The 137,945-nt window shown below is 54.7% G+C and overlaps 6 protein-coding genes and 1 long non-coding RNA gene across 15 annotated transcripts; 5 read left to right on the top strand and 2 right to left on the bottom strand.

Annotated features, from left to right (window-relative positions):
- Positions 1-35,436: 35,436 nt before the first annotated feature.
- On the top strand, positions 35,437-78,466 carry ADGRL1 (adhesion G protein-coupled receptor L1). 6 transcript variants are annotated; one of them, XM_036846500.1, is made up of 24 exons: positions 35,439-35,868; positions 51,755-51,918; positions 54,723-54,936; positions 58,698-58,807; positions 62,477-62,491; positions 66,120-66,920; positions 67,762-68,076; positions 68,825-68,928; positions 69,214-69,399; positions 69,731-69,769; positions 69,939-70,122; positions 70,305-70,427; positions 70,961-71,175; positions 71,470-71,640; positions 72,079-72,288; positions 72,382-72,602; positions 72,811-72,877; positions 73,275-73,366; positions 74,035-74,203; positions 75,498-75,626; positions 75,813-75,909; positions 76,003-76,131; positions 76,290-76,307; positions 76,775-78,466. In XM_036846500.1, exons 2-24 carry the CDS (start codon positions 51,849-51,851, stop codon positions 77,515-77,517), a joined length of 4,422 nt encoding a protein of 1,473 aa, XP_036702395.1. In that variant the 5' UTR covers positions 35,439-35,868; positions 51,755-51,848; the 3' UTR covers positions 77,518-78,466. The 6 variants fall into 6 exon arrangements, with proteins under 6 accessions (XP_036702399.1, XP_036702397.1, XP_036702395.1 ...); XM_036846498.1 differs by having other exon boundaries at positions 62,474-62,491; XM_036846504.1 differs by lacking the exon at positions 76,290-76,307 and having other exon boundaries at positions 35,437-35,868.
- On the bottom strand, positions 74,174-93,598 carry LOC118892196. The gene is made up of 3 exons (XR_005019254.1): positions 93,418-93,598; positions 92,660-92,770; positions 74,174-74,259 (listed from the first exon to the last, which is right to left on the bottom strand). It is a non-coding gene; the product is annotated as an uncharacterized LOC118892196 (long non-coding RNA).
- A 605-nt stretch (positions 93,599-94,203) lies between these two features.
- Positions 94,204-103,812, top strand: ASF1B (anti-silencing function 1B histone chaperone). The gene is made up of 4 exons (XM_036845480.1): positions 94,204-94,465; positions 99,939-100,054; positions 102,029-102,205; positions 102,587-103,812. Exons 1-4 carry the CDS (start codon positions 94,357-94,359, stop codon positions 102,791-102,793), a joined length of 609 nt encoding a protein of 202 aa, XP_036701375.1. The 5' UTR covers positions 94,204-94,356; the 3' UTR covers positions 102,794-103,812.
- Positions 103,813-105,641: 1,829 nt separating this feature from the next.
- PRKACA (protein kinase cAMP-activated catalytic subunit alpha) lies at positions 105,642-122,241 on the top strand. Its single transcript, XM_036846788.1, has 10 exons — positions 105,642-105,890; positions 113,357-113,418; positions 113,879-114,007; positions 116,488-116,586; positions 117,630-117,712; positions 118,474-118,600; positions 118,693-118,788; positions 118,892-119,014; positions 121,052-121,216; positions 121,633-122,241. Exons 1-10 carry the CDS (start codon positions 105,845-105,847, stop codon positions 121,756-121,758), a joined length of 1,056 nt encoding a protein of 351 aa, XP_036702683.1. The 5' UTR covers positions 105,642-105,844; the 3' UTR covers positions 121,759-122,241.
- A 1,625-nt stretch (positions 122,242-123,866) lies between these two features.
- On the top strand, positions 123,867-127,353 carry SAMD1 (sterile alpha motif domain containing 1). The gene is made up of 6 exons (XM_036846787.1): positions 123,867-123,935; positions 124,291-125,399; positions 125,819-126,113; positions 126,204-126,300; positions 126,399-126,510; positions 126,626-127,353. Exons 2-6 carry the CDS (start codon positions 124,446-124,448, stop codon positions 126,782-126,784), a joined length of 1,617 nt encoding a protein of 538 aa, XP_036702682.1. The 5' UTR covers positions 123,867-123,935; positions 124,291-124,445; the 3' UTR covers positions 126,785-127,353.
- Positions 127,354-128,307: 954 nt separating this feature from the next.
- Positions 128,308-131,546, top strand: C3H19orf67 (chromosome 3 C19orf67 homolog). 2 transcript variants are annotated; one of them, XM_036846789.1, is made up of 6 exons: positions 128,498-128,903; positions 129,591-129,732; positions 129,850-129,950; positions 130,037-130,222; positions 130,564-130,698; positions 131,163-131,533. In XM_036846789.1, exons 1-6 carry the CDS (start codon positions 128,569-128,571, stop codon positions 131,335-131,337), a joined length of 1,074 nt encoding a protein of 357 aa, XP_036702684.1. In that variant the 5' UTR covers positions 128,498-128,568; the 3' UTR covers positions 131,338-131,533. The 2 variants fall into 2 exon arrangements, 1 of the variants encoding a protein (XP_036702684.1); XR_005019279.1 differs by lacking the exon at positions 129,591-129,732 and having other exon boundaries at positions 128,308-128,903; positions 130,037-131,546.
- Positions 131,547-134,226: 2,680 nt separating this feature from the next.
- Positions 134,227-137,065, bottom strand: MISP3 (MISP family member 3). 3 transcript variants are annotated; one of them, XM_036846790.1, is made up of 3 exons: positions 135,788-137,035; positions 135,201-135,274; positions 134,227-134,941 (listed from the first exon to the last, which is right to left on the bottom strand). In XM_036846790.1, the coding sequence occupies exons 1-3, from the start codon at positions 136,353-136,355 to the stop codon at positions 134,924-134,926; spliced, it is 660 nt and encodes a 219-aa protein (XP_036702685.1). In that variant the 5' UTR covers positions 136,356-137,035; the 3' UTR covers positions 134,227-134,923. The 3 variants fall into 3 exon arrangements, 1 of the variants encoding a protein (XP_036702685.1); XR_005019281.1 differs by having other exon boundaries at positions 134,584-134,941; positions 135,201-135,321; positions 135,788-137,065; XR_005019280.1 differs by having other exon boundaries at positions 134,926-134,941; positions 135,201-135,358; positions 135,788-137,064.
- Between the last annotated feature and the right edge of the window lie 880 nt (positions 137,066-137,945).

The raw sequence follows: 137,945 nt of genomic DNA, 5'->3' as shown, positions 1-137,945 counted from the left end.
AGTATTCAATGGTCAAAAGAAATGAGCTACAAGAGGACATGGAGGAAACTTAAATGCATGTTGTTAAGTGAAAGAAGCCAGTCCAAAAAGGCTACAGACTATGATTCCAACTATATGACATTCTGGAAAAGGCAAAGCAATAGAGGCAGTCAAAAGAACTACTGTTGCCAGGAGTTCGGGGGGAGGGGGGAAGGGGGGGAGCGGGAGGGGGAGGGAGAGGGGGGAGGGATGAATAGCTGAAGCACAGGGGATTTTCAGGGCAGTGAAACTATTCTGTATGATACTGTAATGGTGATCTGTGAAATTGTGCAGTTGCCAAAACCCATGGAACATGCAACACTGAGAGTGAACCCTAGTGTAAACTGTGGACCTTAGTTAGTAATACTGCATCAATACTGGTTCATCAATTGTAACAAATGTACCAAACTAATGCAAGATGTTAATAATAGGAGAAATTGGCGAGGGGTGGGGGGATATAGAAAGTGTCTGCACTATCTGTACGATTGTTCTATAAATGTAAAACTGCTCTAAAAACTAAAATTTAGGGACTTCCCTGGTGGCGCAGTGGATAGGACCCCATGGTCCCAATGCAGGGGGCCCAGGTTCGATCCCTGGTCAGGGAACTAGATCCCAAATGTATGCCACAACTAAGAGTTTGCATGTGGCAACTAAGGAGCCCTCCTGCAGCAAATAAGACCTGGTGCAACCAAATAAATAAATAAATAAGTATTAAAAATAAATAATTAAGTCTACAGATTTTAAAAAAATAAAGAGGGAGTTCCCTGGTGGCCTAGTGGTTAGGATTCCGGGCTTTCACTGCCATGGCCTGGGTTCAATTCCTGGTTGGGGAACTAAGATCCCACAAGCCGCAAGCCTTGGCAAAAAAAAAAAAAGTGAAGAGTGGCTTCTTGGGGCTGGGTCATGCTCCAACGTGCAGGTGTTCTCTGATGAACAGGAGCTGATTGCTTGAGCTACCAGGGGTATACTAGGCATTGAGCTTCCAGGCCCTATGACTGGCAGCCATGAACTTCTCACTTTGGGCAGTTGTGAAGACTAGCCTGGCCTGCTTCCTTTATCAACCTTGAAGGTCTGTCTCCAGGATCTGGGCTCCCTCGGCAAGAACTATCTTGGTTTCTCATAGATTAGTAAGCAAACTGGACCTCAGTTTCACCATCTATAAGCGGGGATATAATATGTAGTAGTCAGGACAGCCTAGGTTATGCTACATAACAAACAAGCCCAGATTGCTGAGCTAGAAGGGGCTGTGTTTCCAGGTTCCAGACACACTGCTTGTCAGTAATCAAGAAAATGTGACTTTCAAAAGACTATCAGTTATATGGCAGGCCCAGGTTTGCAGCAGGTCAGTGTGATGGGGCAGATATTTCTGAGTCTCCACTGCAGAAACAGCAGACACAGAGATGCCGACACTTTTGTAAACACAGTTGCCTGCCCCCTGCCTGGAGCCAAACGAGGAGAAAGGACAGTTCCAAACCCAGCCTCTCCCAGCATCCACTCTCCCAGTCCCAGAGCAAGCCGTATTCTGTCTTTCTCTCCTCTCTGCCCCACATTCCTTCAGAGCTGGAGATTAATAAACTCATCACTGATGAGCAGGGAACACATCTACAGAGGTTTTAATTACAGCAGAAAATTGGCCCAATTGGTACTTAATGTAGAGTAAGTATCGAGTTAACTGGTCAGGACAGGAGTTGCTGAGGTTTGCGTGAAGGTGTCCTGAGCCCTGCTTGGCTAGTTTTCCCTGGGAATCTCCAAGGGTGGGTGGGAGGCATGGTTCTGGTTCTCTTGGGACTGCAGGGGGACCTCAGAGACCCTGGAAGAGGAAAGGAAGCCGGCTGGGGTGAAGAGGTGAAAAGACATTTCTGAAACCTCAGCTCAGAGCTCTGCTCTCTAGCCTTGGAATTTTTCTCCCCTGTAATATCTGATCGCCAGCTCTTACAGGCAGCAGTGGATGAAAGGTTGGGGCTCCCACAATGAGGGTGTAGGAGGAGCTGGGGAATGGGGTGGAGGTCTGCGAGGATTGGTCCCTCAGAAGGTCAAGGCTGAGCTGAATGAATTAAACTTTCTAAGTGAGGCTTGGGGGAGGAGAAATTTCCTTGGTCCTCTCATCCAGCCTCCTGTGTCTCCCCAGAGGATGTGATAAATGGAAACCTTCTAGGAGAGCCAGTGCTCAAGAGAGAATGAAATGAAAAGCCCCAAACAATCAGAGGAAACAGGATAGGAGAAACCAACCCCACCCAGGATCCACCGCAGTTTATGAATTTTCCATACATTCCAGGCCTCCAGAATGACTCTGTCTCACCCAGAGAGACAGTTTAGAAGTAAGAGCAGAGCCCCTGGAGTCAGACTGCCTAGACGCTATCTCTGAAAACTTCACTTACTAGCTGGGTGACTGAGGGCAAGTGACTTAACCTGTGTCTCAGTTTTCTCATCTGTAAAATGGGGATGTAATTTTGAATGGTTAGTAGAGACTAAGTTAGGCTGCAAAAACAAAGAAACCCAACGTCTCAGTGGCTGAAAAATCACAAAGTTTATTTCTCACTCATGTTTCATGTCTGTTTTGGGTCATTAGGGGGAGGCTTTGCTCATCATAGTCACTAGTGGAGCATTCACATTCTGGAACACTCTGGAACATCATTGGCTGTCACACCAGAAGGAAATACTAAGAGTTTCGGAAGTTCATGCACAGGCAATTAGATGCTCTAGAGGGAATGATTCGTGTCAGTTTCACTGTAGCTCATTGGTTAGAACTAGTCACATGACCTCACCCACAAGGTGGTCAGGAACACAATTCTTGGCCAGCAGCACTGGTTGTTGTGAGTTAATGAGTGCAAGGTGCTTAGGTCAGTGTCTGGCATGAAGTGAGCACTCTTTACATGTTCTCTATTTTGAGTTTCATTGGCAAAAGGGATCCCACTCAGGTGCCTGATGTCTCTCTGACGCTGGTTGAGCAGGACCAAGATGGACCAGTGGCTGGAAGCCTGGAAGGTGTGCTCCAGGTGTGCACCAGCTGTGTGCCAGGGAAGTCCAACCACTGAGGTCCAGGTCAGGGCACACTCGTGCCTGACCCTGAACTCAGACAAAACCACAGAGCTACATCATGTATTCCAGGGTGGGAAATGTGAACTGAAGCCTGCCCAGACTCTCCAGCCCCTGGGCCAACAGGCCACCCCCGACCCCTCCAGGGACCCACCTTACCCCCAACAACATCCTTGCCACCTGGGCAAGGGCAAGTGCAAATGCTCATCTCGGCTCCAACCTGCAGCCCCGGACCTCCAGGAGGTAGGAGCCCACCATACCCCTCATTGTCCTTCAGGTATCTGCTGGTTGATATCCTTTTCTCTCTCTCTCTCTTTTCTTTTTAATACATTTATTTTATTTATTTATTTATTTATGGCTGCATTGGGTCTTCGTTGCTGGGTGCAGGCTTTCTCTAGTTGCAGTGAGCGGGGGCTACTCTTCGTTTCGGTGTGCGGGCTTCTCATTGCGGTGGCTTCCCTTGTTCCGGAGCACGGACTCTAGGCACGCGGGCTTCAGTAGTTGTGGCTTGTGAGCTCTAGGGCGCAGGCTCAGTAGTTGTGGTGCACGGGCTTAGTTGCTCCACAGCATGTGGGATCTTCCCAGACCAGGGCTTGAACCCTTGTCCCCTGCATTGGCAGGTGGATTCTTAACCACTGCGCCACCAGGGAAGCCCTGCATTGGGTCTTGTTTGTGGCACATGGAATCTTCGTTGCGGCATGCAGGCTCTAGAGTGCAGGAGCTTAGTTGCCCCGTGGCATGCGGGATCTTAGTTCCCCGACCAGGGATTGAACCCATGTCCCCTGCATTGGAAGGTGGATTCTTAACCATTGGACCACCAGAGAAGTCTCCTGATATCCTTCTCTCCTGACTAACTCGGAACCAGGCCCTTTCACTCACGCAGGTGTCGACCCAAACAGAGGAGGTGACAAATAACAGGTGAGGAAACAGGCCCTGAGCGATGGTCACCTGCTCAGGGTCTCCCAGCAGAAAGTGATGGAGGCAGAATTCAAATCCAGGCTGCTCTGTCTTCAGAGCTTGTAAAAATGTCACCGAGCTGCCTCTCTGAGGCTGCCCCTGTGCCCCCGACTAGCTCACCACATGTCCCACCAGCCTCGCACGAGCAAACTTCCCCCTCGACTCAGCCCACGAGAGCAGGCAGCCCTGCAGAGCTCCTGGTGTTCCTATCACCCAACTGGAGCTCTCTTCCAAGGTGGCAGCTGAGGCCTCCCAGGCACCCAGGGAGCCCCCTGAATGATCAGCATCGCCCAAGGGCCTGAAAAGCACTGGCAACTCCAGTGAAAGCTCAGGTGCCCTCCACGGACAAAGCCTAATTATCCCAGCAGAGCCCAGCCAGGCCCCAGGCGGGGCGGCTTCCTCCAGGAGCTTTGGTTTCGAGGAGGAAGCAAAGCAGTGCCGCTTGCCAGCTCCCAAATCCTCATCCAGCCCCGATGGGGACGGTGGGAGGCCACGACTGGCCTGGCCAGGAGATGCCATTTACCCGGGTTTTGTAGCCAAATCCATTGGTGGATTTCCAGACGGGGGAGAGAAATGGGCAGTGTCCTGGCATGCTGGCAGGCAGAGGGGAAGAAGTGCCAGCCTGCCCTTCTCAGGGGGATGTCCCGGGGTACACATCACACTGCCCCTCTTGTGTTACAGGGGAAGCGAGTAGCCCACCCCCCCCAAAGCGTACCAGGTTCCCAGCCTTCATTCCTGCGAGCTAAACCCTGCCTGGAGCCTCCCTGCCCAGAAAGGGCAGGAAAGGAGAGTAAAGGAGGATTTAGAGACCCGCCCGCCTGCTGAGAGATTAGATGAGAGCAGTATACAGAGGGCTGGATGAAGATCTGTGACCCTGAGAGGTGATTAACAGGCTTGCAGGGGTTGGGCCAGAGCCCCCCCACGCCACCCCGTCCTCAGCAGCCCCCCCGAAACTGGGGCTGGAGTCCTAGCTCCCTCTGACTCCTCCACACCAGCCCTGCGCGTTCAGAATCTGGGTTCTCATCCAGCCACTCCCCCAGGGAGTCTGGAGGGACCACTGGAGTAGTCGCTATCATTTACTGAGCGCTTGCTGTGTGCCGCTGGCTGTCAAAAGCTATAGTTAGCTTCTCAGCTCTGATGACAATTCTGGGAGGCAGTCACTATCATGGGGTCTACCTTTCAGATGGAGAAACTGAGGCACAGAAAAGTGAAGGAGCTTGTCCAAGGTCACATCACAAGTAAATGATGAACCTGGGATTCAAATCCGGGCCTTTGGGGGACAAAGCTTGGGCCCCCACCCTTCTGGACGACAGTTTCTTTTGCTTTCTCCCCACCCCCTGACCTGCCCAGACTCCTAGGCAAGGTAACACCAATAACACCACCATATTGTCCCCAGTCCTTTTACTGGCACCTTTAACCATCTGGAACTCAGCTGAGCATCTAAATGCAAGGAAAAAGTATCTATGCAATGAAGCACATACCACAAAGTCCATGCATCAACGAAAGCACATGACTCAGAAGGTCTATAAGCTCCAAGAAGATGGGGATCCCATTAATCTTTTCTTGAGAATCATAAGGTCTGGCATGTGGTGGGTGGTCAATATATTTTTGTGGAGTTGAATTGAACTGATGGTTGTGGCCCTGACTTATAGCCTATTTACTCATAATTTAGACACAATAATAACTACTGTAATAATTGGTTATGTTAAATGAACATAGGAGGCTACTCAAGGTGGACAAACCAACAGTGATGAAAGCAAGAGATGGGAGAAATCCTGCCTCTACCACTCACTAGCTGTGCCTGGATTCCTCCTTCTATAAGATGGCTTATTATGAGGGTTACAAAAAATTATGTTTGTCAAGCATCTAGCATGGTGCCTATGCTCAAAAAACTTGAACATTAACTTGAATTTTTGAGGAGACCAATGGAAAAACTATAAAAACCGACATAAGATCTCAAAAAGCATGGCAGCCTAGCAACAAACTTTGTGAGGTTTGAGAACTACAGAACGAGACCAGAACTTGTTTCCACCACAAAAAGGAGGGCTGAGATCCCGTTATCTATAGAAAGCCTGAATGGGTATTTGAAAAACTACCTATAACATTGCTATATGTAATAAGAGCTAACATCTGTCAACTCCTGGGCATTTGTAACTCCCAGCAATCCAATGAAGCGTGTACTATGATAACCCCATATATACAGGAGGAAATGGAAGCTCAGAGAAGTTAAGAAACTTGCCCAAGATCACACAGCATGTAGTGATCAGGCTGGGACTCAGGCCTGGCTCTGTCTGACCCAAAGTCCTGTCCTGAGAAAGATTAGAAGGATAAACACCTAAAGATCAACAGTGATTTCCTCAAGGCCGTAAATGTGGGCAAAACTTATTGTCTTCTGGTACACACTGAGTGTGTTTCCTGCCTGTAATAAGAAAAAAAAAAGGGACTTCCCTGGTGGCGCAGTAGTTAGGTCTCCGTGCTCCCAACGCCAGGGACCCGGGTTCACTCCCCAGTCAGGGAACTAGATCCCACATGCATGCTGCAACTAAGAGTTTGCATGCCACAACTAAGGAGCCAGCAAGCCTCAACTAAGGAGCCCACCTGCCACAACTAAGACCCGGTGCAAACAAATAAATAAATATTTTTAAAAAATAAAATTACAGTGGAACTTAAAAAAAAAAAAGCTAAATATTTAAAAAGTCTCCCTAAATATAGGTAAGAGGAAAGCTCAAGAGGAAGAAGTCTTTTTGGTAAGGGTTCCCATGGGAAGCAAGCTCTGCAGTTTAGGTACATGGCTTGAGGTCTGTTATAAAGATTAAGGAAGCTGTAGGAAAAGCCCCTCCATGCAACCTGGGGCCCTGTGAGGTTGGGGAGCCATCACCACCCCTGGGAGCAGTGGTTCTGGTCAGGGGAGTGACCAGTTTGCAGGACAGGCTCAGAGCTGACTCCACTCCCCTCCCATCCTCCATCGCCCTACCAGTGCCTCCTGGTGGCTGAACCCACTGGAAGCCAGAGGACCAGGGAGCCCCCGATCCGCCCCAGCACCCCAAGCCGGATGGAGGAGGGTGAAAGTGGGTCTTGAAGACCACACGGAAACTACCTTATCCTACCCCGCATCCCCCGTGGATTGTAAACAGAGGGAGGGACAGAATCAGAAAGCCATCGTGACTTTTGGGGACATAACGTCCTGAAGCAGCTGTGACTCTCTTAATGTATACAGGAAGTGGGAAGAAAGGAGGCAGAGGGCAGGCAGCCCTTCTCTGTACCCTCACTGGGGAGCCACGGGCCCATTTTACAGCTGAAGGATTGGGTGGTTCGAGGGTCCAGGATTACTGGGAGTCTGGAGAATGCCCTCATCTTCAAGGGAGCTCAAACAATCAGTTCCCTAATCCATGAAATGGGTATGATCATGGCTCTCCCACAGAGCCGCCATGAGGATTACATACATCATTACACGTAAAAGTGATTGTCCCAGGACCTGGAACATAAAGACAGTAATAGATGTACTGAGTGACAGTTGTGTGCTAGAAGTTGTTGAATCGCTTTTCGCGTGTTAATCCATTTAAGTCCTCACAATAACGCTATAAAGTAGGAATTATAGATTCGGTTTTGTGAAAGAGGAAACAGAAAGGTTAAGGAATGAGCTGAGGCCACACAGTGAGGCTGCTGGACCCTTGACCTTGCTTCTGACTCCAAATGCAGTGCTCTTTCTACCCGCCACCCCACACCTCCCGGGGGAAAAAAAATGAGTGAAAAAACGGGAAAAGTCAGAGCTGGAGAAAGACTATATTTTCTCGGGCTTTTCTGGGACCTAGGAGGGGGCTGGTATAACCCAGGGAGAGATGTATGCCTCCCTCTCCTTTCTTAACCACTGTCTGTGTTCCACTCAGACCCTCCTCTCCAAATCAGGGGGAGGTTTGTGGCAAAGCTTATGGGAGAAGCATCTTTTTCAAGATCAGAAGAAGGGGGTTCCCCCTCTCCACACTCCCATTTCACTTTTAAGGGGGAAAAGCTCCCCACGCAACAAGGCAGAGCAGTGGGTTCCTGGGGCCTCTCGGGCCCCGTTGCCATAGCAACCAGATTCAGTAGCAGTTTCTGGTACAGGAATTGCCTGGACCCACAGCTTGGACTGGAAGAGGTTGAGGGGTAGAAAAGAGACCTCAAGAGCATCCTCTTGCATTCAGACTGGACCACCCATTCCCCAGGGCCACTGGAGACTAGAGGGTCCAAGTCCCAGGACATGGGGGAGGGGCGCTCCCACCCTTGGACCTCCCTCCCGTATCTGGGGCCACTGCTTAAATTTTCCTTTTGTCCACACTAGAAGGCTGTTGCGAAATGTCTGAGGAGGGAAGTGTCAGGATTCACCCAGCGTATGGGTCACATATAGCTCTAGGGGACGTTTTTCTTCTCTGTTTTCCTTCCCCCCACCCCCTTTGAATGAGGTATAATTTGCATACGGTAAAGTGCTCAGATTTTAAGTTTCAGCTCAGTGAAATTTACACATGTATATACCTGTGTATCTGCCACCCAGATCAGGTTCATCCTTCCAGAAAGTTCCCTCATGCCCTTTCCTGGAAGTCAATATTCCCCAATCTGACTCTGTCATCACAGATTAGTTTTGCCTGTCCTTGAACTTGATATAAATGGAGCCATACCATGTGTCCTCTTCTTTGTCTGGTGTCTTTCATGTTACATTAAACCTGTGGGAATCATTCTTGCTGTTGCAAGTGTTATTAGACTGATCTTTTTCTTTGTTGTGTAGTATTCCATTGTAGGGATTACTCACAATTTGTTTATTTACTCTACTGTTGATGGATGTTTGAATTGTTTGCAGGTGTGTGTGTAGTTTTAGGAAATACTGCTGGTTTTCCAAAGTGGCTGTATCATTTTACATTCCCACCAGCAGTGTATAAAAGTTCCAATTGCTCCACATCCTGTCAACACTTAGTATCAGCAGTCTTTCATTTTAGCCATTCTGGTGAGTGTGATATTTCCTTGTGGTTTTATTTACATTTCTGTGATGACTGATGACACTGAGCACTTTTCCATGTGTTTATTGGCCATTTTGATAACTGTCCAAGTCTTCCATCATTTTATCAATTCGGTTGTCTTTTTCTTATTGATTTGTATGTGCTCTTTATATATTCTGGATATGAGTCCTTTGTCAGATATACCTATGGCAAATATCTTCCTTCTGGGGGAATATGTCCTACTCCAAATATTCTCCCCAGGTTTTGGGCTGGGAGTGACCACAAGAGCAAATAGCCACAGATTATCCTTTTCTGGTTCCATCCTCATGAAGAAGGCAGGTGCTCTGGTTTATTGAATACCTGAGACATGTCAAGGACTTTACATCTGTCTTACCCTTACACAGTCACTATATTCTTATTTAACTCACTTATTCAACACGTATTTGAAAATCTAGTAGATGCCAGATATTGTGGGACACACTGAGAACAAGAGTCAGGGTCTAAAAAGAGATTGTGTTCCAGTGGGAAGTGGTAAGGCAGACTGTAAACATGAAAACACAAAAACAAGGCAATATCAGAGGGTGGAGAGTGCTGGAAAAGTGGTGGATGGAGAGCGACTAGAGGTGGTGGGGAAGATCCCATGGAGGTGACACGGGGCTGGGGCTTGAAGAAGGAGGCGGAACCAGCCATGTGAGATGTAGGGGGAAGGGTGTTCCCAGAGGGGGGAACAGCTGGTGCAAAGGCTCAGTGGAGTAAGCAATGGGAGAGGGATCCAGAAAAGGCTGAGTGAGGGATTTGGATTGAATCTAAGAGTCATGGAAATGGACTGCAGCGTCCTGAATATTCAGTCCTGATGGGGTGAAGGCAGAAGCAGGGAGTCCAAGGCAGAGGCAACCACGATAATCCAGGTAATCCTGATGGGGGCAGGACCAGGGTGGGGGCCACAGAAGTGGGAAGAAGTGGGTGAATTCAGGTTCTATTTGAAGATGGTTATTATCATCCTCAACTTAGAGGGAACAGAATCTCAGAGAGGTTAAGTGACTTGCCCAAGGTCACACAGCTCAGAAATGGGGAATGGGCAAGAAAATCCAAGTCTGACTTTTCAATTATATGAAAGATGTCAGGTTGTGGGCAGTGTGACCTCAGGTCACCTAGAGAGGTGGGGATCCAGGGTGCTGGTGGGGTACTAGGAGGAGGGGTCCTCAGACCCAGAAAATCCACCTGTCCTTATGTTGGTCCCTACTTGCCCCTGGACTGCAGGGCTGGCAAGTGACAAACTGCAAATTGAACTGAGACCCAGTGGGGAGACATATCAGAGGTGTCCCAAACTAGCCTGGACCCCGTATACCCAGTGTAGTGTAGCCCATTCAGAGAGATGATAGGGGCCATGGGACCTCAGGAGAGCCTGGAAGCCCTGGCTGGTCCTTGAGTGGGAAGGGATGGGGGGTGGGGGTGGGCTTAGGACCTGAGGCTGCACCACCTTCATTATCCCAGATTTATGTGTATAATTCCCCCACCCCCAATAGCTCCAGCATCTCCTCTGGCTGCAAACTCAACTCCCCCGGAAGCAGCCGCGGAGCCGCCAGCCACCGGGCCATTAGCAAGCAGGGAAGGGGGGGGGGGGAGCAATCAGCAGGGGGGCACCGGGAGAGGAAGAGAGAGGAGGAGGTAGGCGGGAACTGGAAAGGATGGGAGGGAGGTGGCAAGATGGAAGAGAACAGGGGAAGGAAACAGGGCCAGGAGGGGAGGAGGAGCCACGGCGGGTTCTCCGAGGCGGGCATGTGTCCCAGACGACTTGGTTGGCTTGGCCGCGGAGAGTGGGCTCCAGGGGCAACCGAGGGTCTCCTGAGCCCTTTCTGGCCAATGCCAAGGCCGATAAGGAACTCTGTTGGGCTCCCTCAGTCCAGGAGTTACTAGAAACCCAGGAGCCCCTTCTTCTGGGAACCAAAGCCCGAGGCCACCTGCCGGGTCCCCGGCGTCCCCCATGACCGAGCGAGCCCACCTGCGGGGGCTGCCCCTCAGAGCCCCGGGATTTGGGGGTGGTGGGGGTGGGACGGTCCCAACTGCAGGGATCTCGGTCCGGAGCGATGACTACCGGCCACCCCCGGGATGACCCCCTCCGTTCTGCAAGTCCCTCCCGGCCCTCGAGCCCCTGGGTGGGGGAGCGCGCGAGGCCCCTCTATGCCGGGGAAAATCAATGCCGCGCTAATGTAAGATTTCCAGGCGGGGGGTCGGGGGGGAGCGCTTCATAAAAGATGTATTGTTTCGATTGCACGCTCGCTGCTCCATCCTGCAAGATGGCGGCGGCCCCAGCGGCGGGCGCGGAGCCGAGCCAGTCGGCCCGGGGAGCGGGAAGTGCGGCCCTCTCTCCTGCTGGGGAATGTGGGAAGAGAGGCTGGGGTGAAGGAAGGAAGGGGAGAGAGAGAAAGAGGGAGGGAAGAGGGGGCTGGGAGAACTAAGGGGAGGCGGGAGCCAGTCAGAGGGAGGAGGGCTGGCTGGGTGGGGGTGGTGATGGCTGGGAACCCGGAGGAGGCAAGAGAAAGGGAGCCCAACGAGGTGGCACCTAGGGAGGCAGGAGAGCAAGCCAGGGATAGGGGGTACACGGAGGACAGGGGGTCCAGGAAGGGAGGCGGGCTGGAGTGGGAGGGGCGAGGGAAGGAGGGAGAGAAGGAAAATGGGAGAAAAAGGCAGTCTGGGGAGCCCGGACAGCAGGGAAGAGACACCCCACCCCCACCCCCACCCCCACCCCCACCCCCAAGTAGTTGCTGGGCTCCACCCCGCCCTCCAGCCCCGCCCCCTCGCTGGCTCTTTCCTGGTTCCGGTGCACATACACCCCCCCACGCGCCACCCCCGTGGACCTGAGCCAAGGAGCTCCCCCATGGAGGTGGCTGCACCCCATTGGCCTAGCTCCCTACCCTCCATCCTGTCCTGGCACCAGGGGTGCCAAACTGAGAGGGGACAAACCTCCTCCATCCGTCTCTCTCTGGGCACCCTGCCCTGCCCAGGGGCTGGCATGGGCCAATATCCCCAGTGTCCCCCAACTCAGGACCTCCAGGGTTGACCCCAAAGAGCCCCCCTTTCCTTAGCAGGATGTTTGGGTACATCTACAAATGTCCTACCTTCTGGAGAGGCATGCCGAGGTTCCAGAGAGGGGAAACTGAGGCGGAAGAGAGCCAAGAACACTATAGATCTCCTTACCCCCCAAGGGTCTCACCCTCAGTGCCCCCTCCTCCTGGCCTACTCCCCATCCTCCCTGGCAAGCACGATGAGAGTTTCATCGCCCCCTCCCCCCATTCCAACCTTCCTGCTTCACCGTAGGGGAGCTCTCAAACGCCTGAAAATATCTTTAAATTAGGAAAAAGAGCTAAGCCGCCAGGGTCCTTTGGTCTATTAAAGGAGGAGCAGAGGCCACTGGCGCCACCACCCCCCTTTACTCTGGTTTTGCATTTGAAGCCCAGACGGCAGATCCAACTGGAACAATGGTGGGGCCTGCCCAGCCGGCCCCAGGTCCTTCCTTTTCAGTGTCCCTGTGCCCCCTGCCAGGTGTGCCAAAATTAGGATGGCTCCCTTCTCCGGCCCTTTTCATCCCCCCTCTCCCCCAACCCCCTCTCCGTGCTCCCGGGACTTCCGAGTCGCTAATGAAGCTCTTGCCGCTGCCTTTTCTTTAAGCAGAGCCTGCCTGGGGGAACCCGAGTCAGGGCCGTGCATGAAAATCCGCCCTTGAAGAACTGCCCCCAGGGATGGATTCAGGTGCCATGTTCTGTGAGGGTCTTCATACAGGACCCTCCCTTCCCCACTCCCTGCTCCTCCAATCCCTCTAGGTCCTGGTGACATCCACCTCCTCCAGGCAGCCCTCCCAGCCTGCTGGCACTTGCTCCCTACTGTTTCCCATGGGGTTAGGCAATGGAGTCAAGCTGCCTGGGTTCAGATCCAGGCCTCACCTCTTTCTGGCCATATGCCTCCCAGGGCAGATTGGTTAACTGCTCAGAGCCTCCGTTTCCCCATCTGTCAAGTGAGGATAGTTATGAAAATCTATGTCATGAGACTTTTATGATGCTGAAAGGTCATACGTGCAGAGTGGGTACAAGAATCCCTAGGCCTGTTGCTGCAGCCACATCAGCCCCTCACTGAACCCCAAACATACCTAGCATGCTCCTACCTCTGGGCTTCCACTGGCTGTTCCTTCTAGATATCCATCCCCACAGCTCCCTCCTCCCTTTAGTCACATGTCTGCTAGCATGTCACCTCCTCAGAATGACCTTCCCTAGCCACTTAGCCATCACCAAGTTGTTTACCATCACCTGTTTTATCGCCACCTGACATTATATTACTTAGCTTAGTCTCTAGAACCCAAGGGCCTTGGTTCAAATCCTGGCTTCACAGTTACTGGCTGTGTGACCTTAGGCATGGTATTTAACTTCTCTGAGCCTCAGTTCCCTCATTTATTTAATGGGGATAGTAATAAAACCTGCCTCATACAGCTGTTAGGATGGATAAGCAACTTGGTACATGGAAAACCTTCAGAAAAGTGCCTGGCCCACACTAGGTGTTATTCCCAAAACTAATATTGTTTTTATTATTTCTGGGTACCCTCTCTCCTTCCTTCTCATCCTCACTCCCGACTAGAATGTAAGCCCTTCTGAGGGCTAATACTTCAGGGGGCAGTATTTGTTTTATTCACTGCTGTATTCTCAGTGCCCAAATGGCCTGGTACATAATAGATGCTCAATAATTGTTTGTTAAATGAATGAATAAATGAGGTTCTACTGGACCTGTCCGAGCCTCAGTTTTCTCATCTATAAAATGGGATGATAAAAGCATGTACTTCACAGATGTTGAGGATTCCATGAAATAAGTGCTACTGTTACTATTTTTAGCAATAATTCACAGTGAGTCTACAACATAATGCCTAGTACTTAGAGGGTATGCAATATAATTGATCTAGATCTAGAGGCAGGGAGAATTGTGGGGGACACATTTTATTACCTCCAACACTCTTGCTTTCTTCCTTTGCTAACACTGCATTCGCTAGTTGATTGACTCTCTGCCTTGCTCTATACTTGCCACCCAGCCTCCCTTGCTTCTCACTGGCCAGAAGTGTGGCTGAATGACACATTTCTGGCCAATGAAACCCAAGCAGAAGTTGGCTGGGGGGTTCAGGGAAGGGTGAGCATGTTATTTGAGCCTCAGGTGATTTATCTATAAAATGGGGATAAAAACAGCAATTGGCTGGGGTGAGGATCACACAACTGATATAGAGGGATATCTAGGTGACCATGATGCTGGCCTTGATGCCATCTAGCTGCTGGCTTCCAACAGCACCAGACACCAAAATCCAGATTGTTTGGTGAGGAAAAAGCAACCTTTTTGTTTAAGCCACTGCAGCTCAGATATTTTGATACTTGCAGCCCAATGCATTCCCAAATGATAATATTGAATTTTTCTGGATCTCCAAATATGCTCAGGATGGGGTAGATGTTTATTAATATTTTTTTACATTAACAAAGTATAGATTGAGGCTCAGGTGCAGCAACATAAAAAAAAAAAAGGGAAAGTGGATGCATTTAACTGGGCCCCTGTACAGCCCAGGAAGAGGTGACAAGAGACAGTCTATAAGGGAGGGAGAGTGTTACAAGGTGAATTGTGTCCCCCCAAAAAAGATATGTTGAGGTCCTAACCACCAGTACCTCAGAATGTGACTTCATTTGGAAAGAGGGTTGTTACTGATGTATTTAGTTAAGATGACATCATACTGGAGGGTGGGACCTTAACCCAGTATGACTGGATTATAAATTTAGGGAATTCCCTGGCAGTCCAGTGGTTAGGACTCTGTGCTCTCACCACCAAGGGCTCGGGTTCGATCCCTGGCTGGGGAACTAAAATCCCACAAGATGCGCGGTGTGGCCAATAAATAAATAAATAACTCTAAGAAAAGAGATACAGATACACAACAGGAGAACGCCACGTGGTGATGGAGACGGACTGTAGTGATGCGTCTACAAGCCAGGGAACACCAAGGATGGCTGGCAACCACCACAAGCTGGCAGAGGCAGGGAAGGATCCTCCCCTAGAAACTTCAGAGGGAGTGGAGCTCTGCCGACACCTTGATTTCAGACTTCTGGCCTCCAGAACTGTGAGACAGTACATTTCCATTGCTTTAAACCCCCAGTTTGTGGTACTTTGTGATGGCAGCCCTAGGAAATGAATGCAAGAGTCGAAAACAGCAGGACACAATGCAGGAGGCTCACTCAGGCTTTCAGCTCCATGACTTGGAGCAAATTGTTTGCCCACTCCTGCGTATGTTTAGCACTCTCTGCAGGCCCAGGGCACAAAGATGGATAACAAGGGTCCTCCGTCCATGGGCATGGCATCACTCCACATGCTGCAAAGTCCTTCCAGCCTTCCAGAATCTCCCCAGGCAGAATTAACACATCCCAGGGTGCCCTCAGTGCAGGTTTAGGTGGCTGCTGTCATTCCTGTGGATTTAAGATTATCGATGCCTTTGTCTCCCCGGCAAGTCAGGAACCTCCCTGAGGGCAAGAAATGGCCCTTTCATCAATGCAGCCCAGCATGACAGAACCATCTTCTGGACAAAACCAAGGGGTGTAGAACTTCCCTAGCAGTCCAGTGGCTAAGACTCCATGCTCCCAATGCAGGGGTTCAGTCCCTGGTGGGGGAACTAAGATCCTGCATGCTGCACAATGCGGACAAAAAAGAAAGCAAAAAAAAAAAAAAAAAACCAAGGGGTGTAAACCCACTTAGGTGCCTGGGCATTCAGAAATGCCCCTCTGGTTGAAAGCAAGAGAATTCACACATGGGTCTCAATGAAGACCCCAATGCTGGTGTTGAAAATGCCTGGGTCCAAATCCCAGTCCTGCCTGGGACTGGCTGAGTCACCTGTAGGTAAATGGCTTTGTTGCTCTGTGCCTTAGTTTCTCTAACTGTAAAATGAGCAACAATGGCAGTCCTACTTGGTAGGGCCATTTCAAGGATTAAGTCTTTTTTTTAAATTTTTATTAGAGTATAGTTGCTTTACAATGTTGTGTTAATTTCCACTGTACAGCAAAGTGAATGAGTTATACATATATCCACTCTTTTTTAGATTCTTTTCCCATATAGGTCATTATAGAGTATTAAGTAGAGTTCCCTATGCTATATAGTAGGTCCTTATTAGTTACCTATTTTATATGCAGTAGTGTGTATATGAAGGATTAAGTCTTTAATCCATTTTGAGTTCATTTTTACCAGTGATGTAAGAGAAGGGTCTAGTTTCATTCTTTTGCATGTGAATATCCTATTTTTCCAGCACCATTTATTGAAGAGACTGTCTTTTCTGCACTGACTCTTCTTGGCTCCCTTATCAAATAGTAGTTGACCACATATGCATGGGTTTATTTCTGGGCTCTCAATTCTGTTCCATTGGTCTATGTGTCTTTTTTTAATGCCAGGACCATACTGTTTTGATTCCTGTTGCTTTGTAATATAGTTTGAAATCAGGACATGTGATACCTCTGTCTTTGTTCTTTCTCAGGATTTCTCTGGCTCATTTCAAGGATTAGATGAGATCATGCCTATCAGATACTCAGAAGTCAGATGCACAGTAAGTGCTTAATGAGTATTGGTCCCGTGCATGGGTGGACAGCGTTGGCTGAGTGCATGCATGGAGGAAGATGTGAGGCCAGCAAGCTGCCCCCAGGGCCAGAAGGTCAGCACTGGTGGACTAAGAACTCTCCCCGTATATCATTCCCTTCCTTATGTAGGTACGGGAAGGGAAAAGGGCTGATTGGGGGGATATGAGAGACCCAGATAGCCTGACTTGACACCTAACTTAACTCCATCATTACTGAGCACCCACTGTGTTCCAGGATCTGATTTATAATACAAATACAGCCTCTCTGGCTGTAGCAAATCAGCTGGATGGAGACTGGTGGGGAAGAGAGGCTTTGATGAAAGTGAGAGACAAGGATAGCTTGGCATGAGCTGGTGGCAGTGCAGGTGGAGAAAGGTCTATGGATTCAAGATAGATGTTGGAGTTGGAGTTGACAGAGTTTGCTAATGGACTGACTGTAAGAGGTGAGAGTAAGGGAGAAGTCTAGAGCAATCAAGTAGATGGTTTACCAGTCAGTGTTTATGTGCCTTCCCTCATGTCCCTCTGGCACGCAGCATCACAATGTAACAAATTATCCCCAAACCTAGTGGCCTAAAACAACGTGCACTTATTATTTCACAGTTTCTGTGACTCAGGAATCCAGGTGTGGCTTAGCTGGGTCCCTCTGGCTCACAGAGGTCCCACAGGGGTCCCACAGGGGTCCCACAGCTCTCACAGAGCTGCAACCAAGATGGTGGCTGGGGCTCTGGTCTTGTCTGAAGGATTGAATGGGGAGGATCCACTTCCAAGCTCACTCACTGTTGGCAGGATTCAGTCCCTCACTGGCTATTGGTCAGAGGCGGCCTCCTTTAGCTCCTTGCCATGTGGGCCTCTCCATAGGGCAGGTCACAACATGGAGCTGGCTTTCCTCAGAGCGAGCTAGAGAGGGAGAGTGAGAAGATACCTAAAATGGAAGTCACTGACTTTTTGTAACCTAATCTTGGAAGGGATATCCCACCAGCATACCACATTCTTTTTGTTTTTCTTTCTTTAAGATTTTTTTTTTTTGATATGGCCCATTTTTAAAGTCTTTATTGAATTTGTTACAATATTGCTTCTGTTTTAAGTTTTGGTTTTTTGGCTGTGAGGCATGTGGGATCTTAGCTCCCCGACCAGGGATGGAACCCGTACCCCTGCGTTGGAAGGCAAAGTCTTAACCACTGGACCACCAGGGAAGTCCCACCTTAGCCACATTCTGTTGGTTAGAAACAAGTCATAGAGTCCCACCCATACCCAAGGAGAAGGAATCACACAAGGGTGGAGATTGATGGGAGCCATTTAGGGACTGCACCATGCACATCAGTCCAAGGGCTCCATGTCGCCGGCACCTGCAACTCTTTGCCTGACAGCTCTCTCTGGCTGCAGAGGTAGCTCAGACCTGCCTGGGGTTAACCAGACATTCTGGAGGATCCATTCCCCTGCTAGCATACTTCAACCAATGAACATAACGCAGCTCCCTCATCCTTCACGTGAGATGACGCTGAGGTGTGTGCCCCACAGGTCTCAGGGGGGGAATTAAGCCCTAAGTGTCCCAGTATAACCTGCAAATGGATACACTCTTGGCTGGGTGCCCTCCCTCCTTCGTCTCCCCTCCCCTCTCCCCTGCCAGTGCTTCCTGCGGTTGCCTTCCAGGTAAATCACTTGTATTTGAGTCAAGGTGTCTCAGAGCTCATTCTGGAGAACACAGCCGTGTTCATTTCCTAGGGCTACTGTAATAAATTACCACAAACTTGGTGGCTTAAGACAACGGAAGTATGTTGTCTCACAGTTCTGGAGGCCAGAAGTCCAAAATCAAGGTGTGGGCAGGGCTGTGCTCCCTCCGAAGGCTGTAGGGGAGAATCCTTCCTTGCTTCTCTCCTGGCTTCTGGTGGCGGTGAACCATCCTTGGATTTCGTCGGCTTGTAGCTGCATCACTCCAATCTCTGCCTCCATCTTCTTCTCTGTGTGTCCTCTCCTCCTCTTGGAAGGACGCCTATCATTGGATTTACAGCCCAGCCTACATCCAATATCTATCATCTCAAGATCCTTGGCTAATGACATCTGCAAAGAATAAGGTCACATGCTGAGGTTCCAGGTGAACATGAATTGGGGGGGGGGGGCATTATTCCACCCATTACACTAATGGAGAACAGTGGTGCTGCCATTAACTGGGCTGGGGAAGACAGGAGAGGTGCAGGTCTGGGGTGAGTGGAGGGGTCAAGAGTTCTGTTTCGGACATGATACTTGGGCATACCCACCAGGTTTCCAAGGGGAGACACCCAGGGGGGCAGCTGAAGGCAGTGGAGAGGCCCAAGCTGGAACTGTCATTGGAAGATAACATTGTCAGATATAAGTGGCACTTAAATCCTCAAAGCTGGTCAAGATCACCAGGGAGCTGATCGTAGACACAGGAAGGAAGAGGGCAAGCTCATGGCTCTCTCTCCAACATTAAGGACAGGGGATGAGGAGGAATCAGCAGAAGAGACTGAGCAAGGGTAGTCAGGGAGGTGGAAGGGGAGCTCAAGAAGCATACCGTCCTGGAGGCTGAGAAAAGATCCTTGAATTTGGCAGGATGGAGCCCTTTCCCTGGCTGGGCAGGGACAAAGGCCCAACTGGAGTGGGATGGAGAGGGGATTAGAGAAGAGGATCTAGAGCCGGGGAGGAGAGACAGCTCTTGGAATGCTTTGCTGGGGACCGAGAATGTATTAGTTTCCTGTGGCTGCTGTAACAAATAGCCAGATCTGGGTGGCTTAAATACAACAGAAAACAAAACAAAGCAAAACCAAACCAGAAAACCCACAGAAATGTATTCCCTCACAGTTCCGGAGGCCACAAATCCAAAATCAGTGTCATCAGGCCAAAATCAAGGCAACCCTCTGGAGTCCCTAGGGGAAAATCTATTCTTTGCCCCGACCAGCTTCTGATGGCTCCAGGTATCCCTTGGTGTGTGACTGTATCGCTCCAACCTCTGCCTCCATCTTCACATGGCCTTTTCCCCTATGTTTGTGTCTCCCTTTCTCTTCTCTTCTAAGGATTAGAGCTCATCCTAATCCAGGATGATCTCATTATAAGATTCTTAATTTAATGATACCTGCAATGACCCTCTTTCCAAATAAGTTCACATCTGCAGGTTCTGCAGTAGGAATGTGGACATATCTTTGGGGGGGCCACCATTCAACCCACTACAGGAAGGAAAGGAACAGGGTTGGGGATGGGGAGGGATGAGGGGGTGACGTTAACAATCCACATGGCCTCCCACAGCTGCTGTTTCTAAATCAGCAAAACAAGGAGTGTCACTGGCCTTGAGACTAAAGGTTGAATATGCCCAGGACAGTCATGGCTACATCTCAATACAGGAGAAAACCTCTCTGCCCAGAAACAGGGGGAAAGCTCCCAAGTCTCTGGCCACTGATACACGCCATTCCTCGGCACCTACCTAGCCCTCACTTACACTGGACCCCATGACTTTTCTCCTAGGTCTGAGCCTGCACCATGTTCTTTCAAGCCTCAAGATGTTTGCCCAGGGGAGGACTTCCCTGGTGGCGCAGTGGTTAAGAATCTGCCTGCCAATGCAGGGGACACGGGTTCAATCCCTGGTCCGGGAAGATCCCACATGCCGCCGAGCAGCTAAGCCCGTGCGCCACAACTACTGTGCTCTAGAGCCCACAAGCCACAACTACTGTGCCTGCATGCTGCGACTACTGAAGCCCGTGCGCCTAGAGCCCATGCTCCACAACAAGAGAAGCCACTGCAATGAGAAGCCCGGGCGCCGCAACTAGAGAAAGCCTGCGTGCAGTAACGAAGACCCAACGCAGCCAGAAAAAACAAAAGATGATTGCCCAAGGGACATTCCTGGTGGCCCAGTGGTTAAGACTCTGCGCTTCCACTGCAGCACTGCAGGGGGCACAGTTTTGATTCCTGGTCAGGGAACTAAGATTCCACATGCCACGTGGCAAGACCAAAAAAAAAAAAAAAAGAAAAGATGTTTACCCAGGAAGTTCCCCCAACCTGGATGGCCTTCACTCCTGCAACTCTGTTCATCTGTCCTCCAAGTTTCAGCTTAAGGGTCTCTTCCTCAGTGGGTGGGGGCCTTAGTTATGCCAAAAACCCCGTTATTGATTCCATCACAACACTCACTCTCTCCTGAACAGTTTCCATGATTGTAATTACATAGTTTTGCACAATTATTGTTTTTTTATTATTTATTTATTTTTGGTTGCGTTAGCTCTTCATTGCAGTGCGCGGGCTTCTCATTACGATGGCTTCTCATTGCGGTAGTTTCTCTTGTTGCAGAGCACAGGCTCTAGGCACGCAGGCTTCAGTAGTTGCAGCACTTGGGCTCAGTAGTTGTGGCACATGGTCTAAGTAGTTGTGGCGCACGGGCTTAGTTGCTCCGTGGCATGTGGGATCTTCCTGGACCAGGGCTCAGAACCCATGTCCCCTGCATTGGCAGGCAGATTCTTAACCACTGCGTCACCAGGGAAGTCCCATAGTTTTGCACAATTATTTTTAAATGTCAATCTCTCCCCCCAGTCTAGAATGTGGGCCTGGGGAGGCCAGGCCTGGGAGACCACCATGTCCCTTACACCTAGCTCAGGTACGGCACACACACAGCAGGTGCTCAGTAAATGGGCCCAGGTTGCTGGAGGAATTCCTTTGTCCAGGTGAGGGGGATGCTCTGGGTATCACCCAACCCGAGAGGTGACTTGGTGTCTCAGTGGATGTTCTGGAATCTTCTCTGGGGTGAGGGGGACACCAGGCGCACATGCACACACACAAAATTATCACCCAGACCCCAATTTCTTGACGGAATATTTTCCTCCCCCGGGCAGAAAATGAACCATTATTAAAACAACACAGCGACCGGCTGGGAAAACCCATTTGCAGCGATTTATATCGCATCACCGCGGCTGGCTGCCGAGAGGAAATGGGAGGAGAAGCTCCGGGTTTAAGCACTGGGTGAAGAATCGCGTTCCATCAGAGGGAGAACAGATGGGTGTTTTTCCTCCCCTCTCTCCCCCTGCTTGGGCTCCGAGTCAGGAATCCATGTCAGCCCTGGGTATGTTCTTGGTGTGATGGGGGCGACTCTGGGAGTAGGCGGGCCAGGCTGCTGGGCCCCAGGGGCCAAGGGGGGGGGGCTTGGGACCCGGCCAGGACGCCCTGTCCCTCTGCCCACTTCCTGTGCTGCCACATGGGTCGGTGGGTCGCTTGATCTGAGCCCCTTCCCCCAATCACCTTCTTTTAATTTTTACATTTTCTTATCACCACCTGGGATTTTCCTCTCCTTTTATTTCCTCCCTCATCCATTGCCTCTTTCCTCGAAAGCAGTACCATGTCCTGTCCCTTCACCCCCAGGCCGGAACACACAGCATTTGGTCAAATATACGCAGACATGGGCTAAGCCACCATTACCCCGCGCATCATGTTCTGACGTTATCATTTATGCATCTGCCCTCCCCGCCAAGCTGTGAGCGCACTCAAAGGAGGGCGTTCTTTCGTTTGTTTCACTCATTTATGGATCCACGGTACTTCCACCCCCAAAGAAAGCCTGATGCACAGCCAGCGTTGGGGTGGGGGGGTGATGCGAGCATGACTTGAGTCATTTGGCTGTTTAAAAGCCATCAGTGGCTTCTCTCCTTCAAAGTTGAAACCCGTTAGCGTGGCTCTAACGGCCCCTCCCAATCTAGACCCAAAACACCTGTTCAGTTTCATCCTAACACCCCGCACCAGCCCGGGACCCAGGCACTTTCTAGTCAAACCCGCTGGCTGACCCGTGGTCCCTATCTCACCCATGATGCTTTGCGTGGCTGCCTCTGAACGTTTCCGCACCTGGATACCTTGCCCCGTCTGTGTCCACCTTTTGAAACTGGGAGTTTGACACCCAGAGCCCAATCCAGCCCACGGATGTGATTTGTTTGGCCCATGCAAGGTTCTTAAAAATTGTAATGAGTTGCCACCTTTTAAATATCAGGCGATTGTTGCATAAAAATCTGTGTTCCTGGCTTTCCATCAAAAGACGCTGCCCCTGTGAAGCTGAGGGCACACGCCCAGTGCAAGGGGCTGCGCTCGGTAAGGGCAGCCCCACACCGAGGAGACAGCACAGGTTTGCCGGCTTTCACGTGGTGAGTAGTTAAGGGGACTCTGGACCCAGACGGAATCACTCAACCTTCCTGTTCTGGAATCTTCTGCTTGCCCACCTGAAGCAATTCTCCTGGCTTCTCCACCTAGCTTGGTTTCCTGGGAGGCTGGGCGGTGTGGACCCCAACGGGCTCCTGGGTCCTCTGGCTCAGGTTGGATTCAGCCCATGAGGACCCCTGCGGGTGAGGGGGAGGGGAAGTGAGAGAGATATTTGTTCCCCAGTTTGGCCTCTGTGGACCACCTGTGTCCCTGTCACTCGAGGTCACAAGTTTTCCCCATCCACGCAGCCTGTGGTGTTTCTAGCTTATGGCAACTGCTCCCTCCCCTTGCCTCTCAGACCTAGGTGTGCTAACCCTCCCCGCTTTACTAGCCCAAGGTGTGGCATTATTCCCTGTGGTTCTCTACATCTGTCCATGCTTTATAAATTCATCCCTTCGTTGAACTCTGCTCAAATTACCCAATTTGAATGTACCATTTGTTTCCTGCCTAGGGCCCTGACTGTGATACAGCCTCTATGCCTCAGTTAACCCACCTGGTAAATGGGGATAATACCTGCCTCTAGAGTTGGTGCAAGGGTAAATGAGTTAATACTGTGTAAGGAGAGGGCTTATCAGCAAGTGCTGATAAATGTTAGCAATTATTATTATTCTTTGCCACAGTCCTCACCACTCCTTATTGCCCCCCATCACTGAACTGAAGGTCACCTGTGCTACTGCTGATGCAGTTGTCTTCTTGACCCGGCTGCTCAGCATGTTTATATTACCTACTGTCCTCTACAGTTGTGTGTTGTCACCAGCTCTCTGTTGTCACCTCTGCTGCAGAGTTCCCAGGCTGTCCTCCACCCCATGGGATGTCCATCCCTCCATGCTCTCCTCCATTAATAGTGATCCCAGGAATTCCCTGGTCGTCCAGTGGTTAGGACTCAGCGCTTTCACTGCCATGGCCTGGGTTCAATCCCTGGTCGGGGAACTAAGATCCCGCAAGCCTCACCGCGTGGCCAAAAAAATATATATATATATTGGAGTGATCCATTCAAATGTTTGCCTTCCCCACTGTACCACAAGGCCTTCCAGGGGCTTCGTAAATGTTCAGAGAATTGAATATCAGGGCCTGTACTAGTTCCCTAGGGCTGCTGTAACAAAAGACCATAAACGGGGTGGCTTAAAATAAGGAATTTATTCTCTCACTGTTCTGAAGACCAAAGTTGAAATCAAGATGTCAGCCAGGTGATGCTTCCTCCACAGGTTCTAAGGGAAGATCCTTCCTTGCCTCTTCCAGCTTCTGGTGGTTCTTGACTTGTGCCTGTATCACTCCAATCTCTGCCTCTGTGTTCACATGGCCTTCTCCTCTGTCTTTGCCCCTTCTCTTCTAAGGATACTTGTCATTGGACTTAGGACTCACCCTAACCAGGATCATCTCATCAAAAGAGCCTTCATTATATCTGCAAAGGCACTGTGTTCAAATAAGCTCACGGTCCCAGGTTCTAGGTGGACATATCTAGGTGGGGGGGGCCGCCATTTGGCCCACCAGCCAGGTCCCAACAGCTTCCGGAGCCCTTAGCTTGCTTGCTTTCTCTCTTCACTCATTCAGTCTTCTGAAGCCAGTGGAGACTCAGAGCCTGGCAGCCCAGCCCCTCGCCCCTGGCCTCCGGCCTCCGGCCTCCGGCTCACAGTGGGTGGTTCCCTCCCCCACCCCCAGCCCCACCCAAGGCAGGGGGTGGGTGGGAGGAGCGCATTGGTCCAAATGTCACCCGATGGCCCTCTGTTTCCAATGCAGGCCGAGCTCTCGGGAAGTCTGCTCCTCTGTGAGCTGCCAAAGAGCTGGGGTGAGCCCCCATCTGCCCCCCCAGCTCGCAGAGAACCCCCCCACCCCCACCCCGCAAGTACTGTGGTGGGTGTTTTTCACGCCTCTGTGGCGTCAGGCTGAGCTGAGCGGTTGTCATTTCTCTTCCACGTGTCAGAACTCTGCATTCCCTTCAACAGTTCGCAGGCTGGCCTCTGACCTGCCTGCAATTTCTTTCCAGGGCTGACGGGTTGGGTTAAGAGAGAGCGCTCCCCTGCGCCGAGACATACTTTTCGCTGCAGCCTTGCCAAGAAGGCCCACAGCTCCTGCTCTGCACTGTCTCTGGACAGAAGCTGTGACCTCACTTTCCTACCATCCCCTCCCTCCATTGCAAAATGGCCAAGCTGGCCCAGGGACCAGTTCTGTTCAGCCTGTTTGGGTTAACTCTTTTTTAAAAAAATATAACTTCTTTTTGAGGTAAAATTCACCCAAGATGAACCATTTAAAGTGTACACTTCAGTGCATTTTTGTATATTCAAGTGTTGTGCAACTATCACCAGTAGCTAATTCCAGAACATTCCTATCACCCCAAAGGAAACCCCGGACCCATTAGCAGCCACTTTCCATTACCCCCTCCCTTCACCCCCGCCCCCCCCCAACCCCCGGGCAACCACTAATCTGTTTTCTGTCCCTATGGATTTGCCTCTTCTGGACATTTGATATAAATGGAGTCATGTAATCTGTGGCCTTTTGTGTCTGGCTTTTCTCACTCACCGTCATGTTTTTGAGGGTCATTCATGTTGTAGGGTTCACTCTTTTATTGTGAAGCACATACTTCTAAAATACAGTTCTGTGAATTTTAAAAATATGTTCCACCCTGATCACCACCATAGCTTAAGATATAGAATTTTCCAGTCCCTCGAGAGCTCCCCAAGGCCACTTTCGGGTGAGCGCCTTGCCTCAAAATATCAATTTCCCAGTGGTCCTCACCTGAAGGTGATTGTGCCCTCCCACAAGGGACATTTATCTCAACTAGGCACATGCTACTGGCATCTAGTGGGCAGAGGCCAGGGATGCTTCTCAACATCCTCCAATGCACAGGATAGACCCCCTACAACAAAGAATCATCCAGCCCCAAATGTCAGTGGTCCAAAGTTAGGAAACACTGGGCTCCCCCAACTCCACCATGGATTACTTCTGCCCGTCCTTGAGTGTCACAGGAATGTGATCATACAGGGCACCCTATTTGTGTCTTATGTGCATCATGCACAGGGCTGTGTATGAGTTCATACCTTGTTCTTTTCTTTTTGGCTGCGTCGGGTCTTAGTTGCAGCATGTGGGATCTTCGTTGCGGCATGTGGGCTCTTCATGTGGTGCGCGGGCTTCTCTCTAGTTGTGGCATGTGGGTTTCCTCTTCTCTAGTTGTGGTGCACAGGCTCCAGGGCGTGTGGGCTCTGTAGTTTGCGGCACGTGGGCTCCAGCTGAGGCGCCCAAGCTCAGTAGTTGTGGCACACGGGCTTAGCTGCCCTGCGGCATGTGGGATCTTAGTTCCCTCACCAGGGATGGAACCTGTGTCCCCTGCATTGTAAGGTGGATTCTTTACCACTGGACCACCAAGGAAGTCCCCATACTTTGTTCTTTTTCATTGCTGCACCGTATTCCATTGAATGAGTATACCCCAATTAATTTTCCATTTGCCAGTCGATGGTCACATGGCCGGTGGCCGGCATCTGGCGATGGTGAATGAATCTGCTATGAACATCCATGTATGTGCCTTTTGGTGGCAGAAGCTCCCATTCCCATTGGGAATAAACCCGAGAATGGAATTGCTGGGTCAGAGCAATTGACAGCAATTAGTAGATCAGTCTGTGAGAGTGAAAGCTCAGGGAATTTTGCACAAAACCCCTGACTTCTCTCTTGAAGAATCTATCCTGTCAATTCCGAGCCTGACTTCCCATGTACTAGCTCTCAGCTGAAGCTGAGTAGTAGCAAGCGGCTGCCGGCCTAAAAGGGGGTGCATATCCGGCTCCCTACAGGTGTCACCCTCCCTCCTCGCTGCCTCACAGCTGCCCCATTTCTGGTTTTCTTGCCTTGTCAGCCTCTGGCATTGAGGGATCTGTCCTGGGCTCATGCAAGTTCGGGAATCACTTTTTACCTTCCTCCTGCCCTACTGCAGCCTGGACCCTGCTGGCATTTTTCTTGGCAACATCCTCAGAACCCCCTCTCTGCCCAGACCACCAAGGTCTTCTATCTTCAGCTGGTGGGTTCCTGCTGTCTGCTTACAGGTCACTTCCCCAGGGCAACCTTCTCTGAGGCCCCTGGCTGGGTAGGGCTTCCAGCTTGAACTCTCCCACAGCCCCTGTTTTCCATCCTTCACATCGTGGATTCCTTACCAGTTCCCAGTCAAGCAGGGCTGCATCTGTCTCCTTCATTTGCCCTCCAACCAACTCAATGCACAGTGAATACTGGCCATGGGGCATGGGGCATGAAGAAGAGAGAGGGAGAGCCCTCCTGCCAGGTTGCAGGAGCAAGCTGGGTTCCTAGGCGGAGCTTGACATGCACACCTCACTCCTCAGGAGCTCTTTCCCCATTGCTGGCCCTAGCGGTCAAGGCCTGAGAAACTACCCTCCTCGCCCGTCCCCCCACAGTCTATACCAGCCATGGCTGGCAAAATGCAGGGCCCCTTCCCTGGGGTCCTTAATTTCTCACAGGCCAGGCCCACCCCCCCAACCATCCCAGCCGCCCATGCACTGTCCAAATGTCCCCCCAGTCACGTCTTTCACCTCCAGGACTCTCCCTGACTCCTCACCTGTCTTCCCTCCACCAACTGTGCTCTACGCCCTCGGTAGTCCCCCACCTCCACCCCCCACCCCCACCCTCCGCCAGACCCCTCAGCTTTCCCTCCTCACCCCTCGTCTCTCCCAAGCACTCAGCCAGCCGTCTCCCTCTGCTCCTTACCTGACTCCTCCAACCTCCCCATGGCTTTTTATCCTCCCCCCTTTCAGCAGCCCCCAAGTCGGACACGCTCAGCTCTCTCCCTTCCCCCCCACTTCGTCCCCTCACCCCGGACTCCTCCCCCCGCCCTGCGCTCTTCACCCTCCTCCCCTGGCCCCTGGGACTTGCCTCCAGCGCACCTGGTGGGGAAGAGGATGGGTCTCCTCACCTGGCGGCCGCAGAGCAGCGGGGCAGCGGCCCCTAGCGGCCGGGGAGGGAAGAGCAGCCCAACTGGCCTCCCCTCCCAGTTGGTGGGAATGGACCACCATTGCTGCCTGCCTGCTGGTGCTCAGACAGGACCGGGGAGGCTTCCTGGACTCTTGCCTTCCGCGAGTGAGGATGGTGGAGTGTTTGCAGTTTTCAACAGCGTGATCAAGAGGTGACATTTGAGTAGTCCTGATGGGGGAGGGGGTGCATGGAGGGAGGGCGTCCTGTTGGCTCTGACCCTAGACTATGCCTTCAAATCTGACCACTTCTCCCCAGCATCCTGTTCCAGGCCTCCATCGCCCTCACCTGCATTGACTGTGAAATCCATCTCCCCAGTCTCCTGGCTCCCTCTCACATCCTCTCTATAATTTTGTTTTAATTGAGGTAAAATTCACAAAACAGAAAATTAACCACTAACCATTTTAAAGTGAACTATTCAGTGGCATTTAGTACATCCACAATGTTATAATGTTGTACAACTATCACTTCTATCTAGTTCCAAGGCATTTTCATCATCCCAAAAGGCAACTCTGTATCCAGTGGCAGTAACTTGCCCTCTCCCCTCCCCCAGCCCCTTGCGATCGCCAATCTGCTTTCTGTCTCTATGGATTTGCCCGTTCTGGACATTTCATATCAATGGAATCATACAATACATGACCTTTTAGGTCTGATTTTTTTTCACTCAGCATAATGTTTTCAAGGTTCATCCACATTGTAGCATGTGTCAGAACTTCATTCCTTTTTACGGGTGAATAATGATTATACAACATTTATTTATCTGATCAACCATTGATGAACATTTGGGTTGTTTCCACCTTCAAGCTTCTGTGAATAGTGCTGCTGTGAACTCTGGTGTACAATTATCTATTTGGATACCTGTTTTCAATTCTTTTAGGTACTTACTTAAGAGTGGAATTGCCGGTTCACATGGTCATTCTATGTTGTATTTATTGATCCTATGATCTGTTAAATGTTCAAATAAGACCACGCCATCCCCCTGCTCATAGTCTTCCCTTAGCTCCTCCTGTCACTGAGAATCTAATCCAGACCCTCCCCACAGCCTCTCAGGCTGTGTCAGGTGGTCCCACCAAGCTGGCCCTCTTGCTCTTCAAATAGTCCTATCTGTTCCAACCACAGGACCTTTGCACTTACTGTTTCCTCTTCTTGGAGCACCCTTCCCCCAGATTGCACATGATGAGCTCCTTTCCGCTTTCAGGTCTCTGCTCAAACGTCTCCACACGCACAACACTCCCAGCCACCTCAGCCTAAATCATACTCACCCACATCCCATCTCATGATTCCTCATTGCTTTTTCCTTCATAGAATTGTTCACGTTCTGAAATTTTCTTCTTGTTACTAGTGAATCACCAGCCTCCCTAATAAAGTGCAAGCTCCAGGAGGACAGTGACTTTGTGTCTCTTATTCACCATCATACCCTCAGCTTCCAAAACAGAGCCTGGAAGCAGTGTCAGGACCAGGGTGAGGCAAAAAAAAGAGAAAGCATATTTTAATGCAATACTTAAAAAAAAAATAAAAATTCATGCAAAAATTCATGATGAACAAAATGTCAAAATCTTCAATAAAAATATAGCACCAGTTTTCCCGACGTTCCCTTTCCCCTCAGGCTCCAACGTGGCTCCACGCGGCACTCATATTGATCCTGCCTTTATTTAAAAAGTTGATTCTTTTGGTCAGTGTGGATTTTTTACATGAATTTTGGGTTTCTTAAATATTGCATTGCAATATTATTTTTCTTGATCGCTGAGTTTTTTTGGCATCCTCTTAAGTTTTGTGGCCCAGGAAGTGCCTCATTCGCCTCATCCCAGTGCTTGCCCTGTCTGGAGCTTAGTATTCACTTCCTCCATCTGTTGGTGTTTGAGGATGAATGGATGAGCCAGAGGGAAGCTGGGAGCCAGGCGACCACCAACACTTGAGTAGCAGGGCAGCGGCTCCAAGCGAGGTCCTGGGTCAGGCAGTCCTGCTCAGAAGCTGACTTCAATTTTTTTAACTATTTGGGCAAGCCTCAGTTTTCCCTTCTGTAACATGGGGAGAAAGTAACTACCTCACGGGGTGATCATTAATAGTAAATGAGGGACTTCCCTGGTGGTCCAGTAGTTAAGACTCCATGCTTCCACTGCAGGGGGCACAGGTTTCCCTGGTCAGGGAACTAAGATCCTGCATGCGGTGCAGCAAAAAATAAAAAACAATAAAGATAACCATTAGAAAAAAAAAAAAAAAGACTAGTAGATTGTATGATATGTGAATTATACCTCAATAAAGCTGTTAAAAAAAGGCCAAAAAATAAAGACTAAATGAGACTCGGTCCACTTCTCAGCCAGCCTGGGTCTCTCCTCAGTCACCTACTCAGACACCTCCACTTGAATATCTATTAAACCAAATGTAACTCCTGGATCTAACCTCCAAAACCACCCCTCCTTCGAGGGTCTCCATCCTTTCAGGTGCTCCGGCCACAGGCTTTGACTTGCCTCTTTCCCTTGCATCCCACTTCCCATGTATCTGCTCCACCTTCAAAGTACACCCAGAATCCGCCCGGTGCTCACCTCCTGTCACCTCCCTGCTCCTACCCCAGTATTGATCAGTGCAGTTGCCTCCTCTCTGGTCCCAGTGCAGTTGCCTCCTCTCTGGTCCCCCAGCTTCTGCTCTTGACCCCCACACTCTGTTCCCCCACCAGGGCCAGAGGGCACCTGTGAACATCTAAGTCAGGGGACATCCCTCCTCTGCTCAGAATCTTCCATTGCTCCCAGCTGACTCCAAGCAAAAATCAGTTCTCCCCAAAGCACACTAGGCCAGCACGATCTGGCCCATTACCTCCCTACCCTCACCTCCTCCTCCTTTTGCCCTTACTCCCTCCCTCCAGCCACACAGGCCCTCTCATGGATCTTTTGAACACCCAGCATGATTTCTGCCTCAGGACCTTTACATGGGCTGTTCCTTCTGCCTGGAACCCCCTTCCCCCAGATCTCCCCATGACTCCTCCCATCTCTTCAGGTCTTTACCCAAATACCACCTTCTCAGTGAGGTCTTCCCTGACCTCCTCTATCTAAAATTTCTGTCTTCCTTAATTTTCTTCCATAGCACTTATCATCATCTGACACCCTGTATCTTTTGTCTGATTTCTCATCTGTCTTCCTGATTGGAATGTCAGCCCCAAGAACAGAGAAGCTTGTCTGCCTTATTCACTGCTGTGTCCCCAGCACCTAGCAGGTGCTCAATACATGCTTGTTGACTGAATGCATACCTCCCCCCCACCCAAAGATAGCAGTTGGAATTAATCCCCGCCTACACAATATCCTCCCAGCTCAATTCTGAGACCACTTTACCTGGCTTTTCATTTGAGTGAAGCATAGGACAGAACGGGGCTCAGTCACTGCCCAAGATGGGGGTACAGGGAGCTTCCAGGAGAGCCAGGGGCACACAGAACACCACCCATCCACCCCTCAAGGCTTGGACAGATTCACCATCCACTCCCCTAGCCCCCTGCTCACTTTGCAGAGCTACTTCCATCATGCTTTCTGTGGCTGCCTTACCCACGGGGTGGGGATGCACCCGGAGAGGGCCTCCCGTCCTGCTGCCAGGCCACTAGGGCATTCTCAGCACCTAGCACCCGGCCACACTAAAGGCTGGCAGGAGTTCTCTGTGTTTGAAGAATAAATGGAAGGAATGAATACATGAACCGAATGATGAGAAGACCCTCAGGGTTGTACATCCTGTGCCGAGCCTGCTGGGGACGCCTGCTGGGCAGTGGAGGTCTGAGCGTTGTTCCTGAATCCAGGAACGTGTTTCATCCCCAACCTCAAGCCCCGCTCCCCCCTCGCACGTGTTCTGGGTCTGCGCCCCACCCCCGCCGCACACCGGACCTAAGGAACCCAAGGTAGGACACCCATGATTGAGGGCGCCAGGCCTGAGACAGAGGACACAGAGCACTGGGGACAAGGGAGGGTGGAGGAGCGCAGCGCCCAGGACGGTCAGCATTAAGAGCCTGAAGCAGTGGGCACAACACATGGAGGGCACAGGGCGAGGGCAGAGGGCACAGGTGAGCAGAGCCATCCACGTCTGAGTACAGGGTGCCCCAGGTGCTACGTGCGCAGAATGTAGGGTCTCCAAGACGCCGGGGGATCGCTACGTGGCGTGTCCTAGGCGTGGGGCAACATGGGTGCGGGGGTTTTCTGGCACAGGGTGCAGAGAAAAGTGGGACGTCCAGGCTCCGGATGCAGAGGACGTTGGGTATCCAAGGCGCGGGTCACGCTGGGCGTGGGAATCCCGAGGCACAAGGTTGGATGCCCGAAGAGAGGAGCGCCCTGGTAGTAGGGAGTAAGGCATCCTGGTCGCGGGGACGGACACGCGCAGTGCTGGGCACTCGGAGCCCGGGCGAGACTGCGCGCGCGCGGACGCGTTAGTTTCCGGAGCCGGGCTGCTGGAGCGGCCTCCACTGCGACTGCGCAGCCCAGGGTCTTGGGAGAGAAGAGGCGCTGGGGCTGTTTCGCGCCCCCAGCCTCTACTTATCCTTCGCCTCGTGAGCCCCTCGCCCGTGAGGCCAGAAAACCGAGATGGAATGGAGGCTAGTGAACTGATCCCGGCCACGACCAGGGGTGCTCCGCTGACCACGGGCTTTGGGAGAAATAGGAGGGGCTGGGAGGGGGTCCTGGCCAGGATTTTTCCAAACTGAGCCGGGGGTTTCTTAAAGCATGTCACTCCTTACCCTCATATAAGTTAAAGACACTGCTTCTCGCAGCCACTGAAGAATGCAAGTTAGAGCCATCTCCCAGGCACCCTCATAGGCTCCTAGGGTTGCTCCACAGAGGGAAGTGGGTGGACTGCTCAGGGCCGGAGGGTGGAGTGGTGGGAGGAGGCTTGGAGCCAGAGGGCTCTGGAGATGCTCAGCTTTCCCTGAGATGCACGTTTTTCCCCCTTTCAGTCCTGCTGTGTTTATAGAAAGCTGACAGTGTGGATGTGGGGGGAGGGTTCCTGGTTGCCCCCTGTGGCTCCGCCCCCTCTCCCCAGCACCTCAAAGCCTTCCATGGGTCCTACCAGGTGCCGTTGAGATGCCTCAAAGTGGGAAATTGATGTGTGGAGACGTGGAACCTCCCCCATCCTCCCATCCTGGTATTGCACCAACCACAGATGGATGGGATCCTTTCCGCAGCCACCAACCTCAACTTCATACGTATTTGGTCCCTCAGATCCAGCTGATGGGCCGGGTCACCCAGATTTAAGGCCCAAAGTCTGCAGCCAGGGAATCCTGGGTGTGAAGGAGGAACAAAGGTAGCCCACTTACTCTCTCCACCCCTGAAGTTTGGGGGCTGGATTTGGCCCAGGTTCCAGGCTATAAGAATCCCTGCCCTGAAATGATGGGTGCCCACAGCAGGGGGAGGAGGGTGGTGGGTGCCTTAGAGGTAGCCCCTGGTTACCCAGCCAGCCTGGAAGTCTGGAGTCTCTGCCTTTCCCTAAATTCAGCCACAGCCACCAGACAGGCTTCTGGGAAGGGATTCTTAGAGGACAGGTTAATTCACTTGCAGATGTTCCCTTTAGGCTTTCTTAGAAATTCATAGTTCCCATCTTAGTCTGCCCCAAGTTTTGTGTATTTACCACGCCACCTGCCCCGCTGTTACTTCCACACTCTTTCCCAATTCCTCACCCATTCTGCAGAGCCAAGTTGGGGTGGTAATGCATTCTCTTCCCTGGAGATAGAGACAAGGGTTTGCCCCCCTCCCCATCCTCAGCCAGTCCCCTTCCTCTATAATCCAGATCGGGACTTGTCTGCCCTACTCCCCCCACTGTTGCCCGCTCTGTGTCTGCCAAGATTCAGCCCAGACTTTGTATGAACTGGCCGGTTTACTCTTTAGGCCTCCCTTGGATGGACTCCCTTCCCCGAGGATCCAAGCCAGGGATTTGCTCCTCCCCATCCATCAGTCTTCGCGTTGCACCCATCTTTCATAAAATGCCAGGCTTCCAGGTTCGCTCTCCCGAGATCCTCACCGGATCTTACCTCTCAGGACCTTCCCGTACCCGCCCCCCTCAAGGATTCTTGCCACCACCCCCCCCTCCAGTTTTTCCTCAGCCCCCACCCTGCACTGAGCTGTCTATTCTGCCGAAGTGCCTATTTTTGGCCCGGGACCCGGTTTTATAGTCCCCACTGTGGGTCTTGGCAGTCACAGCTCTGGCTCCGGGGATCCAAGCCAAGTCGGACTGCCTTCCCCACCCCGGGGGGGTGGGGGGTGCGGGGCTTCCTTCGGTAGCCTCAGCCTGAAACCTGCCCCTCGCCTCACTCGGCCAGATGCCTGGGAGCCCGCCGGTTCCTTGCCCTACTTCTTCAAGTCCACCAGCTGCAGTGTAGTTGCTAGGCTGTGGAAATCCGTACCGAGTTTTTGCTCTTGCCGAGAACCTAAAATTCAATTTTTTTCCTCCCTTCCCCCGCCCCCCTCCCAAAGCGAGACGTTTGAGGTGTTTATACAGATACTAACCTCCCCCTAACACCCCCCTCCCCGCTCCTCCGGCCCGGTCAGCTCCAAGCCCTTGTCCAGTTGCCAGGGATCTTTTGCTCGGGGTCTTGTCCCATCCCGCATATTCCAGTCCTGGCTTTGCGGCCCTCCCTCGCCTTTTATTGTAGGTCTGGTCTCCCAGGGTAGCGGCCTCCTCATTGCATTCCCTTCGCATCACCCCTGGATCCTGAAACCGCTTTTACCTGCCCGCTTCGGTGCAGTCAGCGCTCCGGATCCTTTCGTGTCCGAGTCCATCCCTCCTTTTGCCCCTCCTTCTTGCACGTCGCTGCCAGGAAGACGGCCCACGCGCCCCAGCCGCTAAGCAGCCCCCTCCTGGAGCCCCCTGCGAGCCCAGGTCTGGGAACTCTAGGCCAGGTCTTGCTTGTTCCCACTGCATTAGGCATGACGCATTACTCCGTCTCCCGAGGAAGAATCCGGCCCGAAATTTGCGTGCCCCGGGTGCATTTGGCCTTGTCGCAGCTCCCTTCGTTCCTCCCATCTCCATCTAATCCAACCCGGGTTTTGCATACCCCTTCCAGATCTCTCCCATTTCTCCCCTCACCGGGCTCCGCGCCTTTCCTTTACTTCGCTAAGGGCAAAATCCGCTCCGGGTCTTCCTTGAGCTTGTCTCCCCTCCCCCACTTCCCGTTCCAACGCCGGGATCCAGCACGTCTCCTTCCCTCTCCCCGTTTTTCCAGAGGGGCTAGAGGGGGCGAAGGGGAGGAAAATCCATCCCGGGTTTTCGGGCCGGCCCCCGGTGCGCTCGGGCAGGTTGCTGCGGCCGGTCCTGGGCGGCGGCTCCGCGCCGCGTTTTATGCGCGCCCGCGCCCCCCTCCTGGAGCTGGTGCGCCGGAGAGAGGGGCGAGCAGGCGGCTTGTCATTGCTGGTGCCCGGCGCCGGCTCTGTCCGCGCGTCCTGCGGTGCCCACGGGCCCGGCTGAGCGCCCCCCCTCCAGCCACCCCGGGGGCGCGACACCGCCTCGCCCGCCTACAGCCGCGCCCCCCCTCCAGCTCCGCGGCGCCCGCCCCCTATCCGAGCCCCCTGCGGCCACTGCGGGGAGCCCGAGCCGTCGGCGCGGGAGCTGTCGGCGCTGCGGCGCCCCCGCCCCGCCGTCTGCCGAGAAGGCCCCGGCGGATGGGGCCCCGCGGGCCCCGGAGCGGCGCCGCCGGGCGGCGGGGGGCTGCAGGGGCGCCCCAGCTGCCCCGTTAACTCCTCGGCTGCCACCGTCGGAGGGGGCTGGGAAGTCGCCTGGGCGCACACGTGCAGCCTCCGTCGGGGCCGCGGAGCTGCGGGGGAGATGCGGGCAGCTGCTAGCGCCTCTTCGGGGGGCTCCGCCTCGCCCCAGCCCCCGGAGCTCTGACACCGCCCCCGCCCCGCCGCCTCCGCCGCCTCCCTCCCTGGGAGGGGCGCGGACCCGGTCGCCCCCAGCCCCGAGTCTCTGCTGCCGCGAGGGGGCCGCCTTTGGAGCTGTGTAATCCGCTTTTTTTTTTAATTTTTGGTTGGTGGCGGCGGTGCTGGGCCCCGCCAACCCTCGCCCGTTTCCCCCCAGCCCCGGTTCCGGGAGATGTGCCGGGCGGGGGGCCTGGGTTCGCGGAGCCGCAGGAGAGACCCGCAAAGCCGACCCCGGAGCGGCGCTGGACAGGTGAGTGTCTGCGGGCCCAGGGCGAGGGGGACGCCGTACCTGGGCCAGGTGTGTGGGCCGAGGTAGGGAAGATGGGAGCCGGGGCCTGTGCTAGCCGGGAAGGGGGAGGGGATACTGGAGCCGCGGGTTACCGCACAGGAGCGCGAGGGAAATCGAGGGCGGCCTGCACCTCACCCGCACCGGCCAGGGGACCGGGAGGGGCAGCCCCCATGGAGTGTCGGGGGGTGCGGATGCGCGGCCGCGGGGTGCCGGTGGGGGGAGGGGACCGCGAGTGTGCCCGCGCGTGGCTGCGTGTGCCCGCGCGCGCGCCAGCCTTTGTGGGGAAGCGGCGCGGCGGTGCCTGCGTGTCCCCGGTGCGTGTGCGCGCGGGTGCTTGGCGCCCTGTTTGTGTAGGTGTTTGGGTGTGAGCGGAGAGGGTGCGTGTGCGCGCCGCGCGCGGGCCCCGGCCCCCAGAGGAGCCGCGTTGGGGGCTGGCACCGCAGGACGCCGGCCTGGGGGTTGTTTTTCTCTGGGAGGCAGAGGCGCGGGGGATGGGGAGGGGTCTGTCTGGGTGTCTGGCCGGCTGTAGCCACCGAGAGCATCTTCTCTCCGCGGTACCCGGATAAGCGTGGGAAGCTGTGGGGTTTAAGCCACCCGGAGTCGGGCTTTGAGAGCAAGCCCTCCCTCTCTCCCAGGTGTTCATTGGGTAGAGCCTGGGGTTTCAATTGTCATCTTTCCATCTGAGGGTCCTGTGACAGGAGTCCGTGCAGAAGAGGGTGGGCAGCGCTGTGTGTGCTCCAGCCCTGGCCAAAAAGTGGCCCCACAGGCATTTCTCCAGTGCACCCCTGGCACCCATCTGAAGACCGCCAGCCCCTTGCCTGCACACAGCCCGCACGCACACACCTGTCTCTAGTCTTCCAGTCTCGGTCAGCACCCAGCCCCATGCCTACCCAGCACCTCACTGTACCTTCCCCGAAGTCCACTCCTCCCTCCCCCACCTCTCCCCCCAAAGTCATGGCAGCTGAGTGGGCGTCCCTCCATCCCAGCCTTGAGAACAGGGCCCCCTTTCCTCCCGGCTTCTGCGGGACCCAGGGCCTGGGTTCTGCTGCCTACCTCCAAACATGTGGTGTGCAGGGGGGAGCAGGGGGAGGGGTTCAAAATGGCTGCCAAGATGGCTGGTTGTGTCTCCGCCTCTCTCTTTCTCTTTCTCTCCCTCTCTCTGCTTGCCCTGTTCTCTTAGCTGCTTCAGGAGTCATCGAGGAGAGGGGGTTGGACAGTGTGAGGATAGGTGTGGGGTACTACGCTTGAGAGTGGATATCTGCTCTGGGCCTGTGGATCTCGATTCTCCTTGGGGAGAGGCCGTTGATCTCTGCTCCCCTCTCCAGCACCCAAAGGGCCGGCATAAGCCTGTAACCTGACCCCAGTCCCAACTCCTTCACCCTGGCTAGCAGCCTGGGGGCTCCCTGCCCTCCACGTGTTCTCCTAGGCCTGATGCCCTGAATCGGTCATCGGGGTGTCAGGGTGCCCCACGGAGGGTCCCCGTCTCTCATCCTCTCCATCTGCCCCATGGCCAGGGGCTGAGGACTCCCCGGTCAGCCTGGGTCAGGCCCCAGCTCTGGGGGCAGGTGACTTCTCCTTCCTCCCCACTCCCCTCCCACTAATGCCGAATTTATTACTTAAAAGTAGGATGAAAACAGGGAGACTAAGAGAAGGAATACAACCTTCATTATCATATCGAGAAAGTTATCCGTGATCTTCCTAACTAGTAATTTGCCTGCCATGCTGTTCAGAACTGACTTGCCCATTAATTACAGAGATGAAAAATCATCTGGAAAGCAGAAAAGGGAACTAATTCGATCCCTGGCTGGCAACAATGGCCCCCACGCACCGAGCTCATACGTGTGTGCTCACATGTGAGTGCCTGGCCCTCCTGCTGGCATTGCCACCTTCTTCCTCCTCTTCCTCATTGACCTCCCACGGGGCCTTAGCTCACCCCATGCTTCTTACTCCTGCTCTCCAATGCCCTACCAGGCCCTCCCTCACTCCAGGGGGTGCCCATCCCAACATCCACTCGTGGGGAGCTGGCCTAAGGCAGGATCACCCGTGCTATGTCTGCCCTTGGACGTGGAGACGATGCCCAGGGTTGGGGGAGGGCAGGTAGCTGGGGACCAGCGCATCTGGGCTGTGGGGCCTGCAGGGAGGAGGTGGAAGGCAGGAGACTCGAAGCCTGGTTTCTATTCCCAGCCTGCCCTGGGGAGCCTCTTCTCCTGGGGGGCCCAAGGAGGACCCTGCCGGCCAGTGGGGGAGGGGCCAGCGGGCGCCCTGGCTGCTCCGGAGTCTGTTCTCATCAAGCGATCTGGTCCCGGCCTGGGGTCCACCTGCATGTGCGGGGCTGCCTGCTGCCTGCGCCTGGCATCTGCGTCCTCCCTGGGTGCCCAGGCTGGCAGGAGAGAGTGTGGCGCTTCAGCCCCAGCCTGGGCATCTGGGGGTGGGGGTGCCGATCTCAGGAGGCTGTGCTGCTTGGCCCCAGAATGGGTGCCCGTGATGGAGAACAGGAGGAGCGGGATCCCCGATGTCCCCACCCGCTGGCCACGGGGAGCTGAAGTTTTCAGTCTCTGCCCCCTCCTACCTCTCCAGCCAGACGTGTGGCCAAGGACACACAGAGGGCTGTGGTTTCTGTGTGGGCTCCTCCCGAGGATTCAATTTCCAGACGCCAGACATTTCCCCTCCTCCAGACCCTCCAGGGAGGTGGGGGGGGGGATGCTCCTGAGATGGGGGTTCCCTGGGTCTGGAGCTGGACCTGACGGCACCAGCACTCCTCCCAGCTCTCGCCTTGGCCACCCTGATGAAAAAGAAAGTGGGGTCCCAGGTGGGGGGGGGCTGCTGAACAGAGGTCTGGAAGTGGCTCCCACTGCCCCTAGAATCCAGTCCTGTGTTACACGTCTGTCTGCACCTGTGTGTACCTGTTCTGTGTGATTTGGATGGTGACCTGGACGAGCCTGTGTGCAGCCGGCCACGTGTCCGACAGGCTGGTCCTATGTTCCTAAGGGTCTTTTGTGTGCTAGTGTTTGTGAGTTTTGCAGAGGGGCTGGCAGTGTGTGTGTGGGGGGTGTGTGTGTGTGTGTGTGTTTCCATGTGTGAGCAGCTCTCTGCATCTTGTGGGCACCTGCAGGCGTGCTCCCAGGTGTATGTATGTGGGGCTCCTTGGAGCGAGGCTGGGTGCACCTCTTCATGAAATCTGTGAATATTTGCCAAGTGTCTTTTCACTAGGCGCTGTGCTGGGGACGCCGTGGGGACGGTGCCCCAGTCCTGTCCTCAGGGAGCACGCAGTCTAGTGACAAAAGCAATTTCAGTCAAGGGGCTCCTATCGCAGCAGTGGGGGAGAAGGCTTGTGTCTCCCCATCCAGAAGGGCCAGAGTCCCAGCTGGGGAGAGGCAGCCCTCTACTCGGAAAACAGCAGCCCCTGCGTCTTGGCACCACAGCAAATCCCAGTCCCGTGGGGTGTCCTGTGGTCCAAACCTGCATGACCTTCCCTATCACCTCTTCCCCCTCACCCCCTCTCTCCTCACTGCTCCTAAACGCAGTCCTACCCCAGGACCTTTGCACTGGCCGCTCCTTCACTTGGACCCCTCACCCAGACGTCTGCAAAAACTTTGTTCCCTCACCCGCTTCAGATGTCACCTCCTCAGTAACCTTTACCCATGCAACCTGTTTAAAATTGCAGCTTCCCACCCGCTTCCTGACTTTCCGTAGCGCGGATGGCTTTCGCACACTCTGTAATTTCCTGATTTATTGTGCCTGTTTGTTTATCGTCGGTCTCCCCGACCAGGATCCAAGTGCTCAGGGAATTTGTTACTTGGTTTGCTTTCGGATGCCAGGTGCCTAGACTTACGCCTGGCCCACAGTAGGTGCTCAAGAACTCTTAGCTGAGTAAGTGGGAGGGGGCCTCTCAAAGGACTGGAGACCCCAGGCGACTCCCCCCAGGCTTTGCACAGTGAGGGCTCCCCATCGAACCCTGTCCCTTTGGGGGATCCAGGGCTACCCACCGGGGGCCAGACCAGGCCAGCTCTGCACCTGTCCCATGCAGACACCTGTGAGGCCTCTCCCTGGGGTGGCCTCATGGGTGCTCTTGTGTGTGAGGGTGTCAGCGTGGGGAGGCGGCTCCTCTGCAGGGCTGCGTGCATATAGGGTTTAGAGCGTGGAGGGTAATGTGGGGCCCCCCCTGCCCTTGCCAGGGGTAGGAGTGCCACGGTCAAGGACTGAGCAACCCCTCCTTCGTGGGGGCACTAGCCCAGGCTCTCTCTCACGCCCCACCCTTGTTTCAGTGGTCTGTGCCGGCACTGGGGAATTAGCCAAGTAGAAGCCCCCCTGCCACCCTCCCCCCAACTCCAAAATTTGGGGAAGATAAAAATTGCAATAAATAGATGCCCAGGCTAAAAATAGCCTTGCCCACCCCCCACCCCCCTCCAAAAGCTAAAAATAGCCAGGGCCTCTCCCTCAGGGGCTAAAAATACCCGGTAGGCCAGGCAGCCAGGTGGGTGCTCCTGTCCAGGGTCGGGGAGGTGGTGCAGACAGGTGAGGGGCCCAGGGCAGGGTGTCCCGGCTGTGGCGTTCCTGACACTGGGGCTGTGTCGTTCTCGGCAGGGGGAGTGACCTGTGCATCATAGGACTTTTTAACGTCCCTAGCCTCAACCCTCTAGATACCGGTAGCATGCCCCCCTGCCCCCCCCCCGCCACCAGCTGTGACACCTAAAAATGTCTCCAGACATTGCCAAACAGCCTGGGAAGAGGAGCAATATTGTGCGCCCTCCCAGGTGAGTACCACTGCTCTAGATCAGCGGTCGGCAAAGTCCCTCTGTGAAGACCCAGACAGCAAGTATTAGAGACTTTGGCGGGCTTACTAGTCTTCTTCTCCCTCTTCTTCTTAACCCTTTGAAAGTGGCAAAACCATTTTTAGCCCATTGGCTGTGGGCAGTGTCTAGGCCACAGGTGCCCAACTCCCACCCTGCAGCACCACCCCCCTCCTGCCCCATTGCCCCTGGTGGTGGAGGTCAGGGCATCCTTGGATGCACCCTCATCAGCAGAGGGACAGCCCCACTGGGGGCAAGTCTGGTGCTGTCTGTCCCTTTCACCTCCCTGCCTTCACCTCCTCCCACTCCCCTGTGCTCGCGCCCTCACTGGTTCTCAAACATGCAGGCCCCGGCCAGCCCCAGGGCCTTTGCACGAGTCTTCTCCTCCCTGGGCACCTCTGTGGCTCCTCCCTCAGCTTCCCAGAGCTTTGCTGACGTGTCCAGCCTTTCCCCATCACCGTATTTAAGACTGCATGACACCCACACACACACATACACACAACACTAGTACATCACGGGATTGACCTCTTTAGTGTTCTTTGTGTCTGGCTCGTACCTGGCTGTCTCTCCAGCACCTAGATCGGCGCCTGGTGCACAGTACGTGCTCTAAAAGAGACGCGTAGGATTGCTGGATATCACTTCTAAGCCCCATAACCAGTGTTGTGAGACTTTCAACCCGTTTCCCTGGGGAAGAGACAGAATGCAGAGGAGGGAAGTGGGGGCCTCGTCACACAGCCTAAAGTGGGCACAGCTGGGATTTGAACCTAGGACCCTGAGACCCAGGGCCTCTTCCCTCTCGCCCTGCCGAGCACCGTCTCCCCATCCCTCTGGTCTCTGCCCCTTTGCTGCTAGTCTGGTGGTAGCAGAGGGCCCCAGAGCCTTCTTCCATGCGCTCTGCCTCAGGCCCTGGCTCCCATGACTGTTTTCAGCACTGCTCTGCATGCCTGGAGTGAGTGCGAGGCTTGTGGCCAGTCAGGGAACACCTTGGGGTGGAAATGGACCACAGGCCACCATGGTACCAACCCACTGTGGCGAGGAGCGTCAAAGAGGTGCCCGGTTGGCCTGCAAGTCAGGGAGAGCTTCCTGGTGGAGGGGGCTTCCCAGCTAAGATCTGGAGGGGAAAGAGGGATAAAGTGGAGGAGAGGGAGAGTTTGTGAGAGGGAGGGGCCCGCCCTAAGGTCAGAAGGAAGGGGGTGGCTGGGGGGGAAGGAAAGACATTTCCTGGCCAGGCGGGGAGAGAGGACGCCGGTCTTGGGGGCCGAAGGACGTTTGTGGGTTTGCGTTTCTACTTGTCCACGGGGCTGGGGAGGCCTGTGAAGGGGTCAAGGCCCATGAGACATGGTTGGAATGTTTAGCATGCGCTCCCTCTGGCTTGCTTTGTAGGAGAGAACTGCAGAGGGCGGGTGGGGGCAGTGGAGAGGCCAGTGTGGGTAGGAGGCCGCCACAGCTGTCAAGGTGAAGGCCCAGGTGGAGACCTTGAGACATTAGAGATGGACCCGTGTGGGGCTTTCGAGACAGAGTTGACATGATTTAGTAGATGATCGGTTGGAAGGCAGAGGGAAGGGGAGGGGGAGGAGGAAAGTGCAGGTTTCTGGTTCTGACAGCAGTGTGGACCTGGAGAAACAAGGAGGGAGGGGGTGGGGCGCACCCTCTGCTCTCAGCAGCACCCCTCCTCACATACACAGTCTGATCTCCCCTTGCCAGCAGCAGTCTGTGAGTACCCGAGTCAGGGCACGTCTTGTCCCCACTCAGAACGTCCACGGCTCCCACCTCACTCCCACAGGCCCTGCTCACTCTGCCCTGTAAACCCGCCCTCACCTCTTCCCTCTCTCCCCTCACTCACTGGGCCAGAGCCACACTCCAGCACATTCCTACCTCAGGGCCTTTGCATATGCTGTTCCCACTGCCTGGATACTCTTTCTCCAGTACCTAGATGGCTCCCCTCCTTGAGACCTTTGCTAAAATATTACCTTCTTGGCCAGGTGTTCCCTGACCACCCCATCTACATTTGCACCCACTCATACCCCCTTCACTCTCTCTCTCCCCTACAAGCCTATTTTCCTCCAAAGCACTTGTGACCAGGTGGGAGCTAGGTAACTATCCACTGAATGGACAACCTCTTCTATGGGTCTGTTTCATCTTCGTTCATTAAACAAATTAACAAGAACCCTCTCCTTGCCCAGGGCTGGGCATGCAACAGAGAGCCAGGCCAAGCCACGATGGAACTTCCCCTGGTGGGATAGACTTTCAACTGCAGAGCCCAAGTCCAATTAGGGGAGTAAAATGTGGAGACCCAGTGTGCCGCTAGTGTGGGTACGGGAGGGACCAACACAGTCCTGGCAGGCAGAGACTTTTGGAGGAAGAAGGGACAGAGGGCAGGAGTCCTCTGGGTATGTGAGAGAGAGATGTGGAGGGTGAGGATAGGCCAGAGCAGAGAAGGTGATGAGAAGGTAGCAGGAGACCAGGGCCTGAAATGCCATGTTGAGGCCTCTGAGGCAATAGGGAGCCATGGAGGACTGTAGGCAGGGAGGGATGTGATTGGGTTTTCATTTTGCAAAGATCACTCTGGCTGCAGGGTAGAGATTGGAAGTGGTGGGAGTAGCAGATAGATGGGGGAGACCAGGGAGGAGGCATCCAGGGAGAAGGGGAGGTTTTGAATGGTCCCACCCCCTGCAGTCCAGCACCACTTGGCAGCCAGAGTGACCTTTTAAAATTTACAAGACAGACAAACCCCACCCTGTGGCGCCGACATCTAGTGGGAGAGAGATAATAAGCAAATAAGTAAAACGCGTGGCTGGCATGCTAGCAATGAGTGCCATGTAGAAATAAAGCCAGAGCAGGATGCAAGAGTGCTGGGGCCAGCAGGGCCTCCCAGAGCCGGCAGCGTTTGCGTAAAGACCTGAAGGAGGCAAGGGAGAAGCTATGCAGGTATCTGGGGAGGAGGGAACGGCCAGTGCAAAGGCCCTGAGAGGGGACTGTGCCTGGTGTTAGTGAGTGAGGGGGAAAGTGTAAAGAGGTGAGGGTAGGGAGGGGACAGGGCAGAGTGTGCAGGGCCTTGTGGGCCGAGGAAGGGCTTTTTGGCTTTTGCTCTGAGTGAGGTGGGAGCCATGGAAGGTTCTGAGCAGAGGAGGGATGTGCCCAGACTCAGGTGCTCACAGGCGCCCTCTGGTGGCTGGATGTGGAACAGACGGGGCAGCAAGGGTGGAGAGCTGGGAGACAGGGGAGGAGGCGACAGGGCTGGACCAGGGAGGGGACCAAGGAGTCAGGAGAAAGTGAGCAGATTCTGAAGAAGGAGACGCAGGAGCTGCTGCAGGGATGAGAGGAGAAGAGGGGTCCAGGATATCTGTATGGTTCTTGAGCGCCTGGGAGGACTGGGCTGCCCTCTGCTGAGATATGGGAAGATGAGGGGGTGGAGCTGAGGGTTTGGTGGGGACCCTGCCCTCCCTGAGCCCACAGCCCCCTTCCTGAAGGAGGTTATGTGCCGGACACTCTCTGGGCACTTGCTCCGTCTCTGTGAGGGAAGTCTGTTAGTCCCAGAGTAAGGATGGGGAAATGGGCTCAGAGAGGCCAAGAGCCTGGCCCGAAATCACACAGCAGATTGAGATCCAGGAGCTAAGTCCTTGGACCTATCCCAGGGCCTGCTAGTTACCCACCCTGCCATGCCCGAGGGTTTCCTGGAGGAGATGGGCCTGTGGAGCTGGGCTCTCGGGCTGCTGGGTTTGGGGAAGACTCAAGGCTGCTGGGGACGGAGCAAGAGGCAGGAAACTTGTGTTGAGGGGCCCGGAACCCCGCTGTTGGTGCGCTGGCCCCCACCCCCACCCCCGCATTCAGACTCCCACCCACTCAAGCACTGAGGGTTGCCATGGCAACCTCGCTCAATGGCAAGGTAGCAGTGCCTCCCCTCCTCCAGCAGCTGGTTCTCCTCCTATCATCCACCCTCCCCTGCCCCATCCCAGGGCACCTGAGGACAGAGCCTGGGCCGTGTCACCCGGCCCTGGGACCCCACTGCACCCGCCCCTTGACTTGAAACTGATGTGGGGCTCAAGCAAACCCGGAGGCAGGTGTGGGACCAGTGGGCGGCCCACGTGACCTGGGGGTCTGACACACCTGGGGCTCAGAGGGTGGTGGGCCCTGTTTCCCATGGGTTAAATTGGGGTCACTCAAGCCCTCTGAGGCTCGAGGTGGGGACAGACACAGGTGGGGGCTCACCTGACCCCTGTGGGCGTGTCCACTTCTGAGGATGCTTACACAGATGCAGTGGGGGCCCAGAGGAGGGGGCTTTCGAGGGCCCCCAGGTCTCCCCAGCTCCCCATGCTCAGCCTGGGGTTCAAAGACCCCTTGCCAGTCAGGTGCCCCTGGGATCTCACTTTCCTCTTGTGTAAAATGTGGGTATACACCCCCCGCCCCCTTACTAAGTTCTTCTGAGGATTTAAGGAGATACAGGCATGCAGTGCTCAGAATGGGGCACAGAGGTGTCAGCCGCTGCCCCTGGCATTGTGGGTGGTTCTGGCAAACTGGAGATCCCAGCTGGGTCCACACATCCTGTAGTTGAAAGGCTCCCCTGAAGTTGTGTGGTTCAGAGCCCTGCCCCCATCTCTGCCTCAACTCCCCCACCACGTGCCCTGACACCCTGTGCGAGTTTGCTAGGGCTGCTGTGACAACATACCCCAGACTGGGCTCTGACAACAGAAATTTATTATCTCCCAGTTCTAGAGGCCCAGAGTCCAAGATCAAAGTGTCAGCAGCGTTGGTTCCTTCCTCTCCCCTGGCTTCTGGTGGTTTGCCAGCAGTCCCTGGCTTGTAGACGCATCACCCCAATCTCTGCCTCCGTCTTCACGTGGCGTTCTCCTTGGTGGGGCGGGGGGGTGTCTGTGTCCAAATATCCCCTTTTTATAAGGACACCAGTCTGATTGAATTAGGGTCCACCCTAATGACCTCGTTCATTTTAACTTGACTACCTCTTTATGTCCAAAGAAGATCCCATTCTGAGGTGCTGGGGGATAGGATGCCAGTGTATCTTTTTAGGAGGGGAACACAATTCCATTCATCCCAAGGCCTCGGGGGTAGTCAGGCCTGCGCCTCCCAGGTGGTTCCCACCTATCCACGTCTGACCTCCCCTCCTCGCTTAGGTGAGCCCCAGGCAGCAGGCGAAACTCCCCGGGGCCAAGTGGGCGTGCAGTCAGGCCAGGAAGAGAGGGAACAGAAGTTGCAGTGCCCAGTTCCCCTGCTCCAGCCCCGAGGTGCGGACAGTTCTGGGGGTGCCTGGGGCTTCCTGGAGGAGCTGCTGCAGGGAAGGGGCTTCAGGGAGCAGCAAGCAGCCCATGGGGAACACCTTCTGTGCCCCTGAGGCAGTGGTGCCCAGCCTGTGTGGGCCAGGCTTGGGCCCCAGGTCACAGGGCAGACGCCCCATCCAGCTGCCCCCACCACCATCCTTGTGTTCATCTGGTCGATATTTGTTTGAGGACCTACTGCACGTCTAGGCACTAAGGGACGGCCTCGAGAGCTTCCATTCTCCGGGGGCTACAAAGGAAATCCACGAGCGGACAAGTCAAGTCACACAGCAGTGACGTGATTGGTGGGGATGGTGGTGACAGTTCGGCCCAGGACACTCTGTACTCACTATGCACCGGGCATGGCCCTGTGTGTTTCACGGGTATGAATTCATCTTGTCGTGCAGCTACCCTATGAGGTAGCCCCATTTTACCGAGAGGAAGATGGAGACGTGGGAGGTTATGGGATGGTGGGGACGGGACAAACGGGCACTGAACGCAAGGTGCTATGGTGCAGGGTGGCGGAGGCCCACCCGCATCTCTGAGGAGGGGACATGAGCTGAGATTGAAGGGACACAGGCTGAGACTGCATGGTGGGAACCAGCGTGGCTGGAGCAGTGGGAAAGGGGCAGGAGCCGGGCGTGCGTGACCTCATGGGATGTGGAGTGGGAGCCTCAGCAGGGATTTAAGCAGGAGAGCAATGTGTCGACATTTTTTTTTTTTTTTTTGGCCATGCTGAGCGGCTTGTGGGATCTTAGTTCCTCGAACCCGGGCCCTCGGCAGTGAAAGCACCAAGTCCTAACCACTGGACCACCAGGGAATTCCCAACATTGTCTTTAAAAAGTCCCTCTGTGGAAACAACCTGAGTGTCCATCAATGATGAATGGATAGGGTATTGCCTGGCGGGCCAGTGGTTAGGACTGCTTGCTTTCACTGCCGAGGGCATGGGTTCAATCCCTGGTGAGGAAACTAAGATCCCACAAGCTGCCTGGCATGGCCAAAACAAAAACCAAAAACTTTGACATCTACACACTACTACATATAAAATAGATAACTAATAAGGACCCTGTATAGCACAGGGAACTCTACCCAATACTCTGTAATGGCCAACGTGGGAAAAGAATCTAAAAAAGAGTGGATGCAGGTATAAATGATTCACTTTGCTGTACACCTGAAATTAACACAACATTGTAAATCAACTATACTCCAATAAAAAATTTTTAGGACTTCCCTGGTGGCGCAGTGGTTAAGAATCCACCTGCCAATGCAGGGGACACAGGTCCGATCCCTGGTCCGGGAAGATCCCACATTGCCACGGAGCAACTAAGCCTGTGCGCCACAACTACTGAAGCCCGCGGAACCTGGAGCCCGTGCTCTACAACAAGAGAAGCCACTGCAATGAGAAGCACGTGCACCGCAACTAGAGAAGGCCTGTGCACAGCAACGAAGACCCAACGCAGCCCCCAAAAAATTTTTTTTTAATTTTTTTTTTTAAAATGATGAATGGGTAAATGAAATGTGGTCTGGCTGTACAGTGAAATATTACTCAACCAGAAAGAGGAATAACTGACACAGGCTACAACACGGGTGAACCTCAAAAACGTTTTGCTGAGTGAAAGAAGTCACACACAAAAGGCCACAGATTGTATTGGGATTAGCCAAAAGGTCCGTTCGGATTTTTCCATAACTTCATATGGAAAAACCCAGCCGAACTTTCTGGCCAACACGATATGACTCCATGCATATGAGATGCCCAGAGCAGGCAAATGCGTAGAGACAGAAAGCAGATGAGTGGTCGCCAGGGCCTGAGGGGAGAGGGGAGAGGGAGTTCTTGATTAACGGGTACCAAGTTTCCGTTTGGGGTGATACAAATGTTTTGGAAATAGATCGCAGTGGTTGTGGCACAGCATTGAGAATGCAGTTAATGCCACTGAATTCTATACTTAAAAATGGTTAAATGATGAGTTTTATATCACATATATATATATATGTATTATACCATAATGTTTTTAAAGGCCCCTCTGGCTGCCAGTGGCGGGTGAGGGGAGGTGGGGGGAGCCTGGGCTGCGGGAGTGAGAGGGGCTGGAGGGCGGCTGGGAAGAGGTCAGGGCCGTTTGGTAGAGATGGTGATGCCCAGGTCTGGAGGGGTGCTGCCAAGGATGGACGGGTGGACGCTGGGGTGTTCTGGAGGTGCAGACCCAGGACTTACTCCTGAACTGGCTGTGGGGGTGAGGGAAAGAGGAACCCAAGATTTTGACTCCTGGGGTTTTGGCCCAAGGACCTGGGAGGAGGGGGGGGTCCAGGCACTGAAATGGGGGACTGTGTCCAGTCTGGTCAGTCTCCAGATGCTTCGGAGACCCAGATAGGAGGTGTAGACCTGAGGAGAGAAGCGGGGCGGGGACTCAGATGTGGCAGTCGTCACGGTACAGATGGTCGCTAAAGCCACGAGGCTGGTTGGATCTCTGAGGTGGGGTGTGGACGGGGAAGAGGCCTGGGGTCCTGGTGTCCCGGGGTGCAGCCCGGGAGGAGGAGAGGAGCCGCCTCCTTCAGATGGACGCTGCCCATGTGCCCTGACTCTTGCTGTGCTGTGACAGCACCCTCTGATGGGTCCCTTGCCAGTCTACTGTGTATGTAGACTGTTGTCCTTACCAGAACCCTGCAGATTCGAGGTTTCGAGGGAACTGGGGGCATGAGTGGGGAGGACCCGCTCAGGGTCACGGGGCATGAAATGGCAGGGTCGGGCTCCAGACCCACATTGGCCAGCTGCCCCCAGAGCCTGGCATCCAGCAGCCTCTCCAGCATTAACCAGACGCTAAGGAGTTTAACTCCCTAAGGGAGAGCCAGGGAGGAGATACTCACCAGTTTCACTCTCTAGGGGAGGGTCAGGGAGGGCAGCATCCATCAGCCTAGGGTCAGTCCCCCCCACCATCTGACCATGGCTGGAAGATGGGGTGCAGGAGAAATGAAGTGGTGAAGAACACCCCCCCACACCATGTAAAATTGTAAAGTGCTATGAAATGAACCAAAACCCATCAAAGGCCATATGTGGACAGGGTTGCGGGATAAGAGACAGTTGTGGGCTGAGGAAGTAGAGGGGGGAGTTTCCTGAAGGCTGGGCGCTGGGGAGGGTGCAGAGAGCTGCTGCGGGTCGGGGTCGGGGAGCAGGGCTGCAGGGCTGCCCTGGGAAACTACCTTCCCGTTTCACATGAGAGGAGACAGGCCTGGAGGGATGTCCCGCCCCATGAGCGAGCTGCCCTCATCTTTCTTGAGAACCTGTGCTGAGTCCCTGCCCTCAAGTTGCTCGTGGTCTAGTGGGGAAGGTAATTTTTACAAGAATGTAATTTCAGGTGCCGTGAATTAAAAATGGGGCTAGGGAGTTCCCTGGCGGTCCAGTGGTTAGGACTCCGTGCTTCCATTGCAGGGGGCAAGGATTCGATCCCTGGTTGGGGAACTAAGATCCTGCATGCTGCGCGGCGTAGCCAAACAAACAAACAAACAAACAAAAATGGAGCTGAAGGATGGCAAGCGAGGGCGGCGGGTGTGGTTAGGGTGGTCGGGGTAGGTCACTCTTCTGGGGTGACCTTGAGGTTGAGCCCTGAATGGTGAAAAGCTCCAGCAGGCATGTGGGGATGCTGGGAGAGCATTCCAGGTAGAGGAGCAGCCCAGGCAAGGGCTCGGGCTGGAAGGAAGCTGGAGCTTCTAGGAACGGGAAGTGGGTAGGCTGGAGAGCATGGTGTTGCTGGGTCACCAGCGGCCTCTAGGCCCTGATGAGGAACAGAGACCCCAGGGGAGGGCAGAGTGGGAGGTGAATACTCGGATTTACATCATTAAATGGTCCCTTAGCACTGAGTGGAGGGCAGGCGTGGAGGCAGGGAGGCTGGGAGGAGGAGGAGGAGGAGGAGGAGGCCGGGACAAGCACCCAGGTGCAGCAGGATGGTGGCCTGGTCCTGGTGGTGGCACTGGGGGCCAGAAGTGGGCAGGTTGGTGAGATGCTTTGGAGGCAGAGCCTGTGGGACTTGCTGATGGAGTTTATGAAGGGGAAGGGAGGAGAGGAGTCAGGAATTGAGGAGGATTCCTAGGTTTGGGTTCTGAGATTCATTCAACAAGCATTCATTGCTGTGTGTCAGGCCTGTTCTAGAAGCAGGAGCAAAACAAAGCAATGATCCCTGCCGGTGCAGGGGCCCTTCCATAAAAGGGAGAAATAGTCACATTTGAACCAAGGCCCAAAGTGGGTGAGGCAGCAGAGGAAGAGGCCATGTGAATAAATGGTGGACAGAAGATACATGCAGAGGAAGTGACAAGTGCAAAGGCCCTGGGGCAGGACCTGGTGTGGTTGAGGAATAGCAGGAGTGGCTGGAGCAGAGGTGGGGACAGGGAGTTAAATCGACTGGCGGATAGGCTTTCATTTTGCGGGGGGAAACAGTAGTCGGGGTTCTTTTGAGAGATTCCAAACTGGAAATAAGGGATTTGGAAAGTATTGGCTGGTCGGTGGTGTTGAGACTGTAGGACAGGCTGGGGTGACTGTGGGAGAGGACAGACCAGGGGTTTGCACACTGGAGGGCCAGTTAAAACACAGGTGCTGGGGAATTCCTTGTCGGTCCAACGGTTAAGACTCTGTACTTCCACTTCAGGGGGCACGGGTTCGATCCCTGGTTGGGGAACTAAGATCCCGCATGCCACGCGGCGCGACCAAAAAACAAACAAACAAACAAAAAAGCATGGGGTGCTGACCCTCCTCAGAGAATGTGCATTTCTAGCAAGTTCCTGGCCAGGCTGGTGCCCCTGGGCTGGGGCCATATTGGAGAACTGGGGTGTAGATAAAGCAAAGGACTAAAAGTAAAGATCTGGGTGTCCAGTCTCGAGAGGATCCAGGGGAGACGGAGGCAGTGAGAAGAGGAGAGGCCGTGAGGGAGAAGAAGTGGGTCAGAACCCGGCTCTGTGCCCTCAGAGCCGCTGTGCCTGAGGATGGGCAGACGGGGTGGGGTTGGGGGGAATTGCAGGGGTTGCCACACAACTTCCACCCCTCCTTCACCCTCCCTGGCCCCCCAGGGGCTGCACCCACCCCTCACCCCGCCTGCTTGTCTCCAGCTTACCCTGAGGGTTCCCCCTGAGAGGAAAGAGGGGACTCAGTCATCCCTGGTCCCTGATCTGTGGCGCCAGCCAGCTGGATTCTAATTAGCTACCAGAGCCGGAGAAACGGGAAGCAGGGGACCAGGGGTGGGGACCTGGATTCCTGCCCAAGACCCAGAGGCTGCAAGCTGGGGCCCAGACGCCTGGGTCCCCCACCCTGGACGCTGTGCTGGCTGAGAAAGCTGGGGCGGGGGAGACAAATAGGCAGGGTCTTGATTTCGGGTCGGGGAAGAGGCTTCCAGAGGGCTCTCCTCCTCCGTGACGGAGGGTCTGAGGCCTGCCTGGGTACAGGTGGGCCCTTCATAGCTGTGACAGCCTGAAGCGTTGCCCCAGCCACCCGAGGGGGGCTGTCAGACCCCAGGAGGTGCTTCCAGGAGGTCCAAGATGCCCAGATGGGTGGGTCCATCTGTTGGGGTGGGAGTGGAGGGTGCAGTGTAAGTCAGAGGCCTTGGAGGGGGTCAGCCTCTGGCCCAAGGGTGCAGCTTCTGTCAGATACGGCTGGCTCGAGGGGGTTACATCGCCCAGCCCCTCTTGGGGCTGCAGGATGGAAGCCCTCAGCTACCAGCAGGAGGAGAGGGGACCGGCCCAAACACCCCTCCTACTAGGCCCGCTGGGGGTCGGCCGCTGCCCCCACCTCACTCTCCCTGTCCTCCCCAGACTGGTGGGCCAGGCCGTGGCACCCACCTGGTGATGCGGGGCGAGGCCGCCTGCACAGGCCACTGAGAGCCCCGAACGCGCCCCAGCCGCCACCATGGCCCGCCTGGCCGCCGTGCTCTGGGGTCTCTGCGTCACTGCCGTCCTGGTCACCTCGGCCACCCAAGGTAGGTGCTGCTGGGGCTGGGGAGGGGCCGTGCCTCCAAAACCCTGCCAGGAGGGCGGATAGAACACTGAAATACCTCCCGACCACTCGTTAGGGTACCCGCTTCAGACCACTCAGAACCAGGCCAGAGGAAGACTTGGTGATTATGCCCCCTGGCACCACCAAGGGGTCCCCGGATCAGCCCCTCACCCCCCAACCCAGAGCACCAGGGTCCATCCCACCGGGGGTCCTAGAGCCTGGGATTCGGGGTGTGGCCCCCCTGGGACCGGGACAGGCCTTCCTGGTGAGCCGATGCTCTTCTGTCTAGTGTGTGTCTCTCTCAGTGTGATTACGTCTCCGAGGCTCTCGCTGGGAAGAAGGTTTAATTAAAGCATGCCCGCTGACGTTTATTTAAAAACAACTAATTACCCAGCTCGGCCCTATGCCGTTCCAGGGATCCTGCACACACCACAATTAGCGCCCCGAGCCTGCCCGCCCACCCTCACCGATTACTCAATTACAATCCCCATGGTGGGCCCAGGTGGGGGCAAGGGCAGGGCGGGAAGAGAGGCAGTGAGAGGAGGCCCTCTAGCCTCGCCCTCGCCCTGGGTGTGCCCCCTGCCTGCCCCTCCCAGCCCTGTCTGGAGGGCATTCATGGTGGACCCTGCTCCCCAGTGCTCCCTCATACAGCCCCACCCTCTGGGGAGCCACAGAGGTGAAGGGGGCATTGTTCAGCCGTGCCACAGGGCCTTGGCACTGCTCCAGCCAGCTTGCACCCTCCCCTCCCCCAGCACCCATGTTCTCTACCTATCCAGGTCCTGCCCCACAGCCCCAGCTGGCCTGGGAGGGGCTGCTTCCACCCCCCAGACCCATCCAAGCCAGCCCTCCACCCCCGGCCTCCTTCCCGGGCCCAGGAAGAGCTAAAATTAGCTGCGGAAGCAGATGATGCTAGAGGAACGTACGTAAAACTTTGCCGCAAGTGGGACTCAACTCACCCCAAAAAACCCTGAGGGCCTAGCTGCCAACGCCGTTGGGCCCCCAGGTGTGATTGGAGGCACTAGATCTTGAAAAAGGGGCCCATTTGGCCCTGCTGCCATCATGCACTGGTGCCTTCTCTTCATCTACAAGTGACAGTCGCCACATTGGAGCCCAGGGCCACTCTGTGCATCCCCACTTCCCTCTGGCACCCTGCAAGGCTTGGCTGGGACCAGTGTCCAAGAAGGTGGCTGACCCAGCAGGCATGGACGGTACTGAGCCCACTCCGTCCAACAGAGGCTAGCTGCCTTAATCATCTTAACGATAACAGTAATTAGTGGCTTGCCGTCTCACTGTGTACCATGTGCACTGCAACCCTCTGCGTGGATCTATGAGATAGGCGTTATCAGCTCCTTAGGGAACGAAACGGGGGCACAGAGCTGGTCAGTGACTGGACGAGGCCACCAGCCAGGGAGTGGCCAAGCCGGGATTCAAACCCCAGCCAGGGGCTTCCCTGGTGGCGCATGGTTACGAATCTGCCTGCCAATGCAGGGGACACAGGTTCGAGCCCTGTTCCGGGAAGATCCCACATGCCGTGGAGCAACTAAGCCCGTGCGCCACAACTACTGAGCATGCGCGTCTGGAGCCTGTGCTCCGCAACAAGAGAGGCCACGATAGTGATAGGCCCGCGCACCGCGATGAAGAGTGGCCCCCGCTCGCCCCAACTAGAAAGAAAAGCCCTCGCACAGAAACGAAGACCCAACACAGCCAGAAATAAATAAATAAATAAATAATTTTTAAAAAAAACCAGCCAAGAGAAGCGGTGCATGGAGCAGTATCCAGGAAAGTTCCATGCACGGGGTTCTGGCGGTCCGCTCCCAGTGCAGTCACGGGCAGCAGGAACTCTCCTGGCAATGATAAGTGACAACACGCGTGTTGTACAGCCAACCCAGGAAGCTCCCCTGAGCCTTGGTGTCCAGAGTCTTTACTGGGGCTCAGTCACGTAGACATGGCTGACCTCAGCCTGCAGCCCCTCCAGAGGTCAGCTGATACCGCATGACCCAAAGTGCCTACCTGAAACCGCATTGTTAGTGTACTAGTTTGCTAGGGCTGCTGTGACAAAATACCACAGGCTGGGAGACTTAAGCAATAGAAATGTATTCCCTCCCAGTTCTAGAGGCTAGACGTCCAAGATCAAGGCGTCAGCAGGGTTGGTTCCTTCTGAAGGCCACAAGGGAAGGATCTGTTCCAGGCCCCTCGCCTTGGTTTGTCAATGGCCATCTTCTCCCTGTGTCTCCACATCGTCTTCACTCTGTGTGTGCCTCTAGGTTCAAATTTCCTCTTTTTATAAGGACACCGTTCATATTGGATTAGGACCCAATAGGGACCTATTAATGGCCCACCTTAATGACCTCATTTTAACCTGATTACCTCTGTAAAGAAGCTATCTCCAAATTCGACCACATTCTCAGGTACTGAGGGTTAGGGCTTGATTTCAGCATTTGAATTTCGGGAGGGGGAAGACCCAGTTCAACCCATAACAGTTAGCACAGGCTGCCTGGCATGGCTCAAGGCCCCCAGGTAAACAAAGACACTCTTCTCAAGCAGGACACTTCAAGGGCTTAGAGGGCACCTCCCAGGAGCCAAGGCAAAGGCCAGACTCTCCTTGGGCCAGGTTAATGGCCTTATTACACAGGTGGGCACACTGAGAAGCCCATTTTACAGACGAATAAACTGAAGTTAATACAGTCCACATCCCAATATAGTCAAGCTGGAGGTGGCGCCTCTTCGGCGGGGGTCTTCCCTCCCTTCCTGGGCCCGGGTGTGACTCCCTCCCCCTCCTCCCTGCAGGCCTGAGCCGGGCCGGGCTCCCGTTTGGGCTGATGCGCCGTGAGCTGGCATGTGAAGGCTACCCCATTGAGCTGCGGTGCCCGGGCAGCGACGTCATCATGGTGGAGAACGCCAACTATGGGCGCACGGATGACAAGATCTGCGACGCTGACCCTTTCCAGATGGAGAACGTGCAGTGCTATCTGCCGGACGCCTTCAAGATCATGTCCCAGAGGTGAGGGGCCCCACCCTGCGGGGCTCCTGGGAGATGGGGTGGCAGCAGTCCCTGGGGTCAATAAGGTGCCTGTCCTCCATGCGCCCCCTGGCCAGCACATCCCGTTCACCTTCAGTCTTCCTTTTATGCATTCGACCCATGTTTCCTGAGCAATTACTAGGGGCCGGGTCCCATGCAAACAGCAAATAAGACCCAGCCCATGCCCTGCCAGCCTGTCACCTCCCCAACCTGTACCCTCTGCCACAAGCCCGTTGCCTCCAGAAGCTCATCCCAAGATTAGTTGTGGCTTGCAGAGTAAAAGCCATGGCAGGACAGAGTGAGATGTCATGGGAACTGAGAGACAGCTCAGAGGTCTGGTCAGGCTTCCCTGAGGAGGTGATAGTTGAACACAGATGGCAGAAGTGTATGTGCTCGTGAGGGTCAGAGAGAACATGTGTGAGAATGTGAGGGAGGGAGTGTGAAGACTGTTTATGTCTGTAAGTGTGTGAGTATGGGGTGCATGTGTGTAAAGCTGCAGAAGCCTCCTTTCACACTCACACCCACACCACCTAGAGCTGGTCAGCTCCTCCTTCAAATTATACCCTGATGTGACCGCCACTTCCACCGCCAAGCCCCCCAGGACTGCTACGGTATCTTCTGCCCCCTCTCCTTGCCTGCTATAGTCTGTTCCCCCCCATAGCAGCCAGGGGGCGCTTGTGAGCACCTGAGTCAGGTCCTGTCCCTCCTCAGATCACAGCTCTCCTTGGCTCCAACCTCACTCAGCGCAAAAGCCTGAGTCCTCCCCTGAGGCCCCCAAGGCCCTGCACGTTCTGCCCTGTCCTCTCCCGGCCCTCACCTCCTCCACGCTCCTCCTCACTCACTGGGCTTCAGTTACCTGGCCCACTCCTTACACCCGTCAGGCATCTTCCACTAAGGGCTCCCTCAGGGCCTTTGCACTGGCTGTTCCCCTGCCTGGAATGCTGTTCCCCAACACCCGCATGACTCCTCCTCCTCCTTACTCAGGGATATTTTTTTTACCTAACTAACCTCTCAGCGAGGCCTGCCTGACCACCCTCTAAAATCACAGCAACCCGCCCCCCGCCCCTGCCACTTCCCAGCCCCTTCCCTGCATTCTCGCTCTCCTAGTCCTGACTTCCATCCACAGTCCCACTGGCTATTTTGCCTCTTTATCGTGTCTTTTTTTATGTCTTCCCTCACTAGGCTGTCAGCCCCACGGGGAAAGGGGGTTTTGTCTGTCACCACTGTGTCCACAGCCAGATACACCACAGGCGCTCACTGAATTTTTGCCAAACGCCTGAGAGAATGCAGGGTTCACTCCAGGATCCTGAGCATAAAAGTGGAAAAGGGAAGGAGGCCTGGGGCCAGCTCTACAGCTCCTTGGGGATTCTAGAGTATGTCACTGGGTGGGGTCACTGAAAGCCTCCCGAGAGAGTTTTGGGCAGGGCACAGGCGTGATCAGGTAGGTGGCTCAGGTGGGTGGGCCAGGCCACAACCGCTTCATCCCCTCCCTCCCACTGTTTCTCTCTCAAACATCCATTCCGGGAATTCTCTGGCGGTCCGGTGGTTAGGATGTGCTCTCTCACTGCCGAGGGTCTGGGTTCGATCCCTGGTCAGGGAACTAAGATCCCACAAGCTACACAGAGCAGCAAAAGAAAAAGGAAAAAAAAAAAGGAAAAAATCAAACATCCATCCCCCTCCAGCAATCTTGTTCTTCTTCCCCGCTTCCCGTCTCCCGACACCCCTGCATGGACAGTCCCAGTGCAGCCTCTCTCTTTCCTCCTACCTCCTGCCTCCAAATCCTCCCTGCCCACTTCACTCAGCACCGGCCTCAGGGTCCGTGATGTTCTCCGCCGTGTCCCCAAGTACCTAGCACAGCGACTGACCCAGTTCCGACGCTCGTGGGGGTCTCAGTCCTAGAGGGGGGGGGCACACTGAGCAGTGTGGTCACTGGGGCTGAGGGATCGTGATGAGGCCACCTACCTGCTCCACTGTCTTCACACCTGGAGGCTCTTTATATTAGTGAGGGTCCAGCGCCACTACTCTGACGGAGACACCCCAGGATAAATACAGTGACCTGAACACGATCAGAATTGGAAAGGCCCTCAGCACCCGCTTCTCTCTGTCTCAGCACTGCAACCCACCCCACCCCCCCGCCCCAGTCCTCCCCTCACCCCCACTCCCACCTCCTGGGCCAGAACTCAGTCACGGGCACTTCCAGCTGCACGGGAGGCTGGGACATGCAGTCTCCAGCTGGAAGGCCAGCGTTTTGGGGTTTTTCTTTTTGTTTTCGTCTTTATATGGAGGTGAAATCCACATAACATAAAATTCACCATTTTAAAGTGAACAATTCAGTGGCATTAATTACGTTCGCAATATTGTGCAACCTCTGCCTCTGTCTAGTTCCAGAACATTTTCATCACCTCAAAAGGAAACTCCGTCACCCTTAGCAGTCACTCTCCATTCCCCGCCCTCCCCCGAGTTCCTGGCAACCACTAATCTACTTTCTGTCTCTGAATTTGCCTGTTTTGGACATTTCATATAAATAGAACCGTGAAACACGTGGCTTCTGTGGCTGGCTTCTTTGACTGAGCGTGATGTTTTCAAGGCTCGTCCACATTGTAGTGTGTATTAGAGCTTCCTTCCTTTTTATGGCTGAATAATATTCTGTTGTATGGATGTACCATGTTTTGTTTATCCACTCATTTGTCGATGGGTTGTCTCCACCTTTTGGTGATTGTGTAAATGATGCTGCTGTGAACATTCGTATACAAGAGTTTGTGCAGGAATACACCTGCAGTGTTACAGCAGATGAAAGCACTTCGGGGAATAGAACTAGTTCTTTGGGTCATAGGTAACTAAGTCTCTGTTTAACCTCATGAGGTCAGTGTTATATTTTTAAAGAAGGGGGTTGAGGTGGGTGGGTATAAGCAGATCCTCATTAGTTAAGCACTCATTGGTTAAGGGCAGGATTGAAGGGAAGACACAGGAGCCCCCTCTGCCCTGTACCTGTCAGGAAGCGCCCCCACAAACCACTTTAACACACCCACAGTCAAGTTGCTGTCCTGCCCAGCCAAGACTTGGCCTGCTCCAGGGAAACGGAGACCTTGACCGTGGGAACAGACAGCAAGAAACATCTTTTTGTTGTCATTAAGTTACATGGTAGCCAGCCTCCTGAGAAGCTGACAGACACTCGGGGGTGTTCCCCATGGGGAACCAAGGATGGCTTCAGCATGAGGTGAAGACTCTGCCCCTCTCCTGACTGCAGAGCCTCACAGCAGGGCTGTCCAAAGGGTAGGACATGTCAAGACATGGTCTGAGGTGGACACAGGCAAACGCTGAGAGCATTTCATTAATAGCATCTTTGCAAAGACACCACCTTGTGTGTATGGCTTCACATCTTACTCTTCTGTGAACAAAGGAGGGGCTTTATGGTCAATATAGGAAAAAAAAAAAAAACAAGGACATAACGGCACTGGTGACACTCAGGATGAAAGTGATGAAGCGTGGCTGGGGAAGCAGTTTATGGGGCCACCCCTCTGGCCCAGCCCTGAGCTTCACGCCGTGCCAGGGCTTAAAAATAGAAGAATCCTATCTGGTAGGAGAGAGCAGGCAGGAAACAGAAAACAACGCCCACACAAGGTCCCTGGCGTGGTCTCCACAGTTCCTTCCCAATTTGGGGGTGTCCATTCCTCTCCTGACCCTGGGCCCCCACCCCAAGTTCCAGGCCTGTCTTTTGCCAGCTCCCTGTCTCTCCTCCACAGGTGTAACAACCGCACCCAGTGCGTGGTGGTCGCTGGCTCCGACGCCTTTCCCGACCCCTGTCCCGGGACCTACAAGTACCTGGAGGTGCAGTACGACTGTGTCCCCTACAGTGAGTCATCTTGTTCCTCATGCGGACACGGGCCCTTCCCCCTTCCAGAATCGAGTGAGGAGGAGACACCTTGAACACACACACACACACACAGGGCCAAGTCGGGGCCAGGCACACGGGGGGACAGCTGGGCCTGCTCCCTCCCTCACACATTCTCTTCACCCAGACACCCTTGTCCACACTGGTGTCTGCCCCACCCACACCCCCACCCTCACAGACTCTGTCCCCATCCACTGGGCACCTTCTCCAATTCTTGTTACCCTGGCCTGCTCACCCTGCTTCTTCGCATGTCCTTGGCTTATTTATACACTCCAAGGCCACACCCACGTACTCCACTTGGCACACTTGTATCTCTCCTCTCCTCTCCCTGGACCTTGACCTTGCTGCCCTCTAATTCCTCTGCCTCCCTCCTCTTCTCTCACCCCTTCCCTTCGTGACCCCCTCTTACACACCTGCTCTTCCCTCTCACTCACCCCCCTTTCTCTGAGTTCCCTTTCCTTTCTCTTGTCCCCCTCACCCCTCACATGCCCCCACTCCTGCTCCTTCCCAGTCCTGGAAGCTGGACTCTGTCCTCACACAGAGGCAGACCACCCTCTGAGGCCTGGTGGCAGATCAGGTGTGAAGGGCTAGGGGCATCTTCCACAGATTCCTAACTCTTGGTTTGTTGGCCCGTTACCACAATAGTACTTCCTGTCTGCAGAGGAAGTGCCACCATGTTGGACTGAGGGTGGCACCAGGAGGCCTGAGAAAGGTGATCTGGGGAGCCAGGGGCCTGCCATTCTTGCACCTGGCCAAGGGGAGCAAACAATGACAGGGTCTCTCCTCCTCAGCACCCCACCCTTAACGTGGCCCTTCTTTCCAGCCCTTACTCTTCCCTCCCTTTCCCCCCATCATCCATCCCCTCCCCTCCACCCCCAGCTTCATGTAGCCAACCTGGAGGTAGGGCCTCCGGGCAGAGGGGGGAGGAGGCAGGGCCACCAGGGTGTCTGAGTGTGGGGGGGGGGTAGGGGCGGGGGAGCAGGAGACCCCGTGACTCTCCCTCCTCTCCCCTCCCACCCCAGCCTTACCCCCCTCCCCCCAACCTTTGATTTCTCCTCGCAGGTGACTGACTGCAGACGTGCTGGGGGAGACGGGACAGCTTATGTGCTTCCATAACCTTCTTCTTTTACTCCTCACCCTTTCCTTTCAGCGACCAAGGCCTCCAGCCACTGCCTGAGAGGGACGCCCATCTGATCCTTGAAGCCTCCCCACAGCACTGGGGACACCGCCCACCCCCACGGCTGGGGCAGCAGGGAAAGGGGGCAGGAGTTGGGGAGCGTAGCACAGTGGGGAAATCGGGCTGGGTTCGAGGCTCGGCCCCGGCCCTTGGGTTTTCTGGCTCTGAAACTTGAGCAAATGACTTAATTTCTCTGGGCCGCTGCAGAAGGAGGCGAAAGTCCAGGAGATCGTGTGTGCGAGGCGCCTAACCCAGGGCTGGCCACAGAGGCTGCTCCTGGTGACACAGTGCTGGATGTAAACTCCTCCAGGGCGGAGGCCTCATCTTCACCCCCCCAGCGCCCAGACCCAGGCCTGGTTCAGGATGTGCTCAGTAATGGTTTGGGTGCCCTTTCGATCCAACTGAACCTATATCTTCCTCTTTAATGGTGGGAGGGGAATCAAACACCTTCCCTGAGGTGCTGCCCGGAGCACAGAGAATGTGGGTAAAAGCTCCATGTGCACCCTCAGCCGTAGGTGTGAAGGAAGCGGTGCCTGCTTTTGATAGCCATGTGGCCTCAGCCGTGTTGCCTCACTTCACTGATCCTCTTTCCCCCTCTACAGACAGGGCTCTCGAAAGGCTGCCCGAGAGGTGCTTAGCACGGTTCCTGGCACATAGTAAGCGCTGGGCACTTGGTAGTTGTTGCTTTTCATGTGACTCCTCATCATGATTTTTACCAATTATTATAATTGCTATTGGTAATCAAAAATAAAACTAACAACAGATGACAAACCCAATTTCTCCTGAGGCAGGTAAGATAAAGGGCAGGAAAAAAAAAAAAAAAAAATCCCCTGATCCAAGTGGCATCCAAAGCAAGTGGATACCATGCAGGTAAAGGAACAGGAAAAAAGTTAGAGGGTGTGGGGAGGAGAGGGGCTTAGAGACCTCCTGGAGCCAAACCTCCAAGTGTGGGTGGGAGGGCATGCCCCTCAGAGATCAGGAGGGCTCAGGGGATGGGCAGCCCCCAGTCTGACAGGAGAGAGCTAGCCTGAGCCCTGGGAGACGCAGGGGCACACACACATACACGCGCTCATAGTCTCGGACATGAAGGATGTGTCTTGGGGGGCTGAGCTAACTCCCGGTCCCAGAAGAAGACGGCTGGTGTTAACAAGGGTGATGGAAGCCACGCCACAGAACAGGGAAGCCGGGCACTCACTTATCCCCCAAAGTTTCTCTGAGCACCTCCTGCGTACCGGGCCCTGGATGAGGCGCTGGGAAGGGACCCAAACACGGCGCCTCCAGAGAGGTGGCAGGAGAGCAAGGCCCTGGTCAGAGGTTCCTAAGGGGTCAAGGACACAGAGCCTGGAGGGGGAGCGGCCTGGGCAGCCATCTTGCCCTGGGCTTCAGAGGCTGGGGTGACCCCAGTGCTGGTCAGGGGCGGGTGCAGGGGCTACCGTGGGAAGGGAGCAGTGGGTGTGCGGGGCTCCCTGCCACGCACACGTACCGGACAGGCCCGACTAACACTGGATTTGCCTTGCAGCTGAGCACAGTCTAACCGTGCCCCCTTCCTCCCCCAGGTGCCGCCCGCCCATCCCAACAGCGGGCTGGGGAGCTCCCGGCTCCTGGGCCCCCAGGGGGGGAGCTGGGCAGAGAAACTGAGCCTCGGGCTTGCCCCGGGGGAGTGTGGGAGCGTGTCTGTGCCCCACCTGCTGTCCTGCCCCATCTGTGATGTCCCCCCACCCCAGCCTCTTCCCTCTCTGCCTCTGTCTCCCCCACCGGGCTCTTTGGGGCCCAGGGGGCTCTGCCTGTCTGCCTCTCCGTCATTCTGTGTCTGATGCTGCCACCCTCTCTCTGTGTTGGCTTGTTTGGGGTTCTGAGGGTTTGGGGAAACTCAGCTGGACTCTTGCAAGGCCAGCACAGCAGGGGAAGGAGTCCAGTGTGTTCTCTCTCGTGGGGCTACCAGGCCCCAGGAGGCACTGAACCCCCTCCGCTGGGCCCCTGGTTCTAGCAGGAGGGCAGCAGGCCGGGCTGAAGGGGATCTAAGTGGTTCCTTCACTCCCCCCCACCATCCCTCCCTGGTGCCCCCCTAAGCGGAGCCGCCTCCCAGCTGGGGCTCCCCTCCCCAGTCCCCACTGCACTGAGGGTGCCCCTTCCCATCTGAAGGCTCTGTCCCCCTGCCTGCCTGTACACCCCCCTCCCTCTCCCCCCACCCCTCGTCTCTCTCGGTCTCTGTCCTCCCATGTGTTTCCCCCTCCCCGTGACTGTCTCCCTGACACCCTCCCTAGAGGAAAGGACTTGGGGGCGGGGGCTGATGCTACCTTCGGGGTTGGGGAACCAGGAGTGAGGAAAGAAAAGAAAAGGGGGCGTGTTGCCAGAAAAGAAACGAAAGCAATTTAATCTTTTTTTTTCTCTTTTTTTCTTGCACATTTTTTTTTTCAATTTGTTTTCTCTCTCTCTTCCGATGCTTAAAGTAGAAGTGGAGCAGAAAGGTAAACGCACTGTTACCAATGCTAACCCCTAACTCAGACTTTGTTTTACCTGTACCGTACTTATGTGACCCACCCTCCCCTCCGGCCCCTTCTTCTCCCCCCACCCCAAACTTGGTCCAGTCGCTATTCCCCACCCCAGTGTCCCCCTGGTGGGGCAAGCCCTGGCGCAGCCGGGTGACTCCACCCTCCAGACTCCTGAGGAAGCTCCTCTCTGAGCCTGGGCAGGATCTTCCGTGTCTCTCTCTCTCTCTCTCTCTCTCTCTCTCTCTCTCTCTCTCTTTCTCCCCCTCCCTCCCTCTCTCTCTCTCTTTCCCCCCAACCCTCCCCTCCACCCCCGGCCCACCTTCCTAGTCCCTGGCCCTTGCGGGGCCAGGGGGCACCTGGCCTTCTCTCATACTTCTTTTGCCTCCTTCAGGAGAAGTGTGTAAGCATCCAGGGCGGGTGGGGAGGGAGGGACCCCCTTCCCTGGCTCCCGACCAGGGGTGGAGGGCACCGGGTGAGCCGTCTCTCTCCTCTCTTCCTCGTGCCCCCGCTTTTGTAACATGTGTCGGGGTTCGGGGGAGGCAGGGTAGGGGGGACACCTTTGTTTTCCTTTTGGGGAGCAGATTCCTCCTCTCTCTTTCTCTCTCTCTCTCTCTCTCTCTCTGGCTCCTGGCGGCTTAAGTTCCTTCTGGTTTGGTGTTTCCAAGGCCCAGAGCTGTTTTGGAGCATGGAGTACCAGTTTCCCCCAGTCCCAACCCCTGTCCTCCACCAGCGGGGGGCCCAGCCCTGGGGAGGGGTATAAGCTGTCCCCAGCCCGGGGAGGGCAGCCTGCCAAATCGGGGCGAGGGGTTGGGGGCGGGCCTCAAGGTTGGGGGAGTGAGGGGCGGGGGAGCATTTTCTCTGGTTCTGAAATACTTGCGAAGCTGCAGTCAGGGTTTCTTCTGGGCTGTTGTGGTTAGAGGACCAGGGAGAGGGGGGCGGAGGAGGTATAGGCTGGGTCTGGGGACTTCCACGAGCACCATAATTTCTTGCGGGTGAAACCTTCAGCAGAGGGGGGTGTAGAACTCCATGGTGGGAAGAGCTGTCTGTTAGTGGAGCCGGGCAGGGCTGCAGCTGCAGGCCTGGGCTCTTGGGGATGGTCACTTCCTCCCCTGAAAGTTTTGGGAAATCTGCAGCTCTGAGGCAGGCAGCAGGGGGCACGGATGGAAGAGATGACGTTTCAGGATCGCTTTTGCCTTGAAATTACGGTGGTCGGTGGAGCATCCCCTTTGAGGGAGGTGGGGCGGGGTCCCTCCGAGCTGCTCCCCTCCCCCTTGTCCCTTCCCCCATCTCATAGAGGCCTGGGCAACCAGCCCACCGCCCTGCCCCTCACTGCACCCCTCCACTCTCTCCCTCTCTTTCTCCTGGAGTCTCTCTCCCACCCAGCACCAGACACTCTTCTTGCAGGCCCGGTGGTGGTTTGGATACGGCAGCCTGGGATCTTTTCTCTTCGAAGGGCGGGTGGGAGGAGGCTGGAGGGCAGAGGAGGTATTGGGAGCTTGGTGCTGGGGAGGGGTCCTTGCTGGCAAAGGCCCCAGGCAGACCCTTCCTCATCTTCTCCCCCTTCCCCAGGGTAACCTCTAACCACGTTTTCCTCCTCCATGCCCTGCCGACCAGGCCAGGCTCTGAGACCTCCCACTGTCCCCCCACCCACACACACACACACAAACACATCTGCTCAGTTGTCACAAAGCTGGCGGGGGACCTAGCTTGGGGAGAGGGGAGACCCAAGCACAGGGGAAAAGGGCAGAGGCCAGTGTGCTGGACAGAAGGTGCAGGCCAACCCCTCAGGGCACTGGGGACAGGGAGCTGGTGGAGCCCCAAGCTCCCCTCCCCCTCCTAAAACAGGGCATGCGCCTGGCTGCTTTGTGCCTGGAGACCCTTGGGTCAAAATGTCCCCCTGCTGCTGTGAAGGGAGGGCTGGATATCCGCACCCACCCACCTGAGCCTCCTGAAGAATGAGGCTGGAAGTGGGGGAATGAGAAGTGTCCAAGCCCCTCTAACCACTGGGGCCAACCCCCCCGCCCCCAAGCCGGCACCAAGTCCCAGCCCTCCCCGTCCCCTCGGGGCCAGCTGCTTTGGTGACAGACCAAGCAGGAGCAGAGAATTCACTACAAACTCTCACCCTGGCCTGTCCGTGGGTTCTGCTAGCAGGGAGGTGAGAGGGAGGCCCCCAGCCATCCTGGATGGAGGGACATCCCCTCTATAGGCGGAGGAGGGGAGCCTGGCCACACTGTGGAAGTCCAGACCTCCACCGGGTCAGTAAGGGGAGGCTAGGAGTAGGCGGCGCTGGGACGTGACTGGGCAAGGGTGGGCAGGCTATTGGCGGCCAACGAGATGCAGTTGAGGTTTTCCTCCTTTTCAGGGAATGGGGGGGTGGGGCGGGGCCCCCCACCTTTCTGACATCAGCGCTGCCTTGGTCCCTCCTCCCGAGCCGGGGATGGTTGCAGGTAAATCGGGGTCAGGGCAGGGGAGGTGGGGGGGGGGCCTATTGGGGGCGGGCTGGGTCTTTATCCTAGCACCTGGTTCCCTCCCTTGCCCCTTCTGAGCTGGACCTGGGACTGCCCCCCCAAGGGACCCTCAGTCGGGCCTGGGCCTTGGAGTGAATTCTCTGCTCACCCCCCTCTCTCTTCGCCAGCACTAACCCTTTCTTCCCAGGTGCTCTCCAGTGTGCCTCCCTTGGAGCCAGGACCTCGCCGAGCCCCCCACCACCACCACCTTGTCTCTCTTCCCTCCACACAGCTCTCCTCCCCCCCACCCAACTCTCCCGGGAGTCCTCTCCCTCCCCAAGTTCTCCCCCTCACCCTGTGCACCAGTGTCAGTGTCTGCTGCTGAATAAACCCCATGAGAGACCCTGCCGGCTGGGGGCAGGGCTGGGCACCCTCAGGAGGGGCTGGACTTTTCCGAATACCCTTCCTCAGCTACTGATTTCATGGGTACTGGGGGTGGGGGCTGCCACAGGCTGCATGAGTAACCTCGGGTGCCTCTCCCACCCTGGAATAGAAGTGCGCTCCTGACACCCACCCACAGTGGGTACGGAAACATCACTCTACCTTGCAGTTTTTGCAGGAGGAAGAAAATGGAGTTTAAAAAAAAAAAAAAAAAATCTGTGTCCTGGTGTGGTTGGTGAAGGATGGGACCCTTGACCCTAGCTCTTCCATAGGGGGCGCAGATGATGGCGAAGGGGCAGGGCCCCGAGTCCGTGGAACCTCAAAGCCACCAGTGGCTGCAGTGAGGAAATCTTTCCACTCCTGCTTAAGGCACACGAGATCGTCTCTGGGATGGCTCTTGCCAAACCCCTTATCCCCAGCCTGTGGGGTCTCTAGCAGCCAGGGGAGGAAAGAGGGGCACCACCTCCCACCACTAACCCTGCTCTTAATGGCCTCCAGGGTTGACATCTCCAGGGAGAGGGGCAGCTGGGCGGGGCAGGGGTCCCAGCCCGGAAACCCCCTTCCCATCACCAGCCCTACCAAGCAACCGTGACTGCAGCAGCAGGAGGGGACAGCCTGGCACCCCCCTGGCCGCGTGACCAACTTGCCTCTCTCTCTCCCCCTCCCTTGCCCCTGCTCCTCTCCCCGTGTCCTCCCCGCCCACCCACCTGGCCCAGTCTTCGTGTGCCCAGGGACTCTGCAGAAGGTGCTGGACCCCACCTCGACACACGAGTCGGAGCACCAGTCTGGCGCATGGTGCAAGGACCCACTGCAGGCGGGTGACCGCATCTACGTCATGCCCTGGATCCCCTACCGCACGGACACGCTCACCGAGTACGCCTCATGGGAGGACTACGTAGCGGCGCGCCACACCACCACCTACCGCCTGCCCAACCGTGTGGATGGCACGGGCTTCGTGGTCTATGACGGCGCCGTCTTCTACAACAAGGAGCGCACGCGCAACATCGTCAAGTACGATCTGCGCACGCGCATCAAGAGCGGGGAGACGGTCATCAACACGGCCAATTACCACGATACCTCGCCCTACCGCTGGGGGGGCAAGACCGACATCGACCTGGCCGTGGACGAGAATGGGCTGTGGGTCATCTACGCCACCGAGGGCAACAACGGGCGGCTGGTGGTGAGCCAGCTCAACCCCTACACGCTGCGCTTCGAGGGCACGTGGGAGACCGGCTACGACAAGCGCTCAGCATCCAACGCCTTCATGGTGTGCGGCGTCCTCTACGTGCTGCGTTCCGTGTATGTGGATGACGACAGCGAGGCTGCCGGCAACCGCGTGGACTACGCCTTCAACACCAACGCCAACCGCGAGGAGCCCGTCAGCCTGGCCTTCCCCAACCCCTACCAGTTCGTCTCTTCCGTTGACTATAACCCTCGTGACAACCAGCTGTATGTCTGGAACAACTATTTTGTGGTGCGCTATAGCCTGGAGTTCGGGCCACCCGACCCCAGTGCTGGTGAGGACAGCTCAAGTTCGCTCCCAAACGCCCCCTAGGTCCCAGGGCCGGGGGGTGCACTCTGTGACATCTTAGGAGACCTGGAGGTGGGTTCGGGGGAGCCCTGGAGGCAATGGCAGTGTGACATGGCAATGTGACAGAGGCTGTTCTAAGCACCCAATTAACTCCTCTGATCCTCACAGCCTAGGAGACAGGGCGTATTATTGCCCTGTTTTACAGATGAGGAAACCCAAGCACTGGGTGAGTATGGGATTAGCTTGCTCATTTGAGGATTTGGACCAAGGACTCTGGGCTCCTAACCAAGCTGCACTATGTCCCCTAGAGGCCTGTGCATTTTGAGCCCTGGAACCCCTTCAACCAAAATGTTGGGTGGAAGCCCGGTATCAGTAAAACAGCAAAGCTGTGCTGCTGATGTTGGCCAGGATTGGGGGCCCCTCCACAGTCTCATTCTGCCCCCTCAGCTGCCCTGAACCAGCTCTGAGCAGCCCCACAGCTCCAGGGAGTCCCATCTAATCCAAAAGGAGGAGCTGAGGCCCCCAGAGGGAAGGGACGTGGCCGGGTCAGAGAGACCAGCGTAAGAGGAGAATGAGGGTGGGAGGTGGCCGTGTACAGCAGCCTCTGGACACCTCCTTCCTGGCGTGTCTTCCGTCGTTGCTCTCCCAGACTTCAAAGTACAAATGAGTGAATTTTTGCCGCTTTCCAATGGACCCAGGGGTACAAGGGACCTCTGTGGGCAGACAGGGGCCAGGGGAGCTCTCCCAGACCTAGTGGGGACCAGGATATCTTTCAGTAGGCCTGAAGCGTGTGGCTAACCCCATCTCGTATCCCCTCTCCCTTCCAGGCCCAGCCACTTCGCCACCCCTCAGCACGACCACCACGGCCCGGCCCACACCCCTGACCAGCACAGCCTCGCCTGTGGCCACCACCCCGCTCCGCCGGGCGCCCCTCACCACGCACCCTGTGGGTGCCATCAACCAGCTGGGACCTGACCTACCTCCAGCCACTGCGCCCGCCCCCAGCACCCGGCGGCCCCCCGCCCCCAATCTGCACGTGTCCCCGGAACTCTTCTGTGAACCTCGAGAGGTGCGGCGGGTCCAGTGGCCGGCCACCCAGCAGGGCATGCTGGTGGAGAGGCCCTGCCCCAAGGGGACTCGAGGTGAGTGCAGAGCCAAGGTTACCTCCACTGCAGCTGGCTTGGGGAATGGCCACTGCTGGGTCTGGCCAGGGAAGGGCCAGGGGACACGCCCCTAACTCAGCTCAGCATAGATGCACTTACCTATCCGCCTCCCCTGGCAGAGTGTGGGTTTCATGCAGGGGTCATGCCTGATGTCTGCAGCTGTGTCCCCAGAGCCCAACAGCAGCTCAGTTAGTGCCCCACGCCTCGTCCCCCGTCCCCTCCTGCAATACTAAGCACCCGCCACGTGCAAAGCGCTGGGTGGACCCTGCAGGGAGCCCATGGGAGGTAACTTGAGTCCTGGCTTCAGACTGAAATGGAACAGGCCTGGGAGCAGCTGGTGACAGGGCACAGCAGCTGAAGTGCCAGAGAGGGTGGCGCCAGGACCGCATGCTCTAGGGATCCCGAGGGGAGGCTCAGAAGAGGCTTCGTGGGGGAGGGGGGGCTTCCAAGACGAGCTTTGCTAGAAGGTTCCAACTGTGGTAGGCAAAGACGGAAGAGGAGCCAAGAGGGAGGGTTTAGGGGAAGTGAGGAGTGGCTTATGTCACCTCAGAGTGACACCTCTCTTGACTGTCTGGCCTGCTTCATGCCTCGTCTTCCGTGTTCCCCTCACCTCTCTCCTCACCCACTCGTCCCCCTCTCTCTGTCATCTCCTTTCTCCCTGCCTTGGCCCATCCTTCTCTCCTTCCCTGTGGCTCCCTTCTCTGTTCCTGTGTGTCTGTCCCTACAGGAATTGCCTCCTTCCAGTGTCTACCAGCCCTGGGGCTCTGGAACCCCCGGGGCCCTGACCTCAGCAACTGCACCTCCCCCTGGGTCAACCAGGTGGCCCAGAAGGTACCAGCAGAAGCTGCCCCTCCCAGTCAGGCACACGTGCTCACGCAGCAGGCCCTGGGTGCCCGGGCACAGGGCACAGTGGGGGCAATGGAACAACTGGGGAGACAAGCAGGGGTCCACTCCCTGGCCTGCAGAGGGAGCAGAGACAGATGGGGAGGGAGAAGGCAGACAGGGAGAAGGGGCAGCAGAGAGAGGGATGAGAGGGACTGAGCAGGCTGGGCGTGCGAAGAGGGAAGCAAAACGGTCCCTGACACAGCCGGGGCATCCCACTCCCGCCTCACACAGATCAAGAGCGGGGAGAACGCAGCCAACATTGCCAGCGAGCTGGCCCGCCACACCCGGGGCTCCATCTATGCGGGTGATGTGTCCTCCTCTGTGAAGCTGATGGAGCAACTGCTGGACATCCTGGATGCCCAGCTGCAGGCCCTGCGGCCCATCGAGCGCGAGTCGGCTGGCAAGAACTACAACAAGGTAGGGCCTGGCGGCAGGGCCAGCAGGGCAGGGGGCACCGCCCTGGGAACTTAGGAGATATCCGGCCTGTTACCGCGGAGCTGGGCTGCCACCCACGGTGACGAGAGAAGAAGGAAGGACAGACCCCAGGCCTACTGGGGCTCCCTGCTGAACTGCCCTGGACGGTCCTGGGGGTGTGGGCTCCCTTAGGAATGGCCTTTGCTCATGGCCTAGGCCCAGGTCAGTAGTAGAGGCAGAAGAGCAAGCTCCCTGGGGCCCAGACGTGAGTGTCGGGGTTAGAGGAGTGGGGCTGGGAGACCAGCCCTGAGAGCACCTCCATCTCTTTCCCCAGATGCACAAGCGAGAGAGAACCTGTAAGGACTACATCAAGGTGAGGCTCAAGGGCTCCTGCTGGCCGAGGGGGTGGGGCAGCCCTTGTCGCTCCTGGGCAGGCCCCAGGTGGCGCTGGGGATGGAGTTTCGGAGAAGGGGGCGCAGAGCCCAGCCCGGGGAACCGGAGGATGTAGGGGCAATCAGGGCGCTGCCCCCGCACCGTTGCAGGCCGTGGTGGAGACGGTGGACAACCTGCTGCGACCAGAGGCTCTTGAGTCCTGGAAGGACATGAATGCCACCGAGCAGGTGCACACGGCCACCATGCTCCTGGACGTCCTAGAGGAGGGCGCCTTCCTGCTGGCCGACAATGTCAGGGAGCCTGCCCGCTTCCTGGCCGCCAAGCAGAATGTGGGTGAGTGCTACAATCGTGCTAGGGCAAGTTTGGGTGCAAATCTTGAACAGTGGGGCCCACTCGGCCTGGAGACCTTGGGGGATACCCCGGCCCTCGACCTTGGGCCTCTTGTCACAGCCCGGGCCTCTGGACTGTGGACAGACCCCCAACCTTGTGTGCCCTGCCGTCCCCTGTCCCCACAGTCCTCGAGGTCACAGTCCTGAACACAGAGGGTCAAGTGCAAGAGCTGGTGTTCCCCCAGGAGTACCCGAGCGAGAACTCGATCCAGCTGTCCGCCAACACCATCAAGCAAAACAGCCGCAACGGTCAGTGCCCGAGCCCCGTGCTGGCACCCCTGCTCCTCTCATGGAGGACAGCAGTTCTTAACTTTTATCAGATCGAAGAATCTGAAAGGAGGTTGGGACCCGTGGCAACACACAGAGATGTCCTTCATTCAAGCTAGTGTTAACATTTCAGGGGATTCACGGAGACCCCCCCTGAAAGCCCCACAGAACCTAGGACAGTTTGCAGTTTGTAGGGCTCCTGTGCAGTAACAGTTGATCTTCATAGTTCAGGGAGGATTGTGCCATTTGAGATTAAGGTCCAGAGAGGTTAGGGATTTGCTCAAGGTTACACAGTAAGTGAGAGGTGGGCCAGGGACCCAGCCTGTGTATCCTGGCCCACTGCCCTGTCGTTGGAAACTGCCTATAACTGAGCAGTGGTCCCCTAGAAGGGCTCCCGGAGCCCCACTTGCCTGGGCTGCAGCCTGCCTGGCTTCAGAGGTCCTGGCGGCCAGCGTGGGGGAGCTGCACACCAGCCAGGGGCTGACGGCACACCCTGCTGCGCCTGTTCTCCCCAGGAGTGGTCAAAGTTGTCTTCATCCTCTACAACAACCTGGGCCTCTTCCTGTCCACCGAGAATGCCACGGTGAAGTTGGCAGGAGAAGCGGGCGCGGGGGGCCTGGGGGGCGCCTCCCTGGTGGTGAACTCCCAGGTCATCGCAGCGTCCATCAACAAGGAGTCCAGCCGAGTTTTCCTCATGGACCCTGTCATCTTCACTGTGGCCCACCTGGAGGTGAGCTGAGGTGCCCCCTCCCTCCGTGAGCGTCCCAGCATCCTCCACTGTCCCTGGCTGTGTATCCCCCCCTACTGTGTGTTCACCCACCCCAAGAGCAAGTTACAACCCCTCCCTGGGGCACCAGCCCCCACCTCAGCAGCTTGGGCCATTTGTCCCCAGAGATCTGAGACTGTCACCTGGAGCCCAAAGCCCCGGGCACTTCTCTCCTGCTTGTCGCTATCCCCATAGCTGGGTGTGCGGGCTGGAGTGGGACTCCCCGGATCTGACCCCCCGGTCACCACCACACAACAGGCCAAGAACCACTTCAACGCTAACTGCTCCTTCTGGAACTACTCGGAGCGCTCCATGCTGGGCTACTGGTCAACCCAGGGCTGCCGCCTGGTGGAGTCCAACAAGACCCATACCACGTGTGCCTGCAGCCACCTCACCAACTTCGCCGTGCTCATGGCTCACCGCGAGATCGTAAGCTGGCCAGCGCTCCGCTCCTCCGGGCGGGCCCACTTGCTGGCCCGGCTTTGCATGGCATCATAGAAAGTGCTGCATGGGCGGTGCCAGGGAAGGCCAGCTTCGTGGGCATGGGGGGCCTGAGTCTTGCCTGGGGCATGAGGCCATACGTCTGGTTCTCTTTGGTCACGGTCCCACCTTCTCCCAAGGCACTCTGGAGAAGCAAGTTGGTGTCACCTTTGTCATCTCTCCACGAGCCTTCCAGAGCATGAGGAAGTGAGCGTGCCGCCTGCAGAGGGGTGGGGGCCGGCAAGTTGGCCAGGGGGGCAGAAGGCCGGGTGGGCTGCACCAGCGGTGCTCATGGCCCACGGCCTTGCCCGTAGCTGGCACCTAAGCTGAGCCCTGGCCATGCGCAAGACCAGAGGCGCTAAGTACACCCCCTGCTCCTTCCCCCAGTACCAGGGCCGCATCAACGAGCTACTGCTGTCAGTCATCACCTGGGTGGGCATCGTCATCTCCCTGGTCTGCCTGGCAATCTGTATCTCCACTTTCTGCTTCCTGCGGGGACTGCAGACTGACCGAAACACCATCCACAAGAACCTGTGCATCAACCTCTTCCTGGCTGAGCTGCTCTTCCTGGTTGGGATAGACAAGACTCAGTATGAGGTGAGCAGGACTCCGGGGCAGGAGCGGATGCGGGGAGCGATGACACCGGCCGGCCGGGGCAGCCCCTCACCTGTGGTGCTCCCCGCCCTCTAGATTGCCTGCCCCATCTTCGCTGGCTTGCTGCACTACTTCTTCCTGGCCGCCTTCTCCTGGCTGTGCCTGGAGGGCGTGCACCTCTATCTGCTGCTGGTGGAGGTGTTTGAGAGCGAGTACTCCCGCACCAAGTACTACTACCTGGGCGGGTACTGCTTCCCAGCCCTGGTGGTGGGCATCGCGGCCGCCATCGACTACCGCAGCTACGGCACCGAGAAGGCGTGAGTGCCCCCTTCACCCCCCGAGTCTCTCCTCCTCGCTGGCCCCCTGCTCGGCAGCATTCCTTGGGCCGGGACCCTCGGGGCACTGGCCTCCCTCCTCCTGAGCCCCGAGGCCGCAGCCGGCAGAGTCCCTGGGCTCCTGGAGTCGGAGGGAGGGAAGAGCCTGCCCCCCTCACCTCTCAATACCCCGGCCCTGCTTCCTTCACAGCTGCTGGCTCCGAGTGGACAATTATTTCATTTGGAGCTTCATTGGGCCCGTCTCCTTTGTTATCGTGGTAAGTTGGAAGGCAGCACCCCCAGTACTGAGTCTCTGTCCTTCATCCAGCCCAGCTCTGACCCCAAGGCCCCCATTCTCCCCAAGCCCTTGAAAAGCATCAGAACTGAGCAGCCAACTGAGAAAACAAGAGCAGAGTGGGTCTGTAGAGCTCCAGCACTGAGGTCCATCCTTCCAGGAGCTGTGATTTGAGCCCCTGCTCTGTATCAGGCCATGGGCCCTGTTCCCCCGGCCCCGGGAGCCACATTTACAATTACACCAGTCGGCAGGCACCTGTGGGCAGGTACACCAGCAGAGGGGACCCTGAAGAAGGGGGGTCGCGGCTGAGACTTGGCCAGGAGCTGACGCTAGGAGGCAGAGGGACCCTGGCCCAGCCCCGCCCCTTGTCCCGCCCCCAGGTGAACCTGGTGTTCCTCATGGTGACTCTGCACAAGATGATCCGGAGCTCATCCGTGCTCAAGCCCGATTCCAGTCGCCTCGACAACATTAAGTGAGCTCCCTCTCGCCCCACCCATGCCCTGGGACTTTCCAGGCCTCTCCCAGGGTTTCCTAAAAGGTGGTGTTCTCACCTCTGGTGTCACATACTGGGATTTTAAGGACAAAGATGGTGTTTTACTGTGTTCCTTATGTATCTATTTAACGAGTATTAGAAAACGTGGTATTAGCACATCCAGCTGTGGTTTTAAGCACATAATTGCTAAGGGTGAGACTGAGTTCAAAAAGTGAGTCCAGGGAATTCCCTGGCGGTCCAGTGGTTAGGACTCCGCACTTTCACTGCCAAGGGCACAGGTTCAATCCCTGGTCGGGGAACTAAAGATCCCACAAGCCATGCGACTCGGCAAAAAAAAAAAAAGAAGAAGAAAGTCCATTTCAGGGCAACTTAAAGACAGATAGGCAGCAAAAGATAGTTTAAAGGTCTGGAAATATGGCCAAAAGGATGAAGGATGCAGGAGAATGACTGGCTGTTCACAGAACCCTGACCCCTGACCTCTGCCTGCCCCTCAGGCTCAGCTTGGGTGAAAGTGTCACTGGGCAGGCCTGCTCACCCCAGGGCAGCATCCAGGCCCGCTCAAAGAGGGACACGCAGCAGGGCTCTGGGGGAGGCATCTCTGCTGGTGGGGACTTTGATATCCCTGTTCCCTCTCCACCCCTCTCCAGATCCTGGGCCCTGGGGGCCATTGCGCTGCTCTTCCTGCTGGGCCTCACCTGGGCTTTCGGCCTCCTCTTCATCAATAAGGAGTCGGTGGTCATGGCCTATCTCTTCACCACCTTCAACGCCTTCCAGGGGGTCTTCATCTTCGTCTTTCACTGCGCCTTACAGAAGAAGGTGAGGTCCAGGGAAGGGACCAGCTGCCTGCCTTCTGTAGTGGGACCTGTGTCTGCCTGGAGGGAAGCACAGGCTCACAGTCAGGGAGGATTTAGGCAGGGGTGAAGAGGGTTCTGGAAAAGAGCAGATACAGGGGCCTAGAGGAACGAGAAAGCAAGACAGATTTGGGGAGTTGGGAGAGCACGGGGCAGGGACGTGGTTGATGCACCCTCCCCACGGTGTAGGGCACAAGTCAAGCATGTGGAGGGAGATGACTCTGGGTGCCACCCAGACAGAACATTTCCGACTTTAATAGTTGTGGGATAAACTGTGAATTTTGTGGTGATAGGAAGTTTCTTTTTAAAATAAAGTGTGTTAAAGTCTGACTCTTAAAAAATATAAATTAAGGAGATAACAGAAGCAGAAGAATGTGGAGAAGGGTGTACGGGCAGTAGACTCAAGACTAAAGCCAGGGAAACTGAGCCAAGGCGTTTGTAGATTCATCCTGAAGGCAGTGGGGCGGCCCGGTCAGACTGTTGTTGGTCTTAGGGGACAGTGAGGTGGGTAAGGCTAAGGAGGGGATGAAGGAGGCAGTGATCACAAGTCTTGGATGCAAGGTTGACTATTCTGCTCAAAACTGTCCCATGGTCCTCATCGGACACACAGTGACAGTGACATCCTTACAGAGGCCCCCAGGCCCATACGGTCCAGCCTGGGCTTCCCCTTCTCTTCCCTTCCCTCCAGCCGTGCTCTGTCTTCTGCTCCCTCAGACACCTAGACATGGACCCTCCCCGGGGCTTGTCCCCTGCCCCTCCCCAGATATCCACAGGGCCCACTGCCTTCTTTTAGGTTTTTGCCGAAATGTCTCCTTAGTGAGGCCTCCCCTGATCTTTTTGAAATCGTGCCCCCGACCCCCACCACCAGCACTACCTAACTCCTGGCCATAGTTCTCGGCAGCACCTCACACCATCAGACACCCCACATAACGTACTGATTTTTCACCCGTGTTCAATCTCTGTCTGCTAGAAAATACCAGCTCTGAGAAGTAGGGCTTTGGGTCTGATTTGTGTCTGTCCTCGGGGCCTAAAGCACGCCTGGCATATAGAGGATGCTCATTAAAGATCTGTTGCGTGAATGAATGGATGAGAAATTATTGGTGGAGGTGGAGAAAGGAGGATGGGCCTGAGTGAGAAGAGAGCCTTCTTGGCTGGCTGTTGGGAGACAGGAGACAGTGGGGCTTCTGATGCCCACCAGGAGCTTGGTCGCTGGACCCCCAAGGCGGGGGCACCTACTGCCTGTCCTCCTCGGCCCCCAGGTGCATAAGGAGTACAGCAAGTGCCTGCGTCACTCCTACTGCTGCATTCGCTCCCCGCCCGGGGGCGCTCACGGCTCACTCAAGACCTCAGCTATGCGGAGCAACACCCGCTACTACACGGGGACCCAGGTATCCGGGCCGGGGGCTGGGGCGCCAGGCAGGGCTCCCTGGGGCTGAGTGTTGGACCCGAGAGCCCAAGAGGCAGGGCAGTTCTCTGCCCAGGTCCCTGGTGGTGCTCATCAGGCAAGTGGTCTCAGAAAGATCATGGAGGGTGGGCGGCCCAAGGGCCCCCTCACGTCTGAGCTGTGTCCCCAGAGCCGAATCCGGAGGATGTGGAACGACACCGTGAGGAAACAGACGGAATCCTCTTTCATGGCGGGCGACATCAACAGCACACCCACCCTGAACCGAGGTGAGACTGGATCCCTCACCCCCGGCTTCAGTCCCTCAAGATTCCCGAGCCCGGGTCTCCTGGCCGCCTTGTGACCTCTGACCTCCTGGGCAGGTACCATGGGGAACCATCTGCTGACCAACCCTGTGCTGCAGCCCCGTGGGGGCACCAGCCCCTACAACACTCTCATTGCCGAGTCAGTGGGCTTCAATCCTTCCTCACCCGCCGTCTTCAACTCCCCAGGTGAGAGCACTCTGGTGCCAGGAGAGGGTGACAGCCCAGGTCAGGTGGCGGGGGGTCTCCGCTTGGGGCATCCTCGTGCCTCCTGAACTGGAGCCGAGACTTGGCATCCTGAGCCCGCTCTCACCTTCTCTCTTTTCCCTCCTGGCCGGCGCCTGCAGGGAGCTACCGGGAACCCAGTAAGTGTGACTATTTCCTGGTAACATTTCCAAGGCCGGGAGGGGAACGTGACAGTGCCCTCCTCAGATGGCCTAACTTAGAAGAACTCGAGTGCCCCCCCGCACACACAAGCAGACAGTCTCTGGCTTGGCAGCTGGCTGGAGGCTGTTGCATTAGGTGGGGAATGAAGGTGATGGGGGGTCAGAGCGTTGGAAAGGGACCTGGTCACCCAGATCTCCGCATACTGCTGAGACTCTATGCCCCCAGCTGGGAGGGGACCCTGGGGGAACTGGTCCCCACACGTACCTCCACTAGTCTTCTGCTGAGCTGGTGTCCCCACTGCCAGTGAGGAAGGGAGGGAATACAAGTCCCCAGGGGCAGGGGTGAAGCCAGGGAAAGCCAGGTGAAAGCAGGCACCCCCCTCCACATGGCCTGCGCCCCTCTCGCTGCCCGGCTCTCCTTCTGAGCAGCTCCCTTCTGCCTGCAGAGCACCCCTTGGGAGGCCGAGAAGCCTGCGGCATGGACACGCTGCCCCTCAACGGCAACTTCAACAACAGTTACTCCTTGCGAAGCGGGGATTTCCCTCCAGGGGACGGGGCCCCCGAGCCGCCTCGAGGCCGGAACCTGGCCGACGCTGCCGCCTTTGAGAAGATGATCATCTCGGAGCTGGTGCACAACAACCTTCGGGGTGGCAGCAGCGGAGCCAAGGGCCCTCCACCGCCTGAGCCCCCCGTGCCGCCAGTGCCAGGGGGCAGCGGCGAGGAAGAGGCAGGCGGGCCCGGGGGTGCTGACCGGGCAGAGATCGAACTTCTCTACAAGGCCCTGGAGGAGCCACTGCTGCTGCCCCGGGCCCAGTCGGTGCTGTACCAGAGCGATCTGGACGAGTCGGAGAGCTGCACAGCGGAGGACGGGGCCACCAGCCGGCCCCTCTCCTCCCCTCCGGGCCGGGACTCCCTCTACGCCAGCGGGGCCAACCTGCGGGACTCGCCCTCCTACCCGGACAGCAGCCCCGAGGGGCCCAGTGAGGCCCTGCCCCCACCCCCACCTGCACCCCCTGGCCCCCCCGAAATCTACTACACCTCGCGCCCGCCGGCCCTGGTGGCCCGGAACCCCCTGCAGGGCTACTACCAGGTGCGGCGGCCCAGCCACGAGGGCTACCTGGCGGCCCCAGGCCTCGAGGGGCCAGGGCCCGATGGGGATGGGCAGATGCAACTGGTTACCAGTCTCTGAGGGACCTCACGGACCAGGGGCTGGTGTCCCAGGCCGGGGATTGAACCCTGGGTAGGGCTTTGGTGGGAGAGGGAGACCGATGGAGACAGTGGCTGCTGGGCCACTCTCTCCAGGTGCCCCTTGGCCATGGGCCCTCCAGGCCCCTCGGGGACTCTGCTCTGGGGGCCCGAGGTGCAGGGTTCACAGACAGGGTTTCCCACCAGCCATGTGCACCAGCTCAATTTGGGGCAAGTGCAGTGAGGAACCAGGAGGTCCCCAGGGGAGTGAGGAAGGAGAAATTGGAAGGGTGCAGCCCACTCTTGACTTCCCCCTCCCACCCCCTACTCTTCCTACTCCCTGGAGGGGAGTGAGGGCTCTGGTTTCCCTGGGTCAAAGGCCCTGCTGGATGGAACCCGTCAGCTGCTCCTCTCTTTGCAGCCTGAGTGCTGCCAGTTGCACCGGGATGGAGCAGTGGGGACGGGACAGATGGACAGGTTCCTCTGCACTACAGTTCCCTGCTCCACAGAGACTGGGGCCTCTGGCCGGGGACAGAGCCCTAGCGGGGAGAAAGCCCCAGGGCAAGAGGAATGGGCGGTTGTGGCTGGTGGTTTAAAGGTGGAACTTTCTCTGAAGCTCCTTCTCTCTGCTCTTCGTCCCAGCCTTCCCAGCAAGCCTGCCCCCCTCAGCCCTCCTTGAGTGCACCCAATGACCCCCTCCCTTGGGGCGACTCCTGATGAAGCACAACTCCCCGCAGGGCCCCCAGCCCACAGGGGTGGCCATATTTGAGCAGTTCCCAGTCCTGTGGGCTTGGCTATCTGGGGAGCAGATTTTGGGTCTGGATCTCCCTGGGGAGTGGGTCCTGGGCTTGGATCTTTCCCTAGGGGGCCCTCTTACCCCTTCCCTCTCTCCTCTTCCTCCGTCCCCATTGCTGTAAATATTTAAAAAAAAAGGAAAAGGAAAAAAAAAAAAAGACAAAAAAAGAAAAAGAAAATCTCATCACTTGAAGCCACCAGGAGCCTGCGGCCCGGCCAGCCCGGGATTTCTCCGGAGCAGAGCTGCACCGCTGGGCCCTGGCAGCCAGGACTTCTCTGTGTACGTGTGCATCCCCAGCCGGGTGGGCGGGCCGCCAGAGCAGCTTTTTACAATCCAGAGACAGAAAACAAAATCTAGAAGCAGCATCGAAACAAAGAACCCGTTTCCTTTCCGGCACCCGGCACCCGTTTCTGTTGCCTCCTTCCCTGATCCGCCTCTCCCTGGCATCAGTCAGCCCTCCTGGGGCGTGTACCTCACTGCCTGCCCCAGGACTTGGGGCCTGTCTCCCCGTCCCCTCCCCACTGGCCCAGGGGAGGCACCCTCACACCCAAAGATGCTTTTGCCAAGGTGGCTGCACTGTCCCTTTGAGTTCCTGCTTCTTGTATATTGCTTCTGGGACTTGGCCTGGGAGGAAGGGGCTGATTTCCCACCTAGAGAGGTTGAGAGGGGAAGGAAAATGAGGGCAGCAGGGTTTGACAGATGACTGAGAAGGGAGGGCTGGGAGCGGTGAGGTGGTTCTCCTTCATGGGGTGGGGAGGCCAAAGGTGAGAGATTGCCTTCCCTACCCAACACACTCCCGCAGGGGAGGCAAAGCCAGGTACCAGGGCCTGGCTAGGGTCAGGACACCCATGTTCAGAGGGCTCAACCCCAAACCTGCAGATGCTGGAAGCTCCAGGCTTGGGATGTCTCCTGAGTACCTCTCCCAGTCCCCTCTCCAGTCTGTCACCCTGGCCTTCCCAGCAACACCCCCCCCCCAACTCTTTGGGGGTAGCATAGTCCCACTGCCATACTAGCCCAGCCCTGTCATTTGCCATTTCCCCAGGGGTGGCCCTCCACCTCCGCTCTGACCCCTCATCTCTTTTGTCCCTCCCTCTTTTCTCACAAGTGCCATGAGTTTTCAAACATCTTTGGGTCTCAGCCTGCTGCTGCCATGAACTTTGGGTTAAGGGGGAGGAACTCCAGGGAGGAACTGGGGGAAAGGGACAGATAGGTGGCTGGAGGGACCCTTTTTGCTGCTAGAAAGCCCCTCCCTTCTCCTGAGGAGCTAGGGCTGGCTTGTCCCCATCAGGGGAGAAGGGGCCAGACCAAAGATGGTGGTTTGTCCCACATTGGGGGACAGGTGTGGGGAGAAGGTAAAGGTGGGTTCCATCTGTTTTCTGGTAGGGAGTTTTAACCCGTTTCACCAGACCATGGGTGAGTCTGGATGGGGAGGTGAAGTAAGGATAGGAACGGTCTTGCGTGGATGGCTCTGTGAGGAGGGCAGGAGACAGCTCCGTGGCTTTCCTTGGCTTCACTAAGCCAGGAACTCCTCTTTGGGGAGGGGTGGCTAGAGACCTGTGAAGAGCTGGTGGGAGACAAGGATAGATGGAAGAGTGGGCCGGGCCCAGGCATCAGCCCCGCTAGATTCAGAGAATGCCTCTGACCAGCAAAGAGGTCTGGAAGAGAGGGTGGGGTAGGAGAGTTCCCAGGGGGACTGCGGAGCAAGCAAGGAGTCCTGCGTCCTCTCCCCTGCCCAGTCCTCCTTTTATCTCTCCAGACTCTGACAGTCAAAGGGAGAGAGAGGGTACAGCGGGTCCCTTGGTTCCCATTCCAGCCAGAATCACCAAGGTGGATTCCCAGGCCTCAGAGTTGGGTGGCAGGGCCCCCTGGTAGGGCTGGAAACCACTGCAGTCCAGCACAAAGCTACCCCGAGAGCCCAGGTGTCCCCCCCACCCCAACCAGACCTGGTGCCTTGATGCCCCCACCCCAGCTGGGACGGTATAAAGAAGGAAGGGTCTTGGTTTCCTCTCCTACTCCCTTTCTTGGGCTCCTGAATTCATTTGCTTTCAAATCTTGTTATTTTTCTCTGGGTTTGGTGGGGGTTTTTTGGCTTTGGTTTTGGTTTTCCTTGCCTTTTTCTCTGTGTCTCCACCTCCTTCCCTGTGTCTTTCTCACTGTCTCTGTGTTCTCCTTCTCTTACCCTCAATTTCTCTCTGTCCATTTGGGCCTCCTCCCTCTTCTCCCATGCCCCCAGTCCCTCCTTGGTCTCCTTTTCGATATGCCAAACCAATTTTGGGTCGAGTGCATTTAACGAGAACAAAACAAAAGGCTCATAACAAGAACGTTTCAGAAAAAAAAAAGTTTAAAAAAATTGTTGAGTCAAAAAAAAAAATCAAACAATAAAGAAATTAAGATTTCTTGGAATGACAAGAGTGGCGTGACTCATTTGCGGGGGGAGGCAAGAAACAGGTGAGTGGATCTGCACAGAGCACCCCCGTGAGGCTGGGACCGAGTGAGGAACCTGCACTGCCGCATTTAGAACCCACAGCAGAGGACTGGTGAGTCACAGAATCATTAATGTTTATAGAACTTGGTAGGTTCAAGGGCCTGCTAGGCAATTCAGGTGCAATTTCTCTCTGAATCCTCATAAATGCTCTGGGCGGAGGTTATTCGAGCTCCGTTTTACAGATGGGGAAACTGAGGCTTATAGCACCTGGATGCACATACAAGTCTCTGTGGGCCAGGCCACTGTGCCATGTTGCGCCTCAAGCCCTTCTCAGCCTGGACTTCGGTCCACAGGCTATATTAGAGCATAGCATAGGAACTGTATGCTGTGCCTGTCTGATTCCAACTGCTATTCCTAGACTCCCACACGTTACTGGAATGGTGCATTTTTGATCATGACAGCACAGTGGAATTGCATCACGTGTATTTCACATTCTCACAGTGCTCAGAGAGAGAGGAATGACCAAGCAGTGCAAGCACCTCTCTCCATGCCCCTCTGCCCTCAACACTGGCGTCCAGGATGCCGCACTCAGCCATTCCTCCTCCCCACTCCCCAGCTACTCCTTCCCAGTCTCCACACTGGTTCCTTCTCATCTCCTGACCTCTTAATGTTGGCGAGCCCAAGGGCTCAGCCTTGGACCTTTACCTACACTCACTCCCTGGGAAATCTCATCCCATTAAATGGTTTTTAAATACAGTTGACCCTTGAGCAACACAGGTTTGAACCACACAGGTCCACTTAGATGAGGATTTTTTGCAATAAGTATATTGGAAAAATTCTTGGAGATTTGCGACAATTGGAAAAAACTCGCAAATGAACCATGTAACCTAGAAATACCAAAAAAATTAAGAAAGAGGTATGTCATGAATGCACAGAATATATGTAGATACTAGTCTATTTTATCATTTACTACCATAAAATACATACATATCTATTATAAAAAGTTAAAATTTATCAAAAGTTATGCACACACTGACAAACCGTACACAGCCCCATCGACTGCACTAGGCTACCATAAAGCAATCATATTGCTGCTTCTTCATTATCAGTGCATGAATCATTATACCTGTAAATAAAAATGAATCTCCTTTTCACATTTTCTTTTCATTTTTGATGTCTAGTGTTAGTAATATGTGTAATATCTACAGTGTTTTTTATAAGACAATATTGATGTAGGTACTGACAGACGATTCATCTTGTAAATAGATGATGTAAGCTTTCGGTATTGATAAATACAGTACAGTATTGTAAATGTACCTTCTCTTCCTTACAATTTTCTTAATAACAGTTTCTTTTCTATTGCTTACTTTCATGTAAGAAGACAGTATATAATACATATACAAAATATGTGTTAATTGACTGTTTATGTCATGGTTAAGGCTTCCAGTCAACAGCAGGCTATTAGTAGTTAAGTTTTGGGGGAGTCAAAAGTTATACATGGAGGGACTTTGCTGGTGGTCCAAGTGGTTAAGAATCCATGCTTTCACTGCAGAGGGCACAGGGTCGGGGAACTAAGATCCCCGCATGCCACAGTGTAGCCAAAAAAAAAAGTTATACATAGATTTTTGATTGCACAGGGGTCAGCACCCCTAACCCCTGCATTTTTCAAGTGTCAGCTGTACTATCTATTATGCTGATGACTTCCAAATGTAGAGCTCCAGCCTGAACTTCCATCTTGAGATCCAGATTCATTTACATCCAACTACCCACTCCGCATCTCCCCCTGGGTGTCTGATAGGATCTCAGACTTAAATCCAGTTCCACGCACACGCATCTCCCCCTGGGTGTCTGATAGGATCTCAGACTTAAATCCAGTTCCACGCACACGTACACACACACCACTGTTCCAGTTCCTCCCACAGGCTTCCCCACCTTGATTAATGGCAAGTCCATCCTGAGACTCAAGATAAGACCCTTGGAGCCTCCCTTGAACTCACTCATTGTTTCATACCCCATATCTAATCTGACAGTAGATGCAGTAGTGCCTCTAACTTTGAAATATCCAGAATTAACTAGTTCTCACTACTTTGGTTCAAGCCACCACTGTCTCTCACCAGCACCACTGTAACAGTCCCCTAACTAGCTCCCTTGTCCCTCTTCAGGCTTTTCTCAACACACAAAACAGAGTGATCTCAGTAAGCGTATTTTTGTCCCTCCTCTGCTCAAAACTTTCCAAAGGCCTCCTCTCTCACCCAGACGAAACGCTAAGGTCAGCACAGTGGCCCACAAGGCCCTACAGCATCAGATTTCATCCCTACGGCTCTCCTCCTTCCCTCCACTCCAGCCACACTGGGGTGCTCACCGTCCACAAACATGCAGGCACCCTCCTGCCTGCCTCAGGGCCTTTACACTGGCTGTTCCTAGGGTTCACCTATTCTCCCTGCAGGGCTTATGAAAATAAGAGCTTCCCAGCAGGCTTTCCCAGGCTACTCCATTTAAATTGCAATTGGCCACTCCAGAACTTCCTAACCCCTGTCTTGCTTTGTCTCCCATAGTGCTCCCATCTCACAAACTGCCTTTTTTGCTTGTTTATTGTCTGCCTCCCCCACCAGAAAATAATGTACAATGGGCTGTTTTTTCACCGCTGTTCCCTACTGTTTAGCACAGTGTCTGGCACACACTAGGTGCTCAATAAATATTTGTTAAAGGACACAAAGCTGAATGGAGCATAGGACACAGAGTAGGCCTGAGATGAGAGTTAAGACCATTCCCTCAGCTGCTCAGTTCCCATGCACCTCTCACTGTGTGATGCTGTTGTTAATGCAGCATGGCCCTGAAATCCGAGTTCAGAAGTTTAGCTGGTGCCCAACCCTATCCTATGCTGAAAAGGAACTGGTTCTACTGGACTTACTGAGAGATGCTCTGTGAGCAAATTCAGGAGCTTTAAGTGTAAACTTAATTACTTATGATTTTGACCTCATGCTCTGACTTTGAAATTTAATCCTAGCATAAGATGAGATTCTACAACACAGCCAGTTCTTCCACCTTTTTGTCCTTTACTTTCCCGGCACTGTACACATCCGACTCCTCTACACACACAGTGAAACCTGCTGTGCCTGACAACCTGTGACCCTCAGTGGTTGTTAGTGGCACTGTACACACTTGGGACAACCATTAGCATGTGCCCTGGAACAATAACATTTATGTTGATATTCATTTCAAAGCTCTTTCCTACATTTCATCTTATTTAATTATCACAAGATATATACTATTATCCCCATATATCAGATGAGGAAACTGAAGTTAGGGTGATTAAATGACTTACTCAAAAAAATAAGATTACTATGCAGTTCAAAGTGCCCACACCCAGTAGATGCTTTACATATGCTGTCCAATTTAATCCTTTCAACCACGCAGTGAGGCAGGTTTTAGTTAGCTCCAATATACAACTGCAGAAGCTGAAGCCCAGAACGGTTCAAGAACATACCCGTGTTCACTCAGCTAGTAAGAGAAAGGTGGACCAGGCCTCCCTCTTGGTCTTCCTATCCCAGGGGCGGCATTGAGGGCTGTCTGCACCCCGCTGCAGTTGCCCAGGCCCCATCGCTGCCCACCAACCCCACTCAGCATTCACTAAGGGAAGCTGGCTATCTGGTGCCCCACATCAGAGGAGACGCCCACTAATCACGCCACACCCTGATGGTCCCTACGTAGCTAGTATGTTAGGACTGTCCAGAGTGGACTCACGTGTGTTAAGCCAGAGGGAAGGTCTTAATGCAGAGCAACAGAGGATTCGCTTCAGATCCCCAAAGGCTTGAAAGCACTGGAGCCTCTGCCGTTGAGAAAACCTCCTCTCTCCCGTGAACTCTTGGGAAGGCCTAGGGGTGCCAGGCTGAGGCTACTCCTTTATCCCTACAATATCCTCAGGCTTATTCTGCTTCTCTCTTACCCTTTCAAACATCTCAGTCATGGCAATGAGCTGTGATGACAGGACCCTCCCCCATTTATATCCCTTCTTACTTCACTGGGACTCTCCTTGACCAAAACCCTTGCAACCACTACTCTTTTCTATCTGTCCTGCCCCACTGTCTTCCATCAACCTTTGCCTCCGTCCAAGTGATCCCAGCTTCTCACAACTGAAGCCCTCACTTTAAGCCAACCAGTCCTCTCCTGGGAATTGATCCTAAGGAACCATGCATGTGCATGAAGACAGCGACAAGAAAGTTCGCTGTAGTAAGGCTTCTAAGAGTGAAACAAAAGAGAGAATCTAAAATTTTAGCATAGAAAACTGTTACATAAATAATGCACATCCATAAACAGAATACCATGCAGCCATTCAAAATGATAATGCAGAAGAACACTAAAGGACGTGGAAATATATTCATAATAATACTAAGGGTAAAAACCTAGATATAAAAAACAGGGTAAAGTATGACCTTACTTTTGCTTTGTTTTGATGGCATGTATATACAAAAAGTGTGTGTATACAAATATGAAACTGTGTATATGTACAAGTGTATGTGTGTATGTGTATATGTGTGTATAAATATAAAATATATGCAGGGACTTCCCTGGTGGTGCAGTGGTTAAGAATCCGCCTGCCAATGCAGGGACACAGGTTCGAGCCCTGGTCCAGGAAGATCCCACATGCCGTGGAGCGACTAAGCCTGTGCACCACAACTACTGAGCCTGCACTCTAGAGCCCGCATGCCACAACTACTGAGCCCACGTGCCACAACTACTGAAGCCCACGTGCCTAGAGCCCCTGCTCCGCAACACGAGAACCCGCCGCAATGAGAAGCTCGTGCACCATCTCTCTGCAACTAGAGAAAGCCAGTGTGCAGCAACGAAGACCCAACGCAGCCAAAAAATAAATAAATAAACGTTTTAAAAAAAGAAAAAAAAATTTTAATTGCTTTTAAAAAATAATAAAATAAAATATATGCAGAATATAAAGCTATACACCAGAACATTAACGGGGTAATTTTAACTTTCGTGCAACTCTGTATTTTAAAAATTGTTTGCATTAATATATATTACTTTTGTAATAGGAAAAAGTATTTGTGTGTCCCACTTTCTATGGAAGAACAAAGGCCAAGAATGACCAGCACAAATGGAAGCAGAAAGAACAAGGTGGGGAACTAGCCTTACCAAGACTGGTTATAGCGTGGTAATATTTAAGTCAATGTGGTATTTGGCACAGGAAGAGACAAAAAGTCCAATGGAAGAGACCTGTGACTAGATGGAAACTTGCTCTAGGCAGAGATTACAAATCACTAGGAAAAGGATGGATTAATCCAGAGGATCTTATATTTTTTTGGTCTTGAGACCCCTTTACCCTTTTAAAAATTAATGAGGATAGGGAGGGGGATGACTGGGCGGAGCACAGAGGATTTTTAGGGCCGTGAAAATACTCCGTATGATACTGTAATGATGAATGTATGTCATACATTTCTCCAAACCCATAGAATGTACGCCAAGAGTGAACATTAACGTAAGCTGTGGATTTTAGGTGATAATGATGTGTCAATATAGGTTCATCAATTGTACACAAATTCACCACTTTGGTGGTGGATGTTAATGATGGGGGATACTATGCATGTGGGAGGGGGAGGGGTATATGAGAAATCTATGTCATGAACCTAAAACTGCTCTAAAAAAAATTAAATCTTTTTAAAAAAAATTAATGGGGACCCTAATGAGCTGTTGTTTATGAGGATAGAGATTATATCTATTTATATTTACTGAATTGGAAATTAAAACTGAGCAAAATTTTTAAATATTTAACTATATTAAATTGGTTAATAAATCTACTAAATGTTAAAATAAATAACCTATTTTATTAAAAAATAACTATATGCATATTTTTAAAACAAAGTAGTGCAAAGAATGGCATTGTTTTACATTTTTGTAAAACTCCTACTGTCTGGTGTAATGAAAGACAGCTGTATTCTCACATCAGGCTTCTGCAATCAATCTGTTGCAATATGCTGTTTTGGTTGAAGTATGTGAAGAAAAGCCAGACTCACAAAGATACATAGTTGGAAAAGGGAGGCGTGTCAGAGCCTTTTCAGCTAATTGGGGATATTTTACTTTGTTACTATACCGAAACTCAACAAGTGGTGGTATATTAAAGTTAGTTACAATGTTGAATATGAAACTGTATCAATAAACTTTTCATACTCTGTTACATTGAAACCCATTGGTCTATCTTACAAATTTTAATTGATCTTTTATGACTGATTTTGTAACATCATGCATTGGTCTTTAGGAAAATATTGATATGCTGAGTTATTACATTTCACTCTACAGTATTTTTAAAATATATGTTAATAATATCACCACTGATCTCATCAGGAAAACCTTTAAATATTGAAAAGTTGTCAGGCTCGTGGTGGTGAATAAAAGTTTCCTAAATGTCTAAGTTTTGCTTAAAAGCTCAAATATTATCATTGGCAACACACTGTTAATTTTCCTCCAAGTGACCACTCACTGCATTTGTTTCTGAGAATATACATGGCATATATCCTAATCTGAATAATTAATAATCAGCAATTATTCAAGTAAAAATTGTGTTCATGAAAAAAGTCAGCAGTTCTACCTCCACTCAAACAACTGTACATTACCTCAAGTACCATCATTCTCCAGCATGCAATAGAAGTGCTCTATGCAAGCGTCCCATTTCACCACCCAGAATATTAGAAAGACCTGCTGTAGGGCTAAGCTTTAACACAATTACTACTTTCACTGCTTCTTCAAGGACATTCTTAAGTGAAACTGTTTTAACATTGAGTGTGTGTGTGGTGGTGAGGAATACAGTGACAACCACTACCACAATATAGTGACACTGCACTGATTCCTGCTAAGGGGCCAGCAGTTTTACCCACTGTTTTTGTACCAATAGTGCACAGACAACACAGCACAAATGAGAAAGGCAAATAATGCCTTAGAATTATTATGAAAATAGTTTATCTCATGGATACCCTAAAAGGTTCTTGGGGATCCCCAGGGGATCACATTTTGAGAACCACTGGACTACTCAATAAATGGAGCTGGGACACCTGGTTATCCAAATGAAAAAAATTAAACCTACCTCACATCATAAACAAAAATAAATTCCAGATTGTTTTTTTTTAAGCTAAATATGAAAAGTAGACCTTCCAGAAGAAAATACAGTAGGGTATCTTACTGATCACAGCGTAAGATTTCTTAAGCAAGACACAAAACACCACAAACTATAAGTAGATTCATAATTCTGATGACTTTAAAATAATGATGATGATGATGATGATAATAATAAATTCTGAACATCAGAAAACACCATACCTCAGATGTAAGAACTCCTGCACTCAGTAAGATGAAGACAATCCAGCAGGAAAATGGGCAAAGATATGAACAGGCAATTCACGAAAGGCAAATGGTAAATAAACATGAAAAAAGCTCAATCTCACTATTAATCATGGTAATGCAAACTGAAACCAATAATTTTCACACCCATCATAAAGACAAACATGTAAGAGTCTGACAATAGCAAGTACGGACAAGGACACTGAGCAATAGCAACAATGCTGGTGGGAGTGAGAACTGGAACAATCATCTTGAAGAACAAACTGGCAATATCTAGTAACAGTGAATATTCCCCAAACCCAGCAGTTCAACTCCTAGGGAAACTCCTGCATGTGTACACAAAGAGCCATGCACAACAATGAACATTACAGCACTGTTTGTAAGAGTAGAAAACTGGAAACAAGCTAAATACCAAGGAAGAGGTAGATGGATAAGTAAACACTGTCCAACAAAACTTTTGGTGATCACAGAAGTATTCTTTATCTAAGCTGTCTAATGCGATAGCCACTAGCCACAGGTGTCTATTAAACATATGAAATGTGGCTAAGTGACTGGGGAATTGAATTTTTCATTTAATTTTGATTAACTGAAATATAAATAGCCACATGTGGCTAGTGGTTACTACATCAGACAGCACAGCCATACACCAGTGAAAATAAACGACTAGAGCTATACACGTGTCACATATATACCTCTCAAAAGCATTATGTTTGGGGCTTCCCTAATGGCACAGTGGTTAAGACTCCGCCTGCCAATGCAGGGGACACAGGTTCGAGCCCTGGTTCGGGAAGATCCCACATGCCGCAGAGCAACTAAGCCCGTGCGCCATAACTACCGAGCCTGCACTCTAGAGCCCGCGCACCACAACTACTGAAGCCCACGCATCACAACTACTGAAGCCCGTGCACCCTAGAGCCCGTGATCCACAAGAGAAGCCACCGCAATGAGAAGCCCACGCACCGCAACGAATAGTAGCCCCCACTCGCTGCAACTAGAGAAAGTCTGCGCACAGCAACGAAGAACCAATGCATTCAAAAATAAATAAATTTATTATTTTTTTAAAGCATTATGTTTGACCCAAAAAAAGCAGCTTCAGAAGATAGGGCTGGGGGACTTCCCTGGTGGCGCAGTGGTTAAGAATCCGCCTGCCAATGCAGGGGACACGGGTTCGATCCCTGGTCCGGGAAGATCCCACATGCCGCGGAGCAACTAAGCCTGTGCACAACTACTGAGCCTGTGCTCTAGAGCCCATGCGCCGCAACTACTAAAGCCTGCGTGCCTAGAGCCCGTGCTCCACAACAAGAGTAAGCCACCGCAATGAGAAGCCCGCACACTGTAACAAAGAGTAGACCCCCCTTGCCGCAACTAGAGAAAAAGCCTGCGTGCAGCAACGAAGACCCAATGCAGCCAAGATTAATTAATTAATTATTTTTTTAAAAAAAAATGAAGGTAGGGCTGGGACCAGAGTGAAGCAAGCTAGGTGTCTAGAATGAAAATTTTAGGAGGCACTCACCCTCAGAGTCATGCAGGTACAGGTTGGCACTTGTGTGACTTGGAGGGTGTCTCCTTAAATGTTGTGACCTTGCTTTCCTCATCCTAGTTCCAGCCCTGTCGGGATATATGTGGTATGATACTGTGTTGGGGGTCCCCAAGATCATCCCTGACTCACTAGGAGGATTCACAGGATTTAGCATATAGCCTACTCAGGGTATGATTTCTTTTTTGTTGTTGTTCTTTGTTTTGTTTTGGTTTGGTTTTTTGCTTTTGTTTTTTTTTTGGCCACACCATGCGGCATGTGGGATCTTAGTCCCCGACCAGGGATCGAACCTATGCCCCCTGAAGTGGAAGCTCAGAGACCTAACCACTGGACCACCACGGAATTCCCCAGAGTATGACTTCTTACAGTGAAAGGATACAAAACAAAATCAGCCAAGGGAAAAGGTGCATGGGGCGAGGTCTGGAGGAAACCAGGCACAAGCTTCCAACAGTCCTCTCCTACTGGAGTTACAAAGGACGTGCTTAGTTCCTACAGCAGAGCTGTGACAACACGTGTGAAATGTTGTCCACCAGGAAAGCTCCTTAGAGATACAGTGCCCAGGGTATTGGGGTGGGGGGGGGGCAGCTGGTCAAGTACCAAACTTCCAGACTCCAGAAGGAAAGCAGGTGTTCGACACAAATCACATTGTTCGTACAATTTAGGCACCATGAGCCCCTTGTATTATTTAGGGAATGGTGTGAACCCTCCTGAAATCCAAGTTCCTAGACACCAGCCAAGGGCCAACCTTGCAAACAGGCCTTTCTAAGGAGAGCAGTCTCAGGCCTGCTATAGTTGACTCTTTTGTATAGAGTTGTAGAACATGACATACAATACTATACATAGTTTAAAGGCACATATTAAAGATATACAAACGTGCACTGAAAAATAAACACCAAAACCAGGATTGTAGTTATATCTGAAAACAAGGGGAGAGGAACGGGTTTGAGGCAGGGGTATATAAGACCTTTCAATTGCATCACTAATGTTTTACTTCTTAAGCTGGGTAATGGGTAAAAACATATTTGTCATAGCATTCCTTATGCTTGTTTTTGAGTGTGAGTGCACCTGAAATACTACATAAGAAAAATGATGACTTATCTCCTAATTACTATATGCGCTACTAACAGTTCATGTTTATGGTGTTTATGGAGTACTCTTCACATTCCAGGTACTATGCTAAGTCCTTTATATGGATTTACTCTTTTAAAAAAATTTATTGAACACTTCCTATGCTAAGCTCTGGCAATACACTGAGAGTTCAGTGTGAGACAGGTGAGATCTCTGTCCTCAACCAACTTTCAGTCTACTGAGGGATGATGAGAGATAAAAAGCACAATTAGGGAGTTCCCTGGTGGTCTAGTGGTTAGCATTCGGCGCTTCCACTGCTGTGGCCCAGGTTCAATCCCTGGTAGGGGAACTGAGATCCCGAAAGCCGTGTGGCCAAAAAAAAAAAGCACAATTAAAATCAACATATCTACAGATTCTGGTAAGTGCTCCTAAGATAATAAATAAAGCAGGCTTTTGTAATTAATTAAGGTCTACTTTAACTAGGGTGGTCCAAGAAGGCTTCTTTGGGAGAGACATTTGAGGTGAACCATAAATGATGAGAATGAGACAGCCACGCAATTATATGAAGGAAGCACATTCCAGGCAGAGGGAACAGCAAGTGCAAAACCCTGCAGCAGGAATAAGTTTGGTGTGTTGAAAGACGGGAAATGAAGTCAGCAGGGCTTGAGAGTGGTGACAAGAGGGAGACTGGTAGCTGAGGCTTGAGAGGTCAGCTGAAGCCAGTGTGCAGGGCCTCCTAAGCCACAGTAAAGATCTTAAGTTGCATTCTAAGTATGATAAGCCTTTGAAGGTTTTAAGCAGGGTAATGACATGATCTGGCTTACAACTGAAGATTATTCAGCCAGCTGTACGGAGAAGGCATTATAGACAGGGCCATTTTCTTCATTAGCACCACAGACATAATGCTCACGGCTGATGAGCTTTTCAGAGGCTATGAAAAGGTTGGGGCTGGGGATAAAGGAAAAAAAGTTCCATGATGCAAAAAGAAAACTACGAAGTTGTAATGAATAAATGTTTAATTAAATGTCTAGAAAACATATCATAACAACTTCATTCATCAAATTTCGTATTCATAAACAATCGAATTACATTTGGAAATAATTTTGAAAATTAGATTTTCTCAAGTCACAAAAATTCCCAAGGATGCCCAGTGACTGCCAAGAAATCATAACCAATTGTAATGTGAATTTTCATGCAGCCAAATCGTTTCAATGGGGGAAAAAAATCCTTTCGATTAAAAAAAAAAATTTATTTATTTTTTTAACTTAATGTGAGATAGAGATACAAATAATAATAATAATAATGCCTAGCATCATGAGGCCACAGAGGAGGCTGGATAAGAAATGATAGTGGCTTGCTCAACCTACCCCCACCTCTGGGAGGGGTGAAGGGCTGGAGATTGAGCTCAATCACCAGTGGTCAGTGATTTAATCAATCATGCCTAATGGAGCCTCCGTAACAACCCAAAAGGACAGGATTCAGAGAGCTTCTGGGTTGGTGAACACGTGGAGAATGGGGAGAGAGAGCGCGCTCAAAGAGCATGGAAGTTCAGAGACCGTGGAAGTTCCACACACCACCCCCCTTTCCCCATACCTTGCCCTCTACATCTCTTTCATCTGGTTCTTCCTGAGTTAGATCCTTCTATAATAAACCTGTAATCTAGTAAGTAAAAAAAAAATGCTAGTGATTTGAAACAGTACTGTTCAGGCTTACACTCTGAGTCTGAACACTGTCCAGGGGACCCTTGGAAAGGTTTCTCCCAGGAGAGGACATCTGAGCAGAGACCTGAATAACAAGAAGGCACCAGTCATGGCAAGAGCTGGAAGAAGAGATGGGGCTGCCATGTCAGATTTTTACGAAACTAAAAGAGGGTCAGTTTGGCTGGACTGAAGTTGGGGGCTGGGTGGGTAGTAAACAAAGCATGTAGAGTCTTGAAGACAATATTCTCATACTGAGAACAATAGAAAACCACTCACATTTTAAGTAGCGGGGGGGGGGGGTGGTGACTGATCCAATTTGTTTCAGATGTGCACTGTCCAATAGAGAAGCCACAGGGGATCACGAGCTCCTGAATGTGGCTAGTGCCGCTGTGAAACAGAACATTCCCGTCGCTTAACTTTCATCAATTAACATTTCAATTTAACACCGACAGAAGATTGAGCTCATGGGAAACTTTTAAGTATGCTGGGAACAGCTTGGGCATGTGAATCTATATTTCAACTGTAAATTTTATGAAACCTAAACTATTTCCGGTGAAAATGCAGCGTCCGGATCTCACAGATGTGGTATAAAGTGTAAAACACACAGGATTTCAAAGCCTTAGTACTAAGTAACAAAATGTAAGATACCTCAGTTGTATGTTTTTATACCGATCACATGTTGAAATGATATTATGGCTATATTAATTTTAGTATATTAAAATTAATTTAACTTTTTAAAACTTTTTTTTTTAACGTGGTTACTATAGAAAAGTGTAAAATTAGGTATGTTGCCGCTGGTGGAAGCACAGTGAGTGAGTGCGGAGGTCCCTCGAGTCTTCCAGACTGGGGGCCACGGTGGTCCGGCCTACGCCTGGGAGTGTGAAGAGAAGTTTCTAGATGTATCATGTAATCATAAGTCAGGACAGTCAATTTTCACGACCCCGTTCAATGGGCAGGGAAACGTGGCCTCGGGTAGTGAGTGGCAAAGGCCGGACTCGAACTCCCACTTACAGCGTTGTCCACATGAAACCTACCCAGAGGCTCTCAAGGGTGTAAGAACTGGATTCGAACCAGGCCCGACTCCCGGTCCCGGGATTCAGCGCGCCGCGTACCGGTCCCACCGTCTCCCCTCAAGGGTGAGTTAAACATTCACAACTTTCTCCCAGGCCGCTGGGCCTGAGGAGCCAGGAGCCCCTTCGAGCAACTTCCGGCAACGCTCACCAGCTGACAGACGCCAAAGGTACAAACGCTCCTCCTTCCTCTTCACACGCGACTCAACCGCGCCGGCAGGCGACTTCCGCTCCACTCCCACGAATCCCCGGCCGATTCTTCTCTCCTCCCGCCCCCGCAGCCAGCTCAGCCAATCACCTCTCACAGAATCTGCTTTATTCCCTCCCCACTCCTGCCTGCCAATCACCGCAGGCCAAGCACCGCCCTTCTTTCCCTCTTAAGTGAGCGCCGCGCGCCACCGCTCGGCGGTTGGCTGCGCTGTCCCCAGCTGGATGCTTTTCCCGGAAGGGCGGGGCTAAGCGCTGACCTCGCTGGTGCGGGGACCCTCAGGATTGGCCAAGAGGAGCCCTGCGCCGTGACCCCGCCCACCCCTCCCCAGACTTCCGAGTCGGAGACTCTGGGGATTGGTTCTCCGCGGACACCCAAAGAAGCCAAGAGACGGTCCCGCCTCCCTCCCGCATCCCGGAGAGGGAGCTCCACGGATTGGTCCCGGGAGTCTCGGCGCGCGCAGACCGACGCTCCAGGATTGGCTGAGGGGGAGCTCGCGCAGTCGTGGAGCGTTGACTATGATTAGCCGGAGGGTGGGACCTGCTATTTGAAGGAGGCGCGCGGAGGAGACACGGACTTTAGATCGCGGTCGGAGGAAGCGGGAGCGGTTTCGCGCAACGCTGCTCCGCTGACCCGATAGGACCCAGACGCGGGCTCGGCCCCAGCTCTGGCCTCGGCTGCGACCCGACGAGGCGATGGCTAAGGTGTCGGTGTTGAACGTGGCGGTGCTGGAGAATCCGAGCCCTTTCCACAGCCCCTTCCGGTTCGAGATCAGCTTCGAGTGCAGTGAGGCCCTGGCAGACGGTGAGGCTGCGCCCGTGTGGAGACCCCCTCTCCCCTGGGCCAACCCCCACCTCCCCTAGGAGACAGCCCCGAGGCCAACCCTGTGAAACACACCCCACCTCCCCCAACCGAGATGTCCCGTGAACCAAACCCCCTCCCAGCCCCAACCTGCCTTTGGAGACTACCCCACCCCCACCCCCACGGTTACTCCCGTTTTCCCCCGTGGAGACTTCATCATTCCCCTCTTTCTCCTGTGGCGCTCCTCCTGGGCACCTGTGTTCTATGTAGAAACCTTCTCAGCCTCCGTTCTTTAACTTGCAGAGACACTCAGCCACCCCGTCTTCCCTGTAGCAAGAAACGCCCCACTTTCTGTTTCTGTACGGGTAGACTGCCGTTGCAGCCACCCAGTCTTCCCCACCAATCCCCTCTCCCCTGTGGTGAGACACTCCCACCCCACTCTTTTCCTATGTCGATCCTAACCTCCAGGCCCCTCGAATTTCCCCAGTGGAAACCTCAGCCCCCTCCCCCATTTTCCCTGTGAAGATCCTCTCCCCCTGTGGCAAGACCTCACTCGTCCCCGTCTCCCCATTTGTCTCCCCATAATCTCCTCCCCTACCTGCTGATACTTAACCCCAACCCCAGCTACTTCTGCTTGTTTTCTACCCCAAATCACATACCCTAGAACCTGGCTTCCCTCCTTAGTCTGGCCCCAACCCTCTACTCCACCCTGGGAGGCATGGCCTGGCTTCTGGCTCCAGTCTTTGAGGATAACCTGATCTCCCCAGCTCCTGTTCCTCCCGCCTCTCTGACTGTGGGCTTCAATGAACATACTCAAATCTGAGGGGTGGCATGGCCAGGCAAGCATTAGCTGGTTCCTGCTGTTTGCCTGCCAGATTCCTGCTGACCTACTGCAGCAATGCCCCCAACATTTTTGATGGTCTGACCTAGTCTGGGGGGGTGGGTGTTCCAGGCTGAGCTGTGAAGGTATCTGGCTTCAAACAATCATCTGGGAGGTCACAACATTTTGTGCATCTTTTCCAAGGTGCTTTCACAGATGTACTTACTCATCTGTGTAACAAAGGTGGACATGGCTCTCATCTCACAGATGAGAAGATGGGAGCCACAAAGAGTAAAAGACCTTTCAAGTAAAGGTCTATAAAAATCGAAAAATCTGAGGTCATTCAGCGAGTCTTGGCACCACTTTCAAGGAGGAAGTACTCCATTAGATCTCTTCTCCACTTGGTGGTTAAAAGAAAAGAAGAGGCAGCGGCTGAGGAGGTGGAGATCTGTGAGGCCAGGGTGTGCTAACCAGCACCTCTCAGTGGTAGGGGGGTGGTTTGCCTGCATATCGGCCCGTGGACTAGCCTGGGGTTGATACAGTTTTGATGTGTGTGTGCTTGGGCTGGGCTGTTGCACCAGTCTCTCCCCAGTTTCTCTCCTTTTTAAATTAAGGGGTCTCCTTGTGACTAACTATGGAATAAGCCCAGTTAAATCCTTTCTGGAACAAGGCAGGGTGTAAATAAATAAATAAGGTGTAGAATGACCCTGTGGAATAAGATTTTATTTTAAAGCCAGGAGGAGATGTAAGGAGCTAATAGGTTAAGGGATTCACAGTTCCCAGATGGCAGGAGATCGGGTTTCAATCAGCCTGTTTGTGCTCCTTGCATTTAAAAATGGTTGCATGGTCATTATCTAGTACTTTAATTCCTACAAAGCTCCTGCTCTATTACTTTAGTAATCTGTTTATAGAATCAGAGCAGGAAAGGCTAAAATCAACCTGCTGGTTATTATTTTTTAATAGAAAGAAATGGAATGACTTCTCCAAGGTCACACAGCCGGTTTGTAGAATTATTAGCCCTAGGTTTTGTCTCTGAGTTCTGTGTCCAGGGTTCTTTATCTTTGCTATAACCTGGGAAAGAAGGCATCCTATTTTAGAAGTGGAGCGTAAACAGGACTCAGAGGAGGGAAAGGGGGTGCTATTATTATTTATACCTGGACAATAAAGCTTTTGCTCAGAGAAATTCCAGTTGGAAAGCCAACTCTGGCCTAGAAATCTAGACTCTTTGGTTGTACCTGTTGAGCTGTCCTTCACTCTAACCTGCCAACTTCCTTTCTGCCTCTTCCCACAGAGCAGAGAGAATTTGTTTCCTGCCTCCCAGACAGATGGAATGGGCCTGGCTCTAGAAGTCTCTCAGATTCTGGAGGAATCTCAGTCTTGTTACCTGGTGACTTCAGACACTGGCAACTGAAGAGCTGAACACCCAATCCCCAGTCTGACCCATTTCTCAAGGGTTCTGAACCCCTTTTGCTCTCTTTTCTCCTCAGCATCTGGAAATAGATGCTTCCAAGGCATGGGTCTACATTCAATACATTGGGTGTGTTTTTCCCTTGTTTAGTTGAGAAATTCAACAGGTACTACTTGAATAAGTCTTGGAGCCAGATGTTCTGACCCACACCTAACACCCTGAGGTCAGGCCAAGGTTCATATGTATGATTACGAACAAAGGGAAAGTGATAAACAGAAAAAGACCTACTAGATAAGTTGTTGTTTTTATAAATTTATTTATTTATTTACTTTTGGCTGCCTTGGGTCTTCATTGCTGTGCCCAGGCTTTCTCTAGTTGCTGCAAACAGGGGCTACTCTTTGTTGTGGTGCATGGGCTTCTCACTGCGGTGGCTTCTCTTGTTGCAGAGCACGGGCTCTAGGCGTGCGGGCTTCAGAAGTGGCTCGCGGGCTCTAGAGCGCAGGCTCAGTAGTTGTGGCGCAGAGGCTTAGTTGCTCCACAGCATGTGGGATCTTCCCGGACCAGGTCTCGAACCTGTGTCCCCTGCATTGGCAGACGGATTCTTAACCACTGCGCCACCAGGGAAGTCCTGTCGTTTTTAAGGCAGGAAACAGATTCTCCAGCTAGTTCAACTACGATATATATATATTTTTAACATGTCTTTCATCATATCATTGGTTTGGGTTTTGTTTTCATACATAGTAGAGCAGCATCTTGTGCAGTGGTTAGATTATAAAGTTAAGGCATAAAGACAAAGTGTAATGTAAGGAATTCCCTGGCAGTCCAGTGGTTAGGACTCTGCACTTCCACTGCAGGGGGCCCAGGTTCAATCTCTGGTCAGGGAACTAATCCCACAAGCCACATGGCATGGCCAAAAAGAAAGAAAAAGTAATGTAGTCAATTTACCCTTGAAATTACTCAGAATGTTAGGCACACAATGTTACATGTGTGCGACTGTGTCCCATATTCAGTAGGAGTGAGTTTGTGCTGTGTTGGTGATTGATGCCCCATATCTCATTCAAAAGTGAAGTCACTTCAGTATGCTTCTGCTTAAGACACTTGAGCAGGTTTCAGGCAATTCCAATTTGTAGATCCTCATTTCAGTCATCTTCTGTCTTCCACAGGTGATCTTATCAGCTCCTCTAACCCTTGAGTATTTCTCTGCAGTCCTTGGTTAATTCTCTGGTTTCTTTCTGGCCTGTGTGGAGGGAGCCATCGTGACCCATTTGCTTGTCCACCTGCATTTCTCTCTTCTGGTCAGCCAACGTGCTTTCTTGGTAAACAAAATCTTTGTTTAGGTTTTGCTAACAGTATTTTTTTTTTTTTAGCTGCACCATGCAGCTTGTGGGATCTCAGTTCCCCAACCAGGGTTTGAACCCGGGCCACAGCAGTGAAAGCCCAGAATCCTAACCACTAGGACACCAGGGAACTCCCTTGCCGACAGTACTAAACGCTGAGAGCCCACGGCATACACCACGGCCTGCTCTATTAAAATCTCCTTTTTGTCTCCCCCTGCAGCACATTAGTTAATGCACACATGTGTGACTCCCCTGGTGATGGGGGAAAAGGCCAGAAGGAAAGATATCAAATGATAGAGCTATGTTAGAAAGGTGAGAACAGAGCTAGCTTGTTTTCTGTTCATCCAAAAATGTTATTTCTGGTTGTGTCACTACTTGTAACAAAAATAAATCAGTAAACTTAACTCCTCCCTGCAAATAATAAGAGACTGGAGTTTGACTGAACCCCAGTGAGCCCAATGGCCACCACCTCCTACAGATCTGTTAGGGTCCCTGAGTAGAAGGCCTGGGTGTCAGCTGCAAAAGGACAGGAGGCCAGTGTATCGAGAAGGGGATGGAGCCCAGGTGACAAACCTCCATAGTCATGGCCCAGCATTGCTGTGCTTCCAAAGTTGAGTGCTCTTGTGGGACACTAGACCAAGGAACAGGGCAGCTTCTAAGACAGTTTGCTTCCTGTGAAAATTACAGCTTGTGAAACTTTCCCTGGCTGCTGGAGCCATAGGTTGTGTAATTTCAAAGAACCTAAAATAAGTTTCAGGTCTCCTGCCAGATTTCCGTGTAGTAGCATGACCTTGCCCCTGATACACTTGGACTTCCTGCAAGAGGCCGCAGTCACTGGGAATTTCCTGTGATTGACGGGCAGGGTCTCATTGAGCACTTTCCCTTTTATCTTGCCGGAACATACCCAGGAATGTGAGTCCCCTACTGGATGGGATGCAAGAAAATTGGGGTTCAGAGGATGGCCTTATGATGCCATATTTGTTGACTGAGTCGCTGTTGCCCTTATGTCTGAGAGCAGGCATGACTTGGTGCCGGATCTGGAGGACCCGGGGACTGGCTGGCTCCCCCAGCGACCTTATCTTCCCCTCCTGCTGGCTGGCTGTCCTACTGGATTGCAATCTGCTGCCCTGCCCCAGTTGTCGAGGGATCTACTCAGTTCGGTGGCACCGGTCCCTGTGTGTGAAAGAGGATGCTGCTTCCTATCCCAGCACCCAGTGGGCAGGGCCCTCAAATGGCCCAACTCCCTGCTGTTCCCTCCTCAGCACGCCTCCATGCCTCTGTCACGTGGCTCTTAATTCAACCTCTGCCATACGGTTCACCCTCAGGCTCTGAGAGGCCCAAGTTTCCCCGGAGGTGCAGAGTCAAGGTCGCCTGGCAAAGCTAGGCCCACAGGAGAAATTTCCCCACCGGAAATAGAGCTTCGCGCCTGCCCCAGTGATCGGGACCACAGTGCCTGGCACTTAGTGCCCAGTGGGTGTCAGGTGTCCTTGAGAATGAAAATCTATCAATAGGGCTTCCCTGGTGGCGCAGTGGTTGAGAATCTGCCTGCCAATGCAGGGGACACGGGTTCGAGCCCTGGTCTGGGAAGATCCCACATGCTGCGGAGCACCTAGACCTGTGAGCCACAACTACTGAGCCTGCGCGTCTGGAGCCTGTGCTCCACAACAAGAGAGGCCGCGATAGTGAGAGGCCCGTGCACCGCGATGAAGAGTGGCCCCCGCTTGCCGCAACTAGAGAAAGCCCTCGCACAGAAACAAAGACCCAACACAGCCAAAAATAAATTAATTAATTAATTTTTTTTAAAAACCTATCAATATATTAAGGACCTATCCAAAACTAACATGAGAAGGCCCTTTCCCAGCCTTCTTGCTGTCAAGCTGTTTCAGTTCTTAACACCCTGTATCCTTGCAGATCTGGAGTGGAAGATCATTTACGTAGGCTCAGCCGAGAGTGAAGAGTTTGATCAAATCCTAGACTCGGTGCTGGTCGGCCCTGTCCCAGCAGGGAGACACATGTTCGTCTTTCAGGTAAGAAAGGCTAGGCTTTAGGCCTTGACACCTAGAAACATCCTCTTCTACCCAAAAGCACACAGAATGGTTCATTGGTCAAAGTTCAGGTTCAAATCCTGGCTCTGCTCTCAAGCACTGTCTGACCTCTCAAAGGTACTTCAGACACCTCCCTCTCCTCCACCGCTATGTCATAACTGTTACCATGAGCCACTGATTTACAGTTGATTCTCATTACTCATGGGAGTTATGTTCTGTAAAGTTGCTGCAGACACTGAATTAGTGAATTAGTGAATACTACATCATTGCCCCTAGAGGAAATACAGCGTTATTTTCCTGCGAGTCACATTTTTAACAACCAGTCAATACATAATCTTGTTTTATGTTTTTCTGTTTAAAGACAACTTATTTTGTATTGTTGATTTATTCACATTGACCGCATGGCCCACATCACTAGAACTCATGCCTGAACAAAGCTTATCTAACACACATGTTTTCTCTATGAGGTACATCCCTTCTTGCTTTTAGAAACAGGGCAGCACTCAGCACTACGCTTTGGGGCCCTTGTAAACAGCAAAATTACCAACAAAAATGCAGAAACCGTGGCCCTGAGACCGCAAAAAAGACACGTGTTTACAGCCTGAGACTGCCTTGTTCTACCTCAGCTGGGAACGTGCACACTGAGCTACTCAAATCCCACCCCTTCTCTGTGCATGTCCTTAAATGACCGTGAAAGCCCCTGAATATTGATTTGGGGGTTACAAATACATTGTAGCAAGTAGTCGAATTGGCAAATACGGAATGCATGAATAATGAGGACCCACTGTAGCTGCTAAATAGCTCTAATCCAGCATCACAGGGGTTGTTGTCAGAAATGCAGGCTTCATGTGATTCTTAGGCACACTAAAGTTTGAGAGCCTCTGCTCAAATCCATTCATTTACCTGATCTTGGCTATTCCCGCCCCAATCTAAGCAACCTCATCCCATCACCTAAGCCCTCACCCACCCATATCCAATCCACCTAACCTACCCCACAGCCAGGACCGGCTTCCTAGGCATGTGACCCATGCAGTCACACTGGGCCCCACTCTTGGTATGATGTTCTGCTGTCACTGGCTGAAACTTACTAATTTTTGAACATGAGGCCTTGTGTTTTCATTTGTTTGTTGCTTTTTTTTTTTTTTTTGGCTGTGTTGGGTCTTTGTTGCTGCATGCAGGCTTTCTCTAGTTGCGGCGGTGCTACTCTTCCTTGCGGCACGCGGGCTTCTCATTGCAGTGGCTTCTCTTGTTGCGAAGCGCAGGCTCAGTAGTTGTGGCGCATGGGCTTAGTTGCTCCGCGGCACGTGGGGTCTTCCCGGACCAGGGCTCAAACCCATGTCCCCGGCATTGGCAGGCGGATTCTTAACCACCAGGGAAGTCCCTCGTGTTTTCATCTGTGTTGGTCTCATTTTGCACCAATCGTATAGCCGATCCTGTCCCTAACAACACACCCCACATCTGTCCGCTCTCTCTTCTTCTCTACTGCCTGATCTAAGCTACTGTCCTCTCTCCAGGATGACCTCTGTAGCCTCCTGCCTAGTCTCCGTGCTCCCGCTTAGCCCTCTTCCTATCGCAGCTCCACTGGCCTCCAGGGTCGTCTTTTCAGACAGCAGGAGTGATGCCACACTTACCTCCTGCTAAACATTCTCGATCTTTCCCAAGCCCTTAACTGACTGGTACCTACCTGCTCACCTGTTCAGCCTCATTTTATACCGCTCTCCCCCTTGCTTACTACACTCCTCCTCAACACCATATACTCCTCCTTGATGGCACCTGTCACATTCGGCACTTTACAGACATTTGTGTGATTGATTCTGTCTTCACCACTGGACTGAAAACCCCTGAGGGCAGAGACCCATACTTTTGGCTCAGTAAATATACGTTGCTTGAGAATCGTATTACCGGTCAAGGTGTGACTGGCAATCAGTGCTAAGGCCCAGCCTGTGTTTCCCCTAGGCCGATGCCCCCAACCCATCCCTCATCCCTGAGACTGACGCTGTGGGTGTGACTGTGGTCCTCATCACCTGCACCTACCACGGACAGGAGTTCATCCGAGTGGGCTACTACGTCAACAATGAGTACCCTAACCCTGAGCTGCGGGAGAACCCACCCCCAAAGCCAGACTTCTCTCAGGTGGGTCCTTTCTCCACACTTCCTGCTTCAGACAGGCTGGCTCCTTTGCACCTGGGGGTAGTTGAGTCGTTGGAATTGGGAGCCAAGGTCACTTCTTAAGGATTTCAAGTAGTGCTCAGCTCTTGCAGCACCGGGCTAGAACAGGAAAGAGAGAGGTCTTTGTTTCTCAGAATTTTGCCTCGCAGAATCAAGATTAGATAGGCCCCGGCCCTAAATCATGGTGCACAGGCATTCCTTAGAGTTCTACACATATTGTTGGTGGTGATGGAATAAACAAGGTCTGCTCTTCCTGGGCTTGGGGCGGGATCTGAGAGTGCCCTGCTCTGTGGGAGTAATGCGAGGGCATGCTAACGAGGGTTGACGTTCCTTTTCCTGCCCCAGCTCCAGCGGAACATCTTGGCCTCAAACCCCCGGGTGACCCGCTTCCACATCAACTGGGACAACAACACGGACAGGCTGGAGGCCATAGAGAACCACGACCCAGCCCTGGGCTGCAGCTTCCCCCTCAGCTGCACTCCCATCAAGGGCTTAGGTCTCCCTGGCTGCATCCCTGGGCTCCTCCCTGAGAACTCCATGGACTGCATCTAACTGTGGGACTCTATGCCCTACCTGGGCCCAGCTGGGACTGCGGCCAGTCTCCTGGCACATCTGGAGGGGGCAGCCGGGCCTACAAGAGAGTCTCAGGGAGGCCACATGGAGGACTTTGGGGCCATCAACTATATCCAGGCCAGTCAAACTTGACACCAAGGAAGGAAGGGGCTTCAGGTCTCTCTCTCCCAGCCCCGGCCCAGAGGATCATCTCACCTCTACTGCCCAGGCCTGAAAGAAGCAGGTACTTCAGTTCTTAATTCTTTCTCTCTTGTGTCCTTTCTTGCTTCCACACACATTATAAACTCCACCTGCGGGCCATTGTGCCACCGCACTCCAATAGTACCGTTGACCCAAAGCTCTTCCCACAGACCTCCCTGGCCTGCCTTGAGGCTTTCTTGGTCTATGCCTGGCAAGGCTTCAGCCCTGTTGGGCCGAAGGCTCTGTCATTCATTTTCCTTCCCAAACATCTGAGCAGATCCACCCAGCTTTCTGGAGTCACAGGCCAGGAGTCTTGGTAGCAGGTGGACCCAGACACAATTTCTGTCCTTCTCCTAGGATGATTTTTAGGTCTTTTCAGTCCAGTAGCCCTCTGGAAAACTCTGTTCCCAAAAGGGTGATGAGCAGGATGCTGAGAAAAGATGGTTGATGCTCCTCTCAGTCACAACCACCTTCCTGCTGCCTCCCAACTGGATCTGGCTTTCCCTGGAGGCTGCCCTTGTGAGAAGATGGTATGTTGGAGGGGCCTTTTGTGCTCTGTCTCAGTATCGGTATCAGGGCCCCTCTGCTTCTGGCTGCCTTGATCTGCCCTCTGCTAAGACCTCATGCTCTCAGAGGCCACAGTGCAGACAAGAGAAGCAGTAGGGACCCTGAAAACCTTCCCCCCTCCGCCACGCTCCCCACCCTTGCCCGCATCCCCTTGCTGCTACATGGATGCTGTTGTGTTTGCAGTTTGTCTGTTAAAGTGTTTTTATATTAAATATGTTTGGTTGGTCTAAAAATAAAAGGCACTTCATCTAGACTGTTTCGGCTTTTGTCTTGGGTAGACTGAGGCAGTTCGTCCATCTCTCCTCATGACTGGGCAGCCTCCGTCCCCAGCCAGCAGGATGACGGCTCCTTGTGCCCTTGCTCAGCTTCTTACTCTAGTCTTGCTTGTTATAGTTGTATTCCAGACTGAGGTCCAGGGAGGGGTTTTTCTTTGTCAAAACTTAAGCAGCCCAGCTGTTTTGTAGATAGAGCATAACCAGTGATTGTTCAGACTTTGACCTTGACCCACAGAAATTAGTTAACATTGTACTCCAAGGATACACAGGGCAACACTTTTAGTAAATTTTACTTAGCCTTACTTTGTAACTCCACAGCCCCAGGTGGAGTGGTTTGGCTGATGAGCCATTTCCCCACAATTCACAGAAAATCATAGACTCTTCCCTCCCTGAGACTATGGTGGATTTAGGAACATGGGTCCAGACAGCTGCTGGGTGGGGTGCAGGTTGTATACAAGTCCAGAGGCAAAGCAGTGAATTGGCTTGTAGACCTGAGACGAGCTAGCCTCCCCAAGCCAAGGAGAGCTGGCTCATCCAGTCTCCTGCCCATCGTGTCACTTCCTGTTTGGGCCTTCCTCTACTTCAGTGGTTCTCAACTGGGGGCAGTTTTGCCCTCCAGGGCACATTTAACAACGTCTAGAGATGGTTTTAGTTGTCACAGCTGCCGGAAGAGAGGGAAGTTCTACTGGCGTGCCGTTGGTAGAGGGACTGGAGATACTGCTAAACACCCTATAGTGCACAAGACAGCCCCCCACCTCCACCCCAGCTAGGATGATCTGGCCCTGAATGTCAGACATGTGGCAGTGGGAAACTGACCGTCCTCAGGCTGTATTTAAAGGGCACCCTGAAAAAAGGGGCATCTTGCACTCCTCTGCTCCAGAAGAGGTTCCTTTTGCATTGCCCAGACAGAGGGAATCCTCAGTCTGGCTGTGCCCTAGATTCCTCATCTGTAAAATGGGAGTGATGAGACTAGTACCTACGTGATAGGAGTGTGGTACGAAGTAATGTATTTAGCAAGTGCCAGCTCTTACTACTGGCATGAGCCCAGCGTGGGCACCCAGCAAAGGGATGGCTACTGAGCGCCCCCCTCCCAGAGCTCAGCATCCTCCTGAAGCTCGGGCTGTAGCTGAGGGAGACCCAGGAGGACCCCGGCATGGACCCTGGGCCTGCTGCTGCTGTCCTGCGCCAGGCCTTATGAATGACGACGGCTGGCGGCCCGGAGACCTATGACCCGCGGGGCTTGCCGCGCCCCTCCCCCGCTGGCAGGTGGACAGCGGCTGCGCCGGGGCTGGGGTGGGGGGGCCGCGGCGCCAACCTTGGCTGGCCGGCAGCCGCTGCAGCACTGAGCGGGGGCGGGGGACTGCGGCGCGCACGGGCCCGGGCGAGCGCCCGCCTGGACCGCCTCCTGGGCCTCGGAGCGCGGCGCCGCCGCCCGCCAGCCTCCGCCGCCCCGCCGGGCGGGCCCGGACAGTAGACTGCACCTCCGCCCCGCCCTCTCACCCCCGGATTGACACTGAACGTTCTGCCGGGGGCTTGCCGGACAGCGCGCCTCCGCCAATTGGCGGCCTCGCTGGGCGGACCCCAGGCCCTGTCGCGAGCCTCGGCCAATCAGACGCGTCGGCCCGCCCAGCTGGGGCCTCGCAAGCGCGCGAGTGGCCAGGCGTCCTAGGGGCGAGTCATGGGGCCGAGAGCCTATGGCAGCACGGGAGGGTCACGGAGGACCAATGGGCGGCGGCGCAGCACCGTCAGTCAGGGCGACCTAGGCCAATGAGCTGCGGGCTGCGGGGGCGTCACGGACAGCAGCAGCGGACTTGGGCTGAGGTTCCCGGGCGGGCGGGCGCGGAGAGACGCGGGAAGCAGGGGCTGGGCGGGGGTCGCGGCGCCGCAGCCAGCGCAGCCAACCCGAGGGGCCGCCGCCGCCGCCGCCCAGCGCGCTCCGGGGCCGCGGGCCGCCTCCAGCACCCGCCGCGCCGCAGCTCCGGGACCGGCCCCGGCCGCCGCCGCCGCGATGGGCAACGCCGCCGCGGCCAAGAAGGGCAGCGAGCAGGAGAGCGGTGAGTGCCCGGGCCGTGACCCCGATCCCGGCCCCGCGCTGCCAGCCCCCTCCCTATCCATCACTGCCTGGCCCCTCCCCCCACGCGCCCCCCCCATTTCTCTCTGCTTACCCCCCAGCGCCCCTTCCCCTGCCTGTCCAAGGTTGGGGCCCAAGGGCCGCAAATAGCCCCGTAGGAGCCCCCTTGCCAAAGACCGCCCCCCACTGCAAAGACTGTGCTCCCCCCCAGCTGTCACTGCCAACCATGGCACGTATGACCGCTGGGGCCCCACATGGGGCCCTGTCACCACCCCACTGCCTCCTTTCTTGGTCCCTCTCCCCAGATTCTAATCCCTCCACTTCCTCACTCACCTCTTACACAGATGTGACCCACTGCCAAACCCCGACCCAGGCCTCTGCCAGTCTGGGAGTGCTATGGGGTATGCCTCCACCCCGCAGGGACCTTGGCCACTTGGTGACCACACCCCTCCCCCCTCCAGCCCCCGCCATCTTTCTCCTGCCCTTCCCCTCTTCACCTTATCACAGCCCCCCTCCAAACCCACTCTGTCCCCTTTGAGCACTTCCCAGAGCCACCTCCAGCATTGTTTTTCTCTTCTGTGTCACTTGGCATGGGGGACAGGATCTTTCTGGGTCCCTCTGCCCCTCTCTCACTCTGTCACTCTCTGTCACTTTGCTTCTCTGCTTGTGCTTCCTCCTCCAAGCAAGCGTCTGTCCCTGGCTGGGGTAGCAGACTGTTTATGAACCTAGAGAACTACTTCTGTGCTTCAAAAGCCAAGTTTGAGCCGATCTTGCTGGAATTCATTGTGTCCTCTTTCTGGGGTTGCGGCGGGGTGGGGGGCGGTGTCAGCAGAGAGCCCCTTCCCATCTCCTGCTGTGCCGTGAGCTCTAGGCTCCTTGGAGGGCCCTTCAATAAATGGTTGTTTCACAACTGAGGCTCTGTCATTCACCCAGTCCCCCAGGCTTCTTCACCCGCTCCTGGCTTGGGATGAAAAGTAGGGGATGAAGAGGGTCTGGGTTTAGCAAGGTTCATTCAGCTTGAGCTGGGATGGTGAGAAGGAGGACTCAAGGGATGGCAGTTGGGAAGAGTAGTGGTTGACATCTAATGACTTGCTTTGCTAAGAGACAAATAGATTCTGACTGTTCCCAGCGTTCAGCCAGAGAGGGGACTATTTCCCCGTCAGCTCCCAAATATATTGGCCTTTTCCAGCCAGCCGGGGAAAGAGAGTCTTTATCAGGAAATGCCTTCAGAAATGGTCTCCAGCCCCTTCCTCAAGTCCTCCAGCTCTTAAGTTGTCATCACTCCAGGCCTAAGGCTGGACCTCAGCTAGGATCCCCTTCCAGTTACCCAGAAATAGAGTTGAAAAGGAATGGCCACATCCAAATATGCTCTTACCAGTTACTGGTGTCAAACCCCAGTGTCTGAGTTCCCTGAATGCTCCCTCCCAGAAAGACCCAGGCATGAAAGCCAGGGAACTTTATTCCCACCCAGACTCAAATGGCAGAACTCAGAGTCACCGAGCAACCATGGAGAGGCCTGACATGTCACCGATGGGTGGGGGACGGGAAGGCAAGTGCCTGTAGCTGAGCGCTTGATGACAGAGGAGCAGGTGGGTAGTGACCAAAAAAGGTCTGGGCATGAGCTTGGAGGGGACTAGGCAGAGGGGGAGGGGCCAGGCCCCCAGCAGGTGAGACCGGCTGAGAGGTGGAAGGTGGAGGCAGGCAGCTGTACATTTCAGTGGCTCAGTTGAAAGTTGGGGAGATGACATAGTCCTGGAAAACTTTCAAGGCGTATCAAACACATGCAGTGGGGAGTGGGGGTGGAAAGCCACACAAGGAAAAGGAGCCCTAAGAAAAAGATCAGAGGCTTCGGAAGGAACCACTAATTCAGAGCACAGGCCGGACACCCAGGAATGGACTGTCATGATGAAATAGAGCCACTGTTTATTGGGCATCTAGGATGTGCCAGGCTAAATGGTCTCCACAGATCTATCTGCTCGAGTGATTTTTCATAATGGGCTGTTATCTGAATTTTCCAAACGAGCTCTCTGAGTTTGACATAGATGATGCCACAGAGGCAGGATTCACATCCAGATCCACCTACCAGACAACTTCCTGGACCCCAGGATTTCCCAACTCAAACATTCTCAAGCCGCCTCCCTGATTTTTACTATATTCACTTCTATTTTGTTAACTTAAATAAAAATTTTGACTCACTTTTGTTCAGATGTAAATTTTGATCCGTCCTAAGCAATATTATAAATGAAATCATGGGATTGCTGTGCCAGTTATATTCTCTCTGATATGCATTAAAATACAATGTAACTAGAAAAGTGAAACATCCCTAAAATCATTTCATGCCCTGACAGTGGGACCTATGTCACACTTTGGGAAATGCCCTAAGCTGTACTTCCTTCCAGAGGCTTGCAGGGGCTCTCAGAGAAGGAAACAGGATGAGGAAAGAAGCCCCTCTTTGCTTCAAATCTCCGATTCTGAGAGGATGGAGTTAAGACAAAATTTGCCTTCTCGTAACTAGGGTCGGGGGGGGGTGGGGTAGTAGTAGCCAGGCCAGCCTGCAGGGGCACCTGAATTTCATCTGCCGGACGTCAGCCCTACGGGAGTAAGGAAAATGACCGAACCTTAGTAGGCACCAGCTCAGCACCCTGCAGCCCCCTATACTACTGGCTCCATGCCGGGGCAGGACAGCATTGCTCTCTTCCCAAGAGGGTAGGGATCCAGAATGAACCCTGGGTTGGGGTGGGGGAAATCTGTACCCAAAGTTGCCAGAGCCATTGGCAGGGGCCTGGGTAAGATGCTAAGAGGGCAGAGAAAAACAAGACCAAGCCCTGGGCCCAGAGCAAGCTGGAGGAATTGAGAGAGGGCAGTGGCCTCAAGAGGCCCTGGGGACAGACGGCCAAGTGGGGCTCAGGCCTTGGCTGCCCTGGCCAAAGGCACCCCTGAGAGCTGGTCCATGGGAGAAGGGACAGGTCTGATGAGAAGGAGCCCTCCAGATACCACCAACCCCCCACTCCCAGGTCCCAGGGACAAGCAGATCCAGGCTCTGAGAGTGAGAACTGCCCCCAAGAGGTCCCTAAATGGGAAGAATTGTGGCCCTCTAACGTACTGCAGAAGTCTGAGAGGGCCAAACACCGTCTGTGCGTTGGCAGTTGTATGGGTGCCCAAGAGGGTCCTGCCAAGGCAGCTTTTCCTTTAGCCCAACCAGGCTTACAGAAGCTTGAGGGTCCTCTCTGCCCCTTCCCTGCACCCACTGGCCGCAGGTTGGGTTTCTTTTCCTGACACCACCCCACAACTCCCTGGCTCCCCCTATAGGCAGGGCTCTGGGGATGGGCAGCCAAGCTGCTGCAGCAGGTCTCATGAGCCTTCCCAGCCACCATAGTCCTGGTGCCCTGAAAGGAAGACTGAGTGATGGCTTCCAACCCCAGCGATGGTGAGGCTGAGCCCTGTTGCTATAGCAACTTACCAGGCACACTCTGACACTCAAGTCAGGGAAGGATTGCAGTAGAGTTTAGGGAACAGGTGAAGAGGAAAAGTCTGTGGTCCCCTGGCTGGCCCTAGAAACCCTCCCTTACTAACAACCCTGAGCTGGGGGGCCTGGGGAAGAGCGGGTGAGATGGGTGGTTCAGTTCAGACAAGGGGGGATGGTCCACCCAGAGCGGGGGTCCAGCTCAGAGCCAGGCAATGGGGTAGTCCAGCTCAGTGTTGAGGTTCAGCTCAGATTGGGGGTTGGTCCAGCTCAGTGATGGACTCCACGTCATAATGGACAGTGGTCCAGTATAGAATGAGGGTCCATCAGACTGCGGGTTGGTCCAGTCCAGCGTTGGGGTCCAGCTCAGGCTGGGGGATGGTCCAGTCCAGGGCTTGGCATTCCTGCCCCCAGAATTTCCAGGACAACCAGGTTTCGGGGAGCAGCAGGTCCTGAGATTGTTGTCTTGGGGGGTCTGAGGCTGGGCTCCTGCCTCCTGATGGGGCCCTGGCTTTTTGAGGGATGCTCTCTCTGTGAGCTCCAATTGAATCCGGACCAAGGTGGAGGCTGGCACCCCTCCTGTGGGAGACATGGGCCGGCTGACAGGCTCTAAAGACAGCAGCCGGCTGGGTTTCCCTTCTCTGCCACTTCCTGTTGTCAGCAGGGGCCATGGGTGCCAGGCACTCTCAGGAGAAGCTGACCCTCCACTTCTTTTGGGATCTGGAAAGAAGGAGGAAGATGGTCAAGGCTGCCTCCCCCTCCCCCACCCCGGGGTTTAGCGTTTCGTTTCCGGTTTGGACTTTCATGGCTGAGAGCAGAGCCAAGCACAGGGCAAGGTTTGATAGAGGCCAAGGACATCCCAGGATGCCATTCCCCTCTCCGCCCCTGCATAGAAGCAAGACAAAGTCAAATGTACCCATTTCTTTCTCAAAGTAGCAGAATTTGGGGGCTCCAGGTTCAAAGAGCACTTGGGGGAGGAGATAGGGTAGCTCTCACTGTGCCCCCCCCCTCCCGCCTTTCTCTCCAGCTGCTCTTTCGGCTAATTAACGGAGCTCTGGGGCCTCTTTGGCCCCCAGGGAGGCCCCAGCTGCTGCCTGGGTCTGAGCCTTAACTCCTTCCCCTCTGCCCAGTGGGCACTGCCCTGGGCACATTGGGTGTCATCCTCAGGGTAGTCCAGCACCCACTGAGAAAGGCAGGGCCTGGCAGCCCGGGAGCAGTGGAGTCCCTGGAACGGGAAGTTAGCTTTAGCACCCCGCCCCCAGGGCAGGCAGGCCAGCCAGAGGAGGGACACCCTCAGGAGAATCTTCCCACCACCTCCTGCCAAGGAGGGCCTTTACAAACCTTGGCCAGCGGGAGCAGGTACCTTTAAATGCTTCCCTGGCAACCAGCTCCTCCTCCCCTGTCCCCCGAGGCCCTCCCGAGGAAGCCAGCTCAGAGGCTCTGCGTATTCCTGGTTTCCCTGCAAAGGGAAGGTTCTAGGGAGAGCCCAGGGAGGCCTGGGATGGATCTGGGGTCAGGTAGAGGCTGGGATGGGGACTCAGAGACCACCTTCCAGCTGTGGCTGCAGCTGCTTCTCTGGGGCCATCTGACTGTCCGTTTCCTGGGCTACCTGCGCCGCACCCTCTGGGCACCTAAGCCGCAGCCAGCACCCTGAGCCTCGCTGGCCAGGGGTAGATGGGCCCCAGATCACCCCATCCCACTCTACCCCCCATTTTACCCTCTGCTGGAAGAGGCAGGAAGCAGAGGTGAGTATGGGGGCTCCTGGCTGGGGTTCCCCCCATCATTATCTCTCTTTATCTGCCCACTCTTCCTGGTACTGCCACACCCTGTGCCCCATCCGCAAATCTGGCAAGCTGATGGCACCAGAGAGCTCACAGCCTGGGCCCTTCGGCACTTTGAAAGGCCAGAACAGGGCTGTGTCAGAATCAAGGCACCGTGTGGAGCCTCTTAGTGGGGTACCAGCAGACAGACAGAGGCACAGACCCACCAAGTTGGGAAAAACGGGACATGGCAGTTCTCAGGGATTGCTGAGAGCAAAAGAGGAAGCAGGACCAGGCTTTCTCCTGGATTCCTCTTAAACTCGCTCCTCTCTGCCTTCTTGAGTGGGTGACGGTAGAATCGCAAGAGGGTGCCTTCACCCCCACCTTCATCCAGAATTCAGTGTGTACGTTTGGAGGTTTCCAAGGAAGGTGTTGTGTGTCAAAAAAGATTCTGCCAGTGAAAGCATTGGATGTGGTGCAGCCCCCAGGCTCAGAGAGGTCTCAGACAGTTGGTGGCTCAGCCAGGCACCAGCCTAGGACTCTTGGCCATTCCTTGACCACCCCTTCTCTGCCTGGTCATTCTTTGTAGGGCTTTTCTAGCCCACAGTCTCTCCTCCATCTGCCGTGCTTGCAGCTCCATGGAAGGCTCTTCTCTGCAAATGCTGAGGGAGAGCCTTGCGGGTGATGGGGGGCAGGGGGATGGCTACCCACAAGGCTGTGGGGGTTCCTGGCACTGCACATGGGTGAGATAGGCAGATGACAGGCAAGGCCAAAGTACAAGTGTGCGGGACCCCTCAGGGTGGCAACGTCCCAGGAACATCAGGGTTGAGGACAGCTCTGTCCATGGGCCATCCTGGTGCCCTGCAACCAGTCAGAAGCAAAGCAGTTAAACCTCCTGGGCAGTGGGGTCCGGGAAGTGATCTGAGACCAGTCTTCTCATCTGTACAATGAGAGTAATAGCAGCTCTGAGCCATCAGTGTAGGAATTAAGCATGGAAAGCACTCAGCACAGAGCTGGCACACAGGGAGGGTCCCTGAACAACAGCGCGCCTGACCCCAGGGGGCGGTTACAAGGACATACGGTAAAAATCCATCAGGTTGAGCATTTAAGATTTGAGCACTCAGTGCTCCTCCTGTATTTTATACCTCCATTTTAAAAACTACTTAAAAGCAAAATTAATAGCTGACATTTATATGGCACTAACCCCTGTACTGGCCACCATCCAAACCCCCTTTGCCAAGATTAACTCATTCAGTCTTCACAACCACCCCACCAGGTCATTACTATTATTATCCCCATTTTACAGATGAGGAAAACCAAGGCCCAGAGGTGCAATCAGTTGCCTAAGGTCACACAGCTCATCAGGGACCAGGCTGGGATCTGAACTTGATCTTATCCCAGAGTCCTGGCCCTTAACTGTTTTGCCGGGCTGCCTCGCCACATGGGCGGGAATGCGTGTTTTCAGGCCTCAGTTTCCTAGGGTGGTAAACAGGGAGAATGGATAAAAGGAAAGTTGACAAGTGAACCAAATGAGATAGTGCAGCAAGCCCGCAAGCCCAGGGTCCGCCAGGAAGTCTTCAATGTTAGCCAGATGGTGATGTTCGCCTTGGGGTGCTGAAGGGCCTGTAGGGGGCAGGCATCAGGCGAGGCTTCCCTTGAACGAGCTCTGGAACGAGGGCCCCTCCATTGGCAAAGGTGGGAATGGAGCCAGCTGGGGGCCAAGGCAACAGCTGAACCCCCCAAGGGCGCCTGCTACCCGAGCCCCAGAGGCCTCCACCCTGGGCCAGCCTCCCCAGAGAAGGGGCCAGAGGAGCAGCCAAATCCCGAGGCTATAAATACCTCGGCTGGCGTCGTCCCTGGCCCTGGAATGTCGGTCAGAACTGGGGCAAGTGGGGGTGGGCTGGCCTGGGCACCGCTCTCTGTCCCCCTGAGAGTGACCCCCGAGTTGCCCTGTCCCCCGTTTTGGACAGAATTGAGGCTGGACCCCACCTCTCTGTAGTAAAGGAGACCCCAGACCCCAGCCCAGATCAGGGCCCCCCCCCGCCCCCCCGCCGCCAGGCTACCCTCAGACTCAGCCAGGACACCCGAAGGCACTGGGAGAAGGTCAGGCTCTGGATTGAGATGACTGCACCCCGCTTTCCACAAATCAGCATCTCCCCAGGAATAGCCCAGGCCCACGCCAACAAGACGGGGTCTCCATCTCACTCTCTCCTCTTTTCCTTTCAGTGAAAGAGTTCTTAGCCAAAGCCAAAGAAGATTTTCTTAAAAAATGGGAAAATCCTGCTCAGGTAAGCACGCTGGGTACAGAGACCTGGGAGGGATAGCTGACAGCCCCCTGCCCCTCAACTGCATCCCTGTGCCATGGCTAGGATTTTATGGCCCTGTGAAGGGCTCCAGACCTGCCCTCATTTGCTCCCTAGATGCCCATGGGGGCACCTGATCACTCACTGCCAGGCTCCCGCACCCCACCAACCCCGTCCAAGTGGCGGCCCCTGCCCCCCAGGCAGCTGCCAGCAGCTCCTGGGCCCCAGGCCAGGGCCGGATCTGGCCCCTGCCACCGGCCTTGAGGAATGTACCCTCTGCCATCTTGTTTTTCCACCCCCTGTCCTCACCCCCCTAGCTCCACCTGGTCCCCAGGGCCCCCTCTGCTGGTGGCAGAGGGAACACCCCAAACTTTGGCCTAGCAGGCTAGACAGGGTTGGGGGGGGTGGGGGTGGTCCCTGACCCTCCAGACCCTTCTGCCCACAGAATACAGCCCATTTGGATCAGTTTGAACGAATCAAGACCCTCGGCACGGGCTCCTTCGGGCGGGTGATGCTGGTGAAGCACAAGGAATCCGGGAACCACTTTGCCATGAAGATCCTCGACAAACAGAAGGTGAGCGCAGCCCTGCCACAAGGCCCTGGTCCCAGCCACCAGGGCTTTGCCTGGGCTGTTCCCACCACCTGGAGTGGACTTCCCACCTATCCACTCACCAGCTATTTCCTGAGCCTCCATAATGTGCCAGACCCAAAGGTGGGAAGGGTACCATGCTGCCTTCAGGAAGCTTTCCTCAGGAGGAAAAGTACCCGAAGACGTAAAGCCCACACGGGCTCAGACACCTAGCCTGTATCGAGGAAGCCAGAAGTCTTCCTGGGGGAAGTGATGTTTACACAGACCTTCTTTCTGTAAATATTTTGGTTTTGAATTTTATTTTATTTATTTTTTTATACAGCAGGTTCTTATTATCCATTTTATACATATTAGTGTATACATGTCAACCGCAATCTCCCAATTCATCACACCGCCCCCCGCCCTTTGTAAATATTTTTGAAACCCTACTTTTTGGCAGGCAATGCTCTAGAGCAGCACCATCCAGGAGACATATCACACAAGCCACATAGGGTTTTAAATTTTCTAGAATCCTCATTTTATTTTATTTTTTTTATTTGGTAGCACTGTGTGGCTTGCAGGATCTTAATTCCCCAACCAGGGATCAAACCCCGGGCCCTCGGCAGTGAGAGCACGGAGTCCTAACCACTGAACCACCAGGGAATTCCCTAGAATCCTCGTTTTAAAAGTTTAAAAAAGGCAGAATTCATTTTAACAATATGTTGTAATTAAGCCAGTATATCTACAATATTATCATTTCAACGTATGTATCCAGTGTAGAAATATCCTTAATGAGACATTTTACATTCTTTTTTTTCCATACTAAGTCTTAGAAATCCAGCGTGTATTTTACACATATAACACGTCTCCATTCAGATGTTAATTTTCACTGGAAAGACAAGAAAAAGTAGAGAAATAGAAAAAGCAGATTCATGTAGCCCAGGTTGTTCCAAACAGGCTTGAAAGTTGTCTGGTAACTGTGCCAGGTATCAGTTTTTAAATTTTCTTTTTTTTTAATTTCTTTATTTCTTTATTTATTTTTGGCTGAGTTGGGCCTTCGTTGCTGTGCATGGACTTTCTCTAGTTGCAGCGAGCGGGGGGTACTCTTCTTTGCGGTGCACGGGCTCTAGGCGCGAGGGCTTCAGTAGTTGTGGCACATGGGCTCAGTAGTTGTGGCTCGCAGGCTCTATAGTGCAGGCTCAGTAGTTGTGGCGCACGGGCTTAGTTGCTCCACAGCATGTGGGATCTTCCCAGACCAGGGCTCAAACCTGTGTCCCCTGCATTGGCAGGTGGATTCTTAACCACTGTGCTGCCAGGGAAGTCCCTAAATTTTCATTTTATATATATATATTTTTTTTCTTTTTGGCTGCCTTGGGTCTTCGTTGCTGAGCGCGGGCTTTCTCTAGTTGCAGAGAGCAAGGGCTACTCTTCGTTGCGGTGCGCAGGCTTCTCAGTGCGGTGGCTTCTCTTTGTTGCGGAGCACAGGCTCTAGGCACAAGGGCTTCAGTAGTTGTGGCGTGTGGGCTCAGTAGTTGTGGCTCGCGGGCTCTAGAGCGCAGGCTCAGTAGTTGTGGTGCACGGGCTTAGTTGCTCCTTGGCATGTGGGATCTTCCCAGACCAGGGCTCAAACCCGTGTCCCCTGCGTTGGCAGGTGGATTCTTAACCACTCCGCCACCAGGGAAGCCCTAAATTTTCATTTTAGATACTTCAAATTTTAAACTTGGTTCCCCAGTCAACGAACCACATTTCAAGTACTCAGCAGCCGTACGTGGCTAGTGTGGAATCTACTGGACAGTGCAGGTATAGACCCAAACGATGTAGCTGTGAGCAAAGCAGAAAAAGCCCCAGTGCAGTGGGGCTTAGAGCTGACCAAGGGGCCAGGCTGCCTGCATGTGACAAGCTGGACTGATGTTGACTAGCTGCATGTGAACTTGGGCACGGCACTTCCCCTCTCTGCATCTGGGCTTCCAAACTTGCATGCTCCCATTGCATACCCCTCAGGGCTCCTGTCAGAGAGTGTGAGACAGCTGCTGGAGACAGCTGAGGGCTGAGGAGGAATTAGCCCTGGGTTCAAGTGGATGTGGGGGGCGTGGTGTCCTCTAGATGCAGGGAAGGTATTTCTAAATCCCCTATCCCTTGGGTGCTACTCCCACCTGTCTGTTTGGTTTCAACTCAACTGCCCCTTCCTCCAGGAAGCCTTCTCTGACTCCTCAGGCTTCACCAGATGCCTTATCTGGGCATCCACAGGCCCCAAGCTTCCCCATCACAGCTCTGACCCCTGTGGCCTGGTGACTCATGTGTTATTGCCCTGAACTGCATGCCATGTGGGGACAGGCACCCAGCCCAGGGCTTGACAGACCCCAGGCACTCAAACGATTCTGGATGGAGGACCCGGCCCGGCCCTGGCATATCTACTTTTGGGTGTCAGGGAAGAAAAGAGCTCTCTCACACCCCCTCCTCTCTCCTCTCCCCTCCCACCCCTGCAGGTGGTAAAGCTGAAACAGATTGAGCACACCCTGAACGAAAAGCGCATCCTGCAAGCGGTCAACTTTCCCTTCCTTGTCAAACTCGAGTTCTCCTTCAAGGTGGGGTCCCAGCGGCCGCAGACCAGGGCCACTGCCGGGTGGTGCAGCCTCTGGGTTCCCAGAGCTGGGGCTCGGCCAACCACAACCAGTGGTTGCCCGAAAAGGCAGACCCACTGATGGGGGAGCTGTGAAGAAGACCCCCGGGGGTGGACGGCAAGGCAGCCTGGGGGTTGGATTGACCCCACTTGGATAGACCCCAAGTTCAACTGGGCCTGCCAACTTATAGCTTGATAAACTTGGGCAAGTCCCCCAACCTGGATAACATCCCTCAAAATCATTGTTCCATTGATAGCAAGAACCTGACACACAGCCACAAACTGCCGCTCAGCCTGGGTTCAAATCCCAGCCTTGCACTTCCTGGCTGTGTGACCCTGGCAAGAAACTTCACTCCCATGAGCCTTAGTTTCTTCATCTGTAAAATGGGGATCATGGCCGGCCCCACCTGGTGGGGCTGCCATGACAGTTCCAACCGCATCATGAGCATCCTGCGTGAGCTATTTTGGGTGCCGTCCTAAGCCATGACTGTGAGAGTTGGGAAAGGCCCCTCAGGGCCTGTGACCCTAGCAGTCACAAGGTACCCCACGCTTTGTTTAAGGCTCTGCTGCCACCATCTTGAAATTCATAATCATTTTTTTAACAAGGGGCCTCACTTTTATTTCGAGAGGGGACTCACAGAATCTGTAGCCCGTCCTGGTCCCATTTGACAGATGACAAAACTGTGGCCCCAAGAGCCTTGCTCAAGACAGTCACAGACAGGAGCCACCACAGAGTTCTCTCTGCAGCCCAGGCATTGCCAGCCAGGTCCCTGATGTACCTCTAGCGAGCCCTCACTTTTGGCCCCCGTAAGCAGGATCATGGCTGCCCCTTCTTTCTCATGGGCAGAATGAAATGAGACAGGTAATCAGTGAGCACAGTGCCTGGCGCTTGGAACGTGCTTCACGTGGGAACCAAAATGGTTGTTGTCGCTTTATGTCTGACACCTGCCTTCAGATGGGGCCTGGGGCTTGGGGAGTGGGGCCCTGATCAGCTGCTGCTTCCCACAGGACAACTCAAATTTATACATGATCATGGAGTACGTGCCTGGTGGGGAGATGTTCTCACACCTGCGGCGGATCGGGAGGTTCAGGTGAGCCCTGAGCCCCAGGGGTGTGCATGGGTGTCGTCCGTGGAAGTGGCCTCTCCAGGTCCCTGTGGATTCTTGTTCCCCTGAGCTGAGGAATCTACAATGTCTTAGCCACCATGAAACAAAACAAACACGGTGACTTAGGCGTCACTATGTAAGTGGGCAATTTCATGTGGTTTTTAAATTTGTGCCATCTTATTTATATAGATATTCACTTTACATACAATAAAATGCACAGGTTTTCAATACCCTGTCCCATGAGTTTTGACAGCTGCATTCACGTGTGTAACCACCACCCCAGAAAATTCCCTCAAATGCCTTTCTTGGCAAATCACCACCCCAACAAAGGCAAACGTCCTTTCTGGCTTCAAACACCATAAATGTGTTTGGTCTGGGTCTGGACTTGATATAAATGGAATCACACAGTTCATATTCTTTTGTCCCTTTCTTCTCTCGCTTCACATAATCGTTTTGTGATCCAGCCACATTGTTGGGTATATTCATCATTTGTCCTGGTGGTGGTGTTGGGTAGGATCCCATTGTAGGAATCTATCACAATCTGTGATTCCATTCCTCTGTTGATGGACATTTGGGCTGTTTGCAGTTTGGGGCTGTGTATGAATAAGGCTGCTCTGCTGATGCATTTTGATCGCTAGGCTGGAGGCAGCTCGATAGGCCCACCTGCTGGACCATTTGGGGGTGGGCAGGTCCTGCTGGCGTGGCCACCCACTCTCACCCATCCTCTCCCTGCTTGTCCCCATCAGTGAGCCCCATGCCCGCTTCTACGCAGCCCAGATTGTCCTGACCTTCGAGTACCTGCACTCGCTCGATCTCATCTACCGGGACCTGAAGCCGGAGAACCTCCTCATCGACCAGCAGGGCTACATTCAGGTGCCCACTGGGCTGGGCGAGGGGCAGCCCCAGGTGGCCACAGCCTGAACCCTCCCACCCTCCCGGCCAACTGCCCATTCTTGTGCCCACAGGTGACAGACTTCGGTTTCGCCAAGCGTGTGAAAGGCCGCACCTGGACCTTGTGCGGCACCCCCGAGTACCTGGCCCCCGAGATCATCCTGAGTAAAGTAGGCGCTTCCCTACCCCTCCCACCGCTCTGAGGCCTGCTCCACTGCCGGCGGCCCCCTCCTCACCCTTCTCCCCTCACCTGCGCCCCTCCTCTCGCTCCAGGGCTACAACAAAGCTGTGGACTGGTGGGCCCTGGGGGTTCTCATCTATGAGATGGCCGCTGGCTACCCGCCCTTCTTCGCTGACCAGCCCATCCAGATCTATGAGAAGATTGTCTCTGGGAAGGTGAGGCCCGGATATGGGGGCTCAGCCCTAAGACTGACCCTCCCCTGCCTGTCCTGCTCACTGTGGAGCCCTGGTCGTCATTGTCAGAACAGTCTAGGGAATTCCCTGGCAGTCCAGTGGTTCGGACTCTGAGCTTGCTTCCACTGCAGGGGGCACAGGTTCGATCCCTAGCTGGGGAACTAAGATCCCGAGTGCTGTGTGGGGCGGCCAAAGAAAAACAGAAAAAGAACAATCAAGAAGTTCATCAAGTCAGGCCAGGTGGTGAAGCCAGACACACCCACTACGCTGAGGCCACCACTTCACACAACCTCGCTGTCTGATTCTGGACCACAGTGCCGAAATCCTAAGGGTTTTCAACACCCCAGGTCTCACCCAAACTCCTGCCCTGCCTGCCAGGAGGCTCATCTCATCTCTAGTCGGCCCCCTTAGCATGAATTTTCACAAGTTTCACAGCAAAAAAGCGAGCATGTTCAGTTCCCAGGCGCTACCCCAGACCCCTCCGGGGAGTCACTTTGGACGTAAGGCCCTGCCTCCTTTCCCAAGTGCAGACTTTCTAACTTGGAGGGTGCGGGTAAGGGGTGGCGGAACCGTTAGAGCCCCGGAGTGCGTTGAGTACCCACTGCCCCATGCACCCCCTCGGTCGTACCCCAGCACTCTGAGGGAGTGAGGAAGCTGAGGTGCAGAGATTGGACATGTCTGGTTCAAGATCACACGGCAGCATCGTCTCAAAAGAGGTTGGGGACCCCACCTCTGACTGCAGCTCACCCACCTCACCAGGAGGACCAACCATCCCTCCATCTGACCCAGGAAATGGTGGGAGTGGCTCCCAGCTCAGCCAAGGTGGGCTGACCTGGCTCTAAGTCCCAGCTCTGCCACCCATCGGCTTTGAAACCTCAGGCCAATGTCTTCGCTTCTCTGAGTCTTATCCATCTCAGAACTGGGGAACTAGCCACTTGCCTCTCAGAGAGGTTGAGAGAATCACCACCTGCAAAGTGGGGTCACTAAAAAAGGGAAAGATGAGGTGTCTGCCACCAGGCAGAATAGAAATTGCCAAGAAAATGGCCCAGAGTGGGGAAAAAGAAAAAGAAAAAGCCATAGACGTTTTCGAGAGGGGAGAGAAAATGAGCATGACTCCCTTCTTTGTAGCATTTCACAGTTCCCACGCACCCTCAGCGGGATTATCTCCCTCATGCAACCCTGGGATATCTGCCCCATGCCAGAGAGGCAGGCACAGGCCCAGAGAGGTTAAGGGCCGTGGCCAAGGTCACACAGCATGGAAGAGGCAGAGCAGTGCTGGAAGTCGGTTCTTGCAACTCTAAATCCAGTGACTGCATACAAAGCTGTGGACTCAAAGCATTTGGGGAAAGTTTCTGGAAGAGTTGAACTGAGCCTTAAAGAATGGAAGAGCCTTAGCTATGCAGAGAGAGAGAAATAGACAAACAATTATTTCTCTCAGAAGCATGAATATTTCTGAAGTCCCCAGACCCCAGCAGAGCTGCCTTAGGAAGCAGCGGCTAAGAATGCAAGTTCTGGAGTCCAACAGATCCCAGATGGAACCAACTTGCCCTGCTCCTCTCTGGGATCTTGGGCAAGCTGTTTAATCCTTCCGAGCCTCAGTTTCCTCTTCTCAGGAAACAGAAATGGGAACCTCGGGAATTCCCCGGCAGTCCAGTGGTTAGGACTCTGGACATTCACTGCCGAGGGCCTGGGTTCAATCCCTGGTTGGGAAACTAAGATCCCACAAGCCGCATGGTGCAGACAGAAGAATAAAATGGGAACCTCATAGCTCTTACCTCTCCAGCAGCATCAGCATGGCCCAGGAACTGGCTAGAAATAAAGACTTTCAGGCCCCACCTGAATCAGATATCCTGAATCAGAAACTCTAGTGGGCCCAGCAAGCTGTTTCAATGGAATTCCGATGCACACTCTGGTTTGGGGTCCTCCACCCAATAAGACAATTGGATGGTGAAGGCAGTGTTCTGGGCTCCCCAAGCTCCAGATCAGCTTCCCAATCTGTCTGTGTTACCCCCTCTCCAGGTGCGGTTCCCGTCCCACTTCAGCTCCGACCTGAAGGATCTGCTGCGGAACCTCCTGCAGGTGGACCTCACCAAACGCTTTGGGAACCTCAAGAATGGGGTCAATGATATCAAGAACCACAAGTGGTTTGCCACGACTGACTGGATCGCCATCTACCAGAGGAAGGTAGGCCCCCCCTTCCCCTTGTGCTCTGAGGGTTTTGGAGGGGGGTGGGCAAGAGCCAGGGAGTATTGCCAATGGAGAGATGAAAAGGGAAGGGGAATTTGAAAATAGGCTGCAGGCTCTGGGTCAATTTAGATGAGGCAACTTAGAGCATTGGGGGTATAGAAACAGAATTGTGGGGTCATTTGGCCACTCTGTGACCTTGAACCGGAGACTTCCCTCTCTGGAAAGTAATTTCCCCATCGGTGAGTTGGCTATAATAAGATTCTTGGGTTGTTCAGATGAGTCCACACCCTAATGCTAAGATCAGACCTGGGTCAGAGTAAGTGATCTCACGAATGTTAGCCCATTCGCATTTATTGTTGTAACGATGATTATGTTGACTGCTGAGGTCTGAATGGTTCTTGACCCCTCTCCAGGTGGAAGCTCCCTTCATACCAAAGTTTAAAGGCCCTGGGGACACGAGTAACTTTGATGACTATGAGGAGGAAGAGATCCGAGTCTCCATCAATGAGAAGTGTGGCAAGGAGTTTTCTGAGTTTTAGGGGTGTGCCTGTGCCCCCATGGGTTTTCTTTCTTTGTTTCTTTTTTTTTTTTTTTTTTTGTGGTGGGTGGGAGGGTTGGATTGAACAGCCAGAGGGCCCCAGAGTTCCTTGCATCTAATTTCACCCGCCCCCACCCCACCCTCCAGGGTAGGGGGAGCAGGAAGCCCAGATATTTGGAGGGAAACACCAGCTGCTCCCCCTCACCCCCTTCTCCCTCCTGCCCCCCCACCCCCCCTACCGCTTTTGCCTCCCTCCTCCCCCACAGCCCCCAACCCTAGCCCACTTCTGCCTGTTTTAAACGAGTTTCTCAGTTCTTCCCTTCTTCAGGTCAGACCAGGTCTTGCGGGTGTGTTAGGGACAGGGTGTGGAAAGAGGGGCCCAAACTTAACTCCAGCCACCTGCCCCCCCCCCCAAAAAAAAAAAACCACAGGCACCACTCTCTAAGGGCGAATGAATGAAAGGCTAACCTTCCCTTCAGAGCAATCTTGCCAGGGAAGGAAAGATTTTAGTGACATGTTCAGCGGGCTACTTAATAGAATTTTTTAAAAAAACAATTTACAATCTTATTTAAGTTCCACCAATGCCTCCCTCCCTCCTTCCTCTCCCACCCCTTCCCATGCCCCTCCTCCCCAAATCCATTTTAACAAGGCTGGGAAGCAGACTGTAAAGGAAGGAGCTGGGGTTCAAACCTCTCCCCCAAGCTGCTAATCTCCCCCGCCCCCCTGCCCTGTCGGGGTCCCTGCCAAGCCTGGAAGGGTCTCAGCCCCTTTAGGAAGCCCCCACTCCCTTCTGCCCCAATAGACCTGTCTTCACCCTTGGGCTTCGGGACCCAGACAAAGCAGCTGCCCCTCTCCCTGCCAAAGAGGAGTTGTCCCCTGAAAAGATAGAGGGGGAGCCCTGAGCCCAGGGTCTTTCCTCCCAGTAACACTCTCCCCAAACTTCTTAATTTTATTCTCAACTAGATTTTAATGTCCAGCCTCCTTTCAGTCGGGAAGGCCACCCACGCAAAAGGAGGCAAAGCCCCCCCCCTCCCCCAGACGGCCCAGAGTTCAAGGCCAAGGTTGCTGGGGAGGGGCTGCTTGTTTTATTCACCCAGGAGCCTCCGCCCCCACCCCCCCATCCTGGGCGCTCCTCCTCTGCTTAGCTGTCCGCTGTCAATCACCCGTTCTCCCCGCCCCCCCCATTGTGGTTTTTTTCTCTCAATAGAAAAGTCGGGAGTCACCCCATTCATCCCCATATTTGTCCCTCTCATAATTTCTCCCCATCCCAGGAGGAGCTCTCAGGCCTGGGGTGGGGCCCCGGGTGGGCGCGGGGTCGATTCAACCTGTGTGCTGCGAAGGACGCAACTTCCTCTTGAACAGTGTGCTGTTGTAAACATATTTGAAAACTATTATCAATAAAGTTTTGTTTAAAAAAAAAGTGTCGCTGGTGTTCCTGACTTCGGTCACCCACCCACACACCCCCAGGGGGTTGGAAAGGGAATTTCGGACCCCAGCGTCCAGGCTGATCAGCACCTGGCCTGGAGTCCTTGTAAGACCGGGTTTAGCTGGAATTCTGCCACTCTCCCCGCCCCGCAGGAGAAGGGGGCGCCAAACTGCCCTCTGACCCCAGATTAGGGGTCCCCGCATTCTGAGGCGCGCCCCCTCTGCGTCCAACCAGAGGCCGAAAGGGCGGGCGCTCTAGGGAGAAGCTGGGGCCGGCGCGCCGGGAGGCCGAGCGGCGGCGGGGGCGGCCCTGGTAGGGGGGTATGGGGTGGGGGTGACGGTGCGCGCCCCCCTTCCCGCATCCTCCTCGCGGAGCCAAGCGCGCCCAAGGGGCGCGGAGGCGTCGGTGGTCCGAGGATTCCCGCAGCGCCGGCAGAGCGCGGTGGCCCGACCCACGGGCGGCGAGTTCCCGGTAAGTGCGGTCCCGAGAGCGGAGCGCGCCGGGGAGGCGTGGAGAGGGGGGCTGGGCGCCGGGGACGTCTGGGTCCCGCGCCCAATGGCTGGAGGGCGGCCGAGCACCGCCCGCCCGCCCCGCCCGCCCCCTCTCCCCTCCCCCAGGCGCTCCCCTCCCCCTCCCCCGCCCGCCGCTTTCCCCCGCCCCCGCCCCGGCGCCAACTCCGCGGCGCCTCCTTAAAAAGCGCGCGGGAGTTGTAAGGGGGGGCCGGAGCGAGCCGGAGTGAGCGAGAGCGCAGGGTAAAGGGGGCGGGCGGGGGGCCCGGGCTCCACCTTAAAAGCGGGCGCGTGGGGGTGGGAGGGAGGAAGGCGGGCGGCGGGGAGGAGGGAGGGAGGGAAGGAAGGGGGGCCGGAGTGTCCCGGGCGCAGGGCGCGCGTGCGGCGGCGGCGGCGGCGGGGAGGGGCCGGCCGCGCCGCGCTCCCCTCCTCCCTCCTCGCATCCCCGGCCCCGCGCGCGCCCAGCAGAAGCGGGTCTGTGTGTGCGTGCGTGCGAGTGAGTGAGTGTGTGCATATATTTTTCTCTCTTTTCTTTCTCTCTCACTGTTTTTTCTCTCTCTCTCTCTCGCTCCCTCTCGTTTTTTTTTTTTTTGCAAAGAAACAGCAGCGCCGCCGCCGCTCCGCCGAGGCGCTGCGCCCCCCGGGGGGGGAGGCGGAGGAGGCGGGCAGCGGCGGAGGGAGGGGAGCCGGGGAGGGGGGCGCCGCGCTGGGAGGGAGGCAGCGCGCACGGTGCAGCCGGGCCGGGCGGGAGGCATGGCGGGGCCCCCGGCCCTACCCCCGCCGGAGACGGCGGCGGCCGCCACCACGGCGGCCGCTGCCTCGTCGTCCGCCGCTTCCCCGCACTACCAAGAGTGGATCCTGGACACCATCGACTCGCTGCGCTCGCGCAAGGCGCGGCCGGACCTGGAGCGCATCTGCCGGATGGTGCGGCGGCGGCACGGCCCGGAGCCGGAGCGCACGCGCGCCGAGCTCGAGAAACTGATCCAGCAGCGCGCCGTGCTCCGGGTCAGCTACAAGGGGAGCATCTCGTACCGCAACGCGGCGCGCGTCCAGCCGCCCCGGCGCGGAGCCACCCCGCCGGCCCCGCCGCGCGCCCCCCGCGGGGGCCCCGCTGCCGCCGCCGCCGCGCCGCCGCCCACGCCCGCCCCACCGCCACCGCCCGCGCCCGTCGCCGCCGCCGCCCCGGCCCGGGCGCCCCGCGCGGCCGCCGCTGCCGCCGCCACAGCGCCCCCCTCGCCCGGCCCCGCGCAGCCGGGCCCCCGCGCGCAGCGGGCCGCGCCCCTGGCCGCGCCGCCACCCGCGCCCGCTGCTCCTCCGGCAGTGGCGCCCCCGGCCGGCCCGCGCCGCGCCCCCCCGCCCGCCGTCGCCGCCCGGGAGCCGCCGCTGCCGCCGCCGCCACAGCCGCCGGCGCCGCCACAGCAGCAGCAGCCGCCGCCGCCGCAGCCACAGCAGCCGCCGGAGGGGGGCGCGGCGCGGGCCGGCGGCCCGGCGCGGCCCGTGAGCCTGCGGGAAGTCGTGCGCTACCTCGGGGGCAGCGGCGGCGCCGGCGGCCGCTTAACCCGCGGCCGCGTGCAGGGGCTGCTAGAGGAGGAGGCGGCGGCGCGGGGCCGCCTGGAGCGCACCCGCCTCGGAGCGCTCGCGCTGCCCCGCGGGGACAGGCCCGGGCGGGCACCATCGGCTGCCAGCGCCCGCGCGTCGCGGAGCAAGGTGAGCGCGCCGCGGAGGGGGGCGCCGCGCGGTGGGCAGGTGCGGGCGAAGTTGGTAGCGGGGCGCGAATCCCGGGAGGAACCGGGCCGCAGGCGGCCGGGGCTTTGCGCTTCTTCCCTGCGGGCTCGGCGGGTGGTGACCTTGGCAAGTGACTTGATCTTCCCCAGCCTCAGTTTCCTCTGCTGTAAAACGCGACTTAATAACAGTAGCGACTCCTTGGGGTTGTTGAGCGAGTTTAGTGAGATTTGGCTACTGAGGGCTTTATTAACACAGAGCTTGGCATGGAGTGAATGTGTAAAAGTTAGTCCGTGTTGATATTAAAGGTGGTAGTGAGGCACACCACTTGGTCTTGGATCCCAGGGATTGGGCCCAGGGCCAGAACGGCTACTAACCTTGCGTGCCTCTCTCCCTTGCACCAGAGGGGTGGAGAAGAGCGAGTGCTTGAGAAGGAAGAGGAGGATGAAGATGATGAAGATGAAGATGATGAAGACGAAGTGTCTGAGGGCTCCGAGGTGCCCGAGGGTGACCGTCCTGCAGGTGCCCAGCACCAGCAGCTTAATGGCGAGCGGGGCCCTCAGAGTGCCAAGGAGAGGGTCAAGGAGTGGACACCCTGTGGACCCCACCAGGGCCAGGATGAAGGGCGGGGGCCAGCACCAGGCAGTGGCACCCGACAGGTGTTCTCCATGGCCGCCATGAATAAGGAAGGGGGATCAGGTAAGGACCTCTCTGGGTGGGGGAGGGTGCCTGGTGGGAAGGAACCGAGCCCCAAGACAAAACCACAGGCATATGCTTTTTATTTCCCAGCCTCTGCTGCCACTGGGCCAGACTCCCCATCCCCCGTGCCTTTGCCCCCAGGAAAACCAGCCCTGCCTGGGGCTGATGGGACCCCCTTTGGCTGTCCGTAAGTTGGGGTGTTTGAGACAGAGGGGTGCCGCCCAGGTGTGTGTAACAGAACCAGAGGAGCATCACTGCTCACTGGTTCCCTCTGTTCCAACACAGTTCTGGGCGCAAGGAGAAGCCGGCTGATCCTGTGGAGTGGACGGTGACAGATGTGGTAGAGTACTTCACCGAGGCCGGCTTCCCCGAGCAGGCAACAGCTTTCCAAGAGCAGGTGAGTTCCTGACCCTCAGCTTAGCCCCAGCGTTCCAAGGCCTTAGTGGGGGGTGTCCTCTGACCTTGCTCGCTCGCTCTCTCTTTCTCTCTCTCTCTCTCTCTGTCCCACCCAGGAAATCGATGGCAAGTCTTTGCTGCTCATGCAGCGCACAGATGTGCTGACCGGCCTGTCCATCCGCCTCGGCCCAGCCCTGAAAATCTACGAGCACCACATCAAGGTGCTGCAGCAAGGCCACTTTGAGGATGACGACCCCGATGGCTTTCTAGGCTGAGCTCCAAGCCTCACCCCTGCCCCAACCCATTCCAGTCCCATCTTACCCAAGACCCCCAGAGTCTGGGAGCTGGTCGGGGACACCCTCAGCCCTCATAACAGATTCCAGTGAGGGGGCATTCCTACTCATCTTTTTCCTGTGTCTCCCCAACACACACACCTCTGGCCCCCAGCACATCCTGTACTCCATGATAGAGGAGTGTGGGGTGGGACAGGGCCTACTCATTTCACCCCAGGAGGCCAACCCTCCGCCTCACCCAGTCTAGGACATTTTTGGAAAAATAAAATGGGGGCTTCCCATCTTCCCTAGATCCTCTTCAGTTCAGCCAGATGTTTCCTATATAAATGTTTTATTCTGTCTGTTCATTTTGGTGGGTGGCCGTTCCTCCCTCCCCCACCACCCAGGCCCCTTCCCAGTCTGTCCCTGGCCTCCAGCCCCTGGGAGCAGCTGGGAGGGGGGGGGGTCCCTGGATCTTCCCTACCCCTCCCATTTCTTTCTGTTCATTGTCGCTCCAGCTGGCTGTATTGCTTTTTAATATTGCACCGAAGGTTTTTTAAATAAAATTTTAAAAAAAGAGAGAAGAAAAACATGCCACAGCGTCCATTTTATGAATGTAGTCGGGGAGGTGAAGATCCACACCAGCCTCCTGGGAGTCTTGGGTAAGGACAGAATTGTTTGAGGAGGGAGACAGGTAGTAAATGGGGCTGCCCCACAGCCAGCTAACTGCTCCAGGAGGACAGGAATATTTGCTTCTTCTGCCATCTCCCCATTCCCAGAACAGCACCTGGGCACACAGTAGGTGCTCAAATATTTGTTAAGTGACTAGCAGTTAACTCTGGGCTTTACGGGCATTCTCTGAGTTCTCACCACAGCCCCATGAGGCAGGGCTCGTGAAAAATCCACTTTACAGACGTGGCAGCTGGCTCATCACAGCAAAGATGCTTGCTCAGGGTCACGCAGGGTGCAGCTCGACACCTGTCTGAGTTCTTTACCCAGAGTCTTTAAGTATAATTAATGTGTTTGGCTTCATAGCTCTATTATCTGACAACCTTTGCATGTCACAAAGAATCCAGCCTACAATTGTTGCGGGCAGGGGTCTGTTTTGGGCCCATGGTAGGGTCTCCAGGCCTCCTGGTCCTCTCCATGAAAGGGGCAGAAAGGACTGGGCCATCAGATGAGATCATGGGATGGGAAAATTTTTCCAAGTGAAAATTTTTATTATTGTTAGTAACAACCACTACGTCACAAGCGCTACTAAGTTCTAATGCAGTTTCTCAACTCCATTAGTTTTTTTAAAAAAATATACAGATTCCATGTCCTGGGAGTCAGAGACTCAGCGAGTGGGGCGGGGCCATCCTCGTTTTCTATACCTGCAACCCCGGGGTTTGGACGCTCGGTAGAGACCACTCCTCCCTAGGAAACCGCCTCAGAGAGTCAAATGCGCTGGCCCCGGGCCGCACCCCCAGGACACTGCCGCTCCAGCAGCGGCCCAGGTCGCCTCCCCCGGCGCGTACCCCACGGCCAGGTTCCGGGAGCGCGCGTGTGCGCGGGGCGCCGCGGCCGAGCCGCGCAGCGCGAGCCGAAGCGGCTCGCCCCTCCTGCGTGTTGAAATTCAAATGAACTGAACTCCCTCCACGCCGCGCCGGCAGAGAGGTCGAGGCCCGGGTGAGATGGAGGGGGACGCGCTCCCAGCCTAGTCCGAGGTACCCTGGGCGGGGTCGAACCTGCGGCCAATGTGAGCAGCGGAGGCTTAAAGAGCTCTGGTCCCCGCCTCCCGCCGCACGATGGCAACCAGGCGGTGGTTCTTGGGGCCGCTCCCCGCGGGCCCTGGGGAAACGCCGCTCCCGGACGACTTGGAACCTGGGGTACAGCCCTGCGAAGACCCCTCATGGTCGCCTCCCACTGGCCGACCTGGGGACTCACCCCAGGCGGAGCCCGAGGATATCCAGGGGCAGCTGCCCGAGGCCTCCACCTCTACGCCTTTCCCTGAGCCTCTGGCCCCAGGCCCCGGGCCTGCCCCTCCTCGCCTACCCTTGGACACCATGTTCAGCCCCATCAGCGAACAGCTCCGTTACCTGCTCAAGAAGGCAGATGATTTCCAGAGCTACTTGTTCTACAGGTGATGTTGGACGGGGTCCTAGGTTCTACCCATGGATAAGGAGACGGAGGAGGGGATAACAAAATAGGTGACATACACTAGGTTTGCAAACTCAAAAGCATTAGGAGCCAGAGGAGGTAAATGAAGCTAGTGATTAGCAATCCAATTTCGAAGAGTTATGAGGACTGTGTAGAAATTTGGGGTTAGGGAGTGCGGGCTATTATGTGGGCCCTTGGGGTTGCCAAATCGCTAGAACTCTTCTCCCACTTTTTAACCGTTGGCTTAGGTTTTGAACCCTGGGCAGGCTAAACAAAACCTATCTGAGCAAGATTGGCCTACTGGCTACCAGTTTGAGACCTCAAAGGATAATATGATTCCCAGACCAAGGGAAAGGGGGCTGTGATTCTCGTATATCAATGTCCATGGGAATCCCCTGGGAGGTTGTTTAAACCCTAGATTTCTGGGCTTCACCCGGGGAATAGTAAGTCAAAGTCAGTTTTGGGACTCAGGTGTCTGCATTTTAACAAGTGTTTCAAATGTTTTTGATGCTGGTGGTCCTGGAAGATGCTCTGAGAAAGGGCTGACACTGGGGGATTTTGTTCGTAGTGGGGGTCCAGGTCAGGGATACAGGTGGGCAGTGAGTGGAATGGGAGAAATTGGTGGGGGAGCCAGGGACCTCAGGCAAAGGCCCCCTTCTCCCTTCAACAGGGACCGAGTGCAGAAGGAACAGCTGGCGAAGGCCATGCCCACCTTCTTGCAGATGTGTGAGCCCTACTTCCTGTACCTGGAGGCAGCTGCACGGAGTGTGCCCCCCATCTATGGAGCCCTGCAGGAGCTGATCCGAAAGGGGGTGTGTGGAGCAGGTTTCCTAGACCCTCTGCCCCTTTCTTCATCCCTCAGGCCTGGGGGATGAGGAGGACGCTCCTGGCAGGCCAGCTAATCACATTATGCCCCCTCTTCCATGCAGCTGTTGGAGATCTCCCAACAGCTGACTCTGCGCCTGGAACAGCTGGTCCTTATGTATGCATCATTTGGGTTTGTGAACCTGGAGGAGACTGACCCCCTAAGGTAAAAGGTTAGGAGACTGGGATTGGGGTCAGGGGTGGAGGGGTCCAGGGCATACCCTCATTCCCCACTCTCCCATCTCCTGCCAGCATCTCCTGTTTCTTCTGCGGGAGGTTCTCCATCAGTCCTTCCCACGAGGTGTCCATCTTTAGATACTGTGCCCCTGCCGCCTACACCGCCAGCCGCTTCCCCCGATACCTCTATAAGAAGATGCGCTGGAACCTGGAAACCACCCCAGAGTCCAGCAGCCAGGGGCAAGATTCCCGTGTGGATTAGTGAGTCCCCTTATCAGAATCAAAGTCCTCCCCTCTCTATGGAGAATGCCAGTTTGGGCCACTGAACCACCACCGTCAAAGTATGGAAAGCCAAGCAGGAAATCAAGGACATTTGAAAGGTCATCCCCACCTTTAAAAATATATATATGCCCCCATCAAAATAAAAGCCCTCATCTTAAAAGTAGGCTGACAGTGAGAAAAGGCCTCAGTATTGAATCATATCCCTACCTGAAAACTTGAAGGCAACTTCTGATGAGTTTCCACCATACCTCCAGAATTAAAACCCTCCAACAGAAGTTAGGAAACTACTCACATTTAATTGCTGCCCCTTCCCCTCCCAGCTACTTTCTGTGCTATAGAGATACATGGGAAGACACAGGCAAGAGTCCAACCAACTCATGCCCCCAGATTCAGAAGCTGTGGTCCATCGGCCGATGGGTGCCCCTAGGACCAGCTGAGGATGACCTTTATTCATGGTAGGAGCTAGGGCGATGGCAAGGTGGGCGTGGGGTCTGGAGGGAGGGGCAGAACCCAAACAAAGACCATCTACCTCCTGCAACACTGTTTCCATTGGTAATAATGATAGCATTTTATTGTGCCCTGAAAAGCGCTTTATGCAGACTCGTGTAACAACCCACTGAGGTCTATACTACTAGCCCCATTTTACAACGAAGGAAACAGGTGCTCAGAGAGGATAAATTACCTGCCCAAGGACACACAGCTAGCTGAGTAATTGGCCAGGTCAGGGCTACAGTTGTTCAGCCTCCCAGAGCCATTACCCTCTGTGTTTCTCATCAACAAGAAAATCACTTTCCCCCAGGGTTTTTCCCACCCCTAGCTGAAACAAAGCCTCTCTCAGCCACAGCCTCTCACTCAAGGGGAGGGGCTCCCGAGTAGCAGGGGGCGCTCACATCCAGGCCTGTCTCTCCCCGGCCCCCAGGATTTTGTCCCCGCAGCCTCCTGGGGACTACGAGCAGCTGCTGACCATCGGCTTCGAGGAGCCGTCGCACATGCTGGCCACCGACCTGCTGGTGCAGATCCTCACGGGCCAGGCAGGCACGGCCCGGCCCCCGAGCGCCGCCGGGCCCGCGGCGTGGGCCGCGCAGGAGTCTTGAACCTGGAGAGAGGGTGGGAGTTGGAGCTTGACAGTTCCAAACTCCAGGAGAGGGAGTAGTGGAGGGGCTCACTCGTTCTCCTAGTGCAGCTCCGCCTCGCCTTCCAAGGGGCCAGGCCGAGCTAGCCCGTCCGCACTGGGTCCGGCCCGGCCGCGGGGCCCTGTGGCTGGACACACCGGTTTTATGTTAAATAAAAGAAAGAAAGAGGTCACAAGCTCAGCGTCCGCTCGGATCGCCGCTCCCCTCCCCTTGGAGAGAGGGGGACCCCGCCCGCTCGCGCGGCCTTCTGGGAAATGTAGTCTCTGGAAACAAAACCATAGTCCACCGACTGGCGGACGGAAGCTCAGAGCATGCGCAGAGGCGCGCATGAAGCAAAAAGGGAAGTAGCTGCTCCTGTCAACAACCGGAACCCAGAAAACCGCAAGTTTCGGGTAGCCGGGAAATTCAACGCCCACTGTGGGAAGGGACGCAGAGCCATGCCCACTCTTATGTTTTGACCCGGAAATTATTTCCCTGTACCGAAAAAGACTATATTTCCCAACGTGCCCCGGGAAAGGGCCAGCCATCAGTTTCCTAAGAGCCGAGGTTAGATCTTTACTTCCAGCTTTTGGGTCTTGTCTTGTGCAGGTCGCTGTATCCCCTGGGTGTCCGGGGCGCGGGCTGGGTGGGAGAGCCGGGAGGCAATCCAACTTAGGGTCGCTAAGCCTCACCCCAACCTTGGACTGGAGAGAAGACACGGGTTGAGGGGTGAACTCTCCTGCCAAGAGCTACGGCGACCAAGTGGCGGAGCCTGGACCTGAGCTGGGTTCTTCTGATAGCAACTGGTCACTTGCGAGGGGAGGGGTGTCCTTGCTGACCCGGCTGTCACTCAGCTGCGAGCTACCCCCCTTTAAACTAAGGGACACCTTTTGGTTCCCCCTAGTATTTTCAGAGTGGGAGGAGAGACTTGGAGCCCTGCTTCATGGAGCAAAACACTCGCTTACCTAATAGTCCCTGGTACATTGTATTATCATAAGTGTTATGATTATCCCAGTTTACAAATGACAAAAATGAACGTGAGAGGTGAAATAAATCAGGATTGGACCAAAACCCTTGTTCATTCGGGGTGGGATTGGAGGCTTCTGGTGACAGTTTCTGACTGCATTAAGGATTTTTTAGTCCACGACCCAGGTCTGAACGGGTCCAAAGGGGTTCTGAAGTTCCCTGACACGGATTTGAGGCGCCCCCACCACCACTGTTTAGCCCAGTCCAGTAGAAATTTAAAATGAGCCACAAATGCGAGTCACATATGTAATTTCAAATTTTCTAGTAGCCACATTAGAAAAATAAAGAGGTCAGAATTTTAGTGATACTTTTATTTAACTTCATATATCCAAGATATTATTCCAACGTATAATCAATGTAAGAAATTATTAATGAGATATCCCTCTTTTTTTGTACTAGGTTTTTAAAATCTTTTGTGTACTTTACACTTAAAGCACATCTCAATTTGGACTAGCGACATGCAGATTTAATCTATCTCCCTTAAGACAAATCCACAAGCCACTTAAAACTAGATTTCTGGTGGGTGGTGACAACACTGGGAGAGGAAGGAAACAGGTTTAATTTCTTGGGTCCTGTCTACACCCATGATTCTCTAACTTTAGAATCATTTGGAGGGTTTGGTCATTAAGTCTGGGATGGAGGCCAAGAATGTGTGTTTCTTACAAGTTCCCAAGTGATGCTGACGTTGCTCGTCCAGATACCACACTTTGAGAAATGCTAGCCTACATCGACCTCATGGCTCTCAAACTTGGCTCCATGTTAGAAGCACCTGGGGAGCTTTACTGATGCCAAGGCCTCTATCAGATTCTGATTTATTTGGCATAAGGGTGCCTCAGGTAATTTTAACATGCAAGAAAGTTCGAGAACCCAGGTCTACACTTAAGCAGTTCTGTCAACTCTACATACTTAATTCTTAGCTCCCCTGCCAGGGATTAAGAACAGGTTCTTGGCGTTTCCATTTTCCACTTTGGCAGTGCTGGCTCTTTCCTGCTTTTCTCTCCGTACCTCCCAGAGTCACGGTCAACCATGTGTTCAGTGTGCTGATGATGGGGTCAGGGGTGGGTCCTTGGGCTGAGCTACTGTTGGGGTGCAATGCTGTGTGACCTAGACCCAGGGCATACAGAATTGGACAAATCCAGGAGTTTAAACAATGATTCTAAAAGTCTTTTCTGGGTCTCAGCGCACCTCTAAGAAGCTGATACACTAAAACCGCAGGATATACTGCACAGATGCAGTCTTACAGCTTATCTTGAATCCCATCCAGGGGAGCCTTGGACCCCTTGTCTTGGGACAGAGGGAAATTAAGGAGGGCTTGCCAACTGACAGCCATAAGCCCTACTGCAAACAGGTGTTCCTTGCTGTCCCCTCCTGCCCCCCACCAATTAAAGTTTTCTAAATAGTCACAATTAAAGTTTGGTAGATTTCTCTTTTAAAGGCTGGGTTTCCAGTTGCTTTGGGGGTGTTTTTGTTTGTTTGTTTTTTGTTTTTTATTTTTTTGGCTGCACCATGGGGCTTGTGGGATCTTGGTTCCCAGACCAGGGATTGAACGCAGCCCTTGGGCAGTGAAAGCACAGAATCTTAACCACCGGACCACCAGGGAATTCCCTCCAGTTGCTTTTGGAAAGCAGAAGCTTGACACCACTAAGCTCACTCATAGCACTGGTGATATGGAAGAACACCTACCTGCCTGTTGAAATGAGGCATTTGTTTTACAGCACACCCTGTCTCTCTCTTAATATCTGCCTAAGGTCTGTAGGCGTGTGAGGTTTGCAATTGCTAGGCAGATTATAAATGGCCTTGCATGCCCTACTAAGGAGCTTGAACCAATACCACTCTTTTTTTTTTGTAGCCATTGTTTATGTCCCCAGGGCGGGAACAACCTCTTATCACCTCTGTCTAGCCAGCACCCTGCGCGGACATGTCGTTTGGCACCAATAAATGTTGACGAAATCTGGAAAGGGTGGGCATGAGTTCGTTTGTCCCAACGCCGCAGTTCGCGCCCGCGTCGCCAGGGGGCACTAGGACCCCGGCCGGGCAGGGGGAGATATGCGGCCCTGGAACAGGGAGATAGGGGACATTCTGCATTCCAGCCGGCGCCTCCGGCGACTTTCTCAAGCCTAGTTCCTCTCGCCGCGCTCCCGCCCCACCCCACCGCAGACGAAGAGGACCCAGAAGAAAACAGCCTGCACTGCCCAGAAAGAAGGGGCTTTATTGGGGAGTGGGGACAGCCGAGGAGGTGACCCCTATCTAACAGTCAAGGCCGGAAGGAGAGGATAGTTCCGTTTGCAGTTAGGTGGCAGTTTTACTGGCGGGGCTGTTGATGGTGGTGTTTCCCAGTTGGGACTAACAGTTTTATAGAAGATTCTGGTCAATTTCACAAAGTCAGGTTCGAGGAGGGGCTGATCGATTGCGTCTTTCCTGGCTCAGACCTGTAGCCCCTCTCCAGGCCTTCCGCCGATCCGGAGGGCACTCCTGGGCGCCCCTGCCTGGGTCCTCTGACGGGCATGTTACCTTCGTCCGGGGACCCCAGCCGGCTCGAACCTCAAGGCTTCCGCTCCTCCTGGAGAGAGGGGCCAGACCGAAGGCATGCCTCGGGGGCCCGCGCACCGCGAGTGGGGACACCCAGGCGCCGGGTGGGGCAGTTTGGGCCCCAGGACCACCGCCTCCTCGACACCCCTGGGCCACGTCCGGGACTTTGGATCCTAGCGCAGAGTGACTTCCCAGGGGGTCCTTTCCCCAGCCCAGCGTTCTCGCACGCAGAGGGTTGGGGTGGGGGGCAGCGACAAACGCCTGAGGCAGGAGGGGAAAGGGGTTCCCACCTGCTCCAGACCGTTCTCCGAAGCCTTTCTGCGGGGAGGCCAGATCACCGCCAGCTTTCCGTCGCCCCTGCTCGCTGCGGGGGAAGGGGCGCTCAGCCGAGATTGCCCCTCCTCTCACCAGCTGGAGGCGGCCAGGACGAAGGAGAGCGGCCGCGCCCCTTAAACACACACAGGCGTTCACCCCCCTCCTCCCCATGGAGGCCTCCATCATGAGGGAGGAGGGAGGAACCCGAGGGAGGAGGGAGGCAAACAAACCCAGGGTGGGGAGGTAGGAACCCGAAAATTCAGAGGGAGGATCCAGGTGTGCCAGAACCCAGGGAGGGTTCCCTGGAACCCGACAAAGACATCTGGAATCCTCCTCCCTTCCCCCACCACGAGCCTAGGGGGGGTGGATCTGGGAGTCCGACGGGGGGCGGGGGTGTGGAGCATAGGGATGGGCAGCCCAGAAGGGGTGAGTTGAGAGGGGCCCGAGGAGTCTGGGAGCCAGGAAGGGGGACCCTGAGGATCAGAGGGTCACTGGAGTTGGGCAGTCGGTGAGAGAGGCTGGAGCCCTGGGAATTCCCAGCGTAGGGGCGCCAGTGGCTTACCAGTTAGGCTGGGCGCGGGCTCCTTGAACTCGGCGGTGCCGTAGACGCTGAGGCGCTGGCGCTGCAGTTCCCGCTCGCGCTCATTCACCTCGCGCACCTCCTGCTCCAGCAGCGATGGTGCGATGGGCGGCGGGGCGCGGGCCAGCACCGGGCACCGGCTCTGCACGACTGAACGTGGCCGGCCTCCGGGCTCAGGCAGCCGCTGCGGGTCCGCGCTGCCCTCCGCCGCCGGCGAGGAGCCGCACCCGCCAGCAGCCTCGAAGAAGCGCTTGAGCTCGCCCAGCGGCTGAGGCGGCTGCCGGGCGCGCTGCTTTGGGACCTCGGGGCGCGCTAGCGCCGCCTGCCGGTGGGCCTCCCGCTCGATGTCTCGCTGCATCTGCGCGCCCGCCCGAGCGCGCTCCAAGGCGCGCGGGAGCGCGGAGCCGGGGCCCGGCAGGGTGAGCACCGGCCGCACACGCAGTTCGACGAGTTCGCGGCCCGCGCGACCTGGGCTCAGGCCCCGGCTCCGGCGCAGGCTCTCCTCGCGTTCGCAGCTGCGGCGGATTTCGCGCTCGATGGGCGTCTCCATGAGCGGCTCCTCTGGGGGCTGCTGTGGGGTCTCGGAGCGCAGTAGAAAACGCAGCTGGGGGGATTCCGAGTTTGACTCAGAGGAAGTTTCCGGACCTTGAGCGGCACACTGCTCCAAGAGCCCCGCGCCTCGCGCTTCACACGGTTCAGCGTCGTCGCTGCCTCGCCCAGGACTCTCAAAGCTCTCAGCTGCGGTCGGTCCAGGGCGCTCTGCCTCCTGCCCCGCTGATGGCCCGAGGACTTCGCTCTCTTGCTCGGGGGTCTGCGTGCCCTGGTCTGCGGAGGGCACGGGGACCTCGCCGCCTGGCCTGGGGACCTCGGTATCCTGCTCTGCGGCAGGCCCGGGAATTTCTCTGTCTAACCCGGGGGGCTCAGGGCCCCGCGCTTCGGACGACCCCAGGGCTCCGCTCTCCGGCCCGGGGGCCTCGGTGTCCAGGGTTGGGAGCAGCTCGGAAGCCTTAGCTCCCAGCGCTGGAGTTTTGATGCCCAGAGCTGGGACACACTGCCCTGCGCGGCACCTGTGGCTGCAGTCGCCGTCCGCGGGTTCCAAGGCGTAGCCTGCACCGGCTGCTTCTCTGACCCGCCCCTGGCCTCCAAGAACTGTCCCTGTGGGCAGGGCCGAGCAACGCCCCCTGCACCTGCAGGCAGGACTCCGGGCTCCGCCCTGGCCCCGCCCTCGAGATGGGGGCGCCTCAGCTGGGCGCTGGATTTCTTCCACTAGCACGCCTCAAGTCAGCTCACGGCATTGGCCCTTTTAGAAGAGGACTTCCCTAGACCTAGCCCGCTACCTGGGACGCAAGTCTGGGTGCAGTGTTCACTCAGGGGGCGCCACCCTGGAACCTTTTCGGCCTCACGTCCCCGGCATTGCCAGGAGGCTTGGCCCTAGCTGCACGCCTGGCTGGGCCTCTGAACAACTGTCCTCTGTTGGGGTGTCCCCCGAAGCCATCTTTCCAGGGCCTTGCCTGTCCCGCGCAACAGCAACGCCCACGGCCTCTGGGCTGTCCTTCCACCTTCCACCCCTGCAGTGCACAGCTCGGGCTGGAGGGGGCGCCAGGAACCGCCTCACCGCCCGCCCCAGTCTCCCTCTCAGTGCCTGGGTTCAGCAAGGTTCCGAGCGGTGAGCCAGCGCCCGCGCCAAGCCCAGAAGGCACTTCCCCTCACCCCCTCCAGGAAAAGTCCGCGAGGCGTCCACCGCCAAGTGCACTCCCAGATTGAGGGACGAGGGAGGGACGCACACACAGAACGCCCAGGGCTCAGCAGAGCGGCTGAGGTTTGAAAGGCGGTCACCTTGAGCCCAGGCGACTGGGAAGGCTCAGAGAGGTATCCAGGCTTGCGAGAGGAAGTAGCTCCCTGCAGCTGGGGCCAGATTGTAGCGTTCAAGGCCAGGATCGATGCCGGGAGCAGGCGACCTACCCCCAGGGACATTTTCCACTCTCTTCCCCTGGGCTCTCTCCAAAACGTGCCTCCACCCCCCACCATTTTGGGGTGACCAGTAAGAAAGATATAGTTACCTAAAGAAAGTGGGGCGGGGCTACACAGCCTCAGGAGCCCCAATAATCCCCCAACTCTCTGCCTACCCTGGTGACTCCCC

The sequence above is a fragment of the Balaenoptera musculus genome, chromosome 3 (assembly GCF_009873245.2).
Source record: "Balaenoptera musculus isolate JJ_BM4_2016_0621 chromosome 3, mBalMus1.pri.v3, whole genome shotgun sequence".
NCBI classification, from domain to species: Eukaryota; Metazoa; Chordata; class Mammalia; order Artiodactyla; family Balaenopteridae; genus Balaenoptera; species Balaenoptera musculus.
Note: the sequence above shows the minus strand (reverse complement) of the source record. Positions and strands in the feature narration are given on the sequence as shown.

Coding starts and splice junctions, on each gene's coding strand:
- ADGRL1 (XM_036846498.1), top strand. CDS start 51,849: ATGGCCCGCCTGGCCGCCGTGCTCTGGGGTCTCTGCGTCACTGCCGTC. Junction 68,929..69,213: donor TCAACCAGGTGGCCCAGAAG/GTACCAGCAGAA, acceptor CGCCTCACACAG/ATCAAGAGCGGGGAGAACGC. Junction 70,123..70,304: donor GGCCGCCAAGCAGAATGTGG/GTGAGTGCTACA, acceptor CTGTCCCCACAG/TCCTCGAGGTCACAGTCCTG.
- ASF1B (XM_036845480.1), top strand. CDS start 94,357: ATGGCTAAGGTGTCGGTGTTGAACGTGGCGGTGCTGGAGAATCCGAGC. Junction 94,466..99,938: donor CAGTGAGGCCCTGGCAGACG/GTGAGGCTGCGC, acceptor GTATCCTTGCAG/ATCTGGAGTGGAAGATCATT. Junction 100,055..102,028: donor GACACATGTTCGTCTTTCAG/GTAAGAAAGGCT, acceptor TGTTTCCCCTAG/GCCGATGCCCCCAACCCATC.
- PRKACA (XM_036846788.1), top strand. CDS start 105,845: ATGGGCAACGCCGCCGCGGCCAAGAAGGGCAGCGAGCAGGAGAGCG. Junction 105,891..113,356: donor GGGCAGCGAGCAGGAGAGCG/GTGAGTGCCCGG, acceptor TTTTCCTTTCAG/TGAAAGAGTTCTTAGCCAAA. Junction 121,217..121,632: donor TCGCCATCTACCAGAGGAAG/GTAGGCCCCCCC, acceptor ACCCCTCTCCAG/GTGGAAGCTCCCTTCATACC.
- SAMD1 (XM_036846787.1), top strand. CDS start 124,446: ATGGCGGGGCCCCCGGCCCTACCCCCGCCGGAGACGGCGGCGGCCGCC. Junction 125,400..125,818: donor CCCGCGCGTCGCGGAGCAAG/GTGAGCGCGCCG, acceptor CCCTTGCACCAG/AGGGGTGGAGAAGAGCGAGT. Junction 126,114..126,203: donor GAATAAGGAAGGGGGATCAG/GTAAGGACCTCT, acceptor TTTATTTCCCAG/CCTCTGCTGCCACTGGGCCA.
- C3H19orf67 (XM_036846789.1), top strand. CDS start 128,569: ATGGCAACCAGGCGGTGGTTCTTGGGGCCGCTCCCCGCGGGCCCTGGG. Junction 128,904..129,590: donor CAGAGCTACTTGTTCTACAG/GTGATGTTGGAC, acceptor TCCCTTCAACAG/GGACCGAGTGCAGAAGGAAC. Junction 130,223..130,563: donor CAAGATTCCCGTGTGGATTA/GTGAGTCCCCTT, acceptor TTCCCCTCCCAG/CTACTTTCTGTGCTATAGAG.
- MISP3 (XM_036846790.1), bottom strand. CDS start 136,355: ATGGAGACGCCCATCGAGCGCGAAATCCGCCGCAGCTGCGAACGCGAG. Junction 135,275..135,787: donor GCCCGCGCCCAGCCTAACTG/GTAAGCCACTGG, acceptor CTTCCCCCGCAG/CGAGCAGGGGCGACGGAAAG.